We start from the raw sequence: 144,179 nt of genomic DNA, 5'->3' as shown, positions 1-144,179 counted from the left end.
TTCAATTGAAGCTTATCTAGAAGGCCAATTTATTTGTTTTTGTGGGTTATACCTTGCCACTTGTTCATCTAGTTCTTGCTTTATGTGATGCCATACTCTCCTCATATAGCAAGCGTGCAAGTTCTATTGGGGATACTACTATCACAATGACCCCCAAAGGGTTGAGAAAATCACAATCTCTTCCCTACCATGAGGAATCCTTTTTAGTAGCTCATCAGCTCTTGGCAAATGAGGACATTATGAAGCTACTACAAAAACAAACTCGAGACACATTGGACTCTAAAAAGGTTGTCACTACTTTGGGTGTCTATGTCTCCATGATTTCAAATCCCTTTTGGAAGTAAGTTTTCCAATTCCTTTAGGATAGGTTCATGCTAATCAAGACTTCTACAAATTATATGTCCAAGGAGTTATTCACTGCTTCTAGAATGGTGCTTAGAGAGATGTGACTATCCATTGGAATTCTTATCTCCTTGCAAAGACGGATCAACATTTCCTAAAAGTCACCTGAGGTCTTGTAACAAATGTGACATATGGCTCTTATTTGCATATTTTCATTACTTATTTAGTCCCTTCAAAGATCTGATTCCACCTCGTAAAGATCCCCCTATAAATCCTCCTCCTCATGTTGAGGATACAATTCCTATTGTAGAGGAAGCCCATGACTCCCCACCCCCTGCAGTGATCCAATGCAAGTGTTTGAAGCAGATTGCGGAAACTATCCTAGAGTCAGTCCCTCTAGTTATGGTTTTGACCACATCAGGGAGTTCCCTTCATGCATTCCTTACTTGCCAAATTTTGTTTTTGGCACAATGAGAGGGGTAATATTGATATTCAATATGCTTCCCTCCATTGCCTTGTGGCAAGTGATGTCGTCCCCTCTTTATACAAAGATCTTCAGAGCTCTATTGAAATTAACAGTCATAGCCTGTTTTTGGCAATCGTATTCTTCCTTTTATGAGAAACTGCAAAGGACCAAGTAGAGATTGTGGGAGTCGGGTTACTTAAAAGGGGTGAGCTAAGATACGACCAAGCTCTACAAGGGGTCTCTATGCCTTTGCAGGATCAATCCCACACTCTACCCTCAAAAAGTCATCGAGGTATGCAAAGGATATACGTGCAATCCTATCATATACCAACATGTGATCACTTGCCTTTAACTCTATCAAATGCATGATCACTTCATCTGGGGCATCCCTTGGCTTTCTGCACAACCACAAGTTTTGGCCTAGGTGCCAAAACTCAACAAGATAGATGATGAGCCAGCCAATTGCATAGACATCAGACTCCTTGCTATAGGTAGACTAGCACAGTGGGTTGTACATCTCAGGTGCCAAGATCGTCTTCTCCTTTTCAACTCTCCTTTTCATCAACGCTCATCTATGAGGTGCATGGGATCATTTGGACCACCATAGTTCGTTGCTGATCTTGTCATGCCAGAAATGAGCATTAGACCCCAGTCTATGATGGCAACCCTAGGGATGTTCTCTTTGGCAAAGTCTAGTACCATGTTCTTAGCATGCAAGTCTGAATGGATGATGCCAGCACTATGTATAAGCATGGCACCCGAGACCTTACCTCCCAATTGTAAGTTAGATTACATCACTTGAATAAAAACATTTGATATACAATCCTTGTTTAAAAACAAAATTACATGATACCAATCTTCGGTTATACTTGTGTTGTATATAGACTTCAATTGAGTTAAAATTACATGATATCATTTAGACATTGAACAATGAAGATGCAACATAGATTGCATCAAGTTTCTTTCTCATAAAAGCATAAATACACAAAAAGATTGCTAGAGTTTTAAAGATCTACACACGCGAGGATACTTTATGGTCGAGTGTATGACCTAAATGCCCATCCCATCAAGCAACACCAAATAACTAGCATGTTAAGACATTATGTAGCCGAAAACATACCAAATGCCCATCACTTATTTATTCATTTATAGCCCATCAGGACACTATCTAGCCGAATTCACGACCAAGTGCTCATCCATACCCAAGGGGGAAGGAAGGGTGTCTCAATCAAAATGACACATCTATGCCGAGTTCACGACACAATGCCAAGTCAATTGTGACATACTTGTCAAAAGACACTCACTTACTGACTTCACGACTGAGTGCCTACTTGACAAGCACCTTTCAGCCCTACACACACACACCCATCATGAGACAAGTATCATGGCATGTATACATCGAATACATGACACATGCCAATCCACGTATCTCACAAGTGACTACAAAATACATATGCACAAAGAATCAAAGATACAAATAATGCATGGCAAGAGGCCCATCTCATGACACACATACATGCCAGTCAACGATCCCTTGCCATACACGTGCATGTGAAGAGTACACACCTTCACACAGTGCGTGATAGGAGAGGATTGCCTTATCAGTTCTCTTGACATGCATATCCCGAATTCACGGTGCATGCCAGTCAAATGGCCTCTCCTGTCACACACATGGATGTGTGTACACATACACGCACACACATACATGCACACATCGTGACAAGAAAGGACTATCTCATGACATGCATACGCCAAATTCACGACGCATGCCAATCAACGGGCTTCTCCTACCACACACACCATACCACCTACTCTCTAATATTTTTTTTAATGGTATTCTTGAAAACAATTGGCATGTGATAAGGTATCGTACTGTCAATGGTAAACACCACCTTGTATTAGCATTAAGTCCCAATCCAATCCCTATGAGGTTTGCATCAAAATGCTTGTGTGTACTTAAAGTTATTTCAAGAATCCCTTACCTTTGAATAGCCTAGAATGAATTTGTGCTAACAATACTTTTTTAGATTTGTTGCTACCTTAAATGAAATCGATTGCCAACACAAAGCAAAAAGTGTGAGCTACTATCCATCTAAGCAAGTCACACCTAAAACAAAAATCCTAGCATGCGCGCACACACACACACACACACACACACACACACACACAGAGTAATAGCCCCCTTCCCCCGTCGACGAACAACAGCCCCCCCCTCCCCCATGATCAGAAAAAAAAAAACCCCTCCTCATCATCTTCACGACAAAGAGAGAGAGAGAGAGAGAGAGAGAGAGAGAGAGAGAGAGAGAGAGAGAGAGAGAGAGAGAGAGGAAGAGAGAGTGAAAAGAGAGAGAGAGAGAGAGAGAGAGAGAGAGAGAGATAAAGAGGGAAGTTTTAGGGAGTTCTTCTCCCCCCTCTTAAGGGGAGGTCACACACCCCTCTAACATTTTCGAAGATACACCCCTCCCCTCCCCTTCCTTATCCTTTCTCCACTCAAGGAGAGGCAATGAGAACTTTGCATAGGAGAGTGCGAGAATTCTATCTCTCGTACATGTGTCTTTGAGTATGGCCCCAAAGCGTAGTTCCACAAAGATGGCCGGAAACCCAGCAAGTGTGGATGGAGGTTCGAAACAAGGTGGCACCGCAACCGCGAACGGTTCATCAAGCATCAATACCACTGGAACCACGGCATCACTCCAAACCCAGGTTGCTCTATTATTAAATCATAGGTTATAATCATCATAGCGAAAAATCATATTCACATGCATCGCATTAATTGTGTGTTTGATAATTTCCTAGGTATGAACTTAGTTGTGATGTATGTAACGAGCAAGATAATTTTCGTTGTAAGATGACATCATAATAGGTGAAATTGATTAGATAGTTGCATCCTAAATTACCAAAAATGTCTTGCGAAAATTCTTGCATAAAGTGCATTGTTCCTTGCACAAATTCTTGCTTAAAATGCATTTCAGAGGACATTGAAGAAACAAAGTGCATCTCCATATCGCAAGATGGATGTAATAAACTGCAGAAAGATTAAAGTGTAATTAGACTCATACAATGATCACATAAAGTTAGACCATTCAAGAAGGTTATAGATCGTGTAAATAATTATAGAGAGAATAATGTTAAGATTGCATGCATAGAAAGTACCTTCGCATGTGTGGCATAAAATATCGTATGGCTTATATCAAAATTCTAAGCATTGAAATGAAGGCATGGCATTACATCACGTGCATTAAAGTCGTTCGGAAAATTCAACGTTGCTTGTAATCTACCAAATGGGACTGAGATTCAGGAGTCCCATGTCAAAGTCCTTGGTGACATGTGAGTATTATTAAGAGGGCTTAAGAAGATTATACTTAAGACGAAGTAGGAACTGTTCTAAATAGAACCATCTTGACCTACCATGGTCAAGGGGATAGAAAATCTTAATCAATTAAGATCAAAGATAAAGGTACGTAGGTACTTCAAGGGATCTAGGAGATAACCAGCAAGCTGATCAACCGAGGATGACAGGGTTGTCCATGATCTACTTTACCAGGAGGCCTAAGGTAAGGACAATTAGGGTCGGCAGGGTACAAACCCTAACCTGAAGATAAAGAGGAACAAGCAACCTAGCTTGCCAAGCCCTTGGAATCTCGCCAAGTCGCAAACGATCCAGGATTGAATGCTGAGAGCATTCGGGAAGAAGGAATCACACCTTAGCAGTTGGTCATACAAACGACCTCTGAATTGATCGTGATTGTACACTTAGGTACATTGTTTGAACTTCTTTGCTCAAGGAACTAATTCAAGGAAAAATACTTAATGCTTTAGGTTAAAAGCCTGGAGGGAGAGGCAAGTTCAGTTACCTCCGACTGTCTGCCTGGCCATATCCAAGGGGGTTGTTAGCCGCGCCGGGTATATGGACCGAACCTGCCACGAGAGGTCTCTCCGTGGGTGCTGCTTGGAGCGGGAGGATGGTTGGGTGCTAGGGGAGGCTCTGGCTATAAATTCCTTGCCTCTGGATCCCGCACAAGAGGCCCACATGACTCGAGATGGGATCTCGAGGCCCGAGTACTAGTCTACGGGCGGAACTTGGAGCAACAATTTTGTTGATTGCTGGGATAGCCTTTAGGCATGATACTTGATGTAAGATCAGATATTTGAAAAAGGAGCTTGCTTGACATTATTTTTTGTGTCAGTGCCTAAGTTACATGAAGGAACCTGTGTTTAAATTGGTTAATTAAGGAAGCTGCTTTTGCATGTTAAACATAATGTGGTAGGTAATTAGATAACTAAGCAAACTGAGGAAAGTGCGGTGGACATGACTTGGGTCCGTCCTATGGAAGGGTGGTCCCGATTAGCTGGGAACTTTCCTCTAAAGACGTGAAAATGATACTGTGAAGACCTTACAATCAGTAGAGTTAGAACCCCGATTTATGCTATTTTAGGGGAGCGGAATGGGACTATGCCTTATGGGCAGAGAGGTCAAACTTCGCATCCCTCTCGTTTCCCATTCTCCATGAACCAAGTGCAGCATAAATCCACTTTGACTTTTTTATTCCTACTCAAAGTGGGTCATCTGGAGCTTGACGCTAGCTACTTCCTAGAGACTTTTCTTATAGGAAAGAAACCCTGACTTCAGGTTGATCCTAAGTGAGAACGGCCGCATACTTCCGCTCAGGGTAGACTCGGGAAGACCTAGATTGCAAAACTTGTGACATTCCTTGTGAGTGCGAGGTGGCGCTTTCTAGACTCTCTTCCCGATGGGCTGCTAAGACGTGTCCCACAGGTGGACAAGCGGACGCGTTACAGTTGGTATCAGAGTGAACCAACGAGATCTAAAGATTACAAGGGAACTTAATGGAGGAAAATAAAGGGGATAAGGGGATAAACAGGGGAAGGTGAGTAGAATAGAGCAGTGTTTTCTGTTGAAAACATTTATTTACTTACTTATGGATGCTGGGTTGCAGAGTCACGAAGCATGGAGCAAGTTCTTGGTGTTCTAGGTCATGCTCATGACTGCAATGCATGCTTCGAATTATCGTTAGAGGCTTGACATGGTGGATATTCTAGACCGCATCTATAATCCTTCGCCCCTGTATGCAGAGCGGAGATGGATGGAAGTTTCAGGAATATACTATATAGCAGCCCACCAACTCGCGTACCTTCAAACCAACTTGAAGAGAATCAATTGGATGGAGGATTTAAAGATTGTGAAGTTGTTCATCTTTGTCAAAGCTCGCGTAAACACAACTTTGCACATTAGCGGATGGCAAGTCAAGCAAAATAAGTATGTCTATGAAGAAGTGACCCCGGTGATCTCTACTGACAGAATCAAAGTATTAGGGCACTATGAGAAGAACGGGTATTAAAGGAAGAGATACCCCAAGCTTCCTATGACTTACCATTTCTTGAAAATCCATGACCCCACTCCATATTATTATTCCGTCTATGTAGCTGATTGTAACACAATCCTATTTTCCCCAAACTGATGTATCAATCAGCCTGTCCTACTTATCCAAAATAAATGTACTCAAAGGGATATGCCTTCATGAATAAATAAGACTTTTTACCATTGTCTATCTTGATCATAAATGTTAAATAAGGTGTTAAAAGTGATTAAATCACTTAGCTAAAAAGCTGCACTAGTCATATTAACATAATATGGGAACGTATGATAAAATGTTAACATAAAGAATCTTATTATTCAGACGCAACCCCAAGCGCAGGTTCCAAATTTGACTCCTATACTAAGTCCAGCTGTGGTTCAAGAGAAGAAATTCCTTCTCAAACAAATTAAGCTACCCGAGTTTGATGGCAAGGGAAGGACTGTTCAAGCCGATGCCAAGATCTGGATTGAGTCCATGGATTACTATTTTGAGGCAGCAGGAACTGCACCTGCTAACCAAGCCATGCTCGCCAAACTTAAGCTTATAGGCAAAGCGAGACTTTAGTGGAAACAGTGGTGCAGAGACCAAGCGATCTCGGAGGGGACAGTCACTTGGGATAAGCTTAAGGAAGCTATGCGAGGGAGGTATTTGCCACCTGCCTACCGCACACAAAAGATGAATGAATTCTATGACTTGAACCAGCTAGGATTATCCCTGGAAGCATATTATTCGAAGTTCGTTTCACTCCTAAAGTATGCATCTCCAATGGATATGATACAATAGGTGTCAAAATTCTGTGTTGGGTTGAATCCACCCGTAAACAATTGATTGGAATCAATGCGCCCAATGGACCTACAAGACGCACTCATTCGAGCTGCTCCGATAATACAGGAGGTACAGTCCAAACCAAGGAACAACAGGATTTGGCCTTACAAAGATCAGAATAAGGGCATGATTAAGGCTCAGACTGAGAAAGCATAGGGTCAGAACCAGGGCCAAAGAAAGAAAGTTAGGGTCAATGATGTCAAGAACTTTGTTCCAACACAAAGCAATGATCGCAACCCATGTTGTTTCCATTGCAACAAGCCCGGACACTTCAAGAGGGAGTGTCCCAACCTGGGTAGAGGGCATCGCCAAGGGCAATTCCAAGGTCAAAATAGAGCCGCTCATGGCCAAGGAACCACCGTTATGACCAGAGGGAGAACCTCCAATGTTTCCTACAAGGAGCTGGACAATGAAGAAGATCCATCCATGGATGTTGACATGGAGAGGGCAACGGTTCACGCCACTCTTCACAAGAAGTATCTAGATCGCCAATTCTCGGTGATTCAAACTCCATCAGAATATCAAGATAAAAGCTTCAAAACCCAGATTGACTGTGGCAGTACACATTCCTTCATTTCACCAATCTGTGCAAAAAGATTAGAGATAACCACAATAGATGCACCTACTTTACTCGTGGAATTAGCAAATGGTCGTGAGGTCACTTGTACTAGGCAAACTGCTAAGGTGAAATTCCTACTGGGTGAGAAGCCAACTTTTGTGAGATTCAGGGTAATGAACCTAGGTGTCCATGAATGTTTACTCGGAATGGATTGGCTAATACCCAATGATGCCCACATCCATTGTGGGAAGGGCCAAGCCTCCTTCCGAAATTCTGAAGGGGAACTAGTCATGACTCAAGGTGAGGCTAGTAAGCCAAAAATACAGTTGACAAAAGCAACACGGATAATAAAAGGTGTTCAAAAGGGTCTACTTGTCTATCTGATTAAACTGAATAAGCTAGATCAGAATCAGGAATCTAGAGAAGAACCTTCATGGTTAAAGGAATATGCAAACGTATTTCCTGAAGATCTCACGGAACTTCCTCCCCAAAGGGAAGTCGACCACGAAATCAAACTTGTGCCAGGAGCTGCACCGGTCGCAAAGAGGCCGTATAAGATGTCCATTCCGGAAGCTATCAAACTAAAAGAGCAACTCAAGCAACTGTTAGATCAAGGCTACATCCATCCTACCAGTTCACCATGGGGAGCTCCAGTGCTGTTCCAAAAGAAGAAAGATGGAACGCTTCGCCTATGCATTGACTACAGAGGGTTGAATCAAGAAACCATCAAAAATAAATAACCCATTCCAAGAATAGATGAATTACTTGACCGTCTTCAAGGAGCAAAGGTCTTCTCAAAGATAGACCTCAGATCTGGATATTATCAGATAAGGATCAAGGAAGAAGATATTCTGAAGACTGCATTTAGTACAAGGTATGGACACTTCGAATTCCTAGTGATGTCATTCGGGTTGACAAATGCTCCTGCTACCTTCAACAGGTTAATGCAGGATATCTTTAGACCCTATCTTGATGACTTCGTACTCGTCTTTTTTGACAATACCCTAGTCTACTCAAAACAAAGAAAGGATCATGAACCCCAACTTCACATTGTTCTTGAAACAATGAGAGCACACAAGCTTTATGCCAAGAAGAAGAAGTGCGCATTTTTCAAGCAATAGATTGAATATCTGGGATTCATTGTATCAGCAGAAGGAATTTCAGTAGATCCAGCTAAGGTCAGACACGTTCTGGAATGGCCAACACCAACTTCTGTCAAAGAAATACGAAGTTTTCTTGGGTTAACAGGGTGGTACAGAATTTTCATCAAAGATTATGCTTTGATTGCAGTACCTTTGACTGATCTACTAAAGAAGCAAGTAGCAATTGCATGGTCACCTGCTGAATATACCAGCTTTGATAAACTAAAGCAAAGCTTAGTATCAACACCCATCCTGAAACTTCCTGATCTTAGTAAGGAGTTTGAAGTAGTAACTGATGCTAGCTCACTTGCTTTAGGATGTGCACTTATGCAAGAAGGTCATCTCGTAGTGTATTCTTCAAGAAAATTAAAGGGCCATGAAAGGAATTATGCTACCCACGATCTGGAGCTGTTGGATATCATCCATGCTCTCAAACTTTGGAGACATTATTTGCTAGGTAACAAATTTTCCTTAGTAACGAACCACAAGAGTCTTAAATGGATTTTCACTAAGAATGAGCTCAATATGAGGCAACGTCGATGGATTGAAGTGCTGGAAGAATACGATTTCAAAATCAAATATAGGCCTAGAAAAGAGAATGTAGTTGCCGATGCACTCAGTCGCAAGGCATTTCTAAATTCTCTTATTTTGCAAGATCCATTAGCAGCAAGGTCTCTAGCCACAAACGTATCAATGCCAAACAACCCGATTCTTGAGCTAGCAAAAGAAGAGCCATATCATGACCCAGTCTATCAGAAAATGCTAAGGGAGATCCCCATCAAGGATCAAGACCCAAAGCTAAAAACGAAGTATCAAGAATTCTCCATCAATAGTGGGCTTGTCTACTTTAGGACAAGATCATGCATCCCTGCAAGCCAAACTCTCAAGCAGAAGATACTGTGGGAAGCCCATGACTCCCCTTTCTCAAGGCATCCTGGTTATGTCAAGACCCTTAATGCGGTTAGAAAGAGCTATTATTGGGAAAGGCTCAAGGGAGACGTACTCAAGTATGTCACGGAATGTTTGTCTTGTCAAGGCATTAAGGTAGAACATGTTAAAATGCCTGGGAAAGTGCAACCACTTGACATTCCCCAAATGAAATGGAAATTCATTAGTATGGAATTTATTGTTGGCCTACCCCAAGTTCAGGGAGGATATAACTCTATTATGTTTGTAGTAGATATGCTCACCAAGGTCGCACATCTCATCCCGGTCAAGACAAACTATAAAGCTTCAGACATCGCAAGATTATTCATCAAGGAAATATTCAAGCTTTATGGGTTACCCAGAAGAATCAGTAGTGATCGTGACTCTCTTTTCACATCACACTTCTGGAGGGCTATCTTTGAGGCTATTGGTACTCAACTCTTTTTCAGTACAACTTACCATCCCCAAACTGATGGTCAAACAGAATGATTCAATCAAGTCATTGAAGATATGCTTAGGGCATACTGCTGTCGCGAACCCAATAAGTGGATTCACTACTTACCACTGCTTGAGTTTGCCTACAATGCTTCTTACCAACAGAGTATTCAGATGAACCCTTTCCAAGCATTGTATAGGCATGATTGTCGTACCCCTTTGAACTTCTCGGATCCAACTTTGAGGGTAGAAGCTTCAAGACAAATGCTGGAAGACATGGATGATCAAATCAAATCAATAAGACAAGACATTCAAGCTGCCAAGGATAGATAGAAGGCTTACACTAACTTGAAACGGCGAGACAGATCCTTCGTCAAAGGTGATATGGTCTTCATCCGTGTACGCCCTAAAAAGAGTTCATTGTCCTTAGGAGAGTACAAGAAGCTAAGTCCGAGGTATTGTGGACCTTATAAGATCACCAAGTGCCTAGGGCCTAATGCTTACAGAGTACAGCTGCCCGCTACTCTAAAAATTCATACTGTATTCCACGTTAGCCTATTGAAAAAGTATCTACCTAATCCGAGTCATATACTTGATGATCAGCAAATTGTAATGCCTAGCTGAGTCCTTGAGCTACAGCTTGATAGAATCCTAGATGTTAGGGAGAGGCATTTGAGATCAAGGACCTTAAGAGAATACCTCATCCAGTGGAAAGATTATCCAGAAGAGGATGCCACCTAGATGGACGAGAATACTCTCAACCAACAATACCCCTAGGTCTTCTCAAGATGAGGACATCTCGATTCCTTTAAGGGGGAGAGGATGTAATAGCCCCCCCCCCCCCCCCATGAGAACCCCCCCTTTCTTTTCAAAAAAAATTTAATTTTTTTTTACTCTCTCCCCCCTGCCAACTGCATGGCGAGGAGAGAGAGAGAGAGAGAAGGAGTAAGTAAAAGAAAAGGGGGGGCATGCAGCTCCCTAGGTGGAGGGGTGGCGGCCGTTAATGGCCGTCTCCCCCCCCATAAGCCACCTCCTCCCCCCCTCTACAAAAGGCAACGCCCTCCCTCGTGGCCTTGAACAGCGCCCCCCTCCCTCCTCAACGGACAGTAGCCCCCCCCCCCCCCCCCCCCCCCGTCGTCTGCAGCAAACCTCCCCCTGTGTACTACCATGGCTTAGTGATCTATAAATACTATGATCAGATTAGCATCAGAGCATGGGAAAATTTATGATAATACATTATCTTAGATAAGTTTGAGTACCTACTAAAAGTCTTGACTAGGCCTCCAAGATTGATCATTGAATATAATTAACCTAATGCATTATTAGACCTTACATTATATCTTTAATTGATGTGAGTAATGATTATGGATAGCATGCATTTGAAATTATTGCAGCTTGGCCTAAAGCAAATAGCAAATTATTGTAGTAAATAAATCTCTTTTCATGGTATAGGTTTAGGCTTATATTGGTACAATTAAGTACTAATGCACGCATAAAGCTTCTTTAAGCTTTAACTTGATGTTTTGAGGCTTTTAGTAATTTGGATTAAAAATGTTACCTATTCTGATGTACTACTACTTGCCTAATCAATTTAGATATGTAAACTAGAAATTGAGGGTATAGAAGTCCATGTTATGAGAAATTGCATCAAGTTATGAGTTAACTAGTGGTTACTAAGTTAGATCATGAGTCTACCTAGATTATCGGTAGGAAAATAAATGAAACATAGTGAACTACTAGTTAATTGATTAAGAATCGTAACTCAATGTATTATCGAGTTAGGTCATGAATTGACCATGGACTTCCAATAGATAATAAAAGAAAATAGGATTTACTGCTTAGAAATTTTTGTTGTTTAAGATCCATATTTTACTAATTTCAAATATAGACAATTTCTCTAACCATAAAGCAATTAGTAATGTTTGGAGCTTAACTTATTAGAACTACTACCAATAGGTTTATTCACAAGATACAAGTTGGGGGATATATTTAATGATAGTAATTATTGCTGCAAGTAAACCATCTTTGTTGCTACAGGTATAAGCCATCTTTGTTGCTTCAAAGTTTGTCCAATTATGGTTGTAGTAGCATATTGCAATTAGCCTAAAGGAATGCCATGAACTAGTTTTGTGTATAGACTTGGGGTTGTCACAAAAGTCTTCACACTTAGATCTACACACGAAGAAACTGCATATCCTTGCATTTTTAGGGATGCAGGCAATATGCCTAATTTCTTGGTTGATTTAGATGGTTATATTATGAGAAAGGCACACATTGGGATAGGTAATGATGTAGGCTATTAATGCCAAGGAAGTTTAAAATCATTAAAAGTGTAGCACCCTTCAAAGTTATTACAAAAAACAACATAGTTGTCTATTTTTGCTAGGCAAAACAATGAAAACCAGTCTCTCCTTGATCTCAATAATAGTCCTGAAATAAGCTAGGTTAACTATAGCATATACTGTTGCTGATGGTTTTAATCGTAAATTGAGGTAAGTGTATTAGATATTGTATGCCTAAGTAATGGTAATTACCTTTTTTTTAATTACTTTAAATAGAATATCTAAACCTTTTTGTATTATTGATTGGTGTTGTATATGCTCCTTGATTGAAATGCTAAAATATGATTAGGGCTAATGTTCTCAATAATAGAGTCAAGATTAAACCCCACACACACATGTACGTATGTATGTACGTGTTTGCACAACTAGGTTGACATAACTAGTAGCATTATGACATGTTTCTGGGATCTTTAAAACTCTTTGATTAGTCTTTTCAATATTATGTACTAAGCTACTAGTTACAATTAATGTCTCAAAATTTTAACTATGCGGCATATAAATATAAACACTATTAAATCTAATTATACTAAATACTAAAACTAGTATAGCTTTTTTTTTTTGTTTTTTTTAGAAGCTACTATAGCATAAGGATATAATTGCATATACTTGACTATGATACTATATTCTGGTCATTTAGATACTACTCTTTGCATGCACAATATTGAAAAGGGACTCCTCTTTTATATTACAGAATCACTAACTATAGGTGTCACTTTTAAATAGGGTTTTAGCTCACCATGAGTATGCAATATATCAATTGATAGCATAAATGACTTCGTAGGAGCATATAGTTGACAACAAAATAAGTTTATGAAGAGTATTGTGTTGTCACCCTTGCGAGCAAACCACCAATATCCATGGGCCATTTATTGCTTCAAGAGTTTCAAGTTGAGAGCTATGGCTACATCTCTGTTAATCCCAATGCAATACAAGAAAAATAAAAGCAAACAAAATCCAAGAAAATTCAAAAATGTGCAGACCTGACGGAGGAAACAAGAGAAGAAAAGGAAAAAGGCGCAAAGGCAACCTCAAAGAAGGCAAAGGGAAAATGTGCATTTTAAAATGCAAAGGTGCCCACAGATTTTGTAAAAGAGTGCCAGGCTCTCTCTCATGCAAATTGTAAAGAGTAGATGGGCATAGGTAAAGGGATAATGTGAATAGAAGGGAATAGGAAAAGAGGACCTTGGCAAGATGCCCAGTCATGTAAAAAGGGGATGGTTCCCAAAGAGATAAGGGCATGTATAAAAACCAAAAAAGTGAATGGAAGAGCTCATTCTTGGTGCATGACTAAAATGCCTCTCTTATTCTATTCTTCTCTTCTCCTTGCTTGTGCTTGTGCTTGTGTTTGAGAGAGGGAGTGTCAGAGTGTGAGGGAGTGACTGTGTAAGGGTGAGGGACCATGGTGTCAGAGTGTGAGGGAGTGAGTGTGTGAGGGTGAGGGACCATGGTGGAGAAGCTCTCCATCTTCTCCTCTTTTCTTCTCTTCTCTTGAGAGAGGGAGTGTCAGAGTGTGAGGGAGTGAGTGTGTGAGGGTGAGGGACCATGGTGGAGAAGCTCTCCATCTTCTCCTCTTTTCTTCTCTTCTCTTGTCTCACACACGCGGTTATGGAGGATGGAGCTTGAAGGTAGAGGATTGAGCTTGCTTGATCTCACATATCTGATCATGGAGCTACTGGAGTGCTTGAGGGAGGAGGCTACTCAATTAAGCATCAAAGTAAGCTCACTACACTCATAGGATCGAGAGTGCATATGGGTAGGTGAGAGATAGCCATTAGTCACTCGCTTGAAATTCTTGAAACAATAAGCGGTCCGTGGGTCTGGGTGGTCAAGTGTGAGCTCCCACTTTATTTTGGTTTTGTTGCCCATGACCAACGAATTCAAGCTTAAGCACTTGCGTGCTTCAAATTGAGTGTTGAAGTAGGGTTTCATCCCCGAGCTGGTGCTTGATGTAGGTAGGAGATTTGGGAGTTTAATCTTCAAAGAAAGTAAGTATTTTGAGTTTTTAATGAGTAGGCAAGTAGGTTAATTCATTTCAATACTTGAGTTGTGATTTTTTTTGTATTTAGAGTAGGATAGGACCAAGAAATTAAAGTGAATCGTTTTAGGGTTGCTACTTTAGAGAGGCCCAAAACAGGGAAAAAATAAGGAAAAAAAGGGGTTGAAATCCATTGACAAGGCAAGAGCATGAATAGGGAAACAATCAACCACTAGATCAGGGGTTTAAGACCCAAGGGAAGGGGGTGAAGGCTCATTTACATTTTTAGGGGGGAGAGAGAGAGAGAGAGAGAGAGAGAGAGCTAGGTTTTCTTGTAGGTGCGAGAGACCAAAAAAATCTTTCTGATAATTCTGAGTGAGCATCATCCTTGCTCTAGGCGAGTTATACTAGTCCCTAGGGTGTAGGACCTCACTCCTAGGCAATGTTAGTAGGATTAGAAAGCATCAAATAAGCAAATTGTTAAATTTTCATCCTTTTTAGTAAAAAATGCCATCGCACTCGACTCCTTCAAGTCTAGGACTCAGACAGCCACAGTCGATCAAACCCTTTCGGCTTACACTCGACTATTCAACCATTCGACCAAAAATTGGACACTCAACTGCTCGAACATAAGAGTCAAATGCTCGGACGCTCAAACTCCGCCCACTCGACCACATGTCATTTGGATAGCAGGACTCGGCCACTCGGCCCCTCAAATGGGCCAAGTCTAGGATTCAGATCTCTACAATTCAGACCACTTGGGCCAAACTTGAATTTAGGAAAAAATTGACATCCCCATGCCCTAACAAACTTGGACCCAAGCTCGAAGAACCTCTGAAGCCTTATAAATGAGTTAGATAGCTTCCAAATGAAAAAAAAAAAGAAATGGTGACCTAATGACTTAGAAGCGACCGTTAACTAACCCATTAGTAGCTATCCACCCCCACTTAGTGCCCCAAATCAATCTGCAGACCTTGATTACACCCTGACCGGAGATGCAATAGAGACCTTAATCAACCCATGAAAGTGGCTAGTAATCGTGCTTAGAGCCATGTTTGGCCGAAACTAGAATGAGGGGAGAGCAAGAGCTGGATTGTTCATCTTGTATTCACACCTCACATTGTTTTTAACACTTGAAGTGTACTTGAAAGTTGAAAGCTTGATTTTGCACCATGCACAAAAAAGGGCACCATGCACACATTGAGTACACATAAGTTGAGGATTGTTTGCAATAAGAAGGAACACACCAAGACATAATAAGTGGATTGAACCCACTAATAGGAGATGACTCTTAGACTTAGATGGGCGACTGAGAACCTCGACTAGTAAGACCAAGAGAGAATCGAGACGACATTGAAGGCTCAAGAGCATAGAAGGACCAACACCATTGGAGATGCATCACTGCTAGACTTAATTAGCTTGATCGATAGCCTATTGGAGCAAGAAGCCACTAACATGACAGGATCTAGCTCCAACCACGAGAATGACTAGCTTGATTTGGGAGATTTCCTAGTCGATATCCAACATATGGTTAATAAATATGACTTACAAAGTAGGATGGAGCACCATGGCATTGGCCAACTAAGGACGTCATAGCGGACCTCGAGGAGGAGAGGAGATTAGCACAACAAGCTCTATAGTGCACGTAGCAGCATACAACCATGAGCAACGGACTAGGAAGTTGTAGCAAGACATAGAGATGCGAGAAATCCAACGTATTTTAGCTCTAACCAATAGGAATCGGGCAGGACCTAATGCAAAAAGGGAGAGAGCTCTAGAGCCAGACTTAACATTGGAGTGAGCTTCTCATGAAGCAGCTCATAGACAACCTCAAAGCAAAGCACAACAACCTTAGCAACCTTGTTTCTCACAAGGTTAGGAATCAAGGAGGGCTCAAGAGCCGGTCAAATATCCCCACAGTCACAAGGCAATTAGAAAAATACCGGCTGGGTAACGACCCATACAACTTTGTAGAGAAATTCGAGCAAGTTTGTGAGGCCAATGGCCTCAAAATCTTGCCCAACACTAACAAGCCTTTGGCCTTTGCCCAGGCAACAAGGGAAGGACCAACTTAGATGTAGCAGAATGGAACAACTTCAACAATCTCAAGGATCTCTTCATCAAGAGGTTCTCCAAGGCTGGGTATTCTGACAACCTCATAGTAGGGCTAATGAACGTCAGGCAAAAGGACAAGGAGGATACTACATATTACGTTACCCATGTGTGGAGTCTCTTTAAGAGAATCCCATCTAACAAATTATCTAACAAAAGAGAGGTTTTAATAGTGTTTATAAACAGAATTTATAGCAAGCAACTCGAGCTTACAAAGAGATGTACTAGTTAGGGTCTTTAAAGAGGCCATATGAGTGGATGACCAGCTCAAGGAGAGAAGTTCTAGGAGCTCAAACTAAGGTAATGCTAATTCTAGATCCTCAAAGAAAACCACAACATCTAGTAAACGGTCAATCCCAAGCGCCCAAAGGACAAAGGGATAATGCTAATTCTAGATCCTCAAAGAAAACCTCAACATCTAGTAAACGGTCAATCCCAAGCGCCCAAAAGACAGGGAAAAGCATTGAATAGAGCCATGAGCTAGCATAGATGAAGTTGGAGCTAGCTAGCCTACAAGAGATGGTGAGGATACCTACAGACCCACATGTCCAATGCATGTATCGTAGCGAAAACCACCTTCTAGCACAATGTCAGGAACCTTAGTCTCGACATTGCACTAATTATGATAGATTCGGCCATAATGCTATGCATTTTAGACTACCAAGGAGACTTCCATATGCCTAGCCATACAACCAGCCATACTTAGGGAATAGGCCACAAAACTTCTTTGGAAGGGAACCGTTTTGTTGACTCTTCCAGCATCCAACAATGCAAAACCAACCATCCCTAAAATGGAGATTAATCCCACATGCATACCTAAGCCACCTGGACCTTTTGTAATCCACTCGCCAAGCAATACTCTAGTCCACTACGTGGAGGAGTTGAATGATGAGGAAGCATATGTATACCCTTATATCTCATACGACGAAGAGGGAAGTTCTATTCTCATGGACTATCGACCAATGTTGGTGATGGTGTTAGGTAAAGGTAGAGGTAGAGGCCTAGGAGGGTTGACCCAAGAACTGATTGCACGTTGGACTTGTGGCACGCAGGGCATATTTCTTTACGCTGCCCTAAGAGGGAGCAAGCCAATCGAGAGAAGGTTGAACTTAGATGCCCAGAGTGTAGAATCACCTATGTATTTGTCGATTTCCCTAGATGAAAACCACCCTCTAGTTCGATGATTGTACCATTAGTACCTTGGGGCTGTTTGGAGTTGAAATACTCAATGGAGAGGCTACATCTATCCCATTGCATGTTATGATTTGAGCATAGACAAAGCCGGCTAGTATATCATTGCCAGGGCCTAGTAACCTAGATGCAACCTCAATAGGAAAAGGAAGTCATAGGCAGAGGAAGAGAACCAAAGCGAAGGTCATGATTAAGATGGAGAGTGCCACGACACTAATCATAGGGAAAAAAGTCACAGACGCAGAAGCATCCGCTCTGAAGACAGTGGAAAAGGGGAGTGCTGTGAGGGAGTACCCCAAACCAAAGTGTAAGATTGAAGCCATAGATAAGGTCAAGGAGTGGGTGAGAGAAGCCCAAGAGTACTTGAGAAGGATGTGAGCCCATCCTAGAAGATGAAATCGATGAGCTCTCTAGTGTGAGCACACCGATTTCACCTATGCAACTGAAGTCAAGAGATGCATCTGCACCTTTGAGCAGTACTACATAGACAAAGCTTAAGTGCCATGGGCCAGCAAACTAGCTAGGACCAGGCCAAGAAGCACGGAATTAGGAGGGAAGCAAGCAAATGATAAACTTCTTACAACACTAGTGACAACCCCTATGACTTTGCGCTTAGGAGACCTACTTAGGCAGCTCCCAACAAAATGGCAAGAGTTGAAGCAGTGGGTGGAAGGACTAATCAAGCAACAGGCAACTAACTTACATGACCATGATGCAGTGACTTAGATGCCTAGTTTGATGTTGCACTCAATGCCTAAGTCCTTACATGTTAATGCTTTCTGGGAAGGCACAGAGATGCATGTAGTCTTGCCAATCTTAACACTAGGAGACACTACGAGGAAAGGAATTGTGGACATGGGAGTTGGAGTCAGTCTACTTAGCCACATAGTGCTCCAGGCTTGGGGTAACCCCCATGTTGAGAATGCTAGGTTTAATGTCACACTAGACAATGGGATGAAATAGGCCACTTGGAGTGTTGAATAATTGGCTGTTGAAGATCGTAGGAGTCCAATTTTCAATGGAATTCATCATCATGAAGGGAGTAGACTACGAGTTATAGAAGACTAGAGCAATGGTCTGATCTTCTTGATCAACCAAACGAAAGCAATGAGAGTAGAGATGGACACCTAGAAGACAACGCTAGTCAACTTGAATTCCATCTTTGTTATGTTGAAGGGTGATGCTCAAGTTAGGTAATCTTATGGGCTGCTAACAAAATATATCCCTAGCCTTGAGGATGAGTGAGATTGGATGCATATGCTAGCCACCATCAATCTGCCATTCTCAGACAATGAGGAGGAATACAAGAAAGCTATTAAGATATCCAGTGAGCCCACGAATAAGCCCTCATTACCATTATGCATGATGGTTGGAAGCTCTTGTAGTTGTCCCACCCCTGTCACGTTCCATGTCTCGAACAACAAGCTAGCTGGAAACCCAACTGCTAACCTTTAACCCCTCAAGGATCTTATGGACAAACCCAAGTGGAAGTGGACCAATGTACATGATCTGAACTTAATGTACAATTGGGCCTTAATCATGGATGAGAAAGAAGAGGAGCATAGAAACCTAGGAGATGGAAAGCAGTCAAATGAGGACAATTGGGATGATGAGTACAAAGATTGTTGTTCACTCAGTGAAGAGAGAGAAGAAGAGATTGACACCATAGAGTATGATACTAACGGACACGTGATTGAGAAAATACAAGTAGATTCCAAATTGAAAAAGGGAAATACCTTTAAAATCGAGAGAGGAATCATGCAAACCGAGTGTGATCGCACATGATTGGAATACTTAGGGGCAATTGATTACGAACAAGCAGGGCTCGCCTAACCAAGTGTCGCACTACTATTAAGAATGGAATCACCTTCACAACTACAACCACTAGGAGAGAATCCCTCTTCTAACAAAGATGGAGAGTTCAATTTTGAGTCAAAAGTAAGCTCAAATTAGCGATCCTGAAATACCCTGACCATGTAAGGCCAAATGCACCAAGGGAGACCTACTAGTCCACCTAAGGTGCAGACAGTTGAGGAAGGAGAGAAAGAGGTAACATAGGGAATTGAAAGCTGAGGACTAGAAAAAACCACAAGATCTAGCAAAGAAATTCACAAGATTCAAGAACGGTGATAGAGTAGTGATCTTGTTGGGTACGAAGAGGCAAGGACAATCGAATGAACCTGTAGAAGGGCCTGCCAAAGTCAAGGAGGTTGACTTGGCTAGGGAAGGGGAGAAGCCTTAACCTGTCTTCATAACTAATGAACCAACTTTTAGATGCAGGAGTTGATCCCAAAGAGATACCTCTTCCTCACATACTTATTCATAATCGTGATCTTATGGCTCAAATATATCCCAATTTTGTAAAGGGATTGACTCCATAAAAGTGTGTTCGGAAAGTCAAATTGAAAAGGAAGGATCGTAGTCCAGCATTTGATCTTTGTGTTCTGCTTCATTTTACCATTGGTTCTTAATATTCATGACTGTTTCTTGGGTAAAATTATCAAACTTTAACTTATATTTAGAGGATTTGATGCTTAAATCTTGGCAGAACAGAGCATGTAAATGAACCAATCCAAACCAATAGAGATATAGAGCGTCTTGAAACCATATTTGTGAGTGTAGATATTCTTCCCTGATCGAGCAGGAAGAAGCAAATCTCATTGCACTCCTATGAGAGTACATACACATATTCACTTGGTCCCTCAACGAGTTGAAAGGAGTAGATCCAATTGTAGTAACTCATAATATTCCCATGACACCAGCAGACGCAACGCCGGTCAAGCAATGACCATATCCAATGAATTCCAAGCATGCTCATGCAATCAAGGAGGAGATAGACAAGATGTTAAGAGTTGGATTCATCTATGAAATTGAGTAGACGGATTGGGTTTCACCCATCGTAATCATTCTAAAAAAGAATGAAAAAACTAGGTTGGATTCATCTATGAAATTGAGTAGATGGATTGGGTTTCACCTATCATAATCATTCTCAAGAAGAATGAAAAAACTAGGTTTGCATCAATTATAAGAAAGTCAACGCTGCTACGAAAAGAGATAACTATCCACTACTGTACACTAAGCATATGCTCGAGAGAGTGGCTGGCAAAGAAGCCTACAATTTCTTGGACGACTTCTCAGGTTACAATCACGTGCAATTTCATCCTGATGACATGCATAAGACCACATTCGCTACCGAGTGGGATATCTTTGCCTACATAGTCATGCCCTTCGGGCTGACAAATGCACCAGCCATGTTCCAATGGCTCATGTGTGTCATCTTCAAGGACATGCTTAGGCAAGAGCTAGAAGTTTTTGTTGATGATCTATGTATTCACTCAAGTTGGAGAGAACACTTAGACAAACTCTACACAGTCTTTGAACGATGTAGATTGTATCATCTCTCATTGAACCCCCTTAATTGGCAATTCTCGGTAAAATATGGATGCATCCTAGGGCACCTGGTGTCCAAGAATGGCATTGCCACCAACTTCTCAAAAGTCAAGGTTATTGTCGACCTTCTACCACCAACCAACTACAAGGGAGTTTAGTGCTTCCTAGGACATACAAGGTACTATCGACAATTCGTGTTGAAGTATGTGCTAATCACTAGACCAGTCTACAAACTGCTAATAGTATTTAAATGGACTGAGAAATGCCAACGCACATACAAAGAGTTGAAGAAGGCTTTGACAATCGCACCAATCCTAAGAGCCCAAGATTGGACCATAACCTTCCACGTACATATTGATGCCTCAAAGTTTGCCGTGGGAGCTATTTTGTGCTAGCCTGGTGAACACAACGTAGACTATCCACTAAGCTTTGCTAGTAGACAACTCATGAATACTGATATGAACTATTCCATAAATGAGATAGAAGGTTTGGCCACGGTGTTTGCTGTGAAGAAAATTCGGCATTATCTTTTAGCCACGCCTTTCACTTTCTTCATGGACCATCAGGTCTATTGTATCTCGTGAACAAACCTTGCACTATAGCGCATAGCCGGGTGGCTACTACTTCTACTATAATTCGACTTCTTCGTGGTTGTATGCAAGGGGAAGAATTACTACATGGCTTATCACATGTCCCACATACCCATAAGAGAAGCCACTAGATAGGGTATCGTAGATGACTTACCAAACATGCATCTTTTTAACTTGTCTAACGAGAAGGATTTATTTAGAGTCAACTTGATGCCATACTGGGCAAATGACATAGTCCAAGTGCTAGAGATGGTCTACCTAAAGGACATATCGAGAAGGCCAGTCTTAAGGCAACTTATCTTCATCAAGATACAACCCTATTAGTTGATAGTTGGTCAGCTCTATAGTTTAGGGCAAGATGGCTTACTACAACAATGTGTGTGCCAACATGAGATACAGGATACTATTAACAATCCATGTTAAAGTAGGCGTTAATCATTAGACCACTCTACAAACTATTGATAGTATTTAAATGGGCTGAGGAATGCCAACGCACATACGAAGAGTTGAAGAAGGCTCTGACAACCGTGCCAATCCTAAGAGCTCCAAATTAAACCATAGCCTTCCATGTACATATTGATGCCTCAAATTTTGCCATGGGAGCTATTTTGTGCTAGCTTGGTGAACACAACCTAGTCTATCCACTAACCTTTGCTAGTAGATAACTCATAAATATACTGATATGAACTATTCCACAAATAAGAGAGAATTTTTTGCCATGGTGTTTGTTGTGAAAAAATTCCATCATTATCTTTTAGCTAAGCCTTTCACTTTCTTCATAAACCATTAGGTTCTATTGTATCTCATGAACAAACCTTGCACTATTGGATGCATAGCCAGGTGGCTACTACTTCTACTAGAATTCAACTTCTTCATGGTTCTATGCAAGGGGAAGCAATACTACATGGCTTATCACATGTCCCGCATACCCACAGGAGAAGCCGTTAGACATGGTATCGTAGAAGACTTACCAGACACGCATCTTTTTAACATGTCTAACGAGAAGGATTTATTTAGAGTTGACTTGATGCCATACTGGGCAGATGACATAGTCCAAGTGCTAGAGCACAATCTACCTAAAAGATCTATCAAGAAGGCCTGGCTTAGGCAACTTATCCTCATCAAGATACAACCCTATCAGTTGATAGTTGGTCAGCTCTATAGGTTAGGGTAAGATGGCTTACAATGACAATGTGTGTGCCAACATGAGATGCATGACATACTTACAGAGGCACACAATGAAATCCATGGAGGACACTTCAATGAAGACACAACAACATGCAAGGCATTGCAGTCTCAACTGTGGTGGTCCATGCTTTTCCATGGTGCAGCACTTGTGAAGCATTGTGATGAGTGCCAACGGACCAAGGTCCTCATTCACAAGGACAGGTTGGAGCTAACCCCAATCATCACAAGGAAACCATTTGAGAAATTAGGGATTGACTTTATTGGGCTGATTAGTCTTGTAGCACAATACTCGCATGCCAAGTATATCATAATTGCCACAGACTACCTCACATAGTGGATAGAAGCACGAACCACTAGGAAAAATAACACTAAGACCACGGCCAAGTTCCTTTGGGAGTAGGTGATCTCACGATTTGGCTGCCCAATTGAACTAGTTAGTGACCAAGGCACGCACTTCATCAATGAAGTGATTGCCCACCTTCTGTCTAACTTCCTAATCATCCATAGGAAATCTTCACCGTACTACCCTCAAGAACATGGCCAGGCTGAATCCAGAAGCTGAATCCACAAATAAGATCTTAGTGAACATCCTGACCAAGGTAGTCTCTACTTCATGCAATGATTGGGACAACAAGTTGATGATAGCCTTATGGGCCTATCAAACATCCTATAAAATGGCTGTGGGATAGACTTCCTTTAAGTTGACCTATGGCACTGAAGCCATTCTGCCACCACTGGAAGTGTTTGTCCCTAGCTTGAGAGTACCCATCCAAGAGAGATGGGATGGAAAGGAGGCATGGATAGAATGCCTAGTTAAGCTAGAACGCCTATCAGAGACTTGACTACTAGCTACCCATGCACTAATTTGTGAAAATGCACAATGTAAGAGCTGGTTTAACAAGCATGTCAAGTAGTGAGAATTCGACCAGGGTGACCTAGTATTGTTATACTCGGTGAAAGGCCATAAATAAAAGATGAATCTTAAGGGATTAGGGTCTTTCATAGTCTGCACCATTAGCCAAACACCAGCAATGTAGAGCTCGAGACCCTAGACGAAGAGGGCATAGGATTTTTCAATGGTAGCCACATAAAGAAGTATTATCCTCCCATGCACTCACTACACAAGCCTCCGATACTAGAGTCCCATGTGAATGTATGAGTTGCCAAAATTACGGACATTGAGGATAAATATGAGGAAGTAGTAGCACCTACTTACCTTCACATAACAATCATTGTTGGATACTTTCAACGCATATTGATGAGGAGACCGACTTTAATAACTTAACTTATGATCATTGAACTCTCATTGGTCGACCACAACTGCAACCCATGAACACTAAACTCAGCCCATTTGGGGGTCAATCATACATGCTTTTGGAAAAGTGCAAAGTTGCAATCTCTATCGAGTCTAAGAGCATACCCATGGTATTTTATGTGTTTCCAAACACAAAGGATACTGGTAAGGAATCATTGTTAGGAGACGCACATAGCACATTGCAATGTCGATTACGAGTCATAGCGTATTCACCTTGCCATCGGCAACGTACATATAGTGACAGCTTTCAACAAAGGCACCGTAGTTGTTAACCCCAGCTCAAGACAGAAGCAAAAGAAGTGAAATGCGGATGAAATGGAAGAAGTAGGACGGAGAACAAGCAAAGGTGCAAGGGCAGCCTCTATAATCAAGTTAAAGGCAAAAGCACATTTTTAAGTGAAATGCGCTCCAAAACTTTTATAAAAGAGTGCTAGGCTCCCTCCTGTGCAAATTGTAAAAGGGTAGACGGGCATAGGCTAAAGAACTATGCCAAGTAAAAGGGAATGGAAAAGAGGACCTTGCCACAATGGCCGGTCATGTATAAAAGGGGATGGCTGACCATGGGATTCTAGGGCATGTATATAATATTCAAAAAGTGAACAAGAGCTCATTCTTTGGTGTGTGGAAATAAGAGACTCTTCTTCTTCTCTTCTTCTCTTCTCTTTGCTTACTTGTGTGTGCTTGAAAGAGGAAGTGTGAGAGTGTGAGGGAGTGAGTGTGTGAGGGTGAGGGACCAAGGAGATGAAGCTCTCCACCATCTCCTCTCTTCTTCTCCTCTTCTCTTTTCTTCTCTTGTCTCACACGCAGCTATGGAGAATGGAGCTTGGAGGTGGAGGCTTGAGGATGCTTGAGCTTGCATCAAGAATTGTGGAGCTATCAGTGTGCTTGAGGGAGGAGGAAACTCATTCGGGCATCGAGGTAAGCTCACTACACCCTAGAAGGATCGATGGCACGTCAGCTAGGTGAGAGATAGCCATAGGTGCTCGCTTGAAATGCTTGAATGAATGAGTAGTCCGTGGGTCTTGGCAGTTGAGTGTGAGCTCCCTCTACATTTTGGTTCCATTGCCAGGACCAAACAATTCAAGCTTGAGCACTTGTGCACCTCAAATCGAGCATCAAAGTAAGGGTTTCATCCCTGAAGTGGAGCATAAGATATGTAGGAAGTTTTGGGTTTTTTAATCTTCACAATCAGTAAGTATTTTGGTTGTTTTGGTGGTTTGATGATTACGAGAGTAGGAATTCACTTTTCATTCTTGTTGCATTTAGAGTAGGTTAGGATTAAGAAATCAGATTGGAAAAGCATAGGGTTTGCTGCTGTAAAATAGGCCCAAACAGGGCACAAATCAAGAAAAATGGGAAAAAAAGAGTGCTCAAGGGGATTAATGTTGACGAGTGAGTGATTAGGAGTGGCAAGTCCTTTGCCGAGAAGGGGTTTAATAGCTAAGAGGCCAAGGGAGAGCTCATTTGAAATCGTGATATATATATATATATATATATATATGCATGGATTCGCTTTAATCTTGCCGCCGACGAGTGTGTTGCCCGCTACAAGTATATCCAAACCTTCTCCTTAATCCATAGAAATGATTTGGAAGTGCTTGATGAGTACCTTGCATTGAATCTCTCAACTAGTCAGATTTTTTGGCATTTCGGCAAAAGAAATGCGCTGCATTTGGCCCATCCTAGCGGCTTGATTTTGGTTCGAGTCCCAAAATCATCCCTTGATCACTTGTCTTTGGCCCACTTGGCCCATCCAATTCTTTGACTTGCCCAATTCGACCCAGTCCTATTCGATCACTTGGCCCTTGAACATACCATCCACTCGGCCCTCGGTCATTCAACCTTGGCCTAGCCAACTCGGTCAATTATCCACTCGACCATTTCCATTCGGCCCATCAACCATTCGGACCATCCAAACTACATATTCACCCTTGGCCCACTTGTGCCATGTGTCATTCAAACATCCCAATCCCAGTTCCACTCAGCCCCCCTCGGCCATTCGGCCCGTCCAAGTTATACACTCGGCCTCTGCAATTCAGACCTGTTGGGCTGAATTTGATTTTTCCCAATTTTTTTAAAATTTGGACTAGATCCACCTAGACACTGGCTATATGAACCTCCGAAGGCCACACAGACACTTGAAATACCTTTCTAGCGCAAGGTATAGAAAAATCAGTGAGATGCAGACGTAGAGGCGATGCTAGCTGACTATCTAGCGATCCAGCCTATTAGTGGCATCAAGCGGAGTCATAAATTCCCAAACAAATCTTGACTGAGCAGAAGGCACAGTGAAAACCCTATAAACCGACGAGGACGGCCAAAAACTGAACATAAAAGCCTATTAGACCGCTTAGACACTGTGTTTTCTCACTCACTCTGATTTTCAACACTCAAAACACACTTAAGAAAAGCTAAAAGCATGATTGCACACAGTGCACGGAAAATAGTCTACACACTCACACACAAAGTGAAGGTTAGTTGAGGATTGTTTGTAATTAACAAGGAACTCACTCAGACATAAAAACTTGAAAGAACCCACTAGTAAGAGAAGATTCCAAGACATAGATGGGTAATCGAATCCCCAAGTGTAGGACCAAGCGAAGAATACAACTGAAAGGCTAGTCGCACCAAGGACCGACACTATCAAGGAAGTGGATCTACCCGTCTCATCAACTTGATCAACAACTTGGCATAACAAGAAATCTTAGATATGGAACAGGGCAGTTCAAATCATAAAAGCAATGAATAACATGACCTAGGAGACTTTCTTGAGGCGATCTAGCAATTAGTGAGCAAATATGACACTCAAATCCGGTTAGAACATTGTGGCAAACCTGTAGAGGGCATCATAGTGGACCTTGATGGAGGAGAGGAAACTAGCATGCAAAACTCTGCAAGGCATAGTCATTTACAACCAGGATCTACAGACTAGGATCTTACGCCAGAGTATGGAAATGTGAGAGATCCAAAGAGTGCTAGCCCTAGCACGCAGAAATCGAACAGAGAATAAGAGAGTGCTAGAAGGAGACCTCTGACTGAGCGAGCTTTTGACGAAGTGGCTGCTAGATAACATGGTGGCAAAGCAAAGTGCTACAGTATTAGCAACATCTCTACTGCCAGGGTTAGGAGTCAGCAGGGGAGTTCCTGTAGTAGCAAGGCAACTGGACAAATACCAATTGAACGATGACTTGTATAGCTTTGTAGAGCAGTTCGAGTTGGTCTGCTAGGCCAACGGCCTCACTGATCTCACTCAATGCTTGCAAGCTTTCAGTCTATGCTTAGGCAATAAGGGTAGGATCTGGTACACGAGTTTAGATAATGCTGAGCAAGCCAATTTCAATGGCCTGAAAAATCTCTTCATTGAGAGATTCTCCAAACCACGATACTCCAACAACCTACTGGTGTGACTCATGAAAGTCAAGCAAAGAGAGAAAGAGGACATCCAGGATTACGTGACCCATGTGAGGAGCCTCTTCAAGAGAATCCCTATGGGCGAGAGGCCTACTGAAAGAGCGGTGTCCACAGTATCCATTAACGAAATACGAAGTGAAGAGCTCTACAAAGCTTTGGTAGGAAACTCGAGCTTGCAACGAGACATGCTCGCAAGGGTCTTTGAAGAAGCTATTAGAGGGGACGACTAGCTCAAGGAAAGAAGCTTAAGGAACTCAAAGAGAGAAGAGTCCAGTGCTAGGAATTTTGAGAGAGCTTCAACACCGAGCGAGAGATCATGCCGTGCTTAGATAAAGGGAAGAGCATTGATTTAGGGCAAGAGCTAGCAAATATGAACATGGACATAGCCAAAATTGCAAGAGATGATGAGACGACAAACGCGCCCACACATCCAATGCATGTGTTGTGGTGGAAACCACCTAGCAGCCGAGTTTCAGGTTCCTAGGTCACGACCTTATGCTAATTGTGGTAGGTTCGGCCATGATGCCATGCATTGTCGATTACCTCGGAGGCTCCCATACTCGCAGCCTTACAGTCAAGCCTACCTTGCGAATAGGCAGCTGAACTTCTTTGGAAGGGGAGTCCCATTGGTCTCCTAGCACCTAATGACACCAAGCTGGCCATTCCTAGGATGGAGATAAACCCTATGGGTATCGCTAGACCACCTGGACACTACATAACCCATCCACTGAGTGACACTCTAGTCCACTATGTGGAGAAGTCGAACGATGACAAGCCTTATGTACACCCTTACGTATTGTATGATGAAGAAGGCAATGTAGTCCTTATGGACTACTGACCAATATTGATGATGGAATTAGGTAGAGGGAGAGGCAGAGGCCTAGGAGGGCAAACACAAGAGTCAATCATGTGTTGAACTTGTGGTCACCCATGACACATTTCTTCGCACTGCCCCGAGAGAGAGCAAGCAAATAGAGACAAGACTGACCTAAGATGCATTGAGTGTGGAATCACTCATCTCTTTGTCGATTGCCCTAGACGGAAGCCATCCTCTAGTTTGGCAAACAAACCAACAGTCCCATTGGGGTTGTTTCGTGTCAAGACACTCGATGGGGAGGCCACACCTATCCCATTGCATGTCATGACCTGCAGGCAAACAAAGTAGGTTGGCATATCATTGCTAGGGCCTAGCAATCTTGACGCAACCTCAATCAGAAAGAAGATTCAGAGACAGAGGAAGAAGAGACCAAACACTAAGGTCATGCTCAAAACCAAAAGTGCCATGACAATGCCTTCTAGAAAGAAAGTCACTAATGCAAAGGCAAAAATGTTAGCTCCAAAGACGACTGAAAAGGGAAATGCTAAGGTTAGGGAGTACCCCAACCCAAAGCGCCAACTTGAAGCCATTGAGAAAGTGAAAGAGTGGGTGAAAGAAGCCCAGGAGCACCTAAAAGACATTGAGCCCATACTAGAAGACAAGATCAATGATCTCTCAAGCATAAGCATGCCAGTCTCACCCCCACAACCAAAATCGAGGGAGGCAACTGCACCATAAGGAGTGCTGCTTAGATGAAGTCTAAATACTACATGCTAGTAAATTAGTCAATGTCATTGGCCAATAATCGTAGAGTTAAGAGAGAGGCAAGCAGCTAGTGACCTCCTTAATACATTGGTGACCACCTCTATGACTCTAAGCTTAGGAGACCTGCTTAGGCAGCATCCAACGCTATGGCAAGAGCTGAAATAGTGGATCAAAGAATCAAATGAGCAAGTTGCCATAGACTTGCACGAGCACGAGTAGAAATGCAAATACCGAGCCTGACGTTACACTCAGAGCCTAAGTCCTTATACGTTAGTGCTTTCTGGGAAGACACAAAGATGCATGCAGTCCTACTGGTCTTAGCTCTTGGAGATGTCACAAGAAAGGGAATCATAGACACACAAGCGAAAGTTAGTGTGCTAAGCCATGTAGTACTCCAAACTTGGGGTAACCCACCGGTCGAGTCTGCTAGGTTCAATGTCACATTGGCTAATGGAATGAAGGTGAAACCATTCGGCATGTTAAAGAATTAGCCAATGAAGATCACAGGAGTGTAATTCTCTGTTGACTTTATAGCCATGAAGGGATTGGATTACGATATCATGCTAAGCTGACCCTAGATGCGCAATGCGAGAGTCATAGAAGACTGGGGCAATGATCTCATCTTCCTAGATAGTTGAATGGAGGCTGTAAGGGTAGAGATGGACACCTAGAAGATTATGTCAGTTAACCTCAATGCCAACTCCACCATGCTAAAGGGTGACAGCCAAATTAGGAAATCATACGGGCCCTTAACCAAGTATATCCCATGTCCTGAGGACGAGCAAGACTGGATGCATGTTATTGCTACCATTGACCTGCCATTCTCAGACAATGAGGAGTACGAACAAGCCATCAAGACAATTGGCAAACCCAAGGACACACCCTCAGTACCAGTCTGGATGATGGTTGGAAGCCTACGTGGAAGACGCAACCCTGTCACATTCCAAGTCCCAAACAATAGATGAGGGCTCCTTGAGATCCTAGGATATCTAACTGACAAAGTCCATGGCAATCTAGCAATGAATCTCACGTCACTCCAAGATCTATTGGATGAGCCTAAGTGGCAATGGTCCAAGGTTCACGATTTAAACCTGATGTATAATTGGGCCTTAGTCCCCCCCAACCAATGAGAAGAGACGTATCAAGACTTGAGAGATGATGAGCAGTCAGATAAAGATAGCTCTGATGACAAATATGAAGACTGGTGTTCCTTTAGTGATGAGAGCAAAGGGAAAATAGACACTATAGAATACGACACTAGAGGACGTGTAATCGAACAAATATGAGCTAACTCCAAACCACCACACAAGCAAAACAACTTTAGGATAGAGAGAGGAGTCGTGCACATGGATTGTGATCGAATCTAGTTGGAGCACATAGGCATAATTGACTATGAGTAGGCAGTCAGGCCTAGCCCAACCAAGTGCCGCACCACTGCTGAGAACAGACTCATCTTCTGAGCTGCAACTACTAGGAGAGAGTCCCTCTTCTAGTGAAGATGGAGAGTTTGATTTTGAGTCAAAAGTCAGCTCAGATAGTGATCCTGAGATACCTCGACTTCTAAGACTAAACACACCAAGGGGTACCTACCGGTCCACCTAAGACGCCAATGCTTAAGGGAGGAACGATGGAAGCTACCTAAGGATACACATGTAGAAGAGCAATAAAAATTGCAAGACCTACCAAGGAGATTCACGAAATTAAAAAAAGGAGATAGGGTAGTGATCTTGCTAGGAGCCAAAGGACAAAGGCAAGCAAGTGAACCAATCAAAGGACCCACCAAGGTCAAGGAGGTCAATTTAACCAAGGAAGGGGAGACACCTCGACTTGTCTTTATAGCTGATGACTTGACTGAGGAAGAGGAAGCAAGTTTCATTGCTCTCTTACAAGAGTATATAGACATCCTTGTTTGGTCCCTAGAAGAGCTCAAAGGAATAGACCTGAGTGTAGTGACTCACAATATACCCATGATACTTGATGCAACGTTAGTCAAGTACCGACTGTATCCCATGAATCCAAAGCACACCCATGTCATCAAGGAAAAAATTGACAAGCTAATGAGAGCAAGATTCATCTAAAAATTGAGCACACATACTGAGTTTCAGCCATAGTCATCGTATTGAAGAAGAATGGAAAGATTTATAATGTGTGTCAATTACAAGAAGGTAAACGCTACTACGAAGACAGACAACTATCCATTGCCGTACATTGAGCACATGATGAAAAGAGTGGCCTGGCAAAGAGACTTACAATTTTTTGGACAGCTTCTCTGGATACAATCAAGTGCAAGTGCTTCCTAATAATAGGTTTATAAGACCTCATTTGCCACCACTGAGTGGGGCGTCTTTACCTACATAGTCATGCCTTTTGGGTTGACTAATGCGCCAACTACCTTTCAATGACTTATGTGCACTATATTCTTGGGAAGGAGTTAGAGGTCTTCGTAGATGACTTGTGTTCACTCTACTTGGAGGGAACACTTAGACAAACTCCGAGTGGTCTTTGAACGGTGTCGACTATATTATCTCTCGTTGAACCTCTTGAAGTGCCAGCTTTGGGTAAAGCACAAATGCATCCTAGGGCATGTAGTGTCAAAGAATAGCATTGCCACAGACTTCTCGAAGGTTAGGGTCATTGTCGATCTTCCACCCCAACTGATTACAAGGGCATTCAGTGCTTCTTAGGCCATGTAGGGTATTATCGGTGCTTTGTGTTGAACTATGCATTAATTGCTAGATCTCTATACAAGCTGGACCGAGGAATGCCAATGCATATATGAGGAACTAAAAAAGGCTTTGAATACTACACCAATTCTACAAGCCCTAGACTGGACACTCACGTTCCCATGTGCACATTGATGCTTTGAAATTCGCCATAGGATCTGTGTTGTGCCAACCTGGTGAACACAACCTAGATTACCCAGTGAGCTTTGCTAGAAGACAACTCACCGAGACCGAGATGAACTACTCAACAATGGAGAGAGAGGGTTTGGCCATGGTATTTGCTATAAAGAAATTTCAACATTATCTTTTGGCTATACCTTTTACCTTCTTTGTTGACCATCAAGCCTTGTTATATCTCGTTAATAAACCTTGTGCTATAGGACGCATCGCTCGATGGCTCCTACTTTTAGAATTTGACTTCTCCATGGCGGTACATAAAGGGAAGTAACACTACATGGTTGATCATATATCTCACATCCCCCACAGGAGAAGCTGTTGAACAAGGCATTGTAGACGAACTGCTAGACGTGCACATCTATTCAACTTATCCAACAAAAGAGATTTGTTTAGAGCTGACATGATGTCGTATTGGGTAGATGACATAGTCTAAGTTCTTGAGCACGAACTACCTAAATAACCGATAGAAAAGGTCTGACTGAGGCGACCATCCTGAGGATCCAACCCTATCAATTGATAGCATGCCAACTCTATAGAATGGGGCAAGATGGGTTGCTGCATAAATGCATGTGTGAGCATGAACTGCATGACATATTCACAAAGGCACACGATAGAATTGCAGAAGGACACTTCGGTGGATACACAACAACCCGTAAGGTGCTGTAGTCCTAACTGTGGTGGCCCACTCTTTTCCTAGATGTAATACAATTCGTAAAGCACTATGATGAGTGCCAACAGACTAAGGTCCCTATTCGTAAGGATCACATGGAGCTAACCCCAATCATTGCAGAACAACCCTTCGAGAAATGGAAATTGACTTCATCAGACCCATTAGTCCTGTGGCACAGTATTCATAAGCTAAGTACATCATTGTTGCCACCGATTATCTAAAGAAATGGACAGAAACATGTGCTATGAGAAAAAGTGACGCTAGGACCAATGCCAAGTTCTTATGGGAGCAAGTGTTCTCATGATTCGGCTACCCCATCAAACTTGTTAGTGACCAAGGCACACACTTCATCAACAAAGTGATAGCTCATCTCCTATCCACCTTCCTAATCATCCATCAGAAATCTTCGCCTTATTACCCTTTTGCAAATGGCCAAGCTGAATCCACAAATAAAATCTTGGTGAACATCTTGGCCAAGGTAGTCTCTACTTCACACTCTGATTGGGATAACAAGTTGATGGCGGCCTTGTGGGCCTACCACACGGCTTATAAAATGGCTATGGATCATACTCCCTTTAGATTGACCTATGAAACTAAGGCAATTCTACCCTTGGAGTTCTTCGTTCCTAGCTTGAGGATAGCCCTTCAAGAGAGATGGGATGGGAAGGAGGCATGGACGGAATGCCTAATTGAGCTCGAACACTTATCAGAAACTCGACTTCTAGCCACCCATATGTTAACATGCAAGAAGGCAAGACGCAAAAGCTGGTTTGACAAACATGTCAAGCAACGAGACTTTGAACCAGGATGACTTAGTATTGTTGTACTTAGTAAAGGGACATAAACAGAAAATGAAGTTTAGGGGGTTACGACCTTTCAGAGTTTGGTCCATCAGCTGAATTGGCAACGTAGAACTCAAAACCCTCGAAGGTGAGGGCATAGGCTTCTTCAATGGCAGCCACGTAAAGAACTACTACCCTCCCATGCACCCACTACATGAGCCTCCAATGCTAGTGTCCTTTGTCAATGTACGAGGAGCCACTATCACTGAGATGGATGATGAGGATGAGGAAGCTGTAGAACCAACTTATCTAAGGCATAACAGTCACTGCTAAGCACACATGCACCTTTAATGAATTGATCGATGAGGCAGCTCACTTTGATGTCTTAACTCATGAACATTAGATCCAAATTGGCAAAACACAATTACAGTCCACTAATGCTAAACTCAACCTATATGGGGGCCAATCATATGCCTGGGAAAGTGCAAGGTTGTAGTTTCTATTGAGTTTAAAAGCATGCCAATGATCTTCTATGTGTTGCCCAACACTAAAGATGCATACATGGAGTCACTGTTAGAACAAACCTTTTTAAGAAGCAAGCTTGTTGCAATGTCAACTATGAGTTGCAGCGTATCCACCTAACCATGGGCAATGTCCGCATAGTTACAGCTTTCAGCAAGGGTTGTGTGACTCCTTCCAAGTTTGCAAAGCCCCCAGTAGAGAAACCTATCACCAAGTCTAAGGAGGGAGGTAGTGCTTCGTCACAACCCACCAAGCCTCAAGACCAGCAAGTCACTGAAGTCAAAGCTAAGACCCATGAGCCAAACCTTCAATGGATGGCTAAACTGTAAGGACTCCCACCTGGGAGGAGCAAACATCCACAACCTCACAAGGCTAAGAAACCCACTCGTGCCTAGGAGGCCAATACGCAACTATAGACATCAATGTACGGTCAAGCCGCGATGGGTTCCCAACACCCTATTGCAAGCACAAGGCTATTACGACGGTAATGCCTAGATATTGATTCCTAAGGCCAAAACGGCCAAAGATACTAATCGAATGCTGACACTAATTGAATGCCGCCCTCAAGCTTGACCACACAAGCCCACATGACACACCCAAGGCCAAGCCTACAAAAGCCTCTGGATTCAAAGCCTTCATAATCACCAACACGCAAACCAATGAAGACTGAGAGAGTCTATCGGCCCAAACTATAACCTACTACTCACACTCATATCATGAGTTGTCCTACAGCTCTTGGAATGTCACCCAAGTGTCCTAGTGTAGCCAACAAGCATAGAAACAATGCCTTATCACCTCATATGACAAGCGCATAGCTTATGCCAATGATCAAGAGATAGAAGACTTGAAACAGCTTGCTGACAGTGACTCTCCTTTCTTGAGGAAATGGTACATTCTTCGCCTTCAATGGGAGCTCAAAGGATGTCAGATCATGACAAATGCAAAGAAACAACACGTAATCAAAACATTGGATTATGACCCAACTTATGTCGATCCAACCTCTTATAGGGTATTGACGACCATTCGTGACCAAAAGAACACATTCAGGGACACTCCTACTTAGATTCCATCCTCACCGAGGAGGAACTACACATTGCTAGTCGCATAGACTTCGGTGACTTCTTGCTCGATGTCCTTACTTACATCACCCAGGTAGGCATCTAACCTTTTGACATGGACCGATATGCTCATATGAAATATAATATAAACTTCTTTGCTTGGCTCATGGGAAAGTAAAAAACTATGCCCATGTGTTGAACACCCTCTACCCTCTAACCTTCAATCCTAGGAAGGATTCTTCTCAATTCCAAGGAGGTAGGGGTAAGGTGAATCCCTCTCTCAAGCACAAGCTCAAGCAAGCAAGAAGAAGAAGAAGAAGAAGAAGAAGAAAGCTACTTTTGGCCACACACAAGAATGAGCTTCTCATTCACTTTTCAACTTTATATACAAAACCCTAAATCCCTTTTGGGCAGTCATCCCCTTATCCCCTTTTTTACATGACCTAACCTAGGCTCTTTTTCCCATTGTCCTCCTATATTCCTAGCTTCCTTTCTACCACCCATCTTCTTTACAATTTGCATGGGTGAGAGCCCGGTGCTCTTAAAATCAATCATGGTGCGCCTTGCGCTCTTTTACAACAGTATTGGCTTGTGCTTTTTCTTGTGCACCTTTCTCCTTGATTTAGGACTTTTTTACACTTCTTGTGTATCCATATTTTTCTTGGCGCACCTTCGTCTTCCGTTTCACTTTTGCCTTGGCCTTGTCTTCTACTTTAGATTTTTCAGATTTTCCACCTTGTTTGTCTGAGAGTGAACATTACCCCCCTCCCAGATGAGTGCTATTCCCATGGCACTCTCCGTCGTAGGTAAAAGGCATTGGCATGCATCAAAGACGTGGGTGGAAGGGACTGCTGTGGTTTGCCTTGGAGGACTTTTGGTGGTGGTGGGGATGAAGGTCATTGGGGGCACGTTGTTGGCATGGTTGACTGGTGATAGGGTTATTGGAGTTGGGAATTGCCCATGGCTAGCACAGGTGTAAGTTTTTTGGGGATTCTATGCGTGACGATTCTTTGGTGGGCTTGCATGATGATAAAGGACAAGAGTTTAGAGTTGAGTGTTGATGAAGAGCTGACTGTACTTTCGTTGGAGTCTTTAATACCTACAATTGAAAACCTCTCACATGGTCTGTCCCTAGGGATTAGTGCTAGTCTTCTTATCGTGCACAAGATGCAGTTTGATTAGTTTGGGAGACATGTCGAATCTCTAAGCAAGCTGAGAGTATTTCCTGCACTTGAGGACCCAAATTGTGTTTAGATTGTGGTGCAGATATTATGTGAGTGCACATGCATACTTAGATGAGATTGATGGTCGGGTTCCTCATAGAAATGTGTAGATAAATCGAGGGTTCAATGGGGTGGAAAAGATTGTCAATGTTGAAGAGAAGTACACTTGAAGGCTTCTTGAGACGTTATTTGTGCTTTTGTCAACACAATGTAGGATAATTGAGCTCATTGACGCTGAGATTAGATTTGATCGGGTGGTGGGGGCCTTCAATGTCGATGGTGGATCGCCATTGTTGAGTCTACTTGAAAAAAGAAAAAGGAAGTGCACTACCTGGGGGTGTGTCTACCTCATTGTGCAGTGTAGAATGGTTTTCGTGCTAGTGAAACTAGGAGTTGGGTCGACCCTCAAGGAAGCCTGTGGTGTTGTCCCACACTTGAGAACCTAGTTTGTGTATAGGGGAGATGTTGTAGGTGCCACTTAGGGAGACAAATCTCACCATAGGTGAGCACAAACTCCCCAGGTGTGTCCTGCCCTTGATGTGCCCCTAAGTGTGAAGTGGGGGGATAGGAAGGGCTAGTGGGTTAGACATGGAGCCGCGGCACAGAGCCGACTAACTAAGGCCACAGAACATGCCTAACCTGAGGAGCCCTAAGTGCAATGTTTGTAGCACTCTAATATACATGGAAAATCTCATTATTCGTTTCCTTTTTCTTTGAGTGGGTCTTTGTTTGTTTCCTCTTTTCTTTTCCTTTTTCTTTTTTTCTTTTTTGTTTTGGAGATGCATTGGGAGGGCGGCACGGTAGACATTATCTTGATGCTCTACAATAGTTACATTCCGAGGGGGCGTAAGAGATTTACCCAAGGAATGCATGGATTGGCGTGGAGTCCTTTTCTCTTCTGACTGTACTTGTTATGGCCATGGAGGGGGCTTAGTTCTTGTACTCGTTCTGTCTTTTGTTGATCTAATTTAGAGTTATGCCCTCCTTCATGGACTCTAGTGGCTCTTGTTGAGGTGGTTGCATTTGCTGTTTTGGCTCCCCAAACCATTGGCAAGGAGAGTTCTTGTGAGGTTCAGCTAGTTGAGATTAGGGAAGCACATTGCCTCCTAAGCTAGTGTTAGGCTTAGGTGTCATGGCATGGAGTCCATGTTGCAATGATGTTCCAGCTTGTAGGGTAAATCTTTGATTCCATTTTTATTTGAGTAATCTCCTTCTCTCTTTTGCCTTAGACTTCTTCCTCCACTTTTGGCATTTTCTTGCGCTCTTCTTTTATTCTCTTCGATTCCTCCTCCACCTTGTGTAGCTCTCTATTTTCTTTAGAGGTAGATCTAGTTCTTCTTACGGGGATTTTGAGAGTGTGATCTTTCCTTTGCGCTTGACTTGACAATTTTTTAGCCTTGCTACTCACGAATTGTCCTCTCACTCTCTTGCTATTGAGATGTTGGTCATTCTCCATTTTACTAGTGACTCTCTCCATGTTGTCATATTGTTTCTTGTGGACTTTGTCTCCCTCTTGTTCCCAGACTCACCCCTAGCATGTTATGCACATCCCTCCTTGGGCATTTCTCAATCCTGCTGTACTAGCTAAACCCATGGCCTTCTCCACCATCGTAGAGCTTAACTCCACCTCTACTTGATAAGCTTCTTCTCCTCTTCTTACCGTCACCATGCCACAGTTTCTTTTGGCATCGAAGCTCCTCGAAAATTTTGCACACTTGTTGTAATCAATTGCCTACTCGACCTTCTCTACATACTTCTGTAGACTGTACCAATTGAAGAGTTGTTTTACATCTGGCTCCTCCATGATGGCGTCTTTTAGGTTTAGGGTAAGCTTGAATGTAAACTAGCCGAAATCCCTCGTTTTCACCATTAAGTCGTACTTTGCTTGTCTTCCGCCATGAATGGGAGCTTGCCATCTTAATCTTGCCTCGGATGTAGAGTCTGGAAAAGAAAGAGAGAGTAGCCAATGACTAGGCTTTGGGCCATGCTCAAATGCAATGTGTGCTTTCTGTAGGGGTTACTTTCTCTTCCAATAGCAGGGCTTCTGTCATGGCTCTTTGTTCTTAGTATTTATGTTGCTTTCTCCATAATGGTTCTTTGTGGGGTTGGTGATCTTGTGGTGACTTGGATATTGAACGCTTTCATACAGAGACCTGTGTCATCCTGCATTCACTTGCCAACTCATGAGAGTACATGCAAGTCATATGCTTCAACCATAATGAATAGGTGCAGCTCAAAGAGAATCACTTATCTAAATCCCATGGTGTTGACTTCGATGCATATCACCTGCACTTGATTATCATTGCTTGTGTGTGAGTTGGCTTTTTTTTTTGTATTATCTATACACAGTCACAAAACACATTGTTTATTTATATACATGTTTATAAATCCATGTCACTTTGTGAGGACAAAAACCAATTGTAGAACTCATGATTGTACTAGAGTGTGGCACACGCATCTAGTACTCATGGCAACCTACTCAATAACAATAGATATTTTGCAACATCGAGTAGGATGGTACCTTGTCCAAGTCTACTAGCAACATGTAGCTTCTCTTGGCTAGCCGAAGAATTTTATCAATCAAAGAGTTCTCTTGGCTAGCTCTGGCTATAAGTCCATAGCCCGAACGACAGTTAGTACTCCAAAGGAAGTTGGTGCCACATAGGTTGGGTCTCTTTGAGACCGCCATTTAGCCAATCGCTCCTCTGAGATTGTCATAATTTGGGCTCCAAGTTCACTCAGCCATTGTAGCGTGGTTTTCAAACCAGTGTTTTTTAGATTGACTTCGACCCTCTGATTGTCACTTTAGCTACTCTATCTCAAAGAGATGTGGTTGGCAAAGCACTTCATTGAATGTCACAATCAAGCGTAGTTTGTTGGCTTCCTTATCAGAGATGAGTTGCATGTGTTCATATAGAAGCTTGTCATAGTGCTCATTAAGATGGAAAAGAACTTCATTGAATGTCACAGTCAAGCATAGTTTGTTGGCTTCCTTGTCAGAGATGAGTTGCATGCGTTCATATAGAAGCTTGTCATAGTGCTCATTAAGATATTCTTGCTCTTCCCAGGATAGTGGATATGACAAATATTCCTCAAGTTTCTCCCTAGGGAATGTGCCCATGTTCGTAAGGACGTAAGCACATGCAAATAATTTGAATTTAGCCTCCAACTTGATCAAGCACTCTGTGACACTTCTATGTTCTATGAAGGCTTGCTTGGTTGCTATCTCATGCAAGGTTCTAGGAGTATCCCTAAGCTTTAGTATAGCTGGGGGCTCAGGCCTACATGAGCAAGATTGGTCAATGCTAGGATTGCTTATGTCCTCAGGATTTTCATATTTCTCCTGAGGCTTTGCTGCTATTGTGTCATGGTTCTCCTCAGATGTGACTGGTATAGTTTTGTCAACCTATTGTGATAGTGTTGTATCCACTCTTGATTAGTGAATGCAAGTTCTATTGTTGGTGGATTGAGTGTTGTAAGCGACCGTTGATGGTAATGGTTTCTTTGACTTATCAAAACAAACGGATGTGTCTAAGGTTTCACCATTGTTAGAAGAAATGGCAAATGAGTTTATTCGTGGGTGGACTTGATGCTTTATTCCTCAACTCTTCAACACTCTTGGTCTCAATCTTCTCGGCGTCTATAGCCTCTTGCAACTGTTGTTGTTTTCATTGTTTTCTCCTCTTTTTCTTGGGCAATTGAGGTGTATCCTTTAAAGATTCGGGACCGTGAACTAGGTCAGCCATTGATGTGCTTGGTTGGGCCTGAGCATTCTCTTTTTCTTGCATGTCCTTATGGGACATAGCTGCGGCCTGTTGAACAGCCTCAGAAGGTTGTGAGGGTACAACCGCCTCTCTTCTTGGAGAGTCTAGCTCTTCAATTAATTCCCCTATGTTTAATCCCTCATCCGATTGCATTGGCAATTGCTCCTAGTTGGCAGTCATTTGCCCTAGACTCTTGTCCTTACCATTGGAACATGCCTCCATTGCTTCTTATCAGAGCGAGTATTGTGTTTAGAGTTATTTTTCTCTTGCTCTAGAGGTTCGGGTGACTCTAGTGTAGAACCAAGAAATAGTTTAGGATTCATGACATGTAAGCTTGGACGAAACCAGCTGAAGAAGTCAGGGTTGTACTGATGGGAAGCATAGAGATCTAGGATTGCAAGGTCTTGAGTGAGGCAGAAGACATATGCGCTAACATCCAATACCATGTTCCCTACTCCTAACCTACTAACCACATGTAGATCTTCTTCTAGAAGTAGTTTATCGTACAAGGGATGTTTTTGGACAATGGTAGAAATCTGGGACCTCATGGACCATTGCCAACACTCTTAATGAGGTCGAGGCAATGTGGAATCGTGTGTTGATGTCCAAAGGGCTTTCCTTTGCTCAAAGAGTGTCATTAGTCAGTGGCCAATTTTGGCTGCCACAACTTTGGTTGGAGTACCATTTCTGCACAAAGTCACCTTGTCCTTTCCCTTTTCGTTTGATTGCTTCAAGCCTTTCCTTGTTTGTCACACATTGAGCAATATAGAGTAAGGGTATCAAGTGCGATTCTCTAGTTGTGGCTTTTGGGATATCCTTTATGACTTCTTTAGTGACAACTACATAGCCGGAGCAAACATGTTATTGCTCATCCCAAGTTAGGGGTTTGACTATGAGTTTTGTGTGCTTTGGTGTTGACCTTCCAATTTCCACATCGACATACGCACGTTTGATGGTTGTAAACTTGTGATCAAGCTTCATCAGGCACTTTATCTCTAGTTCATTGGTCAGATGTGCCATCTCCTTGGTCAAATCTTTGAGAGATTTCTCCTCAAGCCTAGGCTTTAGGTGATTCGGAAGTGCTAAAGGTGTTAAGGATGTTGGTTGCGACATCTCTTTTGTAGGTGAATTGCTAAGGACACGTTCCGCAAGGGGCATCATCACGGCCAAAGGCTATGACTGTTGTGATTCCTGATTGGAAGTAGCAGCAGCTAGTTCAGTGGAATGGCTATTGTTGGTAGACTGTGGTGTCAAGTCCTTAAGCAGATCAGAAGTGGTCATGTCTTTTATTGCCCTTTTCGCATTCACTTGTGCACATGCATATCCTTAGGCTGAGAGCTAAGGGTGGTATCATGTCCCGCATCTTGGACATTTGGAAGCTCAGATGGAGATAGATATTGGGATTGAGCAATTGTACTTGACAACTACTGTTGTGCTTCCTGTGTCCATTTAGAGAAAGAAGGTGTAGAAGATTTGAGACTCCTAGGTAGACTTGGCACTGGCTAGATTTACTCCTGGCTGCTAGACGATTCTTCCATTTGCTTTGTTGAGCAATCAACCTTACCATGAGCAGCATTATGCATGTGGTGCTCCTTATCCTCTTGGAAAGTCAAAGGCTCCTTGGGCACTAGTGGTGTTTGTGGACACTCGACGATTACGTCTAATATTTGCTTGTTAAGCACTCTAGGCTAAGGATCTACCTTTTGAACAGTCATGTTTGGTTTTTTGATTTCAATCGTGAGGGGGCTCAGTTGACTAGAGACTTGGATTTTCGTTTAGATTTTCTCATGTGCTTCTTTATTTTTGATACTGTAATGTGCCTACCTATCGACTGTCTAGGATTGTTTTTAGCAGTCCATCGAGGGACGAGTCTAAGCGATGCTGCTCGACACTCCCATGGAATGACACAGGGTTTGTCATCTAGGGTTTCTCGAGTTTTCCTCGCAACAAAATGTTTGCAATCAAACCCACTAGGATCGACTTGAAATTCGCGTTCCTAGTAATTAGGGTCTCCTAACAGCATTCTATCATTGGGTCCTGGACACCCTCCTTTACACAAAGATACCCAAGCCAAAGCATATCCATGTTGCACTTGGTTCAAAGAGAATGGGAAATGAGAGGGATACACCACTCAACCTCTCTCCTGTAGGGCATAGTCCCATTCCAGTCCCCTAAAATAGCATGAATCGGGTTCTAACCTAGCATTGCCTAAAGGTGAAATGACGATAAAACCTTGTGAGAAGCCTCCCAATTCTCAAGGACCCGTTGGGGGTTCCGCCCAGTCGTTTCCCTTGGTAGCTTTAGTTTTCTAATTAGGTCCTATCACATTTATGAGTGACATTCAAAATCAGCTTCCTTAATTAGGCCTTTTAGGGAACTGGGTTCATTCACGTAATTTATAGCACTAACATGAAAACAGAGCAAGTAGTCCTTCTATCAAATAAGTTCCTCAACTTATCTTCAAGTTAATCTTTGTCTCCTTCCCATATATGAGAAATTATATTTTCCTTCAGCCTTGCAGAAGTACCTAGTCCAAATCACATATCACCATAATTTCCATCCATTATCTAGAATAGGATCTTCCAATGGCCTAAACATTGGCCTCACGGCAATCTACAACTCCGTTTTGGACTAGGCAAGGGGTGTCCAAAGATCCACTGACCCCAAACGACCTAGAAGTGAGACACAACTTCCATGGTTGGCCTTTTCACCACTCAACCTTCGGCCTGTGAATCGAGTAGTGCCCTCTCGGGTTGAAGCGTAGTGTGACCTTGGAGATGATCCACCCAAGCAAATATCCTTTCTTAATTAACCAAATTAAAAATCAAGCACAATCAAGGCAATCAGCCTAATCTCATCTTCCAAAAAAACATTCATTTATTTTCCCATGGCAACTCATCATCATCACTGACCCCTGCCATGCATTTACCATCAAACACAAGCACTTAGAATAATCATCCAAATCACATCCAACAATCAGTTTAATGAAAAAACATTTAGGATGTTATTTGATCAATTAATAAAAACAATGGTATCCTTTTCCAAACATTGTAGGAATAGTCATGATAACCTTTCCATCACGTATTTGCTCTCCCCCTTGGATTCAGGAGCAATTCTATGTAAAATCTACTTAGCACTCCCTTCCTTCGGTCGCGACATAAGTTCTATAGGTCACTTACATTGTTCGATAACCCAGCCTTTTTCTCAACAAGTACAAAAGCATCGATCTTTCCTTCGACTTAGGGTTCTCCTAATCCCTTGAGCTCTCTACTTGCCTTTGAGGCCCGGAGTTGTTGTTTGTATCTAGCCCAATCTTCAAATTTGGATTGATAAATATAGTAGCTATTGAATAGATATCAATGCATCTTAATTTTAATCCTTATGATCATTATTTGTGTTAACTACACACAATGTCAAGATCCCAATGAACTAGCACTTCAAGATATTAGTGAGAGCTTGGGCAAAGATCTTAGAGTCTCAAGATTTAACTTCCTCTAGGCTAGATTGGGCAAAGATCTTAGAGTCTCAAGATTGAACTTCCTCTAGGCTAGATTACTTAACTTGCAATCCATTAGGCGTGCAAGTTACAACATACTTTCAGTGTGGTGAAATACATATCTATCATTTTCAAGAGAAGGAGAGTCGATAATACCTTGGAATCTTGTACGTTATTTATGCTATCTATGAATTTGTTTGCAGAGCATCTAGGTGCAATTTACTTCTCTTGCTACGTGCGCTTTGCAAACTCCATCTTTCGAAAAATATGAGGCTATCCCTTTCGATGGTCTATTCTCATGCGGCATAGCATGGGGCCTAATGCATCTCATGAGGGAATCAAAGCAAGCACCTTATTAATTTGGAAATTCATTACTTACGACTAGTATCGCAATTGGATTGGCAGTGATGCCCTCGCCCAAGGCTTCGTTGCTTGTTGTGGGGCTTCCGTCCACACCTAACACTTTCTGCTTGGGGGCCATCCTTGGTCTTCTCCTTTTTGGATGCAACTTGCACAAGACTTCAACACCTTTTCCTTGATTAGCAGGGACAATTAGGGAGAGATTTGAGCTTGCGGATGGAAGATAATCTTGTGAAAATGGGGTATGAGTTCGCGGGAAATGAGGGAAAGAAAGAATCACATGTGGACACCCTCGTAGGAGGGGAAAAGAAGGAGATCCATCAAGGACTCTCTCTCTCTCTCTCTCTCTCATATTCTTTTTCTTCTTCTCCTCTCTCTTCTCACCTCTCTTCTTCTTCTCTCTTCTTACCTCTCTTTCTTCTTCCTCTTCTCCTCTCTCTCTCTCTCTCTCTCTCTCTCTCTCTCTCTCTCTCTCTCATATTCTTTTTCTTCTTCTCCTCTCTCTTCTCACCTCTCTTCTTCTTCTCTCTTCTTACCTCTCTTTCTTCTTCCTCTTCTCCTCTCTCTCTCTCTCTCTCTCTCTCTCTCTCTCTCTCTCTCTCTCTCTCTCTCTCTCTCTCTCTCTCTCTCTCTCTCTCTCTCTCTCTCCTCTCTCTCTCTCTCTCTCTCATATTCTTTTTCTTCTTCTCCTCTCTCTTCTCACCTCTCTTCTTCTTCTCTCTTCTTACCTCTCTTTCTTCTTCCTCTTCTCCTCTCTCTCTCTCTCTCTCTTCTTCTTCTTTCTTCTTACCTCTCTTTCTTCTTCCTCTTCTCCTCTCTCTCTCTCTCTCTTCTTCTTCTTCTTCTTCTTCTTCTTCTTCTCCTCTCTCTTCTCATAGGCCAGCATTAAAAAAATGGGGGGGGGGGAGGGGGGAAAGAGGTCATACCTCTCTACCCCTTTATGATTGGGAGGGTTTTATAATAAGAGGGGGGTTATTATTGGGGGGGGGAAAGAGATAGTGGGGTGTGGTGGTGGCGATGACCACCACCTTTTGCATGGCGGCGAGGACTCGCAGCCTCCCAGCTGCCCACGAACAGACTGTTATGCCGAGGGGGGGTCACCACATGGTCTCCTTCTACAGCTCTGTCATTTGTGTCTTGTGCTACATCTTCGTCAACTACGGATCCTCCTCCCTTGTCGATGTCATCTTTTCCCTTTTCCTTGATGTCATCATGCCACTCTCTCTCCCTGTAGGCAACGACATGCGGGAGAGAGTAATTTAAAAATTTTGCATTTGTTAAAAATTATAGGGGGGAAGGGTTTCCTATGCAAAGTGGCGGGAGAATATTACATATACGACATGGTCTTCTGCTGATAGCAGTGGTTTAGCAGGGGTTTTGGTACCCAAATCCATATGTTACTTGCGTAATACCCTTGGGCACGTAGCAACACTTTGGATATCCATCACGATGTTGTGGTCTTCAATTGATAGCAGTGGTTTAGCAGGGGGTTTTAGTACCCAAATCCATCAGTTACTTGTGTTATATCCTTGGGCACGTAGCAACACTTTGAATATCCATCGCGGCATTGTGCTGGCTCTCCATCAATACCTTCGTCTATAAGGCTTGGGCTTCTTTTGTGGTCTTCTACAATATTTATAAGTCCAAAGCCTATCCTTGGCATTGTCTCCTAACCTTCTTGTTTCAAGTATGGCCTCGCTCACTGGTTCTCTCTATTCAACATGCGCTTGTATCAACTCCTTCAACAAGTCCTTGCTCTCGTTACTAGGCTTGCCTGATATGTTACGATATTCCTTGTCTTTCCCTTAAGGTTTGATGAGGTTACCCTTACTAAAGATTGTGATTATCCTCACACCCGGTGTAGTGTCAAGTGTATCCTCTATGCTACATAATCAGCCTCACACTTTGTCACCCTTTTGAAGGGTCTTTCTAGGAGGGTATCCTTTCCACAATTAGCACTATTTGGAGGAACATGGAATAGGATAGGCAAGCTTTCAGTTTCAATAGTTACAAGGATTTTGCACTTTCCTATAAGTGCTTTGGGTGTCCCCCGTAAGGACTAAGAGTTGTATTAGTTCGTGTGAGATCTGGTTGGCCTAGTAGGGTCCATGCTTCATAGGTCAAGATATTAAAATATGCTCCTTCATCGATGAGAGCATTGACAACATGCTTTCTTTTTGCAGTGAGTTTAACCCTAAGATAAGCAAGCGGTACTATGTCTTCAAATTTCGGGTCTTGGCTTATAAATTTAAGCCTTCTAATACATGCCTTTGAGTCCCCAACTACATAGCCAGATGTGGATTCTCTACTAATGTCTTGGGTCGTCTGTGCAGTGTTGTTCAAGGTGCATCTATCGTCAGGACTACCATGTCTAGTCATCCTCGCAATTGTAGCTTGATGTTGCTGCATTGCACTTTGACTAGATGCAGCTCGAATACAACATATACATGTTTTTGTGGTGTGGCATTTTTACCCTTGTTGGCTAGATTAGCCCATTGAGGTTCTAGGGTCTTTATTTCTTTGTTCAGGTATGGGCTATTCGTTGTTGCTTTACTAGTGAGAATCCATGCTTGTGTAGAGCCATTACTACACTACTAAACACCATGTATGATTTGAAGGACCATTCATAGCCAAGTTTTGAACTACTTGCTCGAGACGGTCTCGAGTGGTTCGATTATGGGTTGTTCTGATTTTCATGCATCCGATTTGACAAGTATTTGATTTTGGAGTGTCCTGATTTTGGATGGTCCAATTTTTGTGTCTAATTTTTGTGTGTTCGATTTTCATGGATCTGATTTTGAGAATCGAACGTTCGATTATGGGGTGTCCAATTTCGAAATCGGATAGGGTATGTCGTCCGATCGGACAGGATGGGTTGGTCCGAGTCCAAAAATCTAACCATCCGATTTTGAAAATCAGACCGTCCAATTCTGGAAATCAGAGTCCGAGTCCGATTTTGGGAATCAAACTCTGGTAACAATATCTGATTCCTACGAACGAGTTTCAAGGGATGACGAAAATCACTCGATTCTAACTATTTTGGTTATGAGGGGTCGCAAAACTTCCAGAATGTAAGAATAGACCCTAATGAAGAATTGTGTGTACATGGAATAGCAAATAAACTCCAAAATACAAATCGGCAACAAATCAAATCCTCTTGCCCTGTTATGACAGTAGAAACCCAAGGACCGCTTATTGTTTCAAGCATTTCAAGCCAACAGAACCAAAATGTAGACGCAAGCTCAAACTCAATTGCCAAGACCCATGGACCGCTTATTGTTTCAAGCGTTTCAAGCCAAGCACTAATGGCTACCTCTCACATAGCCGACGCGCTATCTCTCTCTACGAGTGTAATGAGCTTACCTCCATGCCCGATCAAGTTGCCTCCTCTCCTGAGCACTCCGATAGCTCCACGATCCAAGTGCAAGCTTCAAGAGAGCTCGATCCTCAAGATCCATGCTCCAAGCTCTATTTCCATGAGCAAGACAAGAGAAGAGAATAGAAGAGAAGAAGAGATGAGAAGATGGAGAGCTTCTCCACCACAGTCCCTCACCCTCACGCTCTCACTCACTCACACTCTCACACTCTCTCTCAAGCACAAAGCAAGTAAGAACAATAAGAAGAAGAACAGAGCTACTTTTGGCCACACACAAGAACGAGCTTCTCATTCACTTTTCAACTTTATACACAAAACCCTAAATCCCTTTCGGGCAGTCATCCCCTTATCCCCTTTTTTACATAGCCAGTCTAGGCCCTTTTTCCCATTGTCCTCCTATCTTCCTAGCTTCCTTCCTATCGCCCATCTACCTTTACAATTTGCACGGGTGAGAGCCTGGCGCTCTTAAAATAAATCATGGTGCGCTTTGCACTCTTTTACAAAAGTATTGACTTGCGCTTTTTCTTGTGCACATTTCTCCTTGATTTAGGACTTTTCTGCACTTCTTGTGTTTCCATATTTTTCTTGGCTCGCCTTCATCTTTCGTTTCACTTTTGTCTTGGCCTTGTCTTATGCTTTAGATTGTCCGGATTTTCCATCTTGTTCATCTGAGAGTGAACACACATCAAAGCTAAGATAATGTACTAAGATCCTTCAACAAATAGTCATTAGAATATTGCTCTATAGAAGAAATCGTGCACTCCAAAACATATATCCATTTAGAGAGTCAATAATGGCTATAGTGCAAAATTAGGGCACCTTATATGCAATGCTTGATAATGGATTTGGCTTTTACTAGGACTATTTACAGCCATTAAAGCCTTTAGATACATGTAAAGGGATACTCCATAGTTAATTTTCACTATTAAACCCATTCTATTAATAGCATGATCATGCTACTCCCAACACTCTAAATGATAGCATCATACTCTAGTACTACCTCTTACTTCCATACAAAATTCCTATTTTACAAGATTTATCATTACTTTGATAGTGTCACATATTTACTAAGCCATTCAATGACTATCCCATCATGCATTGTGTCAATACTTAGGGGCATAATTTATGTTAAATGATGATGCCATTTCCAAACATGTTAATGGTATTTTGAGAAGACTACAAAAGCGAAACTGTTGGCTACTATTTTTTAGTGGATTATTATTTTGTGGAGCTTCACTATATTATTTTGGACACTTATGTATTATTTTGTACTCATGGACATCATCCTATTATCATGGATTTATTATTTTATGAGAGATGAGCTCACTTTAATGCACATTGTATTTATCTCCCATAGTTGTATTTGTTGCACCCACAAGTGTTGTGTGGATTATGCACATGGATTTGTGATTAGATTAGCATAGGCTTAGTCTATTTAGGCTAAGGTTGAAGCGTGCTTCACCTAGAATCCATTAAGTGGGTAGGATGCCCAAGAGAGGGTACAAACCCTAATTTACAATTGTGCAAATCCTAAACGCAAAAGGGGCACAAACCCTAACCCTAACCCTAATTCTTGGTCTATGTAAGGGTGGGAGGTCTCAATTTTATTCAACCCTTATGGCATATCCATGCTGCAGAAGCTCTATCAGTGTGACTACTCAAGCTTTCTATTCTATCTTTCCATTCTATCATCTTGCTTCCATTGTATTGAGAGTGACTAAGAGGGAGAGAGTGAGAGGTGTGTTGAGTGAGGAACTATGGGAATATCTAGAATAATACATTCCTAAAAAATAGTTGATTGTTTGTGTTGATCAATGATTATCACCCTGAGGTAAGGTGAAGTTCTGCGCCATTGCCTTGCTTTTCTTGTCTTCTCTACTAGCTCTTCAACTCGTTGGTGCACTTGATGGTGGATGCAAAGGACCGACGACATTGGATCATATTGATTGTGGTCGTGGAACCATCTTTGAGCCTTCGAGTCATCAAATGCAAGAAGGTAAGTTAGGTGATTTCACTACAACTCAAGCTAGTCTTGTGTCATTGGTTTCTTGGGTTGGAGAGGAGAATACTTGCTTAGTTAGAGTGTGTTGAGAGACAAGGTGAGAGATTGTCGCTGAAGTGAGTTGCAGCTTTTGTCCAAAGTCCTAATTGTTTGTGCATTAGGCTCAATATTTTGGTTCCATTGTTGGGACCTGGGACGACGGTGCAACCGCCAAGGTTCTCACACTCCTATGGTGTGGAGGAATAGGAGGCTTATGCATGGGCATGGATGGGATCAATGGGGTTCCAATCATCTCCACATTTGTGGCTAGCATTCTAAAACCCATGCGGCTAGGTTAGAAAGACGGAATCAGAATGAACTGGTTTGTCGGGATTGAGATTGTGAAGATAGGTATTGATTAGGCTAGGGAAAAACACAAAACACAAGACAAAAACAAAAACACAAAAAGAAAACTCAAAACTCAAATCTCAAATCTCAAACACAAAAGGCAAACTCAAGGCACTCTTCTTGTTGGGCATGTCATGTAGCAAGGTTGCTTGATTGTTTACCCTCATCGATGGTTCCATATTACATGTTCATGATTAAATGAAAATCAAATCTATTGCTTACCCTAGTCCGTGTCTCATGAAGCTCTTGTCTTATTGAGGTAGAGAAATAAGTGTAGAAAAAGGTATGGAGGGAGTAGGTAAAGAGAGCAAGAAGAAGAAAGTAGAAGAAGAGGATAGAAGGGTAAGAAGAGGACAAGAAGAAAAAGGAGAAGAAGAGAAAGCTCATGAGGGAAAAGGAAGATGATCGAAGAGAAATAGAAGGTGAAGAAAAGAAAGAAGGGTGGAGGAGATGGGAAGAGTAGGAAGAAAAGAAAGAAGAAGAAGAAGAAGAAGAAGAAAGAGAAGAGGATGAAGAAGAAGATAGGAAGAGGGAGAAGAAGAAGAAGAGGACGAGAATAATAATAATAATAATAGTTATATTTTTTTAAAAATGGGTCGACGTAAGGATTTTATATATATATACTGGCTCTCGAGTCTCTCTCTCTCTCTACGTTGGTAGTAGGCCGGTGGCGGTCGTCCGGCAGATTGACATTGACGGCATGACACATGTCCGCCGACAGATTGACGATGGCAGCGTGGCACAGGCTGGTGTACGTGACGTCACAGGCTAGCGGTGGGTGATGCAGTCAGGTGGTGATGGCAAGCTCCTGTGGCAGGTGTCAATGGCACCGCGACGTGGTGACCTTGATCACTGGGTGATGACCACGTCATGCAAGTTTTTGTTTTTTTTCAATTTTTTTTTATTTTTTAAATTAAAAAATCTGCTCTTCCTATCTATACATACACACATAAACACCCATACACACACATAACACTAAAACACACACACACACACAACAAACACACTAATACATACATAAACACACACCGCCCGCACATACACAAACACACATACACTTTGCACTTACATCTATTTGCACATCTTCACCCCACATTAACACATACACAACACGCACATACACACAATTCAACACACACAAAAACCTCTACACACACTTCATTATACACCTCACCTATTAACACACCCATACACACACATTCACGTTGACACTACACCTCTCCTACACGTCAAACCCTCCCTAAAACTCTAACTTCCATACACATCCCACACGTAAAACCCTAATTTCCACACACCCATTCACCCATCCACATGCACTTACCCATTTTAGCTCACCATACGCTACGCACTCCTGAACCCTTTTTCCTACTACTTACAAACTTATTACCCACGCACACCCATTTTTAAAAACATACCCTCCTCATGCCCTGCACACATGCACCTTACCCTTATGGCCCTTCACTCACCCTTACACACTCCCTAGGTAGCACTCGTACACACACTTTTTGTACTCGAGCACTCGCAACATTCACACGTATTCTTATAGGTAGGCACTTAGCACATTGCATTGCACTAAATTAAGTAGAGGTTCACTCTTGCATTACACATTAGGATTCATTGTCGCACTAATGGCACTAGGGTACACTTGCACTAGGCACTAGAGTTCATTCTCACTAGAATTCACTCTTACGAGTTTACTCCTTCAATTCACTCTTGCAAGTTCATTCTCGCTCATGAGTTAACTCTTGTGAGTACACTCTCGTAGAGTTCACTCTCAGGAATTCAATCTCATAGAGTTCACTCTCGCAGAGTTCACTATCGTTGAGTTCACTCTCACTAGGTGAGTTCACTCTCATGGAGTTCACTCTCACGAAGTTCACTCTTGTTCTCACGAGAATTCACTTTCATGGAGTTCACCCTCATGGAGCTCACTCTTGTAGCGTTCATTCTTGTAGAGTTCACTCTCGTACGAGTTTTCTCTCATTGAGTTCACTCTCACTAGGTGAGTTCACTCTCGTGGAGTTTAGTCTCGTAGAGTTCACTCTTGCTAGCTCATTCCCATAAGGTCATTCTCATGCATTCCACCACCACCGTCACTCATACCCATAACACTCGTATCTCACTTATCCCTTACTCATACTCACACTAACCAATCACTCACACACTCACTCACACTCCCCCTTACACATACACTATGCCTTAAGGCTCACTCATACTTATCTTACTCACATTCTAAATTTAAACCTCTTGCTTTACATATTTGCATCAAAGTGCCATCCTTACTTGCCATATTGTTAGCATGACATGGTTATGATACTTTGAGGAATTGCTTGTACTCATGCACATTGCATGCAACGTGCCCGCCTATTGGCTATCTAAGCACGTTTTAGCGGTCCATCGAGAAACAAATCTAAGCATCGCCGCCCGACACTCCCATGGAATGTTTTGGGGTTTGTCGCCTAGGGTTTCCCGAGTCCGCCTCGCAACAGAACGTTCGCGGCCGAACCCACTAGAATCGACCTGAAATATGGGTTCCTAGTTGTCAAGGTCTCCTAACAGCGTTCTAGCGTCGGGTTTTGGACATCCTACTTTACGCAGCGATACCCAATCTGAAGCAGATCCACACCGCACTTGGTTTAAAGAGAATGGGAAACAAGAGGGATGCGCCGCTCAACCTCTTTGCCCATAGGGCATAGTCCCATTCCGGTCCCCTAAAACGGCATGAATCGGGTTCTAACTTAACAATACCTAAATTCATCATTGGTAAAACCTTGTGAGAAGCCTCCCAGTTCTTTGGGACCACCCTGCCATAGTACGGACCCATCGGGGATTCTGGCCACCCGCTTTCCTTGATAGCTTTAGTTTTCTAATTAGGTCCTACCACATTTATGTGCAACATTTAAAATCAGCTTCATTAATTAAGCCTTTTAGGAAACATGGTTTGTTCGTGTAATTTACAACATAGACACGAAAACAAAACAAGCAGTCCTTTTGACAAACAAGTTCCTTAACTTATCTTCAAGTTAATCTTTGTCTCCTGCCCATACATGAGAATTATGTGTCCCTTCTGTCCAACAGAAGTACCTGGTCCAAATCACATGGCACCAAGATTTCCATCCTTTATCTAGAATAGGATCTTCCAACGCCTCAAGACATTGGGCTCACGATAGTCTACAACTCTGTTCCGGACTCGGCAAGGGGTGTCCAGAGCTCCACTGACCCCAAGCAACCTAGAAGTGAGACACACTTTCCGTGGTTGGCCTTTTCACCACTCGACCATCGGCCTATGAATCGAGCAATGCCCTCTTGGGGTAATCCACAGTGCGATCTTGGAGATGATCCACTCGTGCAAATATCCTTCCTTAATTAACCAGTTAAGAATCAAGCATAATCGAGGCAATCATCCCTAATATCATCTTCTAGGAAAACATCCCTTTATTCCCATGGCAACTTGTCATTACAAACCCATGCCATGCATTTGTCATCAACACAAGCCTTGGAATATTTATTCAAATCACAATGCAACAATCAATTGATTGAAAGAAAAACATTTAGTCAATCAACCAACAAAACTAATTGTATTTTTTTCCCAAACAATACAAGAATAGACGCGATAATAATCTTATCGCATATTCACTCTCTCCCTTGGGATCAAAGAGCGATTCTAAGTAAATTTTACTTAATACTTGTATGCACAATTCTAATGTCATTCTTTTTATGATTATGCTATTCAGAACCCCCGATCGATTGCTCTATCGAAACGAATAAGCCATACGCATGAACTAAGTGCAATTAACTTTTCTTAATACATGCACTTTGCAAATTCCATCTTTCAAATATGTGAGAAGAGGTTTATCCCTTCCCATGACCTATTCTTGTATGTCATAGCATGGGCCTAATGTATCTCATGCTAGAATCAAAGCAAGCATCTAACAATTTAGAAAATACATTACTTACGACCGGAACCGCAGTTGGATTAACAATGATGCCTTCGCCCGAAGCTTCGTTGCTAGTTGTAGGATTGCCATCTACATGCAACATTCTTCACTTGGAGGCCATCGTCTACAAGTAGACTCAAGAGATTAAGAAGGTGGAATAGATTTGCGATGGGAGAGTGTAAGAGAAGATGGTTAAGTCAAGGATCGAGATAGAGGGAATTGTGCAGCCTCTCGGGGTAACTCTTCTCTCTCTCTCTCTCTCTCTCTCTCTCTCTCTCTCTCTCTCTCTCTCTCTCTCTCTCTCTCTCTCTCTCTCTCTCTCTCTCTCTCTCTCTCTCTCTCTCTCTCTCTCTCTCTCTCTTGGAGGGGTATCCTTCTCTCTACCTTTCTCTCGTAGCCTCTTGAGGTATCCTTCTACCCTTGTGCCTCCCCATGCCTCATATTTATAATGAATTAGAGATGAGGGGATAAGGCTGAGAACAAAAGTGGAGGGGTTCTTGGAAGACTCGGTGATCTGATGCTCAGATCATAAATCTGATGGTTGCATTGGCTCCAAACAGGGGGTAAAACCCCAAGACACTTAATATGAAAGCTCTCATTTCACTCCTTTTCTCTGTTCGAAGTGTTGTCTACTGCCTATGGATTGCGATCGCAGCGCGCACGATTTTGCTAATCACTTTTCTTTATTTTTCTTTTTATAAAATCTCCAAAACTAACCAAAACATCACTTGTCTTTTCTTTTAAAGGACTTTCAGTTCTATCTTTTTAGGATAATATCTAAAATATACTCTCTCTTTTTTGCCCAAAAATCTAATATTTTTGGACCATCCAAACTATACACATTAATACTAGTGATTAATATGGCTCATAAGTCTCCTTCACGTTGTAACTTCCGTGAAGGGTGGCTACGGTCCTTGTCAATCCGAGAAAAATGTCAGATTACGACTCTCGGTTCATTTTAAAATATATTTTTAATTAAATAAAAATTATTAGTTATTAATGTTAGTTAGTTTTTACCTTAGTTAGTCTTTAGTTAGTAACCTTACTATTTTAATTGACTAACTAACTTTCGAACTAAAACTAACTAACTTTTATTACATGGAAATATTACATTGCATTAGAAAGGAAGAAAGCCTGATTTTGCACACCTCACTCTTGCAAGTTTTTGAATCAAAATGTTGCAAAGTGCCTTGATAACTTGTAGGTTTTGAAGTCAAGCCTTTGAAGTAAATATCTTAATGACTTAAGAACTCAGCAAGGAGCTTATTAAACTAAGTAACCACCTTATCATATTGCAAGGACCTGGCACCCATTGCACATAGCACCTAGAAAACCTCTGCAACACACACTAGATCGACATTACCTTAGGTCATTTAGAATCATAATGCACAACCACAACAATCACTTTTATATCTACATATAGAACGCACTGCAAGTCATTTGGGAGGAAATCAACCAACCAAGCAACCATCATCATGTGCTCCATTCCAATCATTACAAGGGCCCGATGAGTAAAATATTGTCAACCAAGCGACCACAAGTCCTAAGCCCCTTTGAATCATTTTGAACCACATTCAAAGAAAGTGCCAAGACGCTAGCATTTGAGAGGAGAAGCCAACCACTAAGCCCATAATTTCACCACTTGTACTTAGTGCAAAATCACAAGACCAATTCATCAACGAGAGACAAACTTGAAGCATAGGAACCCCAAGAAATGAAGTTGCGAAATCCAAGAAGAACAAACAAGCCTAGAGAGTTGAACAAGAACACCCACACTAAGAACCACGCAATACCATTGCAAGAAGAGTTGAAGATTTTGTCATCTAGCTATTAAGAGCCTTACACTTTATTGATGTGCCTCATAGTGGACTTAACCTTAGGTCTTGAAGTCCTAAAACATGATGAGTCAACACAAACGAGTGAATATTCCCATCCATCTATCCATTGATATATTTCCAGAGCTAGCAACACAAGATCCTAGGCCATAGCTAGCAGACTTAAAGGTGATAGATAAATTTCCAAGGGCGGTTGATCTTAGATGCATTGAGTGCAACATCACTCACATGTATCATGATTGTTCAACGTGCAAGGCTTTGTGTAGCATCCTAACTAGGTCTACCATGCCTAATGTCTGAAAGGTCCAAGCCACAAACACTGACCCAGAAGATGAAGAGCTAATCTCTCTTGCATATCTTGGGGTCAAACTAACCACCAAGCGAGAGCTCATCATTAACACTCTCATAGACAAAGGTCTAGATTATAACATCTTGACTTATGAGGCTATGAATAATGGATTTTACAAATATGATTGTTTTACTAGCCTTGATGTTAGAGGAACATTTGTTGAGATGAAGAGATACACTTGAGATTTTGCAAACCTCTTTGTAACATGTGACACATTGGAACAATTGAGATAGCAACTGGAGTGAGCTATGCATGGACAAAGGATAGAGCATCTGGCAAATTGAATTATGGTTTATGAAAAAACATTTATCATTGTTGGGAGCATGGCTCCTACCTGGATGTAGAGTTTGGCCAAGAAAGAGAGAGCAGCCAATGACAATGCTTTGGGCCATGCTCAAACATAATGTGTGCTTTCTACACGGGTGATTTTCTCTTCAAACGGGGCTTCCGTCATGGCTCTTTGTTCTTGGTATTTCTGTCACTTTCTCCATAATGGTTCTTTGTGGGATTGGTGGTCTTGTGGTGACTTGGACATTGAATGCTTTCGTACAGAGACCTGTGTCATTCTGCATTCACTTGGAAACTCGTGAGAGTACATGCAAGTCATATGCTTCAACCATAATGAATAGGTGCAACTCAAAAAGACATCACTTATCTGAATCCCATATTGTTGACTTCGATGCATATCACCTGTGCTTGATTATCATTGCTTGGGTGTGTACTGGCTTTGTTTCTTTTGATATTATTGATACATAGTCACAAAGCACATTGTTTATTTATATACATGTTTATGAATCCATGTCACTTCGTGAGGATAAAAACCTTGTAGAACTCAGGATTGGCATATATATATATAGTAATTGTGGCAGCCTACTCAGTAACAATAGATATTTTGTAACATCAAGTAGCATGGTGTCTTATCCAAGTCTACTAGCAACATGTAGCTCCTCCTCAGTGAGAATTTTATCAATTAGAGAGTTCTCTTGGCTAGTTCCAGCTAAGTCCATACCCCGAATGGTAGTTAGTACTCGAAAGGAAGTTAGAGCCACATAAGTCGGCGGGTTTCTTTGAGACCATCATTTGGCCAGTCCCTCCTTTGAGACTCTCATAATCTAGGCTCCAAGTTTGGCCATTGTAGTGCGATTTTCAAACCAACATTTTTCAAATTGACTTCGACCCTTTGGTTGTCACTTTAATTACTCTATCTTTAAGAGATTTGATTGGCAAAGCACTTTGTTGAATGTCACAGTTAAGCGTAGTTTTTTTACTTCCTCGTCACAGATGAATTGCATGTGTTCATGTAGGAGCTTGTCATAGCTCTTGTTAAGATATTCTTGCTCTTCCCAAGATAGCGGATATGGAAAATATTTCTCAAGTTGCTCCCTAGGGAATGTGCCTATGTCCACAAGGATGTAGGCATGTGTGAATAATTTGAGTTTAGCATCCAACATGGTCAACCACTTTGTGATACTTCTATGTTCTATGAGGGCTTGCTCGGTTGCTATCTCATGCTAGGTTCTCAAAGTTTCCCTAGGCTTTAGCATAGTTGGGGGCTCATTCCTAGATGAGTAAGATTGGTCAATGCTAGAATTGCTTATGTCCTTGGGGTTTTTATGTTTCTCATGAGGCTTTGCTGCTATTGTGTCATGGTTCTCCTCGGATGTGATTGGTATAGTTTCGTCAACCTATTGTGACAGTGTTGTAACCACTCTTGATTGGTTAATGTAAGTTCTGCTATTAGTGGATTAAGCATTGCAAGCAACCGTTGATGGTAATGGTTGCTTTGATTTATCAAAATACATGGATGTGTCTAAGGTTTCACCACCGTTAGGAGAGATGGCAATGGGTTCATTCGTGGGTGGACTTGATGCTTTATTCGTGGGTGGACTCAATGCTTTATTCCTCAGCTCTTTAGCACCCCAGCTCAATCTTCTTGGTATCTATAGCCACTTACAATTGCCATTGTTTTTGTTGTTTTCTCCTGTTTTTCTTGGGCAATCGAGGTGTATCCTTTAAAGACTCAAAACCATGAACTAGGTCAATCATTGATGTGCTTGGTTGGGCCTCAACATTCTCTTTTTCTAGTGCGTCCTCTCACGGAACATAGCCGCGTCCTATTGAACAACCTCGCTAGGTTGTGAGGGTATAACTGCCTCTCTTTTTGGAGAGTCTAGATCTTTAGCTAACTCCCCTCCTTTTAGCCCCTCATCTGATTGCATTGGTAGTTGCTCCTGATGGGGTGTTTGCTCTAGACTCTTGTCCTTACCCATTGGAACATGCCTCCATTGCTTCTTATCAGAGTGGGTGTTGTGTTTAGAGCTACTTTTCTTTTTCTCTGGAGGTTCGAGTGACTCTAGTGTAGAACCAAGAGACGGTTTAGGGTTCCTACCATGTAGGCTTGGATAAAACCAGCTGAAGAAGTGAGGGTTGTATTGATGGGAAGCATAGAGATCTAGGATTGTAGGGTCTTGAGTGAGGCAGAAGACATATATGCTAACATCAAGTACCATGCTCCATATTCCTAGCTTGCTAGCCGCATATAGATCTTCTTCTAGAAGCAGTTTATCATATGACGGATGCTTTTGGACAATGACAGAAATCTGGACCTCATGGATTGTTGCTAACACTCTTAATGAGATTGAGGCAACATACATGGGATCATGTATTGATGTCCAAAGGGCTTTCCTTTGCTCAACAAGTCTCATTAGTCGATGGCCAATTTTGGTTGCCAAACTTTGGTTGGAGTACCACTTTTGCACAAAGCTACCTTGTACTTTCCCTTTTTGTTTGATTTCTTCTAGCTTTTTCTTGTTTGTCTCACATTGAGTAGTATAGAGTTAGGGTATTAAGCACAATTCTCTAGCTGTGGCTTTTGGAATGTCCTTTATGACTTCTTCAACGACAGCTACATAGCGGGAGCAAACAGGTTATTGCTCATCCCAAGTCAAGGGTTTGGCTATGAGCTTTGTGTGCTTTGGTGTTGGCCTTCCTATGTCCACATGGACATACGCACGTGTGACGGCTCTCAGCTTGTGATCAAGCTTCATTAAGCACTTCATCTCTGGTTCATTGGTCAAATGCGCTATCTCTTTGGCTAAATCTTCAAGATATTTCTCCTCAAGCCTAGGCTTAGGTGCTTCAAAAGTGCTCGAGGTATCAAGGATGCTAGTTGCGACATCTCTTCCGTATGCAAATTGCTAAGGACACAATCTGCAAGGGGGGCATCATGGCCAAAGGCTATTATTGTTGTGATTCCTAATTGGAAGTAATAGTGGCTAGTTTCGTGGACTGGCTGTTGCTGTTGGTAGACTATGGTGTCAAGTCCCTAGGCAGATCAAAAGTGGTTGTGTCTTTTCTTGCCCTTTGCACATTCATGCAAATCGAGCATCAATTGAGCTAGTCATGGTGGATTGCACATGCATATCCTTAGGCTGAGAATTAGGGGTGATGTCATGTCCTGCAACTTGGACATTTGGAAGCTCAAATGGAGATAGAGGTTGGGATTGAGCAGCTACACTTGACGACTGTTATTGTGCTTCTCTTTAGGGAAAGAGGTTGTAGGAGATTTGGGACTCCTAGGTGGACTTGGCACTAGGGCTGGAAGATTTGCTTGTGGCTGTTAGACAATTCTACCATTTACTTTGTTGAGAAATCAGCCTTATCATGAGCAACGTTGTGCCTATGGTACTCGTTATCCTCTTAGGAAGTCAAAGGCTCCTTGGGCACTAGTGGTTTTTGCTTGATGGTTACATCTGATATATGCTTGTTAAGCACACTAGGCTGATGATCTGCCTTTCGAATAGTCATATTTGGTTTCTTGATTTCAATTGTGAGGGCTCATTCACTCCAATGTTGTTGACTCAAGACTTGGATTTTCGTTTAGATTTCCTCTTGCACTTCTTCGCTTTTGATACGATCTAGCCTTCAGCTGACAAAGGTGTTTTAGCAGGGGGTTTTAGTACCCAAATCCATCGGTGACCTATGTAATACCCTTGAGCACGTAGCAACATTTTGGATATCCATCACAGCATTGTGTTGGCTCTCCATCAATACCTTCATCTATAATGCTTGGGCTCTTTATGGTCTTCTATGATATTTGTAAGTCCAAAGCCTATCCTTGGCATTGCCTCCTAACCTTCTTGTTTCAAGCATGGTCTTGCTCACCGGTTCTCTCTTTTCAACATGCACTTGTATCAATTCTTTCAACAATTCATTGCTCTCATTACCAGGCTTGCTTGGTATGTCAGAATATTCATTGATTTTCCCTCAAGGTTTGATGAGGTCACTCTTACTATAGGTTGTGATTATCCTCACATCCAGTGTAGTGTCAAGTGTATCCTTTGTGCTATATAATCGGCCTCACACTTCGTCACCCTTTTGAAGGGTCTTCCTAGGAGGGTTTTCTTTCCACAATTTGCACTATTTGGAGGAACATGAAATAGGATCGACAAGCTTTCCGTTTCAATAGTTACAAGGATTCTACACTTTCCTATAAGTACTTGTGGGTGTCCTCTATAAGAATTAAGAGTTGCATTAGTCATTGTGAGCTCTGTTTGGCCTAGTCGAGTCCATCCCTCATAGGTCAAGATATTAAAATCTTCTCCTTCATTGATGAAAGCATCAACACTATGCTCTCTTTTTGCGATGAGTTTGACCCCAAGATAAACAGGCGGTACTATGTCTTCATCTTCCGAGTTTTGGCTTATAAGTTCAAGCCTTCTGATATATGCCATTGAGTCCCTAATTACATAATCAGATATGGATTCTCTACTGATGTCTTGGGTAGTCTCTGCAGTGCCATTCAAGGTGCATCTATCATCAAGACTGTCATGTCTCGTCATCCTCACAGTTGTAGCTTGATGTTGTTGCATTCTACTTTGACGCAATCCAAATGCAACATATACATGTTTTTGTGGTGTGGCCTTTTTGCTCTTGTTGGCTTGATTGGCCCATTGAGGTTCTCAGGTCTCTATTTTTCTTTGTTCGGGTATGGGGTTTTTCTTGTTGTTTTGCAAGTGAGAATATATGCTTATGTAGAGCCATTGCTACACTAGGATCTAATTTAGAGAACCTATCACGGCATGTGTTTTCTCTCCAACCTACTTGGGGAAGGTGCGGAGGGAGCCCCCTCTACGAGGGTCTGAGGGGTAATCCCCCTCGACCCATAAAGCCGTTACACTAAACACCATGCGTGATTTGAAGGATCATTTGTAGCCAAGTTTTGAACTACTTGCTCTAGATTTTAGCCCAGTGATAGATCTGTGATGTGCATTTGGCTCTATATGGTCTTTGGGTTAGTTTCAGGGGTTAGATGTGTCAAATTTGTATTCTATTCACCTGTCCGATTTTGACAATTTTCTATCCGATTCTCAGGAGTCTGACTATCAGAATCAGACTTTCGATTTTGGCGTTGGTCTGATTCAAGTGGTCCGACTATGGCTAGGTCCAATTTTTGTGTGTCCAATTTTCATGGGTTCAATTTAGGGAATTCGATTCTGGGAGTCCGATTCTAGGAATCGAATGTCTGATTTGACCGGTGTCCGATTTGGACTATCCGATTCTAGATGGCCTGATTTTTGTGTCTAATTATGGGATGTTCGATTTTTGAGTTCAGACAGGGTATGTCCGATCGGATAGGATGGGTTGGTCCGTGTGTCTGTATCTGGGAATCAAACCCCTACGAACCGTGCCCAATTCCACCAACACGCAAATATTGGCAACAAAAATCACTTCAGGGCAATGATTTTTGGCTATGTTCATAAGTAAGATTATGCAGAATCCAAGGGTAGATACATAGAAAGGTTTCTACACACGTGATCCCAACAAAAAACTCCTATGGCCACCGATCGATTTGTCGGAAGCTCCAAGTCTTTCACAATCTCTCTCTCTCTCTCTCTCTCTCTCTCTCTCTCTCTCTCTCTCTCTCTCTCTCTCTCTCTCTCTCTCTCTCTACTGTAGAACCTGAAAATGAGGTCTCCCTTTGCTTCCTAGGATCTTAAACCCTTGTCGGGCTCAACCTTACTCTTCTCGATCACTCCCCATGCGATTCTGACACCTCTAAACACTATTTTTTCCCATTTTTTCCCATGTTTGTGCCTATTTCACAGCAAAAACCATAATGCTTGTTTTTCTTTTTTTCTTTGTTTTTTCCTACCCTAATGCATCCAAATCACAAAGCAAACACCTACACTACTCCAACATATTTTTCCAAATCCAAAAAACCAAAACTCACTTGCTAAGGGGATTGAATACCTCTTCAAACTCCCTTGCTTCCTACCTATCTACCTCAGGCACCAGTTCGGGGAAAACCCTACTTCAATGCTCGATTCAGAGTATGCAAGCACTCAAGGCTTGAATCCGTTTGTCCCGACAATGGAACCAAAATGTAATGGGAGCTCACTCTTGACCGCCAAGACCCACGGACCACTTATTCTTTCAAGTGTTTCAAGCTGAGCACTAATGGCTCCCTCTCACATAGTCAAAGCGCTATCTCTCTCTACGAGTGTACTGAGCTTACCTCCATGCCCGATCGAGTTACCTCCTCTCCTGAGCACTTCAGTAGCTCCACAATCCAAGTGCAAGCTTCAAGTGAGCTGGATCCTTAAGCTCCACGCTCCAAGCTCCATTGTTGTCGCAAGAAAGACAAGAGAAGAGAAGAGAAGAGAAGAAGAGAGGAGAAGATGGAGAGCTTCTCCACCACGGTCCCTCACCCTCACACACTCACTCCCTCACACTCACACACACTCTCTCAAGCACAAGCTCAAGCGAGCAAGAAGAAGAAGAGGAGGAGGAGGAGGAGGAGAGCTACTTTTGGCCACACACAAGAATGAGCTTCTTCATTCACTTTTCTCCTTTTATATAAAACCCTAACCCTAATTCCCTTTGGGCAGTCATCCCCTTTTTGGTCCACGCTTAGGCCATTCCTCCAATCCTTGTCCTCCTCTTCCCTATTGGCATGGCCTTAACCCGTGCCTCTAACCATTTACAATTTGCACGCGGTGAGATCCCGCCGCTCTTTTACAAAATAAATCATAGTGCACCTTGCGCTCTTTTACAAAAGTATTGACTTACCCTTTTTCTTGTGTGCCTCTCTCCTTGAATTAGGGATTTTTTGCACTTCTTGTGTTTCCATATTTTTCTTAGCGTGCCTTTGTCTTCCATTTCATTTTTGCCTTGGCCTTATCTTTTACTTTAGATTTTTCAGATTTTCCACCTTGTTTGTTTGAGGGTTAACAGAATAGAACTACATCTAAAAGGGAAAAGAAATTTAAGGCAAGTAATCGGAAGCGCCAATGGAGAGCTAGCACAAGGCTACGATGGGTGCCCAAAGTGTTGCTCCATGCTCAAGGGTTTTATGCAAGAAATTGTTGGATTTTATTACCCAAACCATCCACAAAGCCACCTCCAATGACCATAGACCAAGTCCCATCCAAATCTAAGAGAAATTGAAAGAGACCCACACACAGATCTAGTCATGGACTAAGATACCTGAGGAGACAACACCAAATAAGTTAGTGACTAACGAGCTAGTTCTTGTGACACTTGAGCCCACAATTCCAAAAGAGCAACCACTTGAATTTATTGTTAATCCACACGAAGAACTAGAAGTGTCTAAAAAGTAATCGAGCAAGGAGAAAAAGCTAGAGCCAAAGCAGCCACTTTCACGTGAGGCTTCTCAAGTTGAAACTGAAAGTCCAACGATAGATGAGATAAAGCCCTCAAGTCTTGATAAGCAACAACCCTGGGTCATTGTTGGTTCTTCGAAACAACCAATGTTTCCTCGAAACCAAGAACCTTTGTCACCCAAACCAAAACAAAAAATTTGGTACCAGTAGCCTAGTATAGCTGCTCAATCTAAGAAAAAAGATCCACAAGGGACAGCTATGAAAACATCAAAAGAGCGACGGCCTCCCTCTACAAGTGTTGTCACAAACAAATCTGGAACTATCAAGACCATGAATTCTTCCACTCAGTCTGAGGATCCAAGTGCACAATCATCTTTGACTATCATGATTGACCGCTCCACTGAATCGAAAGCCACTACTTCTAATTTTGAGATGGAACCCATACAATCACAGCCCTTGGCTATGACCAAGATTGTCACTTTAGCTAAAGAACAAGCCTCTAGTACTTTAGTCTCACACAAGGATATAGAATCTAGTGCAGAGAGCATAATGAATCCATTAATTCATAAGTCATGTTCTTCTCGACCACAAGCTCCAATGCACTTGAAACTAGCTAAACGATCGATCATGGAGATGTTAGAAAAGAGGCGACAACATAGAGATCAATCAGGAACTACGAGTTCTCAAAGAACTAGATGAAACACTCTTAACTTTACTTGCTCATGCATATGTTCACACTGACCTTGGAATTCATACTGCAGAGCATCAAAAACTCTTAGAAAAGCCTTTGATATGGTCAGAGCAATCACAAATTTGTTGGATTTACCGAGTAGTCATGGGAGAAGTTATAAAGAAAATGACCAAGGTAGAGGAGGAGAAGCATCGCTTGATTCCTATGTTCTAAATTGGGAAGCACACAACAAGTTGGAAAGATGTTGCAACATTGGCCAAGAAAGCTAAAGGACAAAGTGAGTTTGAATAGAAATGGTATTCTAGTCAAGGGTTAGCTACACAATATGGTAGCGGCCCAATGACTATTGATGAGCAAAGAAAGTCACTCTGGACTTCAATGCATGATCCTACATATGTTGCTCCTACATCTCTCCAAGTGCTTGTGCTTGTCCATGGTGTCAACATTTCTAAATTGGCTAAACTTGATCCCTTGTGTGACAAACTTCTTTTAGAGAAAGAGCTATACATTGCAAGTTGATTAGGACAATGAGACATGATGATTGATGCCACTAGAGATTTCTTTTGTCTCACCCATGACCCACAACTTTTTGATGACCATGATTCATTAGAATATAATCCTAATTTCCATGAATGGTTTGTTTCAAGGCTAAGTGCCACAACACCAAATCTTACCTATGCTTCTAGTACTACAATGAGATTGAATCTTCATTAAATGATGTGAAGCAGAGTGATGTACATAAAACTTCTACTAACCCAGACATAATGGTTGGAAGAGGTACTCTTGCAACTCTAGATCCTAGGCACAACACCATAGACTGAGGTCCCTACTAACTCACCCTAGTAGAGCTAGTCCCAATTGAGTAGGTTGAACCCCGAGATGCTCCAGGAGGAGGTTACTAAGACACATCTATAGATCAACCCTATTAAACCTGACTCTCCTTCTGGCATCAAGCCTTTGCTATTATGTCGACCATTGAGAACCGTGGCTGCTCATTTGGCAAAGAAATTGAATTCCTTTAAAATAGAATCCATCTTCATCAACAACCCTTTTTCCTTAGTAGTGACAATTCTTCCCATCATCATCACCAGCTTAAGATTCCTTGCTTCATCTACCATCATCAACAGAAGAACCATGGAGTAGCCTTCTACCTAAGTATTCGCCTATGTATGCATATGTGCTCACAGTATATTTGCACCATAACCTATTCATGGTTTTGGGTCCTTAAGTGCGGGACAATACTTAAGGCTTGTCTTGACCCATCTCCCAAACCAACATCTTCATATGTTGCACTAGAAAAAAAAAAGACTAGCACTTTCCCCTAGGAAGTGATTACACATGAGGTTTTCCTTTGCAGGTACAACAATTTGTGGATGATCTGACATCAACATTGCTACATCAACACCACATCACCCATCCTCTGCAATCTCCCATTCATCTCCACTGACTATTTAAGTTGTCTCCATCACAAGGACCAACATTCCAATATCTTCAGCAACATAATACTTCTACAGGATTTGTCACCGGCAACAACCTCGGTCACCATCTACCCAAGTACAAGCAATATCAACAGTACCAACTACATCAGAAAGAATATAATATTCATCAGTAGCATTCATTTCTCCACCATCAGGACCACTACTCCTTCATCAATTGTTTCTAGCATTCTGCATCTTCAGTACAAGTTACAGCATGCTACCTACGACGTGAGTGCCATGGGACTGGCACTCATTTATCCTTAACAGATTGTAAGGCTCTTAATAGTTAGATGACAAACTCTTCGATTCTTCTTGAAATGGTATTGTGTGGTCCTTGGTGTGGGTGTTCTTGTTCAACTCTCTAGGCTTGTCAGTTCTTCTTGGATTTTGCAACTTCATTTCTTGGAGTTCCTATCCTTCAAGTTTGCCTCTCGTTGATCAATTGGTCTTATGATCTTGCACTAAGTGCAAGTGGTGAAATTATGGGCTTAATGGTTGGCTTCTCCTCTCAATTGCTACGGTCTTAGCACTTTCTTTGAATGTGGTTCAAAATGATTCAAAGGGGCTTAGGACTTGTGGCCACTTGGTAAATAATATTTTACTCATCGAGCCCTTGTAATGATTGGAATGGAGCACATGATGATGGCGGCTTGGTTAAACGATTTTCCCCTAATGACTTACAATGTGTCATATATGTAGATGTAAAAGTGATTATTTTGGTTGTGTACTATGATCCTAAATGACCTAAGGTAATGTCAATCTAGTGCCTGTTGTCAAGGTTGCCTAGGTGTTATGTGCAATGTGTGCTAGGCCCTTGCAATAATAATGTTAACGCTATTTTGAGAAGACTGCAAAAGTGAAAGTGTGGACTACTATTTTTTTGTGGATTATTATTTTGTGGAGCTGCAGTGTACTATTTTGGGCACTTATTATTTTGTACTCATGGACATCATCATATTATCATGGATGTATTATTTTGTGAGAGTCGGGCTCACTCCAATGCACATTGTATTTATCTCCTATAGTTTTATTTATCACACCCACAAGTGTTGCATGGGTTGCACACATGGATTTGTGATTAGATAAGCATAGGCTTGGTCTATTTAGGCTAAGGTTGAAGCATGCTCGGCCTAGACCCACTAAGTGGGTAGGACACCTAAGAGATGGTGCAAACCCTAAATGCAAAAGGGGCACAAACCCTAACCCTAACCCTAATTCTTGGTCTATATAAGGGCGGGAGGTCTTAGTTGTATTCACCCCCCTTTTGGCACATCCATGCAGTGGAGGCTCTATTAGTGTGACTATTCAAGCTTTCCATTCTATCATCTTGCTTCCATTGTGTTGAGAGTGACTGAGAGGGAGAGAGTGAGAGGTGTGTTGAGCGAGGGACTAAGGGAAGGTGAAGCTCTTCACCATCGCTTGCTTTTCTCGTCTTCTCTACTAGCTCTTCGACTCATTGGCATGGTTGATGGTGGATATGAAGGAGCAATGACATTGGATCGTATTGATCATGGTCGTGGAACCACCTTTGAGCCTTCGAGTCATCAAGCACAAGAAGGTAAGTTAGGTGAGTTCACTACAACCTGAGCTAGTCTTGTGTTCTTGCTTTCTTGGGTTGGAGAGGAGGATACTTGGTTAGTTAGAGTGGAGTGTTGAGAGACAAGATGAGAGATTGTCACGAAAGTGAGTTGAGGCTCCTGAAACAATAGAAGTCTATCCAAAGTCCTGATTATTGGTGTGTTAGTCTCAAAAAGACATTATTTTTATCAGTTGTCAGTATGTATGTTAATTTTTCAGACATGTAGTTATTAGAATGTCAATACTGAGCATTTCATGTAACATTGCACCTTATGACAATTACCAAAGAATGCAAATTGTGACAAGCAATTGTATCATCAATTTAAAAATTTATTGAAGCATCCTAAGTCAATCGAATTAAATTAAACCAAAATTCTTAGTTGATCATAATAGATGAAATCCAACCTAAAAGTTTGGTGACAAGGGCACCAAAGCCATTGAGAAAAAGGGCCCAAGAAGGTTGATGAAGACCACACAAAAAACAACAGTGGACAAAGAAGTGATTGAAGCAAGTAGTTGCTTATGAACTACAACCTCTCCATTAAATAGTCTAATGTCCTACAAATCATGGTGGTAAATTGAGAAATTATGAAGAGATTTATGGAGAGTATCATGGGCATCCCCACCACTTGGATGCTACATTAGAGATCTCCCTCACCGAGTGGAGGGAAATCATTATGATTAAGCCATACCAGGTTTTTTGCATGCTTGAGTGCTTTATAGTATAGATGTAACTTCCCACAAGCAAGTGCTTTATAGTATAGATGTAACTTCCCACAAGCAAGTGTGCATATATGTGAGTATATGTGTTTGTGAGTGTGCATGTTTGAATGTATATTTTACTACGTGTGTATGTGTGTGAATATAGGACTATACTACAAGGATATTTGTGTGCACGTGCATGCGCATGTGTGCAATCTCCTTTCTCGTTGTATCCCCAACACTAATAGTCAAATCACCCTCATGCGCTAATCTACTCTACGCATGACAAAGCTATGGGTTTGGTTGCCTTCCAATTCAACCCTCCTAAGCTATGTTATTGTAAGGTTTTTGCTAACACACATATCTCAATGGGAAACCCCATCTCGCTAGAGTATGGCATATTCCTTTTGTGGGTGGCAATGATAGTCAATAAATCAAGAAACCCATCTTGTCTTAGCAATGAAACCAAAATGTAGCTTTTGATTATAACTATGCTAGTCTTAAATGGGTGAATTTATATTGTTTTATATACTCAACCCTTGGATTGCTTATTGCCTCTCACACCGTGACTTTCCAAGCCATAGCATCTCTCTAACCTTGCTTACTCAAATATGATATTCTTCTTTTGAGTTTGCCTATTGTAACAACCAAATAAAGAAAATAGATGAGCAATAGGAACTCACCATGTTGTAGTCTACAAGCCATTGATGAGTTGCAAATCTTTGTTGCTTTCGATTGTCGTTTCTCTTTGTACATCCATGCTTCTCAATCTCATATCCCTCATGCACAAGGAGTTAATATCCTCCATTTGCTCCTTCAATACGAAATGAGATCATTCTCTTTCTCTCTCTCCCTTCATCTCTATGCTATTTCTTTATTAACATCTCTCACTCTTCCTTTCTCTCGCTCTCACTATCCACCATTGGATTCAATTAGATGAAGCAAGAAAGGTGAATGAGCCTTTAAGTGTGTGGAATAATGGCTTGCCTCTCCTCTCAACTAATCCAAGAGGTAATAGCAACCTCCTTTCCAAAAAATAGCTCAATTGAAGGATAGAGATGGTAGAAGAAGTCGAAAGATAAGCCACATTTAGCCTACAACCACAAGAATGACTTCATTTCAAGTTTTCCAACCTTTAATAAGGTTGGGCTCTTTTGCTCCAGCTTTAGGCCCATTGGTATGTTTCTTACACTAACTCATACATGCATAGTGCATTTATACATATACAATTTTTAAACTACAATTCACACAAGAGTGAGCCTGATGCTCCAAAATGATTCTACAATACATATTCGGGCTTCCCAACATTAAGTTTAATTCTCCAATCTATCCTAGAGCACTTGATGCCTTCATGTCATCTTTGGCTTTTTGCATTTTGAGATGTGCTTTCATCTCGTATTTGGTTTTTACCACTTTGATGCCAATGTACTTTGGGTACTTGCTTTTGATTTTTGCTACTTTTTTGGCTTTAGCCTTTGCATGTCCATTGCCCATCACTTTCCACTTTTTGGTCACCCATTGCTGCCTAGCTTTTTGTTCTTTTAGTTGACCTCATGGAAAAAGGGTTAGCATAAGGGGACTTAAGAGAGACTAAGGATTTAAACCACCCACCTTGTTAAATGAATAGAAAACTCATTTTTTGTGTGCAATCTTTTGAGCTCTTGTTTCCATTTACTCCCTTGTTGCTTATATAATAACCAAAGCTTGAGTGGCTGAGAAAGATGCCTATGTGTGCGAGGGACCAAGAGAAGAAGCCTCTACTCATTGCCCTTAGTGAGAAATTGAGAAGGAAAGCGCATTCTCCTCTTCTACTTTTCTCTCTCCTAGCAACCTTGGAGGTAACAAATTAGATTCAGAAAAATGGCTTGAGACCTTGATATGGCATATCTTGAATTATGAGATTTTCAAGCTTCTTGTTGGTGTAAAGAATACAATGAGAAAAATAAGATAGGTGATTCACTACAACCACTTATTTGACTTTGCTTCTATTCATGGAGATTGATTGGAGATGCATAGATGGTTTGGAGCTAAAGTACAAACCAACTATGTAAGAGATAAAATCATTGAGAAAGGAAACTCTTTAAATAATAAGATTCCATTAGAATCTTATATATTGTATGTAACCCCATTAGCATTTGTGATGGTCCATCAATATAGTCATGGCAGTATGATGGAGTTGTTCACTTATGGACAAATGATCATGCAATGCTCCTTGTAGATATATTGTGCATAGACCTTATTCCTTAGACGATTCCCACTATGATTTCAATCCCAAAAGCATGAAATCATGAGATTTATGTTCTCAAAATTAGCATGAAATCATGAGACTTATGTTCTCAAAATTAGCAATCATGGTGGTCACAACTACTAGTCATGGTGGTCAATAGCACACACTCTAGTGACAATCGTGGGCCTTATACACGGTTCATCTCTTTAGAACCATCGCATTCCTACTTGATTGTGCACATTATGCACATGACCTGGCAATACAAGAATGACTTGTTGCACAAACTCATGTTCTTTTGAATTTTTTTGCATAGGTGTAATTCTAATGTCTGTATCTCAATACTAGTGGTACAACTAAAAGGACTAAGTTTTCCTATCACCTTTTATGCAATTCTAGGCATGAATCTTCGGTCCTTTATCTTCCAGTTCCAAGTCTTTTCTGACTGCCAATTGTCTAGTATGATTTGTTGACAACAATGCACATGTTCCCAACTTTTAAAAAAACTTATGTGCATCATCAGGAGTGAATTTTCATTTGTTGGCTATTGGTTGATTTTACATCTTCTCTTCTTGTATCTTATATAACCGAAAGCAACATCGAAGTGTTAGTTAGCCATCTAGAGGACTCCATTAAGCTCTCAAATTAAGGAGAACCTTGATACTTACAAAATCAATAACTCCTAAAAGGAAATGAAGAGACATTTGGGGCAAGAAAATAACTTCTCTTCTAGTAACAATTCATCTAATCCATTGATAGGTTGGGCAAGGATGTGAAGTCATGCCATTTTTCAATTTTATCGATAAAATAATTTTGACTTTGAAAGTGCAATGCTACCAATGAGTTCCACATTTTTATATATTCTTGTTGTTTGTGTTTTTATGTTACTCTATACTCATGGAAATCATGTGCTATATGTGTCAGGCAACATTGACCATTGATAATGAGATTGTGATTTCAAGTTCATTTAATTCCTTGTAAGCATGATGTAGGTGCCCAAAGCTCATTTGATTGTTATCTCATTAGAAATTTAGATTGCCTATATCTACCAATTTGAACACGATAGCACTAATCATTTCTGAATAGCTTCTCTAATCAAGGACACTTGGAGAGATACCCCAAGCCACAGGGTCAAGCATGTCCTCACTTGTTCGTATCCCAATATGTGAGTAGGGAGCCAGTACTCAAGGTAAGATTTGTATTGCAAATGAGTGTTTTCATATTAGATAGTTTTGCAATAGTAAAGGGTTGAAAATGCTATAGTCAAGTATTGAAGTGATGACATGGCAACTTGGAAACTTGTGTTTGTAGTAGAAACCAACATTGTAGCACTTGGCACAGCCGTTGCTATGTTTTAGATGGGGTTGGCATGGGAGTGGGGCATTGGATTTGATGACACCATTGATGCACAATGATGGCCAAGAAAGGGATGTAAGCCTTGTTCCCTTTGACCCCTTTTATGGAATTTGGTTGTTGGGGACTTTTGTTCTACCAAAATTTGAATAAAAGAAGTGATGTTAATTTCAATTTAGGCCATTCTAGAGCTAAATAAATCGATATGTGTGATTCTCTTATTCGTTAGTTTCTTTGGGGAAAGGCCTAAAAATTGTAATGTGGTCACCATACCCATGAACACTTTAAAAAAGGATCTAAACAAGTGGGCCTTGAATTGATTGACCTCGCAAAGGAGGCCACCCTCTTAAGAGATTAACTCTTATCCATGTGTTGGCAGCAAAAGGACACCCATTCGGTCCAATGATGATTGAGCTTCTCTATCTCAATAACAAGAACTTTTGCTGAATCTAGGGTCTTAATTTCATGGATAGTCTCTTGTCAAGCAATCAAGGAGCTCTAAAGGAAGTAAAATCGCAAGAGATCGTGTCATGCTTTTGGACTTCTTATCTTAATATTCTTAGAACACTTGTTAAAGCCAAAAAAACAAACAATCATGTTTCACAAAAATCTGTTTTGAACATGGGTTGGTATCCCCCTAGCACTCACATAATAAAGACACTTGGCAAAGATTGGATGTTGTAGAACAAGCTCTTGGTTTACTATTTTGGGACCCCTAATCTCTTTCATTGAACCTAAAAGGCAAGAACTTTGTTACAAAGTTTGCTAGAAGTTGGTGGCTCACCATGCAAATGGCTTTTGACTTGTTCCAAATGCTCCTTCTATCCCCTTGTCATTCTCTTTCCTCAATCCAAAGGCAATAACATTGCCCTAGTTCTTGAATACCAAGATGTTGAGAATGCTTAATAGGTTAGGAGGCTCAATTTGACTATTAGGAGTCGCCAAGCTTGGGGGCTGGTGATAAATGCTAATGAATTATCTCTCATCCTCAAAATCAATTGGTCTTTGGATCTACCATTAAATGCTCGTGTTCTCATGTGCAAGGTGATACTGCATGTTGTTCTTACTAGTGAGAAACATGGTAAAATTGGTTTTCCCAACTCTAAGTGCATCTGTGAGTTTTTGAGATGGCTACATAGCAAGGTGCATCTTGTAATAGTATTTGAGAGTTTTAGTTTCAATTAGTTATGGGAAGATACAATTAACAAGAACCTTTAGTTTGGGAGTTACATCACTTAATGGGTAGTTGAAAAAGGGGTCATATTGGCTAATATCTCTAAGCTCACCCTCATGATTTGTATCTTTTTGGCCTATCCCAAGTTGTAAATTTGGATATTTTTTAGTATATTATCATATTTTATCATGTCAAATATTCTAATACTAGCATAAAGGGAATTTTGACTCAAAAAGCATCCATTGACTATTAGGAATTATAATTTGAGGATTATCAGAGAACAACTTCTAGATAATCTACCTTTGCATAGCCAACCACAGATGCAGTGTATATAAGTCATTGTACATCGACCTCTTGAACAAAAAGGTATTATATGCACTACGCACCTCACAAGCTCTACATCCATAAGGAGAAAGACCCTAAAGCTACATTATTACTAGAATCCTGCTCACTAAACAAATGGAACCACCAATTCAAAGCACTAAACATTAATTGTACTAACATGTATCATATGCTATACTTTACTTTCAAAAGCAAGCTATAGTATTGCCTCACTATATCCTTGCTATGGTATCATTGTACTCCTCACCACCCTATATTTTGAAAGTTTTTTTTTGGCTTTTTTCCTACTTTTTCCCATGTTTTTATGTGAGAGAGAGAGAGAGAGAGAGAGAGAGAGAGAGAGAGAGAGAGAGAGAGAGAGAGAGAGAGAGAGAGAGAGAGAGAGAGAGAGAGAGAGAGTGTGTGTGTGTGTGTGTGTGTGTGTGTGTGTGTGTGTGTGTGTGTGAACAAGAAGGTGGTGGTAGTGGTGCAAGAGGTGGTGGTGGTAGCAATGATGGAGGTAGTGGAGCTAGTGGTGATGGTGGTGGAAATAGAAGTGGAGGTGGCTACAACCAAGGGTGGAATAAGTGAACTATGTGAACTATGTAAAACAAGAATAGAGGGACCGCAAAAAAAAAGTCACTCAAAAGCTCACTTCTCACCTATCTGCATATCACATCATTGAACATATAGCTCAAACATCAATAGGCACCCTTCTCATCCAAATAACCATTTCCTCTTCACATCAACTCTTATCACTCAAGTCCTAGTACTCCATTGTCGATGGTGTATGCTTTTGGATGCTACCTTCATTAGAGAGCGTCAAATGATCGACACTCGTCTAGGAGGAGGCAAATCTTAAAAGTTGCCTTAAGGATAATAGGTGAAAGTAGCAACTAAAGGCTAAAATGCTAAAACCAAGGTGAGAAACAAAAAAATAGTAAAATAATATTCAAAACAAAATTTGCATTTGGTGGTGCTAAGAATATAGCTCTATAAGTAGTTTTTGTACTCCATGAACTTTTGTGGCAATTTTAAGGAATCATGCAGCATGCAGAGAATATACAGTGCTAGACCAAAATGGTGGGTTCACTACCTTACAACTTTATATAGACTATGTAGTGCACGGAGCTACATGATTGCCATGCAATATGTATGGTGGAGAGGTTGCAAAATTATCTCTACAATTTAGAAGATGGGAGCCATACCCTTTCTCATTCACCAAAGTGCACATTATCTCAATACCTACACATAAAATATAAGTAATATCTGATCAACATGGTCTTTCTACTCGTTTTCTCTTGCCTCCTATTAATGGGAACTAATGAGTAATTGTGATGTCGTTATTTAATTCATGTGGTGTTGCTATAAGCCCTTTTAGCATTAAAGTTAATGTTCTATAATCAAAAAGTATAAGTGGCTTGATCGTTCTATAGAATTAATGGAAAAATATGATAATTGTCTATGAATGTTAGTACCGTGTAACATATGGTAGTGAGTTAAACAATTTTCTCTAAAAATAATAATAAGGTCTATTGTTGTAACTCCCTTCATTCACCAAAGTGTAACCTGTCCTAAATATATGCACTTCAAGTCTAAGTACTAGGTCACAAACCAAGTGTTGTGCAATAAATTTTTGCTCTACAATGATGCATAGGTCCTCGCTTGCCTCCGTTGCTCTAAATTGTTGATTTGTTGATTCCCTCACCCTCATACATGATCCGATTTCCTTTTCACTTTTATTGAAGATAGAACATAAACTAATAATTAAGTAAGGCCTGCATGTACTACATACAAGCAACAAATTAATGGATTATTTGAGGGAGCTTATAGCTCAACCTTTATAAGAAGTAACAGCAATGGATACTTGCCTCTCTAATCATTGTTAGCATAGCATTCAAGGTTAACCTTTCCTCACCACTATGCTATAATATACAAATATACATGCATATTAACACAATCTTCTTTGTCTCTAGTTCTACAATGATCCCATGGTGGCCAATTCTTGTTCTTTTGAACTCTTCTTTTGCATAGATGTTTCATTTAAACAACAATATTATAGCCAAGGTACCAACTAGAAGCAATTCCTTGGTACAAGCCAAACTACATTCTATATACAAGCTCCAACAAAACATTACTAACCATGGTTATTACATTGATGTCTAGCTCACCACATTTGACTTGAAAAATGGATCTAGAACCATGCTACATTGACAAACTAGGGGTTAAAATTTATCCTACAGTTTTTGGGAAGTTAAATAGGTACAAAAATAGTATATGTTTAATATATGACATGGTGAATGTGCCCACTCTTTATAGTCTTGTCAACCGCCCTTGGTTCATGCATAAATTTATCATTAATAATACATATAGGAGGCTATTATTGATTGAAAACCTAATTTGGTCCACATCCATGATCTGTGGATATTGCAATGATAGTCACTTGGGGGTACTTAAAAATCTTGAGGCCATATGCGAGATGATTAAAAGCACGTATTGTAATGCACATCATCAAAGCAATGCTTAAATTATATGATAGCTCCTTGCTCTATATTGAAGTGTTCATAATGCCAATGGGAGAAATACTAGCTTGGCACACATCACATGAGGATAATGGCATTCCAAACCCCCCCCCCCCCCCCCCCCCCCCCCCCCCAACAAAAGATAGTGGCTTATTCTCCACACATATTGTCTTTCTCACAAGTATGGTTTACGATCTCTTGATATCAACCTTTGACAACTCTCCTCGAGTGCCCTTTGCCAACTCTATGGTAGCCACTTTCCACTCGTGGCCATCTCTAAAGAGAAGTGGTGGTATGGCTTATTGAAACCTAGTGTCATGTAGCCTTGATGTAAATATCTCATAACATCTTGAGCTTGTGATCCATGGTTCTTCTTGTCCTAGAAAAAGCTCCCATATTCACACCTTATCACCACAATAATCTCCAAAGAGAAGTGGTGGTGTGATTAAAAATAATAAGGCAAGTGTAGGAAGGAAGATGATGTTCATTAGGGTTAGATAAAGAGAAAGGAAGAAAGATGACAAGCACATGTGATCCACAAAGGGGAAACAAAGAATACCTTTTGGTTTTAAATGTTTTAAAAAGGCTGTGTTTGGCATACTTTGGATTGTTATGTTTTTAATTTTTTCAAATTATGAGATTTATATATTGAAGGAAATAAAAATATATGCATTATTGTTTAAGGATATGAATAAGCTTTGTTGTTACTTCAAAAGGCCATTAACAGTCTTCAAAGTAACCTAAGGTTTACATAGGCTCCTAAATAAGGCACTTGATTCTCTTCCCCATAGGTCTTTCCATGACACATCTTCCAAAAGGATGTTCCTAAGGCCCATATTTTCTTCATTAAAGCTAATCTAATGGCATCTAGAATTTTCTAGATTCATCATCCATATATTCTCGAATAAGGATGGTTTCCACATAAGTGTATCACAATGGCCTTATTGAGCTCAAAAACCTTTCTCAAAAGTGCTTTGGACTCCTTGTAGTCTCATGCTAAATGCTTTAGACTCCTTGTAGTCTCAATGTCTAATTGCTTGGTCTACCAAAAACACATACGTGTGAAACTTGTTGTAACTTGTTCATACAAGATTTTGTGAAAAGCTAGCAAGACACAACCCTCCATAGCATCACATTCATTTTGACAGTTGTTGTTGCATACCAAGCCTTTTGAAGCCTCTTCTTCCAAGTCCTCATATCCACACCATGTTCAAAGCTTTTCTAATGCTCCTTTGATCTCATAATCAACAAATATTGCTCCCAAAATCACTACTTGTTGGAAAAGTCAACAATAACTTGCCAATAGGAGTAGCCCAAATACTTGAGTGTAGGGTGGGTATAATTAACCTGCCCAGAATTTCAACTATCCAATGCGCTTTAGAATTTGGCAATTGAAATAAGATCTTCAAATCTAGTGAAGTGCGCAACCTTGATTCACTACTAGACCACACATGTTTCTAATGGTAAATCCCCTCACTATAGAAGCTTATCGGATTCTTCAGGCTAGCTTGAATGGGAGAAAATCCATTAAAAAAGTCTTCTTTGTGCAACTAGATTACTTGATTAAGGCTAGGGTCAAGTCTACCATCAAGATCACCAATTCCATGGGCATCATTCATCACTTCCCCCCATGCTAAGACAAGAGGATTGGCAACCTCTCATGGGTTTATATATGTAGCTCGATAGATAGCCAAAAGAGGACATTGTTCCAATTCAAACCTCTTTAAACATCCATAGTAGTTTGCATGAGGCTATCCAATCATGTAATGTAAAAGCACCAATGATGATCCAACTCCAACCTATTTAAACGAGAGAAGCACGACCTATTAGCATTCTGTAGGTAACCTTGCCCCACCTCCATCATTTGGAGAGAGAAGTTGGTCCAAGTGAATTTAATATCAAGCTTACTTCCTATTGAAACATAAAACAAAGGGATGAATTTCAAGCTTGATGTAGACTAGTTAGCTTTATGAATAAGAATACCAAATGAATATTCGTAATTAAATGAGCCAAGAGACATCCTATAATAGCTTGTTTCCCTCTTAATCACAAGGTTCTTTTAGAACACTTAGAAATCCTAGAAACAACCTTATCCTTCATCCACTCAAAGTGTCGCTTGAGTGTGATTCCCACCCAATGGACATCTCAAATAGTAAGAAACAAGACCTTCCACAAGTCTTCGCCTATTTTGGAGGATCCACCCAAAAGAGCATAAAAGTTCTAGACTTGTCTTTATTGACCATGGAAGCAAAAAGTGCAAAAAACTCCTTGAAGACCTCCATTAAGTCCTAGGACTCCTTATCATTCCTTACAATGCTAGAAGTATCATTAGAATTATCATCGAGGAACATTTGAGTAATAAGTATTCCCCCATCTAATGTTGGTGAGCCTCTAATAGATCCCTCTTTCACCATATTTTCAATAAAGATGGTGGAATTAAGTACCTTTTTAAGGAATCCCCATGCCTTTATTGTATCATGTGTAGAAAAGATCACTTTGTACACCCCAAATCAACCCCATAATTGTCACACCATGGGAGAGAGAGAAACTATCCCATGCAACTCTCTCTTTTGCTAACATCCATGAACTCTAATGCATTTTATCACATGAAGCATCCTTCTCAAGCATGCCCACTCAAATGCCCTCTCCTTTTAAGGGGCACAGACAAAAAAGAGGTCTTATGTCGTCGAGATTGATCACACATCATTACAAATCAACTTGGGAGTCAAACAATCTCTTATCAAAACGAGAGTGCCACTTCTTCTTCTCTACTTTACAACTGAACATGTAGTACCCCTTGAATGAAGCATCTATGGCATCATCCATCCTACTCTTGATCTCTTGTTGAGTGAATATGTTGGGCTTCCTATGTCTTATTAGCTTCTTATAAGTAGTTCTATTGGTTTCCATGCTTAAGCCCCTAATGTTCCAGTTAACAACATTACGTTTGTTTGAGACACCCTTGCATCCTAATAGGGTAAAAAAATTCAGCTTCCTCTTCATCATCTTCAAGGATTGCATATATATTCTTGTCCACCAAAGGCTTGCATGGAAAATTTTAAGTGAATTTTTTTTCTTACCTTGCTTCAAGGTGGAGGGGGGAATATTCTCTTTGTTCATAACTTGCATGGCTTTCCTTTGAGGCCATCACTAGTAGCACCTTTATTGAACTTGAAGTCGTTCTTGTTAAGCTTTGGGCTAAAGGGGGCCAACACTACTAGGAAGCTTATCACTTGACATCATTTGCGGCTCCTTAGGGATAGGCTAGTAGAGAGGCCCCTCCCTTTTCTCCTCATCCACCTTGAGGGTATTGCTTAAGATTTTCCTAGGACGATCTTTCTCCACACGATGCTTGGATTCTTCACAAAGGTAGCAAACCATTAGGGAATGTTAATACGACTTCTACCACAATCTTAAATTTATGTCAAAAAACTCAAGAACTTCAAAAAGTCCCTTCATGTGATTTTAGAGGATAAATGCTTTTTCTCAATTCTGAATACACCATGAGAAGATCCAAGAATGTAGAGCACTCTCCACAGTACCTTAGCTAGAGAATGAATCTCACTTTTCAACCAAGCAGGGAGTGATGGGAAAGACAACTAGATGGGGTAATTGAACATGAGCATCTCCTTAGGGAGAAGTTGGCCAATCAAGGGATTGCATGGATGAGATCCTACTTGTAACCAACTTCATTGCCCAAGATCCAATCTATCTCAAATCTTGAGCCCACAAGGGGAAAGTAGAAGCCCTTGCCGCATTATCATTTCTGAAAGTCACCTCAAAGGGGACCCTTCCCAAAATACTTAAAAAACAATCCACAATTGAGTAGCTAGCATATCTCACTAAGCTTAGGAGAAATAAGGCTACAGGTGCTTTGAAGATCTTCTTGGCTGTATCATTAATGGAGGCTATCACTTCTTTCATTACAAAGACCAAGGTCCTCCTTGAAGGCCTTCTCAACCTACCCCATACTAGTTGCATACCTTTGATAGCAATAGCGTAGTTCAATACCCTCATTGAGATGATACAATGTACCTTTCAAGTTTAAGAGTGTGTAGGAGACGCTGCCAAGTTTTAAGGAGGAGGAATACTTTTTAATGTTAAGCTTACTAGGCAACTATAAAAGAGAGCACCACCCTCCTTGTTTCTTCTCTACGTCAATGCAAATTTTCTATCAAACATGGATAAGCATTAGCATTTTGTCCTAAGGAACATTACCATTCATTTGATAATTTAACCAACAAAAGGTACTTCAGCTCATGGAGCAATGGTCAAAGAGGGCACCACCCTCCTTGTTTCTTTTGTAGCACACATGCAAATTTTCTTTGTGTTTTGCCAGCTGGCCTAGGTGCGCATGGATAGATAAGTATTACCATTTTGTTTTAAAGCACAATATTAATTGATTGATAATTTAATAATGAAAACGTATTATTTTGTCGTAAAGCATCTTGTTAATTAATTGATAACCTAATCAACAGCATTTTGTCCCACCTTAAGTTGTTAATTAATTAATAATTTAATAATCAAAAGGTACCATTTTGTCCACATGGCTAATTAATCGATAGCTTAATTCACAGAAGGTACCATTTAATGACGCCAAAAATGCAACTACGTAAGCTGTCGATACTCCTCATGCCAATGCAGAAGAAGCAGCCACAGTAGCAGGAGCAGCACAGGAGCGACACACACGAAGACAATTCGCAGAAGAAGAAGAAGAAGAAGAAGAAGAAGAAGCACGAGAATAGGCACGCCATGACTTTACTTGCTCGTGCATTTTCATATCATTGCCATGGCTATGGCGGCCGTGCGCAGCTCCTGCAGTGCCGCTCCGGTCTCTTCCCTCCTCAGTCGCGCACTTTCCAGCCTCCTTCATCTTCTCTTCGCTCGTGGCATCGGACCTCCAACGTCTTCTCTTCTTTTCAGGCACGGTATTTTTTTCCCGTTTATTTTTTGTTCCCCTTTTCTGATTTAGTCTCCATTGACCTGGAATCATGCTCCTCACAACAATGCCAAACACCAGTGCTACCGGCACGAACTTCTATCTGTGATTGCCATAATGTTCTGCAGTCAAGTTGCCATAGTTTTCCGCAGTTAACTCGTGATCTCAGTGTGTGATCTGTGCGAATGGAAGCATGCTGCCTGTCAGAAAGAAGTTTAAGACCCATGCAGCTGCTATCCCTGTCGCTTGCTGCAGCAGGCTAGGTGTGGGGTGGCTTCTAGCAGGAGCGCATAATGTTGAGACTGCCACTACATAGGAGCAGTGTAAAATTTCCCACAATGGATAATGACTAAAACATTCCTCTTCAGGCAAATTTCCATTCAAGGAGATAACATTTACTTGATAGGTGCATCCAATCAATGCATTTGCTTCACCACAAGCAGGCCAAACTCAGGCTTTACATAATCACTAGCAGCAGCTCTTTATGCTCCTTGACACGGTAAATGTCTCTTGTACCTTAGCTAATGTTGCAATTTTCATCAAGACCGCAGCATCTGAATCGGACAGGGATCTATAGTTTTACTTTCCTCAAGTGGCTGATTGGATCCTCTTTTGCAGGACTTAGTTTGTCAGTACATTATGGGAATAGACTTGCATCTATCATGAGCTGTGTGTTGCACTGGTGGATGTTCAGAAGGGTCAATTTAGTTCCAGCATTCATAGTTATCCATGATCTATCATTTCTTGTCAACCCTTGTCCATCACAAGTTTAAGCGTGCCCAGCTTATTAGCTGTGTGAATTCATCTCTTCTATAATGTTGATTGTCATGCTGTGCAGCCCTTTATTTTGTTTTATGACATGATAATTCAGGTAATCTGGAGTCAAGTTGACACAAGAGAGAAGCAAGTGTGCCAAGGAACTTCCACAGTTTCCAATGGATTCTCAATGCAATCTGCTGGAAGGCTTCCAATAAGAACTCTTATCACAATCTTGGTCATTATTGTTGTCTCACCTGCATTCCTTTGTGGCTGCGTACATGCTGCTGAAGCCCTCAAGGCATCTAGCCTTGGACTTAAAGTTGCATCTTTTTTGCGTGGGACAGGATGGCCTGATGAGGCAATTGTCTTTGTGATGGCTATGCTTCCTGTTCTAGAGTTGCGTGGGGCCATTCCTGTTGGATATTGGATGCAGCTCGATCCTTTCAAGCTCTCAGTTTTATCCGTGCTCGGGTATGTTTTGTCAATCATTGTACAAGCAATGTATTTGTCAAGTGTTTCTGCATCTGGAATAGCTGTTTTGTAAATGTAATGATGCTGACTCTGCATTGGCATGTGGGGAATGAAAAGCACTTGAGTATGTGTAGAATAACATATATTATGGAACGGATCCAAATCTAAATTGAGAACTAGAGATACGACTGATCCAAAAGGAAAGGGGTGGAAGGCTGGTCTTTGAGAATGTGAAGCACCAAAACTTTGCTCAAATGAAACACCAAAGCCTTGCTTAGATGAAGCAAAATGTAAACTTTGAGAAATAGTGGGTATACTTGATTGAGACTTTCTGCCTCTAGGGCCTCCTCCTTTGTAGGGTGTATATTAATAATCTGATACAAGGCTGGGTCATATTGGTTACTCACTACTTGTATTGGCACATTAGAAGGAACAACATAGGGAGTATATGAGTCATATGAACCAAAAGTATATGAACATGCCATCTTAGCTGAGAGATGGCTAGCCTTGATAGTTGATTGCCACACATATGTTTCAGATGTCAATGGGGAGATGGGCCAAAGAAGATGGATGAATATGTAGAGGAGGGGTAATGGTGTAAAGAATTTCTAGGCAAACATAGAAACATAAATAGCGCGACAACATGATGAACATGTTACACAATCTAATGGATGCTCAACAGAGATGAGAATGTGTAGTGGTATAGATGATACAAAAGAGCTTTGAACCTTTGTGTCCCAAGGATTGAGGTAGAGGTGAGTTGAGAGTGGTGTAGGAGATGCTGAGAACTGCTTTGAGTGTGTACTCAAGATGGATCCCAAAATGCAAAAGTAGCAATAGTCCACCGGGGCTAATGATGATGTGGGCAGTAGTGGGAGGGGAGGGAAATGTAGTCCTTGGAGCAATAGGACATTGATGAAGACACCAATATGGGCATCTCTTGATTGCCTAGGTGGTTGATTCTCCCTCCAACTCTATTAGTTGGGGGCTATGAGGTCTTCCTTCATCCACTAGATTCATTTCATGTACCTTGGTGATTCTTGACTAGCATCTGAGCCATCTCTCGAGGTCAAGTTTTGGGTTCATGTACAATACTTGGTCAATATAGAAGCTATCTCATGAGATTGAGTATGTGCACATTCCTGGATGGCTAATTCGCCTTTCAACCCTATCAATTGAGGAGTATTAGGTCTACCCTCTACATCAAGTACTCTAGGCTTCATCATTCATCAAGTTCTTGGCACACAAGCTGACATCAACTTCTTCTCCACCTTTGGCATCGACATTCATGGTTTGAGAGGGGGCTGCTATTCTAGAGCGGAACTTGGGTAGGTTGAGTGGAGAGACTTTTAGCCACTTTGAAGAAAGAACTTGTCAATATGCTTGTATCAAGCCTTGCAAGCTTGCTTCAGGCCATAAAGAGCCTTTTGCTAGCGATACACATGGTCCTCCTTTCCAGGCACATGGAATCTATGAAGTGATGCTAGGGTTTGCACTGGGAAAACATAGAATGTATGAGCACAACTAAAACACAAGAACTTGGACAAGAACTCAATAAATGCAAAAACACAAAATACAAATAGAGAAGAAAGAGAACTTTGAAGTGAATGAATTGATGCTGTAAATAAATGAGAGTACGTACAAATGCTCAAAAGTAGAACAATGTGTGAGAGCACAATAGAAGAGAAATACGAACATGAAGAGAAGAGTGAGAGAGAAAGAGAGAAGAGAATGAAGTGATGGTTGAATCTGAATGGAAGGTTGACTACAATGGCAGACTGATCAGTCCCTAGGGCTTGCACACCGACCAAGGTATTAGTGAGGGCACTAGATCAGGCTGCCGATGATGGCTGTGCCAAAGGTGGAAGGATGTTGAAGATAGAGTGTGCTGAACCCGCTGACAAAGAAGATAATCTGCCAAATGTGGGGGGGACTTGCTGTAAATAGCATGAGCAGCCCAAAATTGGTCAACCAGATCTGGCCGCACAAAATGATATAGAAGGCCAGCATAAAACACACCGACCAGCTGCATAGAGACCAAGAAATGACGGCAAAAATATCAAGCCAGGCTGCCCCCACTATAACATGGAAAATAGTGCTGACCGGCCATTGAAAAAGAAACGCATGTGGCTGGTACTAGTGTAAACACACTCAAGTCGCATTGAAAAAGAAATGTACACACCTAGATTGGGTTGGAACAGTTAGAGCTCCTCTATCTCTGTCAAATTTTGGTGGAGCTCACAACCAGGAGATGATGGACTAATAAAACATAGGCTTACATCACCTCTTAGATCATGGGATGTTTGAAGAACCAAAGAGTTGAAGTATGGAAGCTTGAGACAAGGGCTTTGTAGAGAGATGCATTGCATTGTTTGTTGTGGGATAGTAGGCCATCGCTCTCGGAATCCATGATCCACTCTGTGCAAGATGGTATTGAGGCCATAGAGAGCCTTTGCAATGTGCTGACATGATCCTCCTTCCCCTACACACGAAAACCAAGAGGCTGGTCAACATAAATCTCTTCCTCTAAGATATTGTTCAAGAAGGTAGACTTTACATTCATTTGGTGAATTGGCCATCGGTGATGAGTTGCAAGACCAAAACAATCCAAATAGTAGACATATGGGCTGTAGGTGCAAACATCTCAGAATAGTCGAATCCCGTCCTTTGTGCAAAACACTTAGCAACAAGCCTAGCTTTGTACTTGTCTAAGGCGCCATTGTCTAGGTATTTGGTCTTATAGACCCACTTTACACCTATCACCTTTTGCTTTCTTGGATGCAGGACCAATTCCCAAGTTTGATTACGCTTGATGGAATTGAGCTTCTCCTGCATAACATGGCAAAATACATCCTATGCTAGAGTCTCATCAGTAGTAGTATGCTCATGATCTCGTAAAATCTGAGACATAAGGTCATAGTTAACATATAGCGAACTACCTTGTCAGGCCTATATCTTGATTGGCAGTGTACTAGGAAAGTGAGATGTTAGAAGTGGATGCAACAATGGAAGCATAAACAAGTGCTGAAATAAACTATTGAACACAAGACAGAAGAGAAAGAAAGAGAGAACAATGCAAAGAAGAGAACTCAGTAGAATGCTTGGGAAATAGAATCCATATATCAAACACTAGACAATCATATACAACAGTGAGTCATTGGCTGTGTGGGCATTGATAGTGGCTCCTCTCACCACCAAGGTATGCATTGGATTTGCAAGCGATGCATGAGGGATTGTGGAAGAGGAGCTTGAATAAATAGGCCAAAAAGAATGCAAATAATGCATCAGGTTGGCCAGCATTTAATGCTGGTCAGCCAGCAATAAATGCCCAAATATGCATCATACATGCCACAATAAAATGCCTGAAATAGCTTGTAATACTAGGCATGGCCGAGAATCACTCATGAACTGACAATATTGCTAACACCCTCTCTCCGATAAACTTATCATCAGCAAAAGTGCATGGAGCCATATGGAGAGGATAAGAAGAGAAGATAGAGGAGTGAAGGTATGGAGAGAGAGAGTACAGCCAACCAAACAGCAAAGACTACACAAAATAAGAGTTCACATGCAATGATAGCCAAAATTTTGAATTAGAAAAGAAAAATAACTGCTGTAGGAAGTGGAAAACACAGCCAGAAAATGCCAGAAATAGCCAAAATAACGAGTACAGATAGTCATCCAGCAAACAGCCAGGAGAAGAATACCAAAATGTAGGCTGAATTGAGCATTAAATGCGGCAGACTGACGTGGACAGGTGAAACAGCTATCACAGGCTGAAGACCCAAGGTCCTAGGCTGAAAATGCAGGCTGTAAGAAACCACAGACAGACTGAAAAAATACCTAGCAGCAGGTCCTCCTGATCAGAAAGGGTAAAATGGGCCAGCAATCAGCAGAAAAAGACACAGCAATAGGAGCACAGATCTTGAAATTTGATACCATGTTAGAAGTGTATGCAACAATGGAACCATGAACAAGTGTTGAAATAAATTGCTGAACACAAGATAGAAGAGAAAGAAAGAGAGAACAGTGCAAAAAAGAGAACTCAATAAAATGCTCGGGAAATGGAATCCATATACCAAACATTAGACAATCACTTTCAATAGTGAGTCGCTTGTTGCGTGAGCATTGGCAATGGCTCCTCTCTCCACCAAGGTATGCACTGGATCTGCAAGTGATGAGTGAGAGACTGTGGAAGAAGAGCCTAAATAAATAGGCCAGAAATAACGCAAATAATGCATCAAGTTGGCCAGCATTTAATGCTGGTTGCCTAGTGATAAATGCCCAAATATGCATCATATAGGCCACAATAAAATGCCTAAAATAGCTAGTAATACTAGGCATGGCCCAGACTCACTTGTGAGCTGACAATACTCGTTAACAAGAAACATCTGCATCTTGCATAAGGTGCCTATGCCATTGTGAAATAACAATGGGCTCTTCCTGTTGTGATGGAGATCGAGAGGCCTTTAGTACTTATAATGCACCTATTTGTTATAGGGACTCCCCTCTCATTGGGTAAGGGTACATCCCCCTCATCAAAAGAGGAGGGCTCCCCCTCAGACAACTCAATGCCCTTGGAAGACACTTGAGGGGTTGGAGTAGTAGAAATACTCGATGAAGAAGTAGAAGAAGGAGGGTAGAAGGGGAGTTGAAGGAGGAGGAGGACGAGTTGTTGTAGATGAAGAAAGGGTGCTGATGGGTAATTTGAAAGGGAAGGGGTTGAGTGTTAGGAGGGGGGATCAATTGATGATGAACCACCTATCATAGAAATACCATCAATCAGATCATCAAAGGCCATAGCCTCATCAAACACCACATCCTTGCTCGCCTCAAATTTTCTTTTCTTTGGGTCATAGAGCTTTTATCCCTCCACAATTGTACTTTAACCAACAAATATAACTTCTTGAACTTTGGGTTGATCTTGCTCTGTTTCTTCTTGTCCACATGGACATAGGCATTACATGCAAAGATGCGAAAATGAGACATTGAAGGTTTCTTTTGAGAGAAAACCTCATATGGAGTCATGTCCTGTAATGTTGAAGTCAAAGACCTGTTGTGGATATGTATCGGTGTTGCAATCGCCTCACCCAAAGAGAGTGAGGAAGACCTTGATGCTCCAACATTGAAGAGGACGTCTCAAGCATGGTCTTGTGGGCATTCTCCACCAAACCATTCTTTGATGGCATCTCAAGCATGGTCTTGTGGGCATGCTCCCACCAAACCATTCTTTGATGGTGTGTTCAGATGAGAATACTTTGTTCGAATCCTATGCTATTTGCAAAACCCATCAAAAGCCTTGGGGCAAAACTCTCCACTATGATTAGCTCATACACCATCAACCTTGAAAGAAGTTTGTGTTTTAGCAAACACCTTTCGGTCACAAAAGTCTAAGGATGCCTCATTCTTGTACTTTAGAAAACATGGCCACACATGCTTGCTACAATAATCAACAAGCATTAGATATTTGGCCTCCCCTAAGACTATGCCCATAGGATTGCACAAGTTGGTATGCACCAACTCAAGCGAGTAGTAGCCCTGCGAGAAGCAACATGTGAATGATACTACCTATACCATTTGCCCCATTAGTTGCTAGGGCATAATGGGTGTGAATGGAGGGAAAATTTGAAGTCTCTCCACTTGCTTCTTTTGTGAAGCTTGTTTGATGGAGTCAAAATTTAGGTGCCCATAAGAGGCATGCCAAAGCAGCCCAAGCTTGTGAGAAATCCATGGAGCAAGGGTTGTGAGCTTGTAAAGCCCACCTTCTTGAATACCTGTCCAAAGAATAGAACTTATAGAAAAGTTCTCAACGGTCACGTCTTCGATGAAGACCATGTGAATACCTAGTTGTGTCAAACCATGGATGGAAGGTTAAAATGTAAATTTGATACAGAAAGAACTTTGGCAAGTGAAGCTTATCTATTTGGCAAAAGGGGAGTAGTTCCCACTCAATGAATAGGTATGGAAGAGTTATCACCAATGGTGACGGAACCCCCTCTGAAACAAAGATTTTGAAGCCAATACTATTAGTAGGTCATATGTGAAGAGATCCCATTGTCAAGGAGCCATGGCTTCTCCTCAGTAAAAGAAGCAAGTGCTGTATCTTTAACCTCTAACAGATGAACAAAGACAGACTCTATAGTAGCAAGGGTAGCCTTTGAGTCCTTCAAACCTTACTTTGGCTTCAAATGTATGTGTGGGGGGGGTACTTTTGCCAATAGTGTGGGCACTTAGGCTTGAACTTCTTCTCATCCTTCTTTTCATCTAGCTTCTTGTTGACCTTCTTGTTTTCCCCTCCTACACTTGCAGTAAAGGCCTTGGTAGAGCTGGATCCATTGGCTCCTATTTCTTTGAGTCGCTTGTCATGTTTCAAGATAAGTGGAGCTAACTAATCCCAAAGAAGAGTCCCATGTACCCTTGAGGTAAGTAGACTAGTGTAGAAGACATTATACTTAGGAGATGGCAAGGTACCTATGAAATGTTTCATCCTCGAAATGTTTCATCCTTGAAATGTTGTGTTTTCCCTTGAAATGTTTCACCATTGGTGAGTCCCAAGCAAAATGTCAAGTGAAACCGTTAAATAATACATATGAGATACTCTTCTTTGTAAAGAATCAGTTCCAATGAACATATCTATACCACGCAAATCTTGTCACGTCAAAAAATAATATCCTTCTTTGGATGGTATCCTATATATAGAGTGTGTAGAAACCCTCAACAAAGTAAGAAAAACCAAAAATTTCCCTTTAAAAATCACATTCCAATTAGCCATTTTACTAATAGTGTTTTGCATTTCAATGAAAGGCTTCAAGTGTTTCAAGCGTTTTGCATTTCATTGCTAGTGAATCACGTTTCACAATTACCATGGGAGATGGCAACTAGGTAATAAGAACCATTGCCATGTCCTATGAAGATATCGTTTGAGTTAGGGATGCAAGCTCATCCTGCATATCCTCCATCTTGTTGATGTGATCCTTCATAGAAGGAGAGAAGTCAATGGAAAGCATTTTGAGTTTCTTCTTCGGAGTAAGATGGTGGGCAAAGGTCTTTTGATGGTAGAGGGTAGAGAGCTTCGTCCATGCCTCTGCTTCTATCCCCAACTCGCATACATGAAAACAAGTACATCTTGTAGACTCATAAAAAGAATGGACCTAGCTCAAGTATGAAGTCGATCCCAAAGAGCAACTTGGTCCATTGTAGAACCAATAGGGGGATCCTCCATGGGTTGAGGAATGGGAGTAGTGACAAAATCCCAAAGATAAAATGTTTTGAGGATGCATTCCACTTTGCATGATCAAAAGGAGTAGTTTAACTAGTGAAGTTGATCTTCTTTGAGTGAGGGAGGAATCGGCACGTGTACAACGGATGCCATGCAATACGAGGGCCAGAAGGACGGGCTCTATGCGAGACATGTAAACAAGCGGGAGGAGGAGGAGAAAGTTGCTCCGAAATTTGAGAAATCTTAGAGTGATGTTCACTTTTAGAATGAGACTCTAATTTTCACTCTTCACGTTGCTCTTAGTGAGGGTCGGATCGGTGAGAATGCCCGTCTTGAAAGAAAGGATAGTTTTCTCATCAGAGTCATCAAACGCATTGAACCAATGGTACTCCATCTTTGAAATAAACTTACAATGACACTAGAAAATTTGCGTTTTGGTGTCAGGATGTTTGAATGGAGGGGAAATCAGCTACACCTTGCAAAAGAGAGATTGTAGATGTCCCACATGCTTGGTGGAAGGCCCAAAAATATCAGCAAGGTTTTGTTCTTTATAACAAATTTGCTCCAAACTGCAAGTTGGATGTGGTCTCTCTGAGGATATGCTAGGGTTTGCATAGAGAAAACAGAGAATGTATGACCGCGACCAATACACAATAACTCATACAATGACGCAATAAACGCAAACCCTAAATACAAAACTGAAAACTCAAACTCGAGACTCAAAATGCAAAAGCACAAACACAAATAGAGAGAGAAGAGAACTCTGATGTGAATGAATCAATGCTATAGATGAATGGAAGAGTGTATAGAATGCTTAAGAGTAGAGCAGTGAATGATATGAGGGTGACATCCACTAGAGAAGGAACATGAGTGTTGTAACCACCTATTAGAGCTGAGAGCTGATCACTCGAGGCTGAGGACAGTTAGGCGATGGTTGGGATGGAGTCTACTAATGCAAAGCAACCTCCTAGACAGCTAAATGTAGGTTGCAACAAATGCTAGAAGAGGTAGCAACGTGTTGTCTAACTCTAGGTGTCACGATGAGGGTGGAATTTGACCTGCTTTACTTAACGTTTGGATTAATTTTTAATCAAATGTTCAAGTATGTATTGTACATGTGAAGTGCAACTGAGATTATTGCATATGTACAAGCTAAGGAGTTGAGAAAATTAGTGGATACCAAAGGCAAAAGTTGTTTAAAATAATGTTACTCAGATACTAGATGGTATTTGGTGCCAGAATTGGCTTAAGACATTTTATTAGCCATAAGTGTTAGTTGGTGACACTAGGGATTCGGCATTTAATGGTACTTAATACCAATTTGGGATCTAAAGAAGACTCGGGAACACTTGGGAGATGAATCGGCCTAGCCAATTTGATTGTTGGTTGGCTAGACTAATTTTTTGGGCACTAAATTAATTTTTAGAAATTTAAAATTCAAAATTAATTTAATAATGTAGATAATGTTGGAAAACGGGACTAGAAGGCTCTCACTTGGCAAAACTTGCTCGTGCAAGTGGGAAAGACGTTTTGGGGAGAGAGAGAGAGAGAGAGAGAGAGAGAGAGAGAGAGAGAGAGAGAGAGTCATTCCAGCCTTGTGCAAGTTGAGAGAGACAAAGAGAAGGCTACCACAACTGCTACAACAGTTGAAGGCCATTTCGAGCCGACAAGAGACTCTTCAAGAGATGATGACATGCCTTGAAGGGACTACAGCAATAGGTGACAACAATTTGAGGGCTATTTAGTTGGAGCTTAGAATTGATTACTGGAGGTTGAAGATAGTTAGGCGATGGCTGAAATGGAGTGTACTAATGTAGGGCGACCTATGCTAGATGCAGGCTGCAACAGACGCTAGAAGGGGAAACAACTTGTCACTTGGCTCAAGATGTCTCGAGGATGTGAAATTTTACTTGCTTTACTTAACATTTGGATTAATTTTTAATCAAATGTTTAAGTATATGTTGCACATGTGAAGTGCAATTGAGATTATTTCATAGTTATGAGCGAAGGACCTGAGGAAATCAGTGGATATCAAAAGCAAAAGTTGTGTAAAGTAATGTTGCACAAATACTAGGTGGTATATGGTATGAGAAATTGGCCCAAGGCAATTTATTAGCCATAAGTGTTTGTTGGTGACACTAGAGTTTTGGCATTTAGAAGACTCAGGGAGAGATGAATTGGCCTAGCCAATTTGATTGTTGGCTGGTCATAATAATTTTTGGGATTAGAAGGCTATTACTTGGCAAAACTTGCCCATGAAAATGGGAAAGGTGTTTTTGAGAGAGAGAGAGAGAGAGAGAGAGAGAGAGAGAGAGAGAGAGGGTCATTCCAGCCTTGTGTAAGTTGAGAGAGATAGAGAGAAGGCTTCCATAGCTGCTACAACAGTCGACAGGCCATTTCTAGCCAGCAAGAGATCCTCCAGGAGCTGGTGATTTGCCCTAAAGAGACTACAATAGTAGAAGGTGACAGCAGTTTGAGTGCTGTTTCAGCCAAACAAACATCATATTCGGTGTGTTTCATCAATGAAGATAGCTTTCATGGCTGTCTCGAGAGGGCAATAGCTGATTTCTTCTGTTTTGTTGTGATGGAAGTCCAAATTTTCTCTCTATTCAGCATTCTCTCTCATTGCCCAACCATTTCCCAAAATTTTATTTAGCATTGTAATCCTTGGAGGCTGAGAAATTGTATTTTTCTCTATTGTAAACTCTAATTTACAACAAAAATTAGGGTTTGACAACAACCTCGGGGAGCGTGCCAAGAGATTGAAACCTCAAGGCTTGAATTTTCAGGGTTGAGAATTAATTCTCAGCAAGACTCAAGTGAGGGACTAGCCAATATTCGAATTTGGGGCAAATTTCATTTCCCAAGGAGTTGGTGAAGGCCAATTGCTCGAGCAAATCAAGGGCAAATCAATTTGAAGACTTGTTGATCATTTATGATGACAAGGGGCTTTTGGATCAGCAGAGGAGATTAAGAAATCATAGTTGTACTCCATCTAATTGCAATACAAGATAAATAAATACCACAAGTGGTGCTACTTTTTTGGGCCAACATGGTGTCCAATGTCCAAGATTGTATGGTAAAGTGTGTATTTTAATTTTTGTGAATTTGTTAATTGTTGTAATTAAGTGCTTAATCAGATTTTCACCACCCTTTCCAAGAAGGAAGGTCGATTTCACTAGAGGCATGGATGGGGCATAAGGCTTAAGGATCTGGAGTGCTATCGAAGAATGGCTTGAGAAAGAGTCATACTAGTTAGGTACGAAAGGTATGATACGATACAATACAATAAAATACGGTATTAAATGGTACCTTGGATTCTATAAGGTACGATATAATATTAGTACAAAAAGAAAAACTTGATTATTTTGGACTAAAGATAATAGAATAGATGTTTCTGATGAGTATGAGTGGAAGCAGAGAGAGCACATGTGAGTCGAGATACTGAACAGTGAGAGTGTGAGTGAGAGTTGACCGATAGGTGTGCACCAGTATGGTACACACAAAGAAGAAAATAATGCATTTATACTTAGGGTACGATACACTTACACCCACTAGTGTGAGTTCACATGTGTGAAGTAATATATACAGGGAGAGAGTAAAGGGCCTTTACGCCCAACAATCTCCCACTTAAAGGTCCTAAGCAAACCTTTAACCAACTCCCACAAGTCTAATGCAATGCTCATGTGGAGCCTTTGCAAGACTTTCAGTGAAAATGTCTGCAGGGTTATCTAGTGATTTGATCTTAGTCAGTGTGACTAGACCATCATTCAGAACTTTTCTGATAAAATGATACTAAATATCAATATGTTTGGTACGTGCATGAAACATGACATTCTTAGCCAGGCATACAACGCTCTAGCTATCACATCCAAGTACAAGTGTTTTGGTGGACAACCCAAAATCCTTAACCAAACGACCAAGCTAAACTGCTTCTTTTGAAGCTTTAGTGGTTGAAATATATTCAGCCTCAGTGGTAGAGAGTGCGACTATCTTTTGCAATAGAGCACCAAGAAACTTCCCCACCAGTCAAGGTAAATATGTACCCGCTAGTAGACTTGCGAGTATCTAAGTCACCTACCATGTCTACATCACAATACCCCTGCAAATCTAACGTACCCTTTTCATAGCAAATACATTTTCTTTGTGTGTCCTTAAGGTACCGTAATATACATTTCATTGTTTCCCAATGTGCTTTGCTAGGATTTGACATAAACTTGCTTACAACTCCCACTACATGAGCAATGTCAGGTCTAGTGGCAACCATAGCATACATGAGTGAGCCACAAGCTGAAGCATAAGGAACACCTTCATAGAGCTGGTTGCCTTATCATCTTTTGGGCAATTTGCCTTGCTAAGCTTAAGATATGGTGATAAAGGTACACCAACACTAAGAGGCTTAGCATCTGCCATAGAAAAACGATCAATTACTTTGTTGATGTACCTTTCTTGTGAGAGAAATAAGAGTTGTTGCTCTCTATCTCGTGTCACACGCATGCCCAAAATGTGTTCAGTTGCCCAAAATCCTTCATGGAAAAGGCTGAACTCAGCTGTCTTTTCAATGCATTAATCTAGCTTTTATGCTTACCAACAATAAGCATATCATCCACATAAAGCACAAGCATAATAAGGCTTCCATCATCAGCCTTCTTAATATATAAGTAGTGATCTGCACTACTTTTAAATCCACGTGAGAGCATGAAGGGATCAAACTTTTTATACCATTGTCTAGGAGCTTGTTTCAAACCATACAAGCTTCTCTTAAGCTTACATACCAAATGCTCCTTGTATAACAAAACCTTCGGGCGGTTTCATGTACAGGTCTCCTTTTAGATCACCATGCAGGAATGTAGTTCTAAGATCAAGTTCAAGATCCATAGATGCTACAATGGCAAATAACACTTGAAGAGTGGTCATTTTGACAACATGAGAAAACAGTTCTTGAAAACCAATGCCTTCCTTTTGTGTATAGCCCTTAGCCACAAGTCTAGCTTTGTAATTGGGTTTGCCATCCACACATTTGATTTTATAGACCCATTTGTTAGGAATGGCTTTCCTATCCCTGGGCAATGTAACCAAATCCCAAGTATCATTCTAATACAAGGACTTCATTTCTTCCTACATAGTTTCCTCTTTTTCTTCAATTCACATGATATACGTAAGAGGCTCACCTTCATCTGTGAGCAAAATGCAGTCCAAAGAAGGATCAAATCTTTGTATAGGTCTTCTAACACGTGTAGACCTTCTTACTGAACGATTTGTGTTATTAGGTAATGGATCCATATCCAAGCAAATGCCAGTGATCCCATTGTTTGGCTACTAAACTGCATGTTCAGGTTGCTGTAATACAATTTCAGGTTGTTGTAATTCATTTTCAGCATGCTCAAGTAACTGATCATGCTGAAATTTAACTTTCAGTAGCTTTGATTGATTAAATACCACATCTTGGCTGCATAGCACCTTTTTTATGCTTGGAACCCAAACTCTATAACCCATTAAACCCTCTTCTCCATAACCCACAAAGACGCCTTTATGAAATTTCATGTCAAGTTTGGTTCTACTATCAATAGGTACGTGTACGTTGCATTCACAGCCAAAGACTCTTAAGTGGTCATATGAAGCAAGTTTGCCAAACCAAACCTTTTTAGGGATGCCACTTTCAAGTGCACGGTGTGGAGACCTGTTGCAGATATGCACCGTGGTTTTAAGTGCCTCTCCCCAAAACAATTGTGAGAGATTAGCTGTGGACAATATGCACTAAATCTTCTCGCATAACGTGCGATTCATTTGCTCAGAAACGCCATTAGATGACGGATCATAAGGAGCGATAAGCTCCCTTTTAATCCCATTTGTATCACAAAATTTATTGGATTTTTTAGATACATACTCTCCCTCGTTATCTGTTCTTATGCATTTTAATTTTAAACCCTTTTGAGTATTAACAAATGCATAAAACCTTTTAAAAATTATCCAATGCCTCACTTTTCTGCTTCAACAAGTAAAACCATAGCTTTCTAGAATGGTCATTAATAAAAGACACAAAATAACAAAAACCACTAAACTTTTATTGGAATGGTGCATACATCAGAGTGGACTAAATCCAAGATACATACCTTTCTAGAGGCTCCATGAGAGTATAGACTCTTTACATGTTTACCCAAAACATAGTCATCACAAAAGTCAGGCTTTGAGTTTTTCACATCAACTCTTCCAAGTGAAGAAAGTGCCTGCAAATCCTTTTGGTTCATGTGTCCAAGACACTTGTGCCATAACTCCATGTGTGACTGTACTTTAGCAATTGCAACAAACTTTCCAGGAAGTTCCTTGCAGTAGAGATAATATAGAGTCCCCTTTTGACCACCTCTAGTGACTAGCATAGACCCTTTCTGTATCTTCCACATAGGACTCCAAGATGGCAAGCATCATTATCTGCCAAATGTGGTAATTCTTTCCATCGAGCTTTTGATTTGAAGGAAGAGCCGGTACGAAACCAGCCTTCCTTCTTGGAATAGGATGGTAATACTTGATTAAGCACTTAATTACATCAATCAATGAGTGAGCATAAACTGAAATGCACACTTTGCGTTAATAATCTTGGACAGTAGACACCTTGTTGGCCCCAAAATTGGCACCCCTTTTGGTATATCTTTAACTTTAATTGCTAATGGATTGAGTACAAGTTGAGATTCCACAATCTCCTTGGCTGATCCAAAAGCCCCTTGCTATACAAATAAACAGCAAACAGTTTGGGCCAATTGCCCCTTGATTTTCACCTAGGACTTGCTCTAATGGAACCCCAACTGGCCAAATGCTGCCGCAAATTCACAATGGATGAGCTGGCATTTAAAATCCCTAATAATTCCTTGAATTGTAGGTGCTAATTTCAGTGTATGATGCCCTTGGTTGATTGCATGGGTCCCAAGGTTTAGCACTACTACCCTAAATTAGGGTTTACAACAGAAATTCCTTTGCTGTCCACCAAATGTGGTTGAGATCTTTTGAGAATGGTTGAGAAATGCTAAGATTTGTTGAGAGAAGGTGCGACAAAACTGTAGACAGAGAAATTTCAGAAATTCTTTGCAGAGAAGCCCTAGAATTGGTTGCTATGGTGCCTGGATCATCTCAGAGGTTGTCACTTGCTGCTTTGGAGAGGCCCAAACTGTTGTTGCCTGCCTCTAATTGCTGTTGCCAGCAGTTGAACACCCATAAATGATGTCGCCTTCTCTCTTTGGCCTCTTGGCCACTATCTTTTGTCTCCAATGGCTGAAACCAGGCTTGCAAATTGATCAGCAGCTCTTCCTCTCTTTCTTTCCCAAGCTGAATGAATAAAAAACAGCCTTCACCAGCTTTAAAACGTTCTTCTCAGTTGCATGGGTATTTGTGCCAAGTGTCAGTCTTCTAAACCCATTTTTCAGCATTTTTCAACCATTATATTAATTTCAAGAATTAATTAATTCTGAAAATTAATTTCAGTCCTTTTGACCTTGCCCAAAATTAAATGTGACGATCCATAAATAAATTAGCTAGGCCATTTTCAACTTGGAGTGGTCCCCGGCCTCCGTTGCCCTTACATTGGTATTAATTAATTAATTAATGCCTAGTCCCTAGTGTTATTGTAGGCATTTAATGGGTAAATAACAGTCCTAGAGTCAAAACTGACACCAATTGACAACCAAGCCCAATTGGCATAACTTGTCACAACTTTTGTGTTTGACACCTACTGCATCCTTGAGGTCCTTGGTCTATTATCGTAAAATAACTGCCGTGTGCAACACATGTGCTTAACAACCTTGCACATTAAATTATTAACTTAATCAAATGTAACTAGCAAGATTAAAGCATCTCAAAAGATTCACGTCCTGGTGACAAAGAATAGGCAAGGGTTGAAACAAACTGGCATCTTTTGCCTATCATACTTTACCTTTTGTTATATAATGCATGTCCTGACAAATTGCTCTATATCATGCCTTAAAGCTTCCCAATAAAAGAAATGCTCCACTGTCTTGACTGTGGCATCAATACCTCTATGTCTTGCATACGAAGGAGCATGACTTTTAGTGATCACTCTAGGCCTCAACTGCTTTTTGGCACACAATCATTTATGCATCATTAGAAATCTATCTCTTAGTACAAAGTGCTCATGCCTTCGGCCATTGCAAAGATGATCATAAATATTAGCAAAGTCCAAATCAACAACGTACTGTTTTCTCATGGCCCAACTTAGTGTGATAAATCATATTGAAGGAGAAGGAGCCCAAGTGCCCATATTGTGGGAAGGGCACTCATCCCAAGGAGAAGTGTTGGTAGAATTACCTCCATTTGAAGTTGAACGAGAGGGATTCAAAGGATTTGAAGGCCACCTTAGCTATTTGATAGGCTTCTCGAAAGAAGATGGTGGAGGGACTTTCTCATTTTCCTCCTATTTACACTTTATCCCCTAGTTGTTTGAGGGGTAAGCAACATGGCTAGCCACATCCACAAGTTGCCAGTAGGAGGGCTTCTACCTCGCTTGAGTTGGTACATATTGATTGAGAGATGTGGCCTTCCTTGGGAAGGCCAAGTATTTGATACTAATTGTCAACAACTTCAATCGTGGCCTTATTTTTTGGAGTACAAGAGTGAAGCGTACTCTCGATTCTATGAGCGGAAGGTGTTTAGAGAAGTAGACTACTCTCAAAGTCCGTGGCATATGAGCAGATCATCGTGGAGAGTTTACTTCTAACCTCTTTTCTCAGTTATGCAGGGATCTTTGTATTTGGGTGGAGTATTCCTTTCCAAACACACCTTTGGAGTATGGCATGGTAGAGCATGTGAATTAGACCATGCTAGAGATGGCCCAATTGATGTTGGAGCATAGGGGTCTTTCTCATTGCCTTTGGGGTGAGGTGGTGGCTACTGCAGTTCACATCCACAACTACTCCCTGACTTTTGCATTACAGGACATGACTCCATATGAGGCCTTCTTTGGTAGCAAGCCTTCCGTGTCTTACTTTTGTATCTTTGGGGGTGATGTATTTGTCCATGTGGACAAGAAGAAGAGAAAGATGAAGCTTGAAGTCCAAAAAGGTGATCTTCATGGGCTACAACACTACCATGAAGGGCTATTGGCTTTATGACCCGATGACATAGAAGATTAAGGTGAGGAAGGATGTGATCTTCAATGAGGTTGTGGCCTTTGAAGATCCTATTGATGTTCTATTGCAGACGATTCTTTATCATTGACCGATCCTCTCCCACCCTTAGTTCCTCTCCTCCCTTCTCGGTTGCCTCATAGCACCCCTTCGTTGTCTACGGCTCCTCCCTCTCCTTCTCCACCTCTACATCGGCTTTCCTATCACCTTTGATAGATGTGACTACTTTGCCGTTGAGTATGTCCACCCCTTAGCCTTCGCTCTGGGGTCTTCTAGGGATGCTTAGTTGTTAGAGGGGAAGGCTTCTTCAAATGAGGAGGATTTACCTTCCCTTAGTGTAGGGGAGTTCCTTCCACAGACAGGTGTAGGGGAGTTCCTTCGCTCTAGGGTCTTCTAGGGATGCTTAGCTGTTAGAGGGGAAGGCTCCTTCAAATGAGGAGAATTTACCTTCCCTTAGTGTAGGGGAGTTCCTTCCACAGACAGGTGTATTGTAGGTACTAGAGACTACTCAGTCTCTCTCGTAGCAGGATGAGCCTATTCGGATTCCTCTTTGGTACAGAGGACTCATGTACGATTTAGGTGTTTCTCACTTTCTTGCTTCTCCTATAGGTCCACGCAAATCAGCTTGCTTACAAGCCTAGCGAGATAGTTCACTATGTGTGAACTATGCTCCTATGTCAGATCCTCCATGATAGAGAGCTTACTATAGTTGAGGATGCTCCTATGCAAGATATTTGGCATCAAGCTATGTAGGAGGAGCTCAATTCTATTGAGCAAGATCAAACTTGGGAGCTAGTTCCGCATCCATAGATAAGTCAACGTACCTTGCAAATGGTTCCTTGAACAAGCACAAAGCTAGGCTTGTTACCAAGGGTTTTGCTTAGAGGGCAAGTTTGGACTATTTTGAGACTTTTGCGCCTATGGCTTGGATGTCTACTATTTGCGCTATCTTGGCTCTTGCAACCTACCACCGCTGGCTTGTTTATCATATGGATGTCAAGTTTGCCTTTTTGAATGGCATTCTTGGGGAGGAGATCTATGTTTCACAGTCTCTAGGTTTTCTTGTGCAGGGGAAGGAGGACCATACCTATAGATTGTGGAAGGCCCTTTATGGCTTGAAGCAGATTCCTAGAGCTTGGTACCAAAGGATTGATCAATTCTTTCTATAGAGTGGCTTTCATCGATCAGCTTGTTGGGGGTAAAGGCGTCTTCGCCTAGCCGCCCATGTATTACTACATTGACAGTCACCGCCACTGCACACTGCAGGTGGTAGATGCCCGTCACCGTCACTTTATTCTTTATTCTTTTAGTGACAGTTTAAATAAAGGAAGGCCCAAATACACATTGTGACTATCGGAGTTCCCATTTCTTGTCTCTCTCTTTCTTGCTCTTGCTCTCCCGCCATAGCTCTCGAGTGCAAGCTTCGATCCTTCTCAACTTTCAATTGGTATCAGAGCACGGCTTCCGACTCTTGAGCTTGGCTTGTGGCATTCTCAGCTTCCCATCGACTCTCCACTCGCATTGGGTCTCCTTCCCGGGAGCCATAGCTCATTCTCTTGAGCTCCCGTCACTCCCCGGCTTCCCGAGCTTCTTCCCGGCCTATTGAGGCATTATCAGGGCATTGACATTGAGGTATTGCTTCATTATTTCAGAGATTTATCTCAGTCCACAGGTCTAGGTAAAGAGGGTTTTCACAAGTTATGGGCAGCCATAGCTCACACCTCTTGGAGCTTCCTCTGGATCTTGCTTCCAGCCTATCAAGGTTTGCTGAGGCTTGGTGTAGGCCTTCTTTGGCCCCCATTTGTGCCTCCTTTGGGCCCCATTGTTGACACATGGGACAGCAGACCTTCCTAGCCAACTCATGTTTTTTTGCGCCTATTTCAAAATCTGGCTAAAAAATCACTCTTTTTGTTATATCTCGGGCATTCGGAACCTGATTCAGGCAAGATAAGAGTCTAAGTTGGGGTTTTGGCACGCTCCGGACGCAATGGTGATGTTGGATTTGCCAAATTCTGATGTCAAAATATTTTGCAACAGATTTCAGGTCTGAGACAGCATGTATTTGTATGCCTATGGCTTATGTGATGCTTCTACTGATGTCTATTGATACCAGATCACTTGTGGATGTTATGCCTCTTATGTGAGACGCATTTGGAGCTGATTTAGCTCAGCCATTGACTGTTTTGAACAATCCCAGATCTGTCCAAACAGGGCAGCCACCTGTTACTTCAATTTTATGCTTACAGGTCTTGGCATTTGATGTCGATTATGCTCGGTTGGTGCCTATACATACGGGAATGTATGCCTATGGATTTGAACTTGGATTGAGCATTGATTTGCTCAAATTTACAGAGGTTATATGCTGCTGGAAACTTCAGGGCTGAACCTATTTATGCTACAGTTGGGTTATACCTATTGGTCATGGGGTGCTCCCGGCTACTCGGTATGATGTCATGATGTATTTGGACTATGCCACATGTCTTGTTTATGCTCCGGAATGCTTTTGAGCTGAGATTAGAGCTCGATTTGGGTTTGACTGTCACTTCTTTGCAGCTGGCATTTCATCTATGACATGGTTTATGTCTAGGCTACCCAGTACGGGTTATGATGTCTTGGTGAATGCTTTATGCTTTGGCTATGGATGGCAGTTGTTTGAGCTCGTCTCGACATTCATTTGAGTGTTCCCTTGAGCAGTTGGACATTGACTTGGATTTTTCCGTTATGACTTGGCTTTTTCCATTACGACCTTGGATGCTATTGAAATTTCTAAGTCAGATTGTCCAATTTTGCATTAAAGTCCCTAGATCCGAGAAAAGCCCTAAATTCCTTGGGCACAATTTGACTTTGTGCCTTTGCATGTGAAGACTTGATGAAGGAGAAAAGAAAAAAATGATATTTCTGAGAAAAAAAATTTTGTTGACCTGCCCGTCGTCACCTAGCCTCACATGGACGACTTCTGCCCATTGTTGCTTGGCGCTGCATGGACTGGTAGGTGCGTACCAAATTCTTGACGACTGGTCTTGGTTGCTGTCTCATCTGTCGCCAGGTTCGTGAGCTCCTCGACCCCTTGTTGCACGTTGACTGTTGCTCTCCTGTCTGCTTGGCTGCACGTTAGCTACTTGACTTCCCTGTCGGCATGTTGTGTGCTTGTCGCGTGACTTGCGAACCTGCAACTCTTCCTTCATCACCTGTGACACTTGAGGCTCTTGTTGACTTGCACCTCCTGCTCACTTGTCACGTGGCCAGACGCTTGTCATAGGCTTCGGGAAGCGTGCACAACCTGTGGCTCTGATACCAGTTTGATGGAGCCTGACTGAGCTAAGAGTGAACGCGATGGATAACATACAGAGAGTAGATAGCAGTAGAAAGGAGAGAGTGAGCATGACACCTCTGATGCTCGGTACAAAAGATTAGTGTACCTCTTTAGGTTTTAGATAGATATATATGAAAGTATAAATATGCTAAGGGTGTGTTCACACCCGTGCACATATAAAAGGCACGATGGCCCTTTATTTCCAACATTTACTTTTCCTAGTTTGCCTCTACTTGTTGGACATTGTCTTTGCTATTCGGGACTTTTTCTGTTGCCTTTCGGTATTGTTTTGGTATTTTTCCAATTTGCACCTACAGGTGCAGGTCAGTCAGTTTTTGGCTTTGTTGTCTATTTATAGCTTGTCTCTGCCACTTGGCAGAAACACACACTCTCTAGTCTTCATTTTGTCATATGCAGATGCATACTTTTGTTAGTATCCATGTTTGTCATGCCTTGTCATCTCTTGCTTGTGAGCCTTAGTTTGAGTCAGATGAGAACTTTATGAGCTCTGACCTGTCTATCACTTGTTTTGACGGAGGAGGTAGCTCATTATAGAGCACTCAATTTATTGCATTTCATTGTATTTTCTCCTCCAATTGGGATTTTATGTACATTTCTTGGGTAGTTTTTGCATTCTTTAGCCCGTCTCACTTGCCGCACATTGTCCATCCTTTTTGGGATTTTTTGGAGAATTTTTGTCATTTCTACTAGCATTAAATGCTGGTTGGCCATATTTTTGGCCCCAGATTTCAAGTCGGCTAGTTTTTGGGATATTTAGCTATTTATAGCCATTTCCCACTTGGCAGTCAAATATATCATCATCTTCCCTCCTTCCTTGGCAAATGTACTCTCCGACTCTGTTATCTTCCTTTGACCTCGGGGTTGTAGTCATCATCAGCCTGATCTCGTGTCCTCATTGACGCTGTGGGCTGCGTCCAAGGACTGATCAATCCTCCTCCTGTATTCAGTATCTGTTGCTTGTTTAGTGCAAGTTTCTTTTCTTCTTTTCTTGCAGATTGTCTCTCTCTCTCTCTTCCTCTGTGTTTCAATGCCTTCTTCTATTGTGCACTCTCACATGGTATCAGAGCATGGTATTGTCTAAGAGACACAAAGTTGACTTCTCATGGCGGAGACCATCCTAGATTACTAGGCTGCCTCGCCACATCAATGTTTTGCTGAAAATGCAGCTTTTTGCTTGGAGGCGTCTGCTTTTCTTGTGAGAGGTGCCTGTTTTGCTACCCACTTCCTCTCCTGCTGGAGGCGACATGCTTTCTCAGTCAGGCAACGGTCTTCTACTGCAAACATAGTGCTCCTTGGTTAGGCAACAGCTCTACTTAGCCAACACACAGTCCTTGTGCAGGCGACAATCTATCTCCCTCTAGGGGGATCCTCTACATCGACTTCCTTGTGATCTTGTAGTTGTTTCCTCCTGTTTCAGGGCTGTCTACTATAAAAACACAAATTTCTTGTGGGTCTCTTGTAGGATATCAAAGATGTCTTATCACCAGTTTTTTATTGACTCAAAGAATGAGGTCTCTGTTCCTTCCTTTAAGAGACGGAGAGATTTTTGTGCTAGTTCACGTGATGACGAGGTCACCTAGTCCGTTTGTACGGGATCCCTGTCATCCCCGTTCTCTCCATGTTTCACGGAAGGCTCGTTTTGCTGGCCTTCAAATGCCATTCATGGCACCCTCGATATTGGTGTTCGTACTCCCTTCTTTGCCCAAAGAAGACCAGCTTGATGGTTCCAATTACTTGCTTTGGTCATGTAAAATGGAGCATATCCTTGATACCTTTGATCTTTGGGAGTTTGTTACCCACCCTATTCCCTGTCCCAATGGAGGATCCCACCATTGGATTCTAGATGGATCGTGCGGCCTTATAGGCTCGGCTCAACTCTAGAGCTCAATCTTTTCTCTTTATGAGCTTACAAGATTTTGTCCTAGTGCATGTGTGCACGTTGCACAAAGCAGCAAAAGTGTGGACAATGCTTGCCCACTGGATTACTCTCGAGAAGAAGTTACAAATGCTCGTTGTTGATGACTCTCCTTCCATGAAGGTGTTAGCGATTGTCATCCCCTGGACAGTACGGAGTAGGCAGCCACGTCGCAGAGCAGGCAGCTGGACAGTACGGAGCAGGCTGCCACGTGGCAGTTTGGTACAGTCGGACTGTACCAGGCTGCATTTAATGCAGCCGACCTGTCATATTTGATCGCATTATTTTTGGCTATTTATAGCCGACATTCTGCACATTATTACACACTTCTGTTTGCAGATTTCAGGCTGGAGATTCGTGCAGACTGCAACGTACTTCGAGGTGAACAGCAGGTTGCATCGTCAAGGTGGAGACACGCAGTCCCGCGCACTGCGCCCGTGTATATATCTGCATATCCTTGTATACAGCAGATCTTCATCTTCCACTGTCTCTTTCTCTCTCTCTCCTCTCTATGTTCACTCTCTCTCTCAATCTTGGTCCCACGCTTCCGCATCGCTGCACTCTGACATGGTATCAGAGCAGTGAAGAAGGGTGATTGAGTGAAGAACCTACCTGAAGAGGAGATTCCATCGCGACACAAGGTTGCGTTTCCAGCGTTTGAGGGTGAGCGGGAGGGCTGTGCATCGGAACAAGGCTGAAGCGAGTGTGGGCGCGCGGGAAAGGAGTCCAGTTGGTGAATTAACTGCTGTTTGAAGAGGAGGAAGGCTGTGTTTTCAGCTTTCAAGTGCAGGTTTTACTTTTTCATCGCCTCCGGCGGGTGAAGAAGGTTCGAGACGTGGAAGAAAGAGCCCTGGCAGGCTGCGTTTCACAGTTAGAGGGGGCTGCTTTTGCGTTTGTGCAGGCATTACAGGTGAAGATGTCTACAGAGATTGACTTCGAGTTCCAGACGATCATGGATCAGAAGGTGCCTGTCTTACCGGCTCTTCCCTTAGATCAAAAGCTCGATGGTGACAATTACCGCATCTGGCGCGTGATGATGTTGGCCATCCTTGAGTCTTACAATTTGGCAGAGCTCGTACAGGAGGAGATTGACCAGTCCTTGGTGAGAGATGAGTCCAAACTCTCTTTCGATGCTCGTGCGGAGTTGGCCAAGGCTCAGTCTCACTGGGACAAATTGAATGCCCAGATTCGTTCCTTTCTTTTTCTGTGCTGTACTACAGCCGTGATAGCCCACATCGAGCACTTGACGGTGGTTCGGGAGATATGGCTGGAGCTTGACCAGATGTATAACCGGATGACCCTTATGAAGAGGGTTTCTTTGGAGGTGCAGATGCGGACCTTGTCCTTTAACAAGTCTTCTTCGTTGCGGGAGCACATCCACAAGCTTAGACAGCTTCAGATGCAGGTTCAGAATGCGGGGAAGCCGATTTCCTCCGAAGACATGGCGATCACACTCTTGTCCCAGTTGCCGCCACGATTCGGTGCTTTTTACTCCGCCCTTATTGCTTCGGGGCGTGAGTCTACTCTTCGGTGGGAAGAGTTGGTTCCTATGGTCTTGGACCAAGAGGAACAACTGAAGGGACAGCATGCTTTCAAGTCGGAAGCCTTGACAGGTCAAGCCCTCAGAAGAAGGGGAAGGACCAAAAGAAGGAGGACAACAAGTCAAAGAAGAACAAGGAAAAAGAATCTACATGCCATATTTGTGGTAAGACCGGCCATTGGAAGAAGGATTGTCTCGACAAAGACAAGAAGGACACCAACAAGGACACGAAGGATTTTGGAGCGGTGGTTGCACCCTCATCAGCTGCTTTTCTTCATCTAGCAATCATTGAGGACTCTACACCGAAGGCTTCTAATGCTGCAATAGCAGCTCCCCAGGCTCGAAAGTGGATCGTAGACAGTGGTGCCTCCCGACACATGACTCCTTCATCAGTTGGTGTTGCCCAGTTGCGACCTTCGCGCGGGTAGATTCTCATCGGAGATAACTCTTCGGTGTCTATTGCAGGACGGGGTGAGATGCAGCTTATTCCAGATAGACGTGGTGGTACCCATACCTCAGAGGTGTTGCATGTACCAGGTTTAGGGTATCATCTACTTTCGGTTCATAAGATTTGTTCACTTGGACTTTTGGTGGAGTTTGACAGTGATTCGGTAAGAGTCCTTGATCGTGGATCTCGGAAGGTTCTCTCATCCGGATATGAGGAGAACGGCATCTACAAATTGACGTCTTCTACCGCTCTCCCTACTCTTCTTCTTACCTCTCAGACACAGTCAGAGCTATGGCATGCTCGGTTTGGTCACCTTAACTATGATTATCTTCAGAGGGTGTCACGTGGACAACTTGTTTGAGGGTTGCCGGACATAGTGGTGAGCCAGCAGCCTTGCGTCTCCTGCATTCGTGGGAAACAACATAGGGATGCGATTCCCAACAAAGCTTTGCGGCGGTCTACTTCCCCGATGGAGCTTGTATCTACGGATCTTTGTGGTCCTATACGGAACGAGTCCTTGAAAGGAAGCTCGTACTTCATGTTGATCGTAGATGACTACAGCAGGATGACTTGGGCCTACTTCTTGGCGTTGAAGTTGGAGGCTTTCTCCCACTTCAAGGATTGGCTTCTCTTTGAGGAGAACCGATCGGGCCGACGATTGAAGACCTTGCGATCTTACGAGGGTGGTGAATTTGTTTCTCATGAGTTTGCTCGTTTTTATACAGGTAAAGGCGTTCACCAGGAGTTTGCTAACACCAACACTCCTCAAGAAAATGGCATTCTTGAATGGAAGAACCGAAGTGTGATCGAGATGGCACGCACCATGATGGAGCACCGCCAGACCCCTCAGTTTCTGTGGGCCGAGGCTGTGGCTACTGCAGTCCACATCCTTAACCGATCCCCCACTTCGGCCGTTGATGGGATGACACCTTTTGAGGCTTACTTTGGTACTAAGCCCGATGTTTCTTATTTTAGGGTTTTTGGGTGTGATGACTATGTTCACATTTCCAAGCCTCATCGTGATAAATTTGAAGCGTCTTCCCGAAGGCAGATGTTCGTTGGCTACAACTCTCAGTCCCAAGGCTATCTTTTGTATGATCCCGTAAAGCGGGATGTGTACACCAGTCGAGATGTGCGGTTCGTGGAGGTTCCGGCCATAGCAGCGGGTGAGAAGCATCCCGTTCTTGGAGATCCAGGGGAGAGTTGGGCTCTCGAGACAGTTCCTTTGGAGCCAGTGCCTTTTGATTTCGATTCTGTTTTCCGATACAGAGTCTACTGTTCCACCGGTCACCCTCGAGGAGTTACCACCGGTGGATATCCCAGAGTCTTCAGCTGATGGAGCGCGACGAGGAGAGGTCCGACCTCCTCCTCATTGGGCCCGTGACACACTCCGAGATTCAAGGATCGAGGGGGTCCTTGAGGAGTGGGGACTGCAGGATGGTCCGCGGCGGTCATGGAGGCACCAGGCACATTCTACGGAGCTTGTTTGCTCTAACTATTGTTTGATGACCCGTGTTATGTAGGATCGAGAGCCCACCTCCGTGAAGGAGGCTTTACAGTCCGCACCATGGAAGAAAGCTATGGAAGCCGAGTTGGAGGCTATTGAGAGGAATGGCACTTGGTATCTCGTGCCTCGCCCCTCGCATAAGAAGGTGATTGGCGTCAAATGGGTCTTCAAGACCAAGTACCTTAGCGATGGTTCTTTGGACAAGCACAAGGCTCGCCTTGTTGCTAAAGGTTTTGCACAGCGCCCCAGGATTGACTGTCATGATACTTTTGCCCCCACTGCTCGTATGGCGACTATTTGAGTTGTTCTTGCCTTGGCTGGCCATAGGCGATGGCCTGTCTACCGGTTGGATGTGAAGTCGGTCTTCCTCAATGGTGATTTGAAGGAGGAGATCTATGTAGAGTAGCCTCCTGGCTTTGGATCTTCCGATGGGCAAGTCTACAAGTTAAAGAAGGCCTTGTATGGCCTTAAGCAGGCTCCGCGTGCATGGAACGAGAAGGTTGATTCGTTCCTTCAGTCACAGCTGGGATATCAGCGTTCCAAGGCCGATCCGCAGCTTTATGTACACACTTCCGAGGCTGGTTGTGTGCTTTTTGTGTTGTATGTTGACGATTTGATTGTCAGAGGTGATCATGCACAGAAGGTCAAAGAGACGAAGGCAGCTTTACATCAGACGTTCGAGATGACGGACTTGGGTCTCCTCCACTTCTTCTTGGGCCATGAGATTTCTCAGTCTCAGAGGGGGATTTTCATCTCTCAACAGAGATATGTACAGGAGCTCTTGGTTTCTTTTGCGATGGAGGATTGTCGGACCATTTCTACTCCTATGGATCCGAACTGGAAGGCCACTTCACATTCAGATTCTCCCTTGGCAGATGCTTCTCGCTACCCTCAGTTGATTGGATCATTGATTTGGCTCCTCAACACTTGTATTGATCTTTGTTTTGCTGTTCTCGGCGGGGTTCATGAGTGAACCTCAGATGGTGCATTGGCAGGCTACTCAGAGGATACTTAGGTATTTGAGGGGGACCTCTGACTTAGGGATTCATTATCTAGCAGGCACAGGTGATTCAGATCTTGTACTTGTAGGTTGGAGCGACTCGGATTGGGCTGGCGATGTGGACCACAGGCGGTCTACTACAGGCTACTGTTTTACCTTGGGTGCAGGTGTTATCTCATGGAGTAGCAAGAAGCAGCCCACGGTAGCCCTTTCGTCTACTGAGGCGGAGTATCGGGCCGCATCTTCCATCACATGTGAGGCTGTGTGGCTTCGGAGATTGTTGGAGGAGCTTGGCTGCCCCCAGACTTGTCCTACTTTTCTGCGATGCGACAATGAGAGTTGCATTGCCTTGGCACGGAATCCTGTATTCCATGCCCGGACAAAGCACATAGAGATCCAGTACCACTTCATCAAGGAGAAGCTTCTGGATGAGACCATAGCTGTGGAGTACTGCAAGACGGAGGACAATCTTGCAGATTTGTTTACGAAGGGGCTTCCCCAGGCTCTATTTCGGAGACATGCTAGATCCCTCAGGCTTTTGCCCCGTCCAGGCTCTGAGAGGGGGTGTTAGCGATTGTCATCCCCTGGACAATACAGAGCAGGCAGCCACGTCGTGGAGCAGGCAGCTGGACAGTACGGAGCAGGCTGCCACGTGGCAGTCTGGTACAGTCGGACTGTACCAGTCGGACTGTACCTGTCATATTTGATCGCATTATTTTTGGCTATTTATAGCCGACATTCTGCACATTATTACACACTTCTGTTTGCAGATTTCAGGCTGGAGATTCGTGCAGACTGCAGCGTACTTCGAGGTGAACAGTAGGTTGCATCGTCGAGGTGGAGACACACAGTTCCGCGTACTGCGCCCATGTATATATCTGCATATCCTTGTATACAGCACACCTTATACAGCAGATCTTCATCTTCCACTGTCTCTTTCTCTCTCTCTCTCCTCTCTGTGTTCACTCTCTCTCTCAGTCTTGGTCCCATGCTTCTGCATCACTGCACTCTGACAGAAGGATCATATCAATAGGTTGGTGAGGGATGAGCTTGTGTCCCTTGGCAAGATGATCTCTTTAGAAGATATAGCCATGATACTTTTGACTCGGTTGCCATCTCCCTAGTTTGATGTCTTTTACACCAACCTTCTTACATTGAGGACCCGTGAGAAGCTTCTATGGGAGGAGCTTACCTACTTGTTTTGGAGTATGGAAAGTGTGCCAAAGAGGTAGCGAGTGGATCCACCTCCGCCAAAGCTTTTGTTGCAGGGTCTAGAGGGGGGATTGAAGAAGAAAGGGAAGTCAAAGGTTAAAATATGGGAGAGCTCTTCAGGTTTTGACTCTTACTTGGAGAAGCCTAAATGCCCATACTGTGGAAAGGGAACATATCTAGAGGAGAAATGTTGGAAAAGTACCCTCATCTTCGTTCGGGAGCAAAGGATGGAGATTAAACATTTGAGCCTTTTACCTCTACTCTAATGGTTACCCATGAGTCAGTGTTCCTTCATATTGTTGACTTGGAGGAGTCTTCTTTCGTGGTTGCCTCATCTTCTAAGAGGCCTTGGCTAGCTAATAGTGGAGATTCTAGTCATATGACTCCAAGAGGTGATTTGTTGCATGATCTATGCCCTTTTGAGGATTCGGTCACTGTTGGTGACATTGTTTTGGTGCCTATTTGTGGTGTTGGTACTTTGCCTTTATTTCATGACCACGCGCTGAGCTCCCTTTCACAGATCCTTTATGTTTTGGACTTGGACTTTTCACTCTTCTCAGTTTATTGCCTTACTAGAGTTGGTACTCGAGTTGTCTTCACCTAGCCGGCCGTTATTGAGGATTCTTCTACAGGGGCTGTTATTGAGACAGGTTAGCAGGAGAGTGGCGGACTTTACAGGCTCCATTCCCCTTCTCTTGTGCAAGGTTCTCCGAGGTAGTTGTCTATTGCTACATCCATTTCTGCTTGTGCATCATCTTTTCCACAGGTTCCTTCCCATTCCCCACCCTCTCCTTTGGTGGTTTTCTCACATCCCCCATCCCTTTCAGAGGGGGACGATCTCGGTGATGTGGCTGTGGATTTCTTGGCCCTTAGTGTTTTAGAGGGGGTTTTCGAGGATCGTGAGGAGCTTTTTCATTGGCAGTCTTCATCAACAGACTTCATGGACATTGGCATTTCTCTTGCCACCCCAAGATCCATTTCTTCCTTGGCCTTTTGCCACATCCAAGATTTGAGAGTGGGTATTAGCAGCCATATTTGTTATGCCTTGTCATCTCTTGCCTGTGAGCCTCAGTCTGAGTCGTCAGACAAGGACTTTAGGAGCTCTGACCTAGGTAACATTTTAGTGTATTTTCTTCTCTAGTCAGGATTTTATGTGCATTTTCTAGGCAGTTTTTGCATTCTTTAACTTGCCTTACTTGTCGGACATTGTCCACCCTTTTCGAGATTTTTCTCAGCACTTTTAGCATTTTTGCCAACATGAAATACTGGTCAGCCATATTTTTGGCCCCGTTTCAGGTCGGGTAGTTTTTGAGATATTTGGCTATTTATAGCCATTTCCCACTTGGCAATTAGATATGTCATCATCTTTGGCCATTGCAAAGCTGATCATAAACATTAGCAAAGTACGAATCAGCAGAATACTACTCCTTCATGGCATCCAACTCAATGTGATAAACCACGTTGATGACTGAAATCTATGGCTTATGTGAGTGTATGAGCCACTACATTCTTTTTACCATCTATGCGTACAATCTTAAAATGAAACATAGAGAGAAAATTTGCCCATCTCATATACTTTCTAACAACTTTGTTTGCGTTAGAAAGTACCTCAGCTTGTTTGCAATGTAAAATCAGCCCTTAATTACTAGTGTTTCCACATAGATAGTGTATGAATTACAGCCAAGAGCTCTTTCTCATAGACCAGGAAATTTGTCTTTGCACCATGGAAAAGGTGGCTCTCGTAAGCCACAACTTGGCCATCCTACATTAAAACAACCCCAATGCTGTATCCACATGCATCAGACAACCACATAAGACTTCCTTAGATCGGGCAACACAAGCACATGATCTGATCTGAAGTCATCTTTTCCTTCAACTTCTTAAATGCTGAAATTTCAACTGTTGTCCATTATGCAATGGAGATGCAATTTTTGCAAACCCACATATATACTTCTTGTAGTAAGAACATACCCCCAAGAAGTTGTAGATCTCATGTGCATTCTTCAAAGGTGGCAACGATCATATTGCTTCAATATTTGCAGAGCTAGCTTGTTCAAAACAGTGCTTCTGTCTAGTAGGGTACCATCAACCAATACAATATACTCCAAAAGATGGATCTCATGCAAAAAGAATTCATTTTGCTTGTCATTAATGAGCAGCTTGTGCATATGCAACTCATTGAATACAATGTCCAAGTGCTTTCTATGATCTGCCTCATTCTTTGAATAGACAATCATATTATCAAAGTAAGTGTCCACAAATCCTCTATGTGGCTTGAAGATGATTCATCATCCGATTAAAAGTGATAGGAGCATTCGTAAGGCCAAAAGGCACGACAAGAAACTAATATAACCCAATGTCTTGAAAGCTGTCTTAAGCACATCCTCTAGTTAAATGGATATCTAATGATACCCCCCTTGTAATCTATCCATAACATTATCAATCTTAGGGATCACAAATCGATTCTTTTATCATGATTTTGTTCAAACCACACTAGTCAACGCATATATGCCATGAACCATCAATTTTTTGTACCAAAAGCATTGAAGAATAAAAAGAAGACGACTTGGGTTGAATCAACCCTTTTTCTAATAGATCATTCACATGACTTGTGATCTCTTGCTGGGCTGCATTGACTTTGTGGGGTGGCTTATTAGGCGGGCTACTTCCAGGGACAAGATCTATGCCACGATCTTAAGGCTATTCAGGTGGTAACTGCCCTGGAAGTGATTGAGAGAAGCAATAAGCATACATTTTTAAAAATGACATGTGATCCTTCTCTAATTTAGACATATTTTCAACATTCTCACTATCAATTCTTATCCTCAGTAAAAACCAAGCACGTTGAAAGATGATTTTTCATTACTTTAGAAATGGCAGCTGCGGGTACAACAAGGATAGATTCCCTTTTGAACATTACATCAAGTGTGAGAGACTTTTCCTATTGTGAACAGTGATCTCTTTTGTACATGAATCAATCATTGCATATGTATGGTGACACCTAGCATACCAAGTAGCACATCACGACCCTCAAGGGGAGCAAAAAAGAACTCTCTGCTGTTCACGTCTTGAATGTGCAAACAAAGCTTTCTAGTGAGTGGTGTGACAGGCTTTGCATGGCCTTTGTATGCCATTTCAACTTCCCCCATGGGTCCCATCTTATTCTCTTTGATGCTGAAGTTGGCTCGTGCGCCATTATCAAAGAATTCAATGTATGCTAATCCTTGATTTTGCCCCATGCTCTATATAACTCAGTAGCATCATCGTTGGGTTGATCACTAACAACATTAGGCACTAATCCCATTGATGTTTTAGGCTTATTTTCCTTAGTATTTTCTTGATTTTGTGATTTTCTGGCTTGTTGCCTATTGGGACAATCCTTCGCAATATGACCCTCTTGTTTACAAATAAAGCATTTATTTGCAGCCATCAATTTCCTATGTTGTGCCAATGTTTTCCAGCCCTTTCTTTGCTGTTTTGGCCTCTTTTCAGGCTGATTTTCATATTTGCCCATATTCTTAGCCTTGGACAACTTTTTACTCGGACTTCTCTCTACTCTCTTGGAAGCACGAATCCTTGCAGCAAAGCATCACCTGTAGCAATAGTATCTTAGAGCTGAGACATGCTGGATATGATGGATTTTATGCAAAAATCCTTGATTCCTTTGGGCAGCCCATATACATACTTTTCCACTTGTTTATGAGGGGGTACCGAATGAGAAGAAGTGATGGGCAATAATGCATCCCAATTCTTCTTATTATGTTGCTCTAAATTCTTAATTCCTTTGCATCAAGCTTATTCCAAGTTGTCATGATGTTCATCTCAAAGGTACTTGTCAACCAATTTGATGCAAACATTTGCTTGAATTGGATCTATGTTGACAGTGCTCTACCTTGCATCAAGAGTATGGACCACGACTGCAATGCATTCCCCTTGAAGAAAGTGGTTGTCTTTCGAATCCTGGAGGATTCAATGAAGTTTTCCCTTGAATAGATTGCATCAAACTGCTAAATGAAAGTCAAAGCTTTCAGCCTATCTGATGTACCATTGAAAGACTCAAACTTTGTTACTTTTTCACTCTCATCATAGTCTTTTGTTGCCCCTTTGGGAGTCCAGTTGTCATACACTGGCTGTTGCAAAATGGGTGCATTTGCTATATTTACATCATGACCAAGCCCATATGAAGCATTTACATGATTGACACTCATTCCTTGAGCCTATAAGCATTCGGGGGTGCAATTGCACTACCAAACATGCCACTTGGTGCCCCATGCATCAAACCAGTGTTGCCATACATAGGATTACACACATTTCCAGCCTTATCTGAATACATTGGGCCTTACACACCATGCATTGGTTGTTGCATACCATAGGGGTTTGTGCCATATATTTCCATATGTGGTCCATGTCCAATCATTGTATGAAAAATTGTGCTACCACCAAAGTATCTTGGTTGCCATATCATTTCACGTATACCCGACTCTCCAAAATCCATTGGATTGGCACTTCTATGATGGCCTTGCATTTGCATACCTCGCCTTGTAGGTACCAATTGTTTCTCTTTATTGCCTTCTTTGGGTGCTTCAAGTGAGGGCTTTGGCACTACCTTCGGGACAACAAGGTGCTTGTATGGTTTAGAAAATGATTTCTTCTTCTTGCCCTTCATGTCCTTTGTAGAAGCATTAAAAAATTGGACAAATTAACGATTCTTTGCCAATTCAGTAAAGAGATTTGCTACTGTCCTCATCCGATTCTTAAACTCATAATCAAATTCCTCTTCCTCTTGCTGGTCATTAGCCTCATTTTGCCTTGAAGGCCATGCATCTTGCCCAACAGCAACATTTTCAGCTTGATGTGCATCTTGTGAGCCTTGTCCAAGATTAGACATTACATTTTCTTCTTTCCCATGTGAATGTCTATACTAAGAAGCATTATCATTGCTTGATTCCATCTCATTGTATGAAGACATCTTGTTGTAATTACTCAGCTAAGCACAACAATCAACATTGACACAAAGGTTTGGCTTGCAATTAGGTGCATTGGGCCTATCAAATCAATAGATTGAGTGGTATCCCGACAATGGAACCATGAAATCAGCCTTCCTTCTCAGAATAGGGTGGTGATACCTGATTAAGCACTTAATTAGAGCAATCAATAAATGAGCATAAATTGAAATGCATACTTTACCTTAATAATTTTGGACAATAGACACCTTGTTGTGTTAGAGATCAGATCATAGCCTGATCAGGGGTAGCAGGCTGGTGCAGTCGGACTGCACAGTCGGACTGCCACGTGGCAGTCCGACCTGCAGCAGCCAGTCGGCTGCATTTATTGCAGCCGCCTGGCCATTTCTGGCGCCCTATTTCCCCCGGTTTTTCAGCTATTTGTACCTGGCACTTTTAGCAGTCTGGTACACTTCTCTGCTCGCAGATTACAGACCGGTGACACGCGCAGATTCCGTCTCTGTTCGCAGATTTCAGACAGCAGACAGTGCAGACTGCAGTGGACTTCGAGGTGAACAGCAGGTTGCATCGTCGAGGTGGAGACACGCAATCCAGCGCACTGCGCTCGTGTATATATCTGTATATCTTTGTATTCAGCATTCTTTATACAACAGATCTTCATCGTCCACTGTCTCTTTCTCTCTCTTCTCTCTCTGCGTTCTCTCTCTCTCAGTCCTACGCTTCCGCACCGCTGCACTCTGACATGGTATCAGAGCAGTGTTTGAGGGCTGACTGAGCGCAGAATCAACCTGAAGAGGAGTTTCCATCACGACACAAATTTGTGTTTTTTGCGTTTAAGGGTAGACAGGAGGGTTGCGCCTTGGAACAAGGCTGAAACGAGTGTGGGCGCACAGGAAAGGAGTACAGGTGGTGGATTTGCTGCTGTTTACTGCTGTTTGACGCGGAGGAAGTTTGAGTTTTCAGCCTACAAGTGCAGGTTTTGCTTTTTCATCGCCTCCGGCGGGTAAAGCAGGTTCAGGACGCGGAAGAGCCTTAGCAGGCTGAGTTTTCCCAGTCAGAGGGGGCTGCTTTTGCGTTTATGAAGGCATTGCAGGTGAAGATGTCTACAGAGATTGACTTGGAGTTCCAGGCGATTATGGACCGGAAGGTGCCTGTCTTACCGGCTCTTCCTGCGGATCAGAAGCTCGACGGCGACAACTACCGCATTTGGCGCGTCATGATGTTGGCCATCCTTGAGTCCTATGATTTGGCGGAGCTGGTACAGGAGGAGATTGACCGGCCCTCGGTAAGAGATGAGTTCAAACTCTCTTCCGATGCTCGTGCGGAGTTGGCCAAGGCCCAGTCTCATTGGGACAAACTGAATGCCAGGATTCGATCCTTTCTCTTTCTATCATGCACTACAGCCGTGATCGCTCACATCGAGCACTTGACGGTGGCTTGGGAGATATGGCTGGAGCTTGATCAGATGTACAATCGGATGACCCTAATGAAGCGGGTTTCTTTGGAGGTACAGATGCGGACCTTGTCCGTAAATAAGTCTTCTTCGCTCCGGGAGCACATTAACAAGCTAAGGCAGCTACAGATGCAGGTTTAGAATGCGGGGAAGCCGATTTCCTCCGAAGACATGGCGATCACACTATTGTCCCAGTTGCCGCCACGATTCGGTACATTTTACTCTGCCCTTATTGCTTCGGGGCGAGAGTCTATTCTTCGGTGGGAAGAGTTGGTTCCTATGGTCTTGGACCAAGAGGAACAGTTAAAGGAACAGAATGCTTCCAAGTCGGAGGCGCTGACAGGTCAAGCCTCTCAGAAGAAGGGGAAGGACCAAAAGAAGAAGAAGAGGGATAACAAGTCCAAGAAGGACAAGGACAAAGACTCCACATGCCATATTTGTGGAAAGACTGGTCATTGGAAGAAGGATTGCCCTGACAAAGACACGAAGGACACCAAGAAGAAGGACACCAAGGATTCTGGAGCGGTGGCTGCATCCTCATCAGCTGCATTTCTTCATCTAGCTGTCATCGAGAACGCTTTACCGAATGCTTCTGATGCTGCGATGACGGCTCCCCAGGCTCGAGAGTGGATTGTTGATAGTGGTGCCTCACGGCACATGACTTCTTCATCAGATGGTGTTGCCCAGTTGCGACCTTCGCGTGGGCAGATTCTCATTGGAGACAGCTCTTCAGTATCTATTGCAGGTCGGGGTAAGATGCAGCTTATTCCCGATGGACGAGGTGGTACCCATAGTTCAGAGGTTTTGCATGTACCAGGATTAGGGTATCACTCCTTTCAGTTCATAAGATTTACTCCCTTGGTCTTCTGGTGGAGTTTGACAGTACTACAGTGCGAGTCCTTGATCGTGGATCGAGAAAGGTTCTCTCATCCGGATATGAGGAGAACGGCATTTACAAACTGAAGTCTTCCACCGCCCTCTCTACTCTTCTTCTTACCTCTCAGTCACAGTCAGAGTTATGGCATGCTCGGTTTGGTCACCTGAACTATGACTATCTTCGGAGGGCGTCACGTGGACAGCTTGTTCGAGGGTTGCCGGATATAGTGGTGAGCCAGCAGCCATGTGTCTCTTGCATTCGGGGGAAGCAGCATAGAGATGCCATTCCCCACACAGCTTTGCGGCGGTCTACTTCACCGATGGAGCTAGTATCTACGGATCTATGTGGCCCTATGAGGAATGAGTCCTTGCGTGGGAACTCGTACTTCATGCTGATCGTGGATGACTACAGCAGGATGACATGGGCCTACTTTTTGGCATTAAAGTCAGAAGCTTTCTCGCACTTCAAGGATTGGCTTCTCTTTGAGGAGAACCGATCGGGCCGGAAGTTGAAGACCTTGCGATCCGACAAGGGAGGTGAATTTGTTTCTAATGAGTTTGCTCGGTTTTGTGCAGATAGAGGAATTCACCAGGAGTTTGCCAATACCAACACTCCTCAGGAAAATGGTATTCTTGAACGGAAGAACCGCAGTGTGATCGAGATGGCGCGCACCATGATGGAGCACCGACAGACCCCTCAGGTTCTATGGGCCGAGGCTGTGGCTACTGCCGTCCACATCCTTAATCGATCCCCTACTTCGGCCGTGGACGGGATGATCCCATTTGAGGCTTATTTTGGGACAAAGCCAGATGTTTCTTACTTTCGGGTCTTTGGGTGTGATGCCTATGTTCACATTCCCAAGGCTCACCGTGATAAATTTGAAGCAGCTTCTCGAAAACAGGTATTTGTTGGCTACAGCTCCCAGTCCCAAGGCTACCGACTGTATGATCCCGTCAAGCGGGATGTGTACTCTAGCCGTGATGTGCGGTTTGTGGAGGTTCCGGCTACTACAACGGGTGAGGAGCATCCCGTTCTTGGAGATCCAGGGGAGAGTTGGGCTCCTTCTACAGTTCCACTGGAGCCCGTGCCTTTTGATTATGATTCTGTTTTTGACACAGAGTCTACTGTTCCACCGGCTGAGGAGTTACCACCGGTGGATATTCCAGAGTCTTCTGCTGATGGAGAACGACGAGGGGAGGTTCGGCCTCCTCCTCGCTGGGCCCGTGACACTCTCCGTGATTCAGGGATCGAGGGGGTTCCTGAGGAGTGGGGACCGCAGGATGGTCCGCGGTGGTCACGGCGGCACCAGGCACATTCTACGGAGCTTGTTTGCTCCAACTATTGTTTGATGACCCGTGTTATGCAGGATCGAGAGCCCACCTCCGTGCAGGAGGCTTTACAGTCCGCCCCATGGAAGAAAGCTATGGAAGCCGAGTTGGAGGCTATTGAGAGGAATGGCACTTGGTCACTCGTGCCTCGCCCCCCGAAGAAGAAGGTGATTGGAGTCAAGTGGGTCTTCAAGACGAAATACCTAAGCGATGGTACTTTGGATAAGCACAAGGATCGCCTTGTTGCAGGTGAACAGCAGGTTGCATCGTCGAGGTGGAGACACGCAGTCCAGCGCACTGCGCCCGTGTATATATCTGTATATCTTTGTATTCAGCATTCTTTATACAGCAGATCTTCATCGTCCACTGTCTCTTTCTCTCTCTTCTCTCTCTGCGTTCTCTCTCTCTCAGTCCTACGCTTCTGCACCGCTGCACTCTGACATGTTGGCCCCAAAACTAGCACCTGTTTCAGTATTTTTTAAACTTTAATTGCTAATGAATTGAGTACAATTTGATATTCCACAATATCCTTGGTTGATCCAAAAGCCCCTTGCTATACAAACAAAAAGCAAACAATTTGGGTCAATTGCTCCTCGATTTTCACCCAAGATTTGCTCTAATGGAACCCCAATTGGCCAAATGTTGCCCCAAATTCACAATGGATGAGGTGACATTTGAAATCCTTGACAATTCCTTGAATTTCAGGTGCTAATTTTAGTGCATGATGCCCTTGACTGATGGCATGGGTCCCGAGGTGGTTGCTAAACCCTAACTTCTACTATAAATTAGGGTTTATAATAGAAATTCTTGTATTGTCCACCAAAATTGGTCGAGATCTAAGAAATGGTGAGATTTGCTGAGAGAAAGAGTGAGAGCTGTAGAGAAAGAAATTTCAGAAATTTGCCTAAGAATTGGTTGCTACTGTGCTTGGATCAGCCTAAAGGCTATCACGTGCTATCTAGAGAGGCCAAATTGTTGTAGCGTGCCTCTAGTTGTTGTCGCTAGCTGTTGGAAGGCTTATAAATGCTGTCCCATGCTCTCTCTGGCCTTGTGGCAAATTGGCTATCTCTTGCCTCCAATGGCTGGAGTCAGGCTTGCAAATTGATCAACAGCTCTCCTTGTCTCTCTTTTCCAAGTTGAATGAATTAAAAGCAACCTTCACAAGTTCAAAAACGTTTTTCTCAGTTGCATGGACATTTGTGTCAAGTGCTAGCCTTCTAAACCCATCTTTCAGCATTATTCAGCCATTAAATTAATTTTAAAAATCAATTAATTTTGAAAGATATTTTAGCCCTTTTGACTTGCCTAAAATTAAATGTGTTGATCCATAAATAAATTGGCTAGGCCATTTTCAACCTCAAGTTATCCCTAGCCTCTGTTGACCCTTACATTGGCATTAATTAATTGATTAATGCCTAGTCCCTAGTGTCACCACTGACATTTAATGGCCAAACAATTGTCTTAGGGTCAAAACTGACACCAACTGACAACCAAAGCTCGGCTGGCATAACTTGTCACAACTTTTGCCTTTGACATCCACTGTATCCTTGGGGTCCTTGGCCTGTTACCATGAAATAATTGCCATGTGTGCTTAACAACCTTGCACATTTGATTATTAACTTAATCAAATGTTACTAGCAGGATTAAAGTATCTCAAAAATTTCATGTCCCTGTGACATGGTAAGACAAGGACCTTACGGTCCATAATATCTTGAAAGTGCGTGTTGAAGTTGGAAGACATTGTCACCTAAATAACTTGCACAAAAACAAGGGCAGCCCTCTTTGACTCCTAAAATGCAGCATGTAGGGCTTCCTTTGCTTGTCCCAAACTTTTTTCAACCTCCGGTGGTGATGACTACTTAAAATCTGCTCCAAAAGGCTGAAAACACAGCCTTTTCTCCTTCACAAACAACAAAAACATGCAAAAAACAGCAACTTTGCTCCTTTCCCGTGCTTCGCACGTTAGTCTCAGCTTTATGTTGATGGGCAACCCTCGTGCTTGCCCTTGAATGTTGAAATAGCAAACTTCTGTCACGCTGAAATCTCTCATTCATGTCTGCCCATGATCAAACAGCCCTTCAACGCTGCTTTGATACCATGGCAGAATGCGTCGGACTGAAAGAAAATGAACACAAAGAGAAGAGGGAGAGATGAAAGAGATAGTGGAACATAGAAATCTGCAGTCAATGAATGCTGAAGTAAAGAAGGTAGAAAGTACATGGGCTGTGGAATCTATCTAGATGAGGTGATCTCTTCCACTTGAAAAACCGAAGCGAAGATGACTTGAGGCTGGCCAGCCTTTAAATAGTCATGAAAAAAATGATAAAATAATAAGGTCAGCTGGTTTAAACAGGTCGAGTATTGCAAATAAACAATCGCAGCCACAAATAATAATAAAATAATGCTGTGCTGAAATTCTATGCCACGTGGCATCTATGCAGCTTGTGTGGCGAGTTTGATTGCTTGGCAATGTTGGGAATCACCAAACTACTGTGAAAACTGTCCAATCTATATCGAGGAAATGCATAACTGTGCCCGAGAGTGTAACTGTACAGCAATAAATTGCTAATACTTGTCTAGGAGATGAATAAATCTCTAACACCTGGCTCTCTCGAATGGCACCCAAGGACTAATAAATGATACAAATAAAGCCTTTTTGGGACTGTACATGGAAACTAGAATAGGAATTAATGGAATACAATGAACTTAATGACTTTGGTATCTTAACATCCCCTCTTAGGCCCAAAATGGTGCCCTTGGAGGAGTGAAAGAGACATTCTCCACATTGTAATCCAAGTATACCATTGTAAGGACACGTGTAAGAAAAAATAGTAGACAAGATGTGTTGATGGTGCTTGAAACTCGACCTCGTGAGAAAAGCCACTAGGTTTGTGTCTCCATGCTCGCAAGAATGCAAAGGCATATCCACCAAGTCATGGTTGAAATATTTGAGGCCTTGACTTATGTAGAATGTGTAGATCCTAGGTATCAATAAATGAGATGGTAGTTCGATATTGACTACCCCATCTAAGGCAAGATGAAGAATGCAAGGGCTTTTTGCTAAGGTGTACGAAGGAACACACAATTAGTAATGATCTCCTCTAAAATTGGAGGAAGATGAGCCCCCTTTGATAACGGAGAAATAGAATCCCCTCTGAGCCCCCCTTTGAATCCATAGGATCCCCACTAAGCCCCCTTTGAAATAGTATGATCTTTGTCGCACAAGGAGTGTTGATAAGTAGATGCATATACTTTGATGGGGTAGGAAGCAAAGGTCGATGATTGACAATCTATGCTGGAATGACCATAGGTGTGAGCTTTGAGGATGATACACAACTTATATGGGAATGGATGAATCTCTCATTGTGGTAGCTTAGTGTGCTTGGACCTCTAGGAAGTAAAGCATATGGTATGTTGAGTTTGACAATCGAATGGGATGGATTCGTTGAAATGTATGTCGTCTTTGGTGTCAAAAGAAGTTGTGGTTTGTAGTTGCAGAGTATCAAACTGATACTACTTAGAAAATAGTCATGTCTTACTTTGGCCAACTTTGAGACAAGAGATGGATGCTTTTGTAAGGGATCTGCATTGTGCGAATGATGACAAGTAAAAGCGGAAGTAGAGAGAGGGCAGGCACATCAATTGAGGTGCTCAATAGTACTGAATAGTAAGAGAGAGAGAGTGAGTTGACAGATAGGTGTGTACCACACATCAATTGAGGTGCTCAATAGTACTGAATAGTAAGAGAGAGAGAGAGAGTGAGTTGACAGATAGGTGTGTACCAGTGTGGTACACACAAAGAACATATTTATACTTAGGGTACGGTACACTTAACACTCGCTAGGGTGAGTTCACATGTGTGAAGTAATATATACTCGGAAGAGCGTAAAGGGCCTTTACACCCAACAACCTCCCACTTAAAGGTCCGAAGTGAACCTTTAACCAACTCCCACAAGTCAGATGCAATACTCATATTGAGCCTTTGCAAGACTTTTAGTGAGAACATTTGGAGGGTTATCATATGGGCTGATAGGACCACTCATAGTGCAGTTATAGGGTGTATGCCTGCTAAATTAATGTATGGATATCAGCCAATCATGCATTTGATCTTAGTCAGGGTGACTAGACCATTGTCCAGAACCTGTTTGATAAAATGATACTGAACATCAATATGTTTGGTACATGCATGGAACATGGCATTTTTATCCAGGCATACAACGCTCTGGCTATCACATCCAAGTATAGGTGTTTTGGTGGGTAGTCCAAAATCCTTGACCAAATGACCGAACCAAATTGCTTCTTTTGAACCTTCAGTGGCTGAAATATAATCAGCCTCAGTGGTAGAGAGTGCTACTATCTTTTGCAATCTAGAGCACCAAGAAACTACCCCACCAGTCAAGGTAAAGATGTACCCGCTAGTAGACTTGCGAGTATCCAAGTCACCTGCCATGCCTGCATCACAATACCCTTGCAGATCTAACGTATCCTTGCCATAGCAAATACATTTTCTTTGTGTGCCCTTAAGGTATCGTAATATACATTTCATTGCTTTCCAATGTGTTGTGCTAGGATTTAACATAAACCTGCTTACAACTCCCACTGCATAAGCAATGTCAGGTCTAGTGGCAACCATAGCATACATGAGTGAGCCACAAGCTGAAGCATAAGGAACACCCTTCATAGAGCTAGTTGCCTTATCATCTTTTGGGCAATCTGCTTTGCTAAGCTTAAGATAAGGTGGAAAAGGTACACCAAGGGGCTTAGCATCAGCCATAGAAAAATGATCAAGTACTTTGCTGATGTACTTTTCTCGTGAGAGAAATAAGAGCTTCTGCTCTCTATCTTATGTCACACGCATGCCCAAAATATGTTTAGCTACACCCAAATCCTTCATGGAAAAGGCTGAATTCAGCTGTCTTTTCAGTGCATCAATCTGGCTTTTATGCTTACCAACAATAAGCATATCATCCACATAAAGCACAAGTATAATAAAGCTTGCATCATCAACCTCCTTAATATACAAGTAGTGATCTATACTACCCCTTTTAAATCCACGTGAGAGCATGAAGGGATCAAAATTTTTATACCATTGTCTAGGAGCTTGTTTCAAACCATACAAGCTTCTCTTAAGCTTACATATCAAATGCTCATTGTATAACAAAACCTTCGGGCTATTTCATGTACAACTCTCCTTCCAGATCACCATGCAAGAATGCAGTTCTAACATCCATCTGATCAAGTTCAAGATCCATAGATGCTACAATGGCAAATAACACTTGAAGAGTGGTCATTCTGACAACATGAGAAAACACTTCGTGAAAATCAATGCCCTCCTTTTGTGTATAGCCCTTAGCCACAAGTCGGCTTTGTAATTGGGTTTGCTATCCACACATTTGATTTTATAGGCCCATTTGTTAGGAATGGCTTTCCTATTGCTGGGCAATGCAACCAAATCCCAAGTATCATTCTAATACAATGACTTCATTTCTTCATGCATAGCTAGTTTCCGCTTTTTCTTCAATTCACATGATAAAGCCTCTTTATATGTAAGAGGCTCACCTTCATCTATGAGCAAAATGCAGTCCAAAGAAGGATCAAATCTTTATATAGGTCTTTTGAAACATGTAGACCTTCTTACCCAACAATTTGTGTTATCAGGTAATGGATCCACATCCAAGGGAATGTCAATGACCTCATTGTTTGGCTGCTGAACTGCATGTTCGGGTTGCTGTAATTCATTTTCAGCATTTTGATTTTGGTGCTCAAGCTGATGTTTAGCATCTCCTTGTTGCCCATTTTCATCTGGCTCAATAATGATACGTTGATTGTCATAATTAGCATCAAAAGGAGTTGAATTTTTAGTGGCTGATGGCTGCTCAAGTAACTGATCATGCTGAAATTTAACCGAGTCATTATATTTGACATTTTTCAGCAGCTTTGACTCATTAAATACCACATCCTGGTTGCGTAGCACCTTTTTCATGCTTGGAACCCAAACTCATAGCATTCGCAGCCAAAGACCCTTGAGTGGTCATATGAAGCAAGTTCGCTAGAGTAAACCTCTTCAGGGATGCCACTTTCAAGTGCACGATGTGGAGATCAGTTGCAAATATGCACCGCGGTTTTAAGTGCCTCTCCCCAAAACATTTGCGAGAGATTTGCTGTGGATAGTGTGCACCGAATCTTCTCACATAACGTTCGATTCATTCGCTCAATTAGATCATTAGATGATGGATTGTAAGGAGCTGTAAGCTCATGTTTAATCCCATTGACATCACAAAACTTATTGAATTCTTTAGATACATACTCTCCTCGGTTATCTATTCTTATGTATTTTAATTTTAAGGCCTTTTGAGTACTAACCAATGCATAAAACTTTTTAGAAGTATCCAATGCCTCACTGTTCTGCTTAAGTAAGTAAACCCATAGCTTTCTAGAATGGTCATCAATAAAAGACACAAAATAATGGAAACCACTATGAGTTTTTATTGGCATGGTACATACATTAGAATGGACCAAATCCAAGATACATGCCTTCCTAGAGGCTCCATGAGAGTATGGACTCTTTACATATTTACCAAGAACACAATCATCACAAAAGTCAAGCTTTGAGTTTTTCACATTAACTCTTCCAAGCGAAGAAAGTGCTTGCAAACCCTTTTGGCTCATGTGTCCAAGATGCTTGTGCCATAACTCCATATGTGACTATACTTCAGCAATTGCAACAAACTTTCCAAGAAGTGCCTTGCAGTAGAGATAATACAGAGTCTCCTTTTTACCACCTCCAGTGACTAGCATAGACCCTTTTTGTATCTTCTACATTCCACCACCAAAAGTAGTAAAGTAACCTTTGTTGTCTAGCTGCCCAACTGAAAGTAAGCCTTCAATATCACATGCATGATTGTTGCCAAGGTAGACTTTTACAAGATTACCTTCTACATACGAAGAAAAACACAAAGATGAAGTTGCATGAAATGAAGCACCGCTGTCAACAATCCACAATTGTGACAAACCATCATGAGCTAATAACAAAGCATCTATCACATCAGTTTTAGTGATATACATGTCCTCCACTATCATGGGATGTGGATCTGAAAATGCAACCAGCAAATCAGTATCTTTATCCTCTTCTATTTTGTCAATAACAACATTAGATACCACATTTGCTTTTTTTGTCTCTTTAGGAGTAGAGCCGCCATCCTTGCCATTCTTTTTGCCTTTTGCAATAGTGTGCTTCTTGCGTTCTTGTTCTCTTTTAAAGTACCTACAATAGGGTTTTTTAGGCCCTTTGCAACTACATTGATAGCAAGTTACATCTTGCTTTTTTTCCTTGCTTTTGTTGCGATTTTTATTTTTATTTGCAGCATTAGATCTTTTTTCAGTTCTTCCTCTTACATTGTAGGCTGATGCACTGTTTTCCCCACTTGCCTTGCGTCTATCTCTTCATTAAGAATAGAACTACGCACACTATCAAATGTCAAGTTGGGGTTATTGCTCAATGATACAACCAATGCTTCCCATGAATCAAGCAAGGTCGTGAGCAAGAAGTTAGCCCTCAATTTAGGATCAAAAGTTGGCAAACGTGCATCCTATAATTGACTCAAAATACCATTGAAAGCATTCACATGCTCTGAGGTAGGCTTGGACTCATCAAGCTTCAAGTTGACCAACTTCCGTATGAGATGCACCTGATTGACAGGAGTTGTATTCTCATAATTAGCCTTGAGTTTCTCCCAAACTACATAGGCAATATCAAGCCCTTTTATCAACCAAGATATCATCTGTGATGGTCATTTCAAGGTAAGTAATGGCCTTTTTATTCATTTTAGCCCAATCCTCATTTGACAAAGCAACATGCTTATGTTCTGCTAACGTATCATCACAATCCTTTAGAAAAAGTATACCCTGCATACGATCTTTCCAAAGATCAAAACCATTGCCATCGAATTTACGAATCTCAAAGAGATTCTTTGTGTCAGATGTAGATGCACTGCCAGCCATCTTCAGCAATACACAACTGCAATAAAGGGCTGAATGCTTTCAGCCAATAGCAAGGTTGCTGAATTGTAACAGCAAGTACACACTCTTGTACTTCCAAGGTGTCCAAGAAGCAGATGATTAGCTGCAATTTCAGTCTCAAGTACTGATTACAACATATACATGAATCAAATCTGATACATTTGCATTAAAGACAATTTCCACTTCAGTAATACATCACCATAATGCCCAAATGCTGTATTTACCACTATTTTACTGCAGAGTGAGTATTCAGCAATACATATACCAAGAGAAGCTGCCCTTTTTAAACATTTGAAGCATCCAAAGCTTAAAAATCTCTCACTCAACAGTGAATCTGCTGCAAATTTTATTGTCCAGTCTCAAATCAACTCAAAATACATCACCCATGTGAAAACCCCCAAAATTTTTGGAGTGAATCTGCTCCAATTGCATCAATACATCTTCCCGAGCATCAAGTACGGGCTAATGTTGCAGAAATTTCACGAATTCTATAAAAGCCCTAAATTTCGGGGTACAAGAGTGCACAAATTTCCAAGAGATTGGCTCAACCAAGGGAAAATTTCACTTGAATTGGAAAATCCCCAAAATTTTTGAGACTCGTGCACTCAATGTCTACAATTTATGGTTCAAAAATCACAGAATCATGTGTCTGGCACCAAATCTGGGAAAAGCCTCAAATTTCGAGGAATAGATTTGCACAGATTTGTATTCTGTGCTTGTTTGCGTGAACATCCGGTAGAGTTGGGGAAAGGAAACTAAAAATTTTAGACTTAAAAAAAAATGGGTGTTGATTGTCCGTTTCAACTGCCACTGTAGCCCAACACGTCATGAACTGTCGCCATGTGCTGATTCGTCCGCTTGCCACGCTGTGAGCTGATCACGTGCTGTCCGCTTGTTTGACTGGATACTCATTCACTGCGATTGTCGCCCACTTGTCGACTGAGTTTTTTCCCCTTGCACTTGTCGTGAAGCTGGTCAGCCCGTTAGTCTGTCCACATGCACCTTCAATTGTACCGTCACCTTTGCAACCTGGCCTGACGGCTATTTTTTGTCACAACTAGTGCCTATGCACCAATTGTGGCTGTTTGTGAACCAATGGCTTTGATACCAGTTTGACGGCGAGTAAAAGCGGAAGCAGAGAGAGGATAGGCACATTAGTCGAGGTGCTCAATAGTACTGGAGAGAGAGAGAGAGAGAGAGAGAGAGAGAGAGAGAGAGAGAGAGAGAGTCAACAGATAGGTATGTACCAATGTGATACACACAAAGAATAATAGAATGTATTTATACTTAGGGTATGGTACGCTTACATCTGCTAGGGTGAGTTCACCTGTGTGAAGTAATATATACTCGGAAGAGCGTAAAGGGCGTTTATACCCACCAAATGAAGCTTTCGAATTTATTGCACCTTTGTGTCCTAGTAGACAATGGTTTTGAGATGTACTATGGTCAATGTGGTCTACACACTTGCATCTTTACAATTCTATCTAGTTATTTATTAGTGCAGTGAATACTTTGATAGCTATGGATATTTACAATTGTGATTGATGGTTTACAAGTGAAGTGACTATCATCTTGCACAATCGTACATTGGCAACACATGGAGTAATAACATGCTTGGTTACTTGGAACCATGTATTAGACATTTGTATATTTGCTAGTACATGGAGTAATAGCAGTGTGAAACCAGCCTTCCTCCTTAGATAGGGTGGTAAATAACCTGATTAAGCACTAATTACAGCAAGCACAAAATTCACGTAAATTGAAAATGCACACTTTACCACTTTAATCTTGGACATTGGATACACTATTGGTCCCAAAATTGGCGTTCCTTGCAATATTTCTTTATCTTATATTGCAAAAGAAAAGAATACAATTGAGATCCTTTGATCTTCTCTGCTAATCCAAGTGCCTCTTGTCAAAATTGACCAGCAAGCAATTCGGGCCGATTGCCCCTTGATTTTCATCCAAGACTTGTATAAATGGAATCATCAACTGGCCAAATGTTGCCCCAATTATAATGGATGGAATGACATTTGAAATCCTTGTCAATTCTATGAATTTCAAGTGTTGATTTCAGTGAATGATGCCTTCTCTTGTTGGCACAGGTTCCAAGGTGGTTGTCAAATCCTAATTCTTGCAGAAATTTAGGGTTTACAGCGGAAATCTTCATGCTATTCACCAAATCTGGCTGAGATGTGCTGAGAATGATTGAGAAATTATTGGAAAAGGTGAGAGAAACCCAAGATGAGAGAGAAATCTGATTTTCTTCACGAGAAAACCCTTAAATCGGCTTGCTGCGTGCTCTAGCTTGCATTTAATGCAGTTACCTATTGCTAGACATCTTCAAAACACTGTCGCCTGGCCATCAATGTTGTTGGTAGTCCTTGGAAGGTGTCTCCCTATTGTCTCCTACCCGCTGAGGCCCCTAGATAGTTGTCTTCGGTAGCAAATTGCTATTCTTCGATCAGAAAATGGACTAGTAGCTCCCTCTTCTCTTCCTCTCTCCTGGGCTGTAAATTAACTGAATGGTCGAGACTTAGCCTCCAAAACGTTTCTCAGTTTACTTGGGGATTTTGCCAAGTGATAGCCGTCTAAATCCATTTTTAAACATTATCTAGCCATTTAATTAATTTTTAGAATTAAGTAATCTTAAAAATTAATCTCAGCCCTTCTGACTCAGCCTAAAATTAAATATATCTATTCATAATTAAATTGGCTCAGCCATTTGCAAACAGGAGTAGTCCCCAACCTTTGTTGACTCCAAAACTAACATTAATTAATTAATTGATACTAGTGTCTAGTATCACCACTGATAGTTATTGGCCAAATAACTATCTTAGGGCCAAAACTAACACCAATTGATCCCCAAAGGCCAACTAGCATAACTTATCACTACTTTTGGCTTTGACACCCATTACATCTTTGAGGTCTTCGGTCTGTTACCATGAAATAATTGCGATGTGTATCACGTGTGCTAAATAACCTTACATATTTGATTAATAACTTAATCAAATGTTATTGAAAAGATTAAAGCATCTTAAAATTTGTCCCTGTGGTAGTGTGCTTGGTTACTTGAAACCATGAATAAACATTTGTAAATTGCCAGTGCATGGAGTAATAACAGTGTGTTTGGTTTCTTGGAAATATGTATGAACAATTGTACATTGAGAATATATAGTGATTGCAGTATGCTTGGTTTACTAGGAAATATGTATTGGTCATTTTGTATGCCATGTCGGATGTTAACAACATGCAATTGAGGTCTTGCTCATAATGTTTCAAGAGGGGGATATATGACCATAATGAGAAATAGACATGATAATTTAATTTGGTATCTCTAGCTCTTGGCATGGCGAGATTGAAGGATTTTGATACTAGGATATACAATGGACAAGTATACAAGCTATGTGGTACAAAGACAAGGGAAAAGGAATGAGGTGGAACTTTCAGTGATTGAAAATTCGCACCATTATATTTAATGGGCATTTGAGAGTTTTGCCTAGTAAGTGACTCATTTAAGTTATTAACCAAGCCTCGAGCTTAAGTTTGGTCTAGTAAGCAACTCACTTATGATTAATGAACAAGTCATTAATTTAGCTCTTAATTAAAAATGAGATTGGATTAAGGAGCAGCTAGTTACTCATTTAGAAAGTTAGTCTTGGCTATTTGGCCTGACAGATCTCTTTCTTTCTCATTTGAAAAGCATAAGTTTAGAGACAATCATTCTTTTTGTTACTGCAAAAATTGCAATTTTCAGCCATGGAGCATGAGTTGACAACATCTATGGAGTTAAGACAATAGCTCTTTACAACAAGGTATATTGTTGTCTTTAACCTAATTCTCATCAAAATAAGTTATTGCAATACTACAAAACAAGGATTTTTCTCTAAAGCAGTTGGGGTGATTAAAAAAGAGAAGCTTCAATCATGGTTTTAGAAATTTAGGGATACTAGATTGGAAAGTTAGTCTCTTTGTTAGTTTTAATGATGCACTTGCATGGGATTGCTATGTTGGTGAATGGCATTACATATACTCGTCGACTCTTTTTTGGCATGTCAAATATTGAGAGAGAGAGAGAGAGAGAGAGAGAGAGAGAGATTCATTTATGTTGTTGAGAGGTCTAATTTGGATAGGGCAATGACTATTTGAAGCCTATTTGGTTTGGCTTTGGGCTTATTTATTAATGTAGAAAAATTATACAAAGAGTAATTTGTATGCTTTGGGTTGGTAGGGAGAGTTTGTCTCTTGAGGAGATATAACTAGACACTTGGGTTATCCCATCGGGGTGGATGTGGCTCCTTGTGCTTTGCTTGATTGGATGTCTTCATATATTTATGATATGTTTATGTATTGGGAATCCCAGGACCGGTCTTTGTTGCACAAACAGTCATGATAAGTGTAATCTCTTATTTCTTGCCTTTGCTTCCTTGGACGTAGAAGTCATTGCAAATATCGATGCAACCTATTTGTTTTATGCCACAGAAAAAGCACAGAAATCATCTGGGTCAAGTGTGGGCATCATACCGACATGTTACTAGTTGGAAATGTTTGGGTGGTAGTGCCTTGTTGGATGCCAAGATTCATATGATAGCCTTGCGGTCAGCCCTCTTGCAATCTTGTGTATCTAGCATCATTCTTGGATAGACATTGCCAAGTCTTTTATTTGAGGAGATTCACATTCTCGCATGGCCACACTACTATCCAAGCCTCATGGTGGAATGTTTTGATTTTAACACAACCATGTTGGAATGTAAAGGTTCTTTATTCACCTCCATGTATTGTACACGTGCATTATTATATTGTACATGTGAATCCACCCTTACATGTCCCAAGTATAAATACATTTTATTCTCTGTGTACCAACACATGGTTGGTACACCCAAATCATATCGTACTCTCTTTGTCACTCTCACTCATCTGCAGTCTTCTGCTGTTGAAGATCTTTACAAGTTCCGATAACCACTCACAACAACTGGTATTAAAGCTGAGGGTATAAGCCGGCAGTCACTGCACACAGTCCAGTCGTCATGAGACCTACAGGTCAAATAGGCTGCTGAGGTGCATGCAATAGCTGCAGTCTACAGTTGCAGCAAAGCAGACGATTGGCACGTGACCAAGCGGACGAGACGGACTGCACATGACAGTCAATAGGCGCCAGCAGGCAGCCACCCAACCAACAGGCAACAGGTTCTGACCAACAGGTAGGACGGGCAGACAAGTGGTGACGATCAACGCGCAAGTCGACGTGGGACCAGGCGACAGGCCACGTCAGGACAGGGCAAGGTCAATTGTGACGCCAACGGGCAGGCGACGTGACGGGTCGGTCGGCAGGTCACACCCACCTCCCTCGGCCAAAATTTCTTTTAATCAGAAATTTCTTTTCAATTTTTCTTATCCCCTTGCTCAGCTTGTGCTCTTGCAGTTCAGTGCATTTACACTTGTGTTTGTGATAAAAATGGCTGCAACTTCTTCCAGTTTTGACATTAAGAGTTTGATGGAAATCAAACAGTTTGATGGTCAGGGTTTTGACCTTTGGAAAGACCGTATGTAGGGCATACTATTCTTTAAGGATTGTGAGGATGCTTTGCAGGAAGATAAACCCGCACAAATGTTTGACGCAAATTAGGCCAGAGTCAACAAAAAGGCTGTGGCTTTTATAAAGATGGGTGTCATTGATGACATTTTGACAAACATGAAGGGCTTAGATATAGGTTATACAATATGGGAGAAGTTGAAAACTACCTATGAGATCACCACACTTGTTAATCAGATGCATTTAATGTGCAAGTTGGTCAATATGTGACTAAATGAGTCCAAGCTTGTAGCTGAGCTCTTGAGTGCGTTTATTGGTATTTTAAATCAGCTCAAGGATGCTAATCTCGATTTTGATGATAAATTGAGGGCAATCTTTCTGATCATGACACTACCTGATTCCTGGGAGACCTTGGTGGTTTCTCTCAGTACTAATCCCAATCTCACATATGATGGTGTGAGGGGTTCAATCCTGAATGAAGAAATTAAACTTAAGTCTAGTGGAGAAGGCAACAACTCAGCTTCTAATGTTAGAGGCAGGGTTGAAAATAAAAATGCAAATGCTGGACAAAGAAGTAGAAGCAAGAGCAAAGGAAAGGAAAAGAGTGATGTTACTTGCTATCAGTGTGGTCGGAAGAGTCACAAGAAGCCTGATTGCAGGTACTACAAGAAGGAACAAGAGAGAAAGAAGAATGCAGGAGAGAAAAGGAAGAAAGAGGATAAGACAGATGTATTTGAGGTAGCCAAAGACAAGGAAAAGACCAATGTGGTCTCCAATGTAGTCATAGAGGAGCTCTCGGATGTAGAGACTGATATACTATGTGTAGTAGATTATGATGCCCTTGTATACCACATGCATGATACACAGATTACCAAGGCTGATGTGATTGATGCACTTTTGTCAGTTGATGATGATGTCACTCAGACTTGGATTGTGAACTTTGGTTTCTCTTTCCACGTAAGTCCTTGCTTGGAGTGTTTTGCTATGTTCAAGACAAGGAGTTATGGTAAAGTATATCTTGGAAATAACCATGCTTGCAGCATTGATGGGATTGGCATTGTACACTTGTCTTTGGATAATGGGCAAGAGCTTGTGTTGAAAGATGTTAGATATGTGCTTGGCATCAAGAAGAGTTTACTATCTATTGGACAGCTTGACTTGCATGGTTACACTACAGTGTTTGGTGGTGGTTTGTGAAAATTGAAAAAGGGTTCCATGCTGATTGCAAAAGGAACCAAGAGGGGCACTTTGTATTGTCTGCATTGTAAGCTTTGAATGGCAAGTTTCTTGTAGTTGCTAAAATTGGCTATCATTTGGAGTTGTGGCACAAGAGATTAGGCGATATGAGCTAGCAAGGACTTGATGTCCTTACCTCTTTGAAGAGGGTAGATAGAAAAGGCTCTAAACTTGATTTTTGTAATGGTTGTCAGTTTGGAAAGCAAATGAAAATTTCCTTTTACTCTGGTGTCTCCCATAAGTCCAATGTCTTGGACTTAGTGCATTCTGATGTATGTAGTATGCTCGTAAAATTGTTGGGTGGTGCTGTATATTTAATCTCTTTTATTGATGATTGTTCCAAGAAGATTTGGGTTTATTTGTTGAAAAAGAAAAGTGAAGTGTTTGCTATTTCTAAAACTTTTCATGCATTTGTGACCACTTAGACAAGTAGAAAGCTGAAATGCTTGAGAACTGATAATGGGGGCGGGTTCACATCTACTGAGTTTAAGTCTTTTTGTGACTTGCATGGAATCAAGAGGGAGCTTATACCTCCTTACAGTCCTTCTTCAAATGGGGTGGTTGAAAGATACAATAGGACTTTATGTGAAAGAGTGTGGTGCATGCTGTCCATTGCTAATCTCCCTCATGAATTTTGGGGAGAGGCACTTAAAACTGTGGTTCACATTTGCAACCACTCTCCAAATAGGTCCTTAAATAATGGCATTCTTGAGGAGGTTTGGTCTGACAGATCGGCCTTATATGACCATTTACAAATATTCGGTTGTGATGCTTTTGTACTCGCAGGTCCACTAGCGGGTATGTCTTTACAGTTGCTGGTTGGGCCATTTCTTGGTGCTCCAGGTTGCAGAACATCGTAGCACAGAGTACTACTGAAGCTGAATACATATTAGCTACTGAAGCTTCTAAGGAAGCTCAATAGTTGAGTAGACGTGCAGAGGATCTCGGCCTGTCTATTGAGTACTCCAGTGTTGGGATGTGATAGCCAGAGTGCTATGTATTTGGCTAAGAATGCCATGTATCATTCATGCACAAAGCATATAGATGTGCGACATCACTTTATCAAATAGATTCTGGAAGATGGTCTAATCACATTGACCAAGATCAAAACACAGGACAACCTTGCAGATGTTCTTACCAAAAGTTTAAGCAAGGCTCAACATGAGCATTGCATACAACTAGTGGGAGTTGGTTAAAGGTTCACTTCAGACCTTTAAGTGGAAGGTTGTTGGGATGTAAAGGCCCTTTATTCACCCCCGTGTATTATACACGTGTATTATTATATTGTACATGTGAATGCACCCTTACGTGCCCTAAGTATAAATATATTTTATTCTTGTCAGAGTGCAGCGGTGCGGAAGCATAGGACTGAGAGAGAGAGAATGCAGAGAGAAGAGAGAGAAAGAGAGTGGAAGATGAAGATCTGTTGTATAAAGTGTGCTGTATACAAAGATATGCAGATATGTACATGGGCGCAGTGCGCTGGACTGCGTGTCTCCACCTCGATGATGCAACCTGCTGTTCACCTCGAAGTCCGCTGCAGTCTGCACGATCTCCTATCTGAAATTTGCGAACAGAGACGGAATCTGCACGTATCTCCAGCCTGGAATTTGCGTACAGAAGTGTGTCAGCAGACTGCTGAAAACTCGACTATAAATAGCCAGAATCTGGGCGATCATAAATGGCAGGTCGGCTGCATTAAATGCAGCCGACCGTATTGGTACAGGTCGGACTGCCACGTGGCAGTCCGACTGTACGGCCAGTCTCTGATCCGCTAACACCACCTCTCAGAGCCCTGGCGGGGCAAAAGTCTGAGGGATATGGAATTCTCTGAAGTAGAGCCTCGGGAAGTGCCTTCGTAAACAAATCCGTAAGATTGTCCTCCGTCTTGCAGTACTCCACGGTGATGGTCTCATCCAGAAGCTTCTCTCTGATAAAATGGTACTGGATCTCTATGTGCTTCGTCCGGGCATGGAAAACAGGATTCCGTGCCAAGGGCAATGCAACTCTCATTGTCACATTGCAGCAAAGTGGGACGAGTCTGGGGGCAGCCAAGCTCCCCCAACAATCTCCGAAGCCACACAGCCTCACATGTGGTGGAAGACGCGGCCCGATACTCTGCCTAAGTAGACGAAAGAGCTACCGCGGGCTGCTTCTTGCTACTCCATGAGATAACACCTGCACCCAAGGTAAAACAGTAACCTGTAGTAGACCGCTTGGAATCCACATCACCAGCCCAATCCGAGTCGCTCCAACCTGCAAGTACAAGATCTGAACCACCTGTGCCCGTTGGATAATGAATCCCTAAATCAGATGTCCCCCTCAAATACCGAAGTATCCTTTGGGCAGCTTGCCAATGCACCGTCTGAGGTTCACTCATGAACCCCGTCAAGAGCCCAACAACAAAACAAAGATCAATACGAGTGTTGAGGAGCCAAATCAATGATCCAATCAACTTACGATAGCGGGAAGCATCCGCCATGGGAGAAGCTGAATGGGAAGTGGCCTTACAGTTCGGATCCATAGGAGTGGAAAGGGTCCGACAATCCTCCATCGCAAAAGAAACCAAGAGCTCCTGTACATATCTCTGCTGAGAGATGAAGATCCCCCTCTGAGACTGATAAATCTCATGGCCCAAGAAGAAATGGAGTAGACCCAATTCCGTCATCTTGAACGTCTGATGTAAAGCTGCCTTTGTCTCTTTGACCTTCTGTGCATAATTACCTGTGACAATCAAATCATCAACATACAACACAAAAAGCATACAACCAGCCTCGGAAGTCTGTACATAAAGCTGCGGATCGGCCTTGGAACGCCGATATCCCAACTGTGATTGAAGGAACGAATCAATCTTCTCGTTCCATGCACGCGGAGCCTGCTTGAGGCCATACAAGGCCTTCTTCAACCTGTAGACTTTCCCAACTGAAGATCCAAAGCCAGGAGGCTGTTCGACATAGATCTCCTCCTTCAAATCACCATTGAGGAAGGCCGACTTCACATCCAACTGGTAGACAAGCCATCTCCTATGGCCAGCCAAGGCAAGAACAGCTCGAATAGTCGCTATATGAGCAGTGGGGGCAAAAGTATCATGACAATCAATCCCGGGGCGCTGTGCAAAACCGTTAGCAACAAGGCGAGCCTTGTGCTTGTCCAAAGAACCATCACTAAGGTACTTGGTCTTGAAGACCCATTTGACGCCAATCACCTTCTTATTCGGGGGGCCATTCCTCTCAATAGCCTCCAACTCGGCTTCCATAGCTTTCTTCCATGGTGCGGACTGTAAAGCCTCCTTTACGGAGGTGGGCTCTCGATCCTGCATAACACGGGTCATCAAACAATAGTTAGAGCAAACAAGCTCCGTAGAATGTGCATGGTGCCTCCGTGACCGTTGCGAACCAACCTGTGGTCCTTACTCCTCAGGGACCCCCTCGATCCCTGAATCACGGAGTGTGTCACGGGCCCAACGAGGAGGAGGCCGGACCTCTCCTCGTCTCTCTCCATTAACGGAAGACTCTGGGATATCCACCGGTGGTAACTCCTCGGGGGTGACCGGTGGAATAGTAGACTTTGTATCAGAAACAGAATTAGAATCAAAAGGCGCGGGCTCCAAAGGTGTCGCGGGAGCCCAACTCTCCCCCGGATCTCCAAGAACAGGATGCTCCTCACCCGCTTCTATGGCCGGAACCTCCACAAACCGCATATCTTGACTGGTGTACACATCCCGCTTGACGGGATCATACAATGGATAGCCTTGGGACTGAGAGCTATAGCCAACAAACACCTGTCTTCGGGAAGTTGCTTCAAATTTATCACGATGAGCCTTGGGAATGTGAACATAGGCATCACACCCAAAAACCCTAAATTAAGAAACATCAGGCTTAGTCCCAAAGTAAGCCTCAAAAGGTATCATCCCATCAACGGCCGAAGTGGGGGATCGATTAAGGATGTGGACTGCAGTAGCCACAGCCTCGGCCCACAGAAACTGAGGTGTCTGTCGGTGCTCCATCATGGTGCGCGCCATCTCGATCACACTTCGGTTCTTCGTTCAAGAATGCCATTTTCTTGAGGAGTGCTGGTATTAGGAAACTCCTGGTGAATACCTTTATCTGCACAAAAACGAGCAAACTCATTAGAAACAAATTCACCACCCTTGTCGGATCGCAAGGTCTTCAATCTCCGGCCCGATCGGTTCTCCTCAAATAGAAGCCAATCCTTGAAGTGGGAGAAAGCTTCGGACTTCAACGCCAAGAAGTATGCCCATGTCATCCTGCTGTAGTTATCTACGATCAACATGAAGTACGAGCTCCCTCTCAAGGACTCGTTCCTCATAGGGCCATAAAGATCCGTAGATACTAGCTCCATTGGTGAAGAAGACCGCCGCGAAGCTTTGTTGGGAATCGCATCCCTATGCTGTTTCCCACGAATGCAGGAGACGCATGGCTGCTGGCTCACCACTATGTCCGGCAACCCTCGAACAAGCTGTCCACGTGACGCCCTCTGAAGATAATCATAGTTGAGGTGACCAAACCGAGCATGCCATAGCTCTGACTGTGTTTGAGAGGTAAGAAGAAGAGTAGAGAGGGCGGTAGAAGACTTCAATTTGTAGATGCCGTTCTCCTCATATCCTGATGAGAGAACCTTCCTTGACCCACAATCAAGGACTCGCACCGAATCACTGTCAAACTCCACCAAAAGTCCAAGGGAACAAATCTTATGAACTAACAATAGATGATACCCTGAACCTGGTACATGTAAGACCTCTGAGTACGGGTACCACCACGTCCATCTGGAATAAGCTGCATCTCACCCCGTCCATCTGGAATAAGCTGCATCTCACCCCGTCCTGCAATAGACACCGAAGAGCTATCTCCAATGAGAATCTGCCCACGGGAAGGTCGCAACTGGGCAACACCATCTGATGAAGGAGTCATGTGCCGGGAGACACCACTGTCTATGATCCACTCTCGAGCTTGGAGAGCTGTCATCGCAGCATCAGAAGCTTTCGGTGTAGAGTCCTCAATGACAGCTAGATGAAGAAACGCAGCTGATGAGGGTGCAGCCACCGCTCCAGAATCCTTCGTGTCCTTCTTGTTGGTGTCCTTCTTGTCTTTGTCAAGGCGATCCTTCTTCCAATAGCCAGTCTTTCCACAAATATGACATGTGGATTCTTTGTCTTTGTCCTTGTCCTTCTTTGACTTGTTATCCCCTTCTTCTTCTTTTGGTCCTTCCCCTTCTTCTGAGAGGCTTGACCTGTTAGTGCCTCCGACTTGGAAGCATTCTGTCACTTCAGTTGTTCCTCTTGGTCCAAGACCATAGGAACCAACTCTTCCCACCGAAGAGTGGACTCTCGCCCCCCGAAGCAATAAGAATCATGGCGGCAACTGGGACAAGAGTGTGATCGCCATGTCTTCGGAGAAAATCGGCTTCCCCGCATTCTGAACTTGCATCTGAAGCTGTCTCAGCTTGTTGATGTGCTCCCGCAACGAAGAAGACTTGTTCACGGACAAGGTCCTGGTCATCCGCTTATACATCTGATCAAGCTCCAGCCATATCTCCCAAGCCACCGTCAAGTGCTCGATGTGAGCTATCACGGCTGTAGTACAAGACAGAAAAAGAAAGGAACGAATCCGGGCATTCAGTTTGTCCCAGTGAGACTGTGCTTTGGCCAACTCCGCAGGAGCATCGGAAGAGAGTTTGGACTCATCTCTCACCGAGGGCCGGTCGATCTCCTCCTGTACAAGCTCCGCCAAATCGTAGGACTCAAGGATGGCCAACATCATCACGCGCCAAATGCGGTAATTGTCGCCATCGAGCTTCTGATCTGCGGGAAGAGCGGGTAAGACGGGCACCTTCCGGTCCATGATCATCTGGAACTCCAAGTCAATCTCTGTAGACATCTTCACCTATAATGCCTTTACAAACGCAAAAGCAGCCCCCTCTGACTGTGAAAACGCAGCCTGCTAGGGCTCTTCCGCGTCCCGAAACTTCTTCACCCGCCAGAGGCGTTGAAAAAGCAAAACCTGCACTTGAAAGCTGAAAACTCAAACTTCCTCCTCGTCAAACAGCAGCAAATCCACCACCTGGACTCCTTTCCCGCGCGCCCATGCTCGCTTTAGCCTTGTTCCGAGGCGCAGCCCTCCTGCTCGCCCTCGAACGCTGGAAACATAGCCTTGTGTCACGATGGAAACTCTTCTTCAGGTTGGTTCTTCACTCAGTCAGCCCTTCTACACTGCTCTGATACCATGTTAGGGTGCAGCGGTGCGGAAGCGTAGGACTGAGAGAGAGAGAACGCAGAGAGAAGAGAGAGAAAGAGACAGTGAAAGATGAAGATCTGCTATATAAAGTGTGCTGTATACAAAGATATGCAGATACGTACACGGGCACAGTGCGCTGGACTGCATGTCTCCACCTCGATGATGCAACCTGCTGTTCACCTCGAAGTCCGCTGCAGTCTGCACGATCTCCTGTCTGAAATCTGCGAACAGAGACGGAATCTGCACGTATCTCCAGCCTGGAATCTGCGTACAGAAGTGTGTCGGCAGACTGCTGAAAACTCGGCTATAAATAGCCAGAATCTGGGCGATCATAAATGGCAGGTCGGCTGCATTAAATGCAGCCGACTGTACTGGTACAGGTGGGACTGCCACGTGGCAGTCCAACTGTACGGCCAGTCTTTGATCCGCTAACAATTCTTTGTGTAGCAACACATGGTTGGTGTACCCAAATCATATCGTACTCTCTCTTTGTCACTCTCACTCGTCTACACTCTTCTGTTGCTGAAGATCTTCATGCTTCCCGATAACCACTCACAACAAACCACTCAAAACTTCACAGTCTTTTTTGCTTTCCCACCTACCTCATGGCAAGAGATTCTTTGCTTCATTGCTAGGCATCCCTTGCTTCTAGAAAGAAAGCTAATTCTTTGCAAGCTGAGGTTTTGGCCATATCTAGGTTGGTTGATTGGCATGAGAAGCACATGGAGAGGGATAAGTTCAATCAAACGGTAGGTTTGGTTTTGAAGCTTGTACAAGATGCTGTTGTTGTGGGTCAATCTCAGGGTTATTCTTGTTGTTGTATTTGTGAGTAGGTGGACCAGCTTCAATAGTTTTCCCCTTTGTTTGCTTTTCAGCCTTTATCCATGTGGTTGGATTGGGATTTTGTAAAATCGGAGTATTTTATGAAGCCATCAACCAATCAGATTTGCCATAAAATGGTTGAGGATAAGAGATGGGTCACTGAAAAAGCAAACGAAGTTTGGTCCATCATGATAGTAGAGCTAAGTGGCATGATTGATTGCTTCAACTATGGAAGTCCAAGCTTTCCTATCAAGGGAAGTTTTTATATGGAGGCTTCTTATGGGGGGTCGTTCTACAAGGGATGTGTTGCATGGTCGAAGATCTCCGTGGTAGATATCTTCTATACTACATGTGATGAGACCCTTGCTCATCTTTTTATCTCTTGCCCAATTGCGAGACAAATTTGGAACTTCAAAGTTGATTTCCTGAATATGGACCTTTGTGGCACGCTAATGGGTGGCCAAGTGTTCTTGGGTTTTGGGTAAGATGCTGTCCATGGCCACTTTACAGCCCCATCATCCTTGTCTTTTTCATTTAATGGGATGAAAACCCCCATCATACTTGTCTTTTTCATTTTATGTGATGGACTAATCTTTGGCACATTTAGCGGACTCACAATGCTTTCATTTTTGACTCAGCCTTGGGCATTCGTGGTTGTGTAGTCCATGTGCAAGGATTACTATGATAACAGATTATTTCCATGGTTTTGGCTGGTTTGATACTTGGAGAGGTGCATAGAGGAAGAGATTTTGGAGGCACAGGTGAAAACCCATGAGGTTCTTCACTCCTTTTTTGCCTTTCATGAGCAAGTTTTTGTTCTCTTCTTTACAGGCCAGATTCCTACCCTCACTAGGATCCATCGGTGGCTGGTATCTCTTCTTCAAACTAATGGTGTGGAGGAGATTTTCATTGGTCTGCATGGCTTCTATGAGGTAGTGCTTCGCTCTCTCTCAGCTCGGGACTTTCTTCTCCGTCAGCAGCCATACTTCTTTGATAAACAGTCTGATGCATATTGTTTCTTGACGTCCAATGGCAGATTTTCAATGTCTACTCAAGTAGGCATATCCGGTATGGGTGGAAGTGGAGCAATGCCTGGCTGGTTATTGGGCCCTCCTGAAGGATGCTATGGCTATTGTCAGTCGCATGTTGGTACCCCCTAGTTTGAAGACAACCAGTAGAAACAAGATGTGCATGCTTTGGAATACAACTAAAAAGAGGTCCAATTGGTTGTGCCGCAATCGCAATGGTATGCGGCCTCTTTGATTTCACTTCAAGTGGGGTACTTTTGCCGGACACTGTTTCTCTTGTGGTCAATTGGGTCACTTCTTCATAGAGTGTCTAGATAGAAAGACTACCTTGGTGGACCAGCCTATGGATAAAGAGCAAAACACACCCCCCCATCTTGCTGAGCGATAAAATTATTAAATGGAATCACTCAAAACCGTAGCCACCTGCTCCTTCCTTAGATCTGGGGACCCAAGGATGGATGCACTAAAGGAAAAGCCAAGGAAGCCTCCGTGCCTACAGTACTTGCTGGCCCTTCTTCATCATCGGACCCTCTCCACTATTATTCGTGTTGTCAAGTTGTGCAAATTGCTTTAGTTTCTACTACTCCCAAGGATCCAGAGCCTCCCAAGAAGTTGCAACGACAACCACCTGCACGTGATCCACCAACCCTATTGGCCTTTGATGTTGATGGTTGGGTGATTACTCTGTGGGATTGCAAGTATTCAAGTTCTACCTCCCACCTTGTAGATGGATCTTCCTCCTCACGGCTGATCCTCGGCGGCCCCATCCTTTTGCAATGCTAGGAGACTTCTTGTTAAATCCATTGTGACTGGTTTATATATGATGGCCTAGAGCCACTTTGTAATCCTATTATCATGTAAATTTTTTCATAATTAATATAAACCACCCATTAAGAGAGAGAGAGAGAGAGAGAGAGAGAGAGAGAGAGAGATTCACACACACACAGGGGCACGCGCATGCGTGTTTCTGCACTTCCTTAGAGAACCCCTAAAACACCTTAAATGAGTAGCATATGCTTTGTTAAAACCCATCATGGCACTACTGCACTAACTCATCTTCACACCTTTAGGGAAATACTCTGGAGTAGTGAACTGTTTACTCAACATACATGCTGAGGCTAACAAGCCAATATGTTGTCATGCAACAAATTCACTTCCAAAGTTCTACATGATCAGTTTTGGTATGTATACAAAATCCAATGGGCACCTATTAGTTAAACAGCACAAATACTTATAGTAAAACTTTGTATCAAAACACAAAAAGTCCCTACACTAAATACATCATCAAACAATGATAGGAGTTTAACAGGATCATTTGGGCACCTCAAGGGTTTCATTTTCTTAGTAGGGTGCACCCATTATTATCCTGGAAGGTTTATCATAGGTACAGCATGGCCTGAGCTACAAGGGGAGTCTCTTATTCAGACAAATGTCACTATGCATTTCATCATTTGGAAGCTGCAATCAGAAAAAGGGAGTCGGTAGGGAGAGATTGGGAGGGGCTTATTCAGACAAATGTCACCTCATACATTGTATCATTTTGGTGCAGCAATATGGTTCCAGTACCTCTTATCATATTATATATGGAAACGCTGGCAACATTTCTATCAGACAGAAGTTCAACTGCCAAGAAGATTGTTAACAGGTTGTTTGAATCCACCAGGAGGAAAGCTGAACCCATACAGGAGTTTGAATGGCTAGGTTTGATGCTGTTTGTTGCAGTTCCATTCCCTGGAACAGGGGCATGGACTGGAGCAATGGCTGCCTCAGTTTTAGGTATGCCGTTTTGGGATGCCATGTCTGCTAATTTTTTTGGAGTTGTCATGGCAGGACTCCTTGTGAACCTGTTGTTGAATCTGGGGGTTAAGTATGCTGTACTTGTGGGTATTGGCCTTTTCCTGGTTTCTACATTCATGTGGAGCTTTTTGAGGGCCTTGCTGAAGAATAAAAAATGATAGAAAAACTCTGCTCTTCTCCCAGCATCTTTGAGGGTATCTGGAGGTCTTTACAGTACCTTGAGTCAAGCAAATAGGATGTTATGGTCTCTGATCGGTTCTCTTGCAAAAGAGTGATCTTAAGACGCGCCAGTCTGATAAATTCAAGTGAGAACAATACGACCATGAAGTAACCAGTTAGTTGTTTAATCATTCAATTGTTTTGAGTTTCAACTTTCTTTATATCTGCTGCAACAAATTTTGGAGTGTAAAGTTGTTGGCACTTGCTTGCACAACATTAGACAATCACCACAAATCTTGTTGTATGATACACAAATCTTGCACGAGAATCATCCTTCCGCAAATTGTGAAATTGGACCTCATATCTACAGTTGATAGTAGTACAGCTTCACACTCCCACTTTGAGATCCACCTTAAAAACCTTCACCTTTAATGACACTATGTCTGATCTTTTGGTAGAAGACTTCTCAAAACTTTTCGTGGTACTCATACACCAGAAAGAAGTGTTTAGGCCTCTGTGTTTTCACCTTTTCCAAGTAGAGTCCACGATTCTCTCAGACTCCTTGCACCGCTATCCAAAGCATTAACACGAAACGCTACTATCACAGTAGTAGGAACAAAAAGGATGCATCCGTGCAAACAAACTAAAGACCCTTCTGTTTTTAACAAACCAACAGTGATATGTTTGCTTTGCAAGTCAAATAAGTTACAAGCCACAAACCATTTTTTTGTGATGTTGATTAGTTCAGTAACTAGCGGGTGTCTGTATTGGCCTTTTAACCTGCAGACTTGGGCTCAAAGGTTGGGAAGCGTCCTTTCACATTTTCCCTTGTGATGCTAGACAATGTGTCAAACGCCCTAGAGTACAATTGTAGACCAATGACTACATTAGGCTGTTACTTTAAAGGCAATCTCTCTCTTTTTTTCCCATAAAAGGTAATTGTATTAATTACGAAAAAAAGTACAAGTTTACATGATTACAAGATACACGGTGGCTCTACGCCATCGCGTGCAAGAACTCTCTCTCTCTCTCTCCCCCCCCCCCCCCCCCCCCCCCCCCCCCTTACAACACACACACACACACAAAACACAATCAAGTTACTCCCTTGCCATTAGTGCAACTTCATGATTAAAAGGAAAACCCTCCATTGGATCATAGTACTCATTAGGGCACTCCACTTGCTCATGCCTTTCTCATTGCTAGGGAAGCCTTGACAAGCAGTGACTTGTCTTGTTTTCCTCATCTTATTCATCAATAATCATGTTGATTTTAGTGTTCCTTGCCTTGTATATATCCTTGTGAGTTAGTGAACACTTCTCATTGTGTTTATAATATACATCTTACAATGGATTTTCTTGAACTTGCCACTTGGTAGGTGTTTGCCTAAGGATTGGGAGTGGTTTCCATACAAAATCCATTCTTTGGACATAGTTTTTTGGATCAACAATCAACTTGAAATTGGTATTTGAAGTATAAACGAGAATCTTATTGAAGGTTGAAATAGAGATTCTACCACACATTTCATTAGGTTTAAGTATTCCTTGGTTGAATATCATTGCTTCTTATTGGTTTGAAATGGTTGAACATTAAGATACTTACTATTTTGGGTCGAGATTGAAGCATATTCTTCTTATATTTCTGTCCATACATCTCAACCAATTGAGTAGCCTCACATAAAGCAAAAGGGTTCATGGCTATTACTTCCAAGATACAATGGTTGCAATCCAAAAATAC

General features: G+C 42.2%; 1 protein-coding gene across 1 annotated transcript; it reads left to right on the top strand.

The window, feature by feature from the left end:
* The first annotated feature begins 80,114 nt into the window (after positions 1 to 80,114).
* On the top strand, positions 80,115 to 142,641 carry LOC148028958 (small multi-drug export protein). The gene is made up of 3 exons (XM_087687728.1): positions 80,115 to 80,423; positions 81,311 to 81,669; positions 142,039 to 142,641. Exons 1-3 carry the CDS (start codon positions 80,253 to 80,255, stop codon positions 142,442 to 142,444), a joined length of 936 nt encoding a protein of 311 aa, XP_087543854.1. The 5' UTR covers positions 80,115 to 80,252; the 3' UTR covers positions 142,445 to 142,641.
* The last annotated feature ends 1,538 nt before the right edge of the window (positions 142,642 to 144,179 follow it).

Source organism: Lygodium microphyllum, chromosome 11 (genome assembly GCF_053477565.2).
Source record: "Lygodium microphyllum isolate KBCC chromosome 11, Lygodium_microphyllum_v1.1.10, whole genome shotgun sequence".
Lineage (NCBI taxonomy): Eukaryota > Viridiplantae > Streptophyta > Polypodiopsida > Schizaeales > Lygodiaceae > Lygodium > Lygodium microphyllum.
The sequence above is the reverse complement of the archived record's forward strand: the minus strand, read 5'-3'. Positions and strand labels throughout refer to the sequence as shown.

Excerpts from the sequence above, each read along its gene's own strand:
- LOC148028958 (XM_087687728.1), top strand. The coding sequence starts at position 80,253 with ATGACTTTACTTGCTCGTGCATTTTCATATCATTGCCATGGCTATGGC. Across the intron at positions 80,424-81,310 it reads ACGTCTTCTCTTCTTTTCAG|GTAATCTGGAGTCAAGTTGA; the intron begins GCACGGTATTTT and ends ATGATAATTCAG. Across the intron at positions 81,670-142,038 it reads TCAGTTTTATCCGTGCTCGG|CAATATGGTTCCAGTACCTC; the intron begins GTATGTTTTGTC and ends ATTTTGGTGCAG.